The 140,906-nt window shown below is 41.3% G+C and overlaps 10 protein-coding genes and 2 long non-coding RNA genes across 27 annotated transcripts in view; 8 read left to right on the forward strand and 4 right to left on the reverse strand.

The window, feature by feature from the left end:
* The first annotated feature begins 2,305 nt into the window (after positions 1-2,305).
* spred2a (sprouty related EVH1 domain containing 2a) lies at positions 2,306-11,754 on the forward strand. Its single transcript, XM_022214185.2, has 6 exons — positions 2,306-3,129; positions 3,424-3,598; positions 4,008-4,176; positions 5,357-5,421; positions 9,096-9,251; positions 10,678-11,754. Exons 1-6 carry the CDS (start codon positions 3,104-3,106, stop codon positions 11,341-11,343), a joined length of 1,257 nt encoding a protein of 418 aa, XP_022069877.1. The 5' UTR covers positions 2,306-3,103; the 3' UTR covers positions 11,344-11,754.
* Positions 11,755-13,018: 1,264 nt separating this feature from the next.
* LOC110965239 (ras-related protein ORAB-1) lies at positions 13,019-18,041 on the forward strand. Its single transcript, XM_022214187.2, has 6 exons — positions 13,019-13,202; positions 14,980-15,052; positions 15,132-15,227; positions 15,306-15,401; positions 16,567-16,698; positions 17,362-18,041. Exons 1-6 carry the CDS (start codon positions 13,189-13,191, stop codon positions 17,557-17,559), a joined length of 609 nt encoding a protein of 202 aa, XP_022069879.1. The 5' UTR covers positions 13,019-13,188; the 3' UTR covers positions 17,560-18,041.
* Positions 18,042-18,177: 136 nt separating this feature from the next.
* On the forward strand, positions 18,178-34,722 carry meis1a (Meis homeobox 1 a). 10 transcript variants are annotated; one of them, XM_051946272.1, is made up of 13 exons: positions 18,178-20,462; positions 25,319-25,425; positions 26,155-26,293; positions 26,588-26,638; positions 26,994-27,044; positions 27,163-27,309; positions 27,522-27,633; positions 28,483-28,607; positions 30,074-30,150; positions 30,480-30,538; positions 31,001-31,075; positions 31,866-31,943; positions 32,738-34,722. In XM_051946272.1, the coding sequence occupies exons 1-12, from the start codon at positions 20,448-20,450 to the stop codon at positions 31,910-31,912; spliced, it is 1,005 nt and encodes a 334-aa protein (XP_051802232.1). In that variant the 5' UTR covers positions 18,178-20,447; the 3' UTR covers positions 31,913-31,943; positions 32,738-34,722. The 10 variants fall into 10 exon arrangements, 5 of the variants coding, with proteins under 5 accessions (XP_051802232.1, XP_051802233.1, XP_051802231.1 ...); XM_051946273.1 differs by having other exon boundaries at positions 32,803-34,722; XR_007941145.1 differs by having other exon boundaries at positions 31,001-32,070; positions 32,803-34,722.
* Positions 34,723-34,780: 58 nt separating this feature from the next.
* On the forward strand, positions 34,781-44,846 carry etaa1a (ETAA1 activator of ATR kinase a). The gene is made up of 6 exons (XM_051946267.1): positions 34,781-37,425; positions 39,329-39,436; positions 39,518-39,588; positions 40,763-40,875; positions 41,049-43,039; positions 44,252-44,846. The coding sequence occupies exons 1-6, from the start codon at positions 37,302-37,304 to the stop codon at positions 44,347-44,349; spliced, it is 2,505 nt and encodes an 834-aa protein (XP_051802227.1). The 5' UTR covers positions 34,781-37,301; the 3' UTR covers positions 44,350-44,846.
* A 2,130-nt stretch (positions 44,847-46,976) lies between these two features.
* map1lc3c (microtubule-associated protein 1 light chain 3 gamma) lies at positions 46,977-53,058 on the reverse strand. 2 transcript variants are annotated; one of them, XM_051946276.1, is made up of 5 exons: positions 51,672-53,058; positions 49,801-50,002; positions 49,670-49,725; positions 49,492-49,598; positions 46,977-47,539 (listed from the first exon to the last, which is right to left on the reverse strand). In XM_051946276.1, exons 2-5 carry the CDS (start codon positions 49,928-49,930, stop codon positions 47,347-47,349), a joined length of 486 nt encoding a protein of 161 aa, XP_051802236.1. In that variant the 5' UTR covers positions 49,931-50,002; positions 51,672-53,058; the 3' UTR covers positions 46,977-47,346. The 2 variants fall into 2 exon arrangements, with proteins under 2 accessions (XP_051802236.1, XP_022069895.1); XM_022214203.2 differs by having other exon boundaries at positions 51,662-53,058.
* On the forward strand, positions 50,758-86,323 carry LOC110965409 (striatin-like). Of its 2 annotated transcripts, none has more exons than XM_051946268.1 (18): positions 50,758-51,129; positions 57,008-57,111; positions 59,281-59,354; positions 60,901-61,009; positions 64,861-65,031; positions 65,505-65,634; positions 68,520-68,667; positions 71,314-71,427; positions 74,690-74,833; positions 74,915-75,051; positions 78,024-78,199; positions 80,252-80,299; positions 80,502-80,623; positions 81,203-81,370; positions 82,364-82,504; positions 83,428-83,529; positions 83,598-83,684; positions 84,489-86,323. In XM_051946268.1, the coding sequence occupies exons 1-18, from the start codon at positions 50,917-50,919 to the stop codon at positions 84,656-84,658; spliced, it is 2,358 nt and encodes a 785-aa protein (XP_051802228.1). In that variant the 5' UTR covers positions 50,758-50,916; the 3' UTR covers positions 84,659-86,323. The 2 variants fall into 2 exon arrangements, with proteins under 2 accessions (XP_051802228.1, XP_051802229.1); XM_051946269.1 differs by having other exon boundaries at positions 50,759-51,129; positions 60,925-61,009.
* A 552-nt stretch (positions 86,324-86,875) lies between these two features.
* Positions 86,876-92,446, forward strand: btbd3a (BTB (POZ) domain containing 3a). The gene is made up of 5 exons (XM_022214445.2): positions 86,876-87,275; positions 87,541-87,757; positions 88,146-88,236; positions 88,318-88,436; positions 89,567-92,446. The coding sequence occupies exons 2-5, from the start codon at positions 87,612-87,614 to the stop codon at positions 90,597-90,599; spliced, it is 1,389 nt and encodes a 462-aa protein (XP_022070137.2). The 5' UTR covers positions 86,876-87,275; positions 87,541-87,611; the 3' UTR covers positions 90,600-92,446.
* A 1,955-nt stretch (positions 92,447-94,401) lies between these two features.
* acaa1 (acetyl-CoA acyltransferase 1) lies at positions 94,402-103,811 on the forward strand. Its single transcript, XM_022214443.2, has 10 exons — positions 94,402-94,684; positions 95,832-95,925; positions 97,782-97,962; positions 100,360-100,458; positions 100,615-100,695; positions 101,169-101,359; positions 101,433-101,612; positions 102,235-102,290; positions 102,787-102,932; positions 103,011-103,811. The coding sequence occupies exons 1-10, from the start codon at positions 94,499-94,501 to the stop codon at positions 103,084-103,086; spliced, it is 1,290 nt and encodes a 429-aa protein (XP_022070135.1). The 5' UTR covers positions 94,402-94,498; the 3' UTR covers positions 103,087-103,811.
* Positions 103,270-109,482, reverse strand: LOC127533255 (uncharacterized). Its single transcript, XR_007941036.1, has 2 exons — positions 107,980-109,482; positions 103,270-106,341 (listed from the first exon to the last, which is right to left on the reverse strand). It is a non-coding gene; the product is annotated as an uncharacterized LOC127533255 (long non-coding RNA).
* An 11,964-nt stretch (positions 109,483-121,446) lies between these two features.
* esf1 (ESF1, nucleolar pre-rRNA processing protein, homolog (S. cerevisiae)) overlaps positions 121,447-140,906 on the reverse strand; it is a 22,966-nt gene continuing 3,506 nt past the window's right edge. The window contains exons 1-14 of one of the 3 annotated variants that reach the window (XM_051945570.1): positions 135,763-135,893; positions 134,400-134,764; positions 131,954-132,213; positions 131,764-131,877; positions 130,691-130,800; positions 129,439-129,591; positions 128,758-128,872; positions 128,072-128,273; positions 127,301-127,468; positions 126,511-126,638; positions 124,346-124,436; positions 123,291-123,376; positions 122,419-122,568; positions 121,447-121,997 (exon numbers count right to left, since the gene is read on the reverse strand). In XM_051945570.1, coding sequence (XP_051801530.1) covers positions 121,653-121,997; positions 122,419-122,568; positions 123,291-123,376; positions 124,346-124,436; positions 126,511-126,638; positions 127,301-127,468; positions 128,072-128,273; positions 128,758-128,872; positions 129,439-129,591; positions 130,691-130,800; positions 131,764-131,877; positions 131,954-132,213; positions 134,400-134,742 — 2,265 coding nt within the window. In that variant the 5' untranslated portion in view covers positions 134,743-134,764; positions 135,763-135,893 and the 3' untranslated portion in view covers positions 121,447-121,652. Of the gene's footprint in view, positions 121,998-122,418; positions 122,569-123,290; positions 123,377-124,345; positions 124,437-126,510; positions 126,639-127,300; positions 127,469-128,071; positions 128,274-128,757; positions 128,873-129,438; positions 129,592-130,690; positions 130,801-131,763; positions 131,878-131,953; positions 132,214-134,399; positions 134,765-135,721; positions 135,894-140,906 lie in introns of those variants that run through there. The other 2 variants (XM_051945571.1, XM_051945572.1) reach the window with 2 other exon arrangements.
* On the reverse strand, positions 124,464-126,129 carry LOC127533158 (uncharacterized). Of its 3 annotated transcripts, none has more exons than XR_007940923.1 (3): positions 125,938-126,129; positions 125,242-125,415; positions 124,464-124,809 (listed from the first exon to the last, which is right to left on the reverse strand). It is a non-coding gene; the product is annotated as an uncharacterized LOC127533158 (long non-coding RNA). The 3 variants fall into 3 exon arrangements; XR_007940922.1 differs by having other exon boundaries at positions 125,242-125,487; positions 125,920-126,129; XR_007940921.1 differs by having other exon boundaries at positions 124,464-124,827; positions 125,242-125,487; positions 125,920-126,129.
* The window catches only part of ndufaf5 (NADH:ubiquinone oxidoreductase complex assembly factor 5), a 10,855-nt gene continuing 6,619 nt past the window's right edge, over positions 136,671-140,906 (forward strand). Inside the window, exons 1-4 of the mRNA XM_022214456.2 lie at positions 136,671-136,943; positions 137,680-137,720; positions 138,459-138,522; positions 139,462-139,509. Of these exons, the coding sequence (XP_022070148.2) occupies positions 136,731-136,943; positions 137,680-137,720; positions 138,459-138,522; positions 139,462-139,509 (366 nt within the window). The 5' untranslated portion in view covers positions 136,671-136,730. The remainder of the gene's footprint in view (positions 136,944-137,679; positions 137,721-138,458; positions 138,523-139,461; positions 139,510-140,906) is intronic.

Genomic DNA, 140,906 nt, shown 5'->3' on the forward strand with positions numbered 1-140,906 from the left:
TGCATGGATTCGCCGACCAGCGTGGATGCGAGGACCCGTCCATCGCTGCTTGCAGCTTTAATTATTATTATTATTATTATTATTTTTTTATTTTTTTATTTTTTTTCTCCCGTAAAGTAAATTGGCTTTTTGGCGGCCTTATCATACTCCAAAACGCGTGAAATTTGGCATGCACATCAGGACTGGCGAAAAATTTGATATTTTATGGGAGTTGCGCATGTGCGTGGCAAAATGGCTCTATAACGCCACCTGCAAAGTTGAAAAAGTAGTCATTAGGCCAACTGCCACAATGTTTCATGTACAGCTACAATATTTGGTGGGCATATGCAGAACATCTGGACACACCAAAAAGTCAATTACAGCCACGCCCTAAACCCAACAGGAAGTCGGCCACCTTCAATTTGCTGTAAATTTTTCAAACTTAATCGCTCCTCGGGAAATGACTTGCCTTTTTGGCGGCCTTATCATGAACCAAAACGCGTGAAATTTGGCGTGCACATCCGGACTGGCGAAAAATTTGATATTTTATGGGAGTTGCGCATATGTGTGAAAAAATGGCTCTATAGCGCCACCTGCAAAATTGAAAAAGTGGTCATTAGGCCAACTTCCACAATGTTTTATTTACAGCTACAATATTTGGTGGGCATATGCACCACATCAGGACACACCAAAAAGTCAATCACAGCCACACCCTAAACCCAACAGGAAGTCGGCCATCTTGAATTTGCTGTACATTTGTCAAAATTTATAGCTCCTAGTGGATAAGTCTGAGAGAACTGAAATTTGGCCAGTACATGCACCAGACCTTTCTGATGAAAAGTTATCAAAAACTCAACCAGAAGCCAAAAGGTGTGGCCATGGCGGAGCCTCAAACAACTGATCCTTCGCCATGAAACAGGAAGTGGTGTCTAATTCTTCTCAACATGCTCCAATCTGCCTGAAACTTTACATGTATGATGACAGTCCTGTCCTGATGTCATCCACATAGGGATATTCATTGACAGTCATAGCGCCACCTTGTGGTTTCAGGAAATAGACATCTTTTACACTTTCATGCCCTATTGTTACCCGGTTGATCATATTCACTTCAAATGCAGTGACAACAGCCTAAACACATTGATGATGCATCCCAGTGAAAATGGTGACTTGTCATCAAAGGGCGTGTCTGTGGCGGCCAAACCAATTTCGATGTTTCGCCATGAAAATTTAACGATTCATATCTCAGCTGAACAACATCCTATCTGCCTCAGACTTCACATGCTGGATACCAGGTCCAGTCTGAACACATCCACACTCATAAATTTTGAAAAAGTCATAGCGCCACCTGTTGGTAATAGTAAGTTTAAGGCCTTATATTTTCAGGTACAATGGCCCCAAACTTGGTGATATCATGCTGGAAATTGGTCAGTCGAGTCTTCACCTCTTGACAATCACACACTGTGAAGGGTGTGACATTTCATGTAACGCTGTTGCCGTAGCAACCAAATATCGCCATGAAAAACAAAGCCCTTTCTGACAGGTTAGGAATACTCCAATGCTCACAAAAATTACCACACACATCACCATTGACCCAAGGAACAACACTGTATGCATCTCGGCACTGCACATGCTATAGCGCCCCCTACAGTATTTTTAACAAACAGCCCCCCAAGCACGTTTCACCTACATCCATGAAATTTGGGAGGCTTATAGAGCACATCAGGACGCACAAAAAAAGCCTCTTGGAGCCATGTCCTAAACCCAACAGGAAGTCGGCCATCTTGGATTAATTGTGAGATTTTTGATGATTTTTCTCATTTTTGAGAGTTAATACCTCCTAGGGGATAATTCCAGGAGACCTGAAATTTTGTCAGTCCACACAGCAGGACTTGGTTTGGAAAAGTTATCAAAAGTTTAACCAGAAGCCAAATGGCGTGGCCATGGCGACCATCAGCGTTTTGATGCTTCGCCATGAAACAACAACTGCTGTATAACTCTCCTCTGCATGCTCCAATCTGCCTCAAACTTTCCATGTGTGATCACAATCCAATCCTGATCACATCTACAGGCCAACAGACACTCTCAGTCGCAGCGCCACCTGATGGAGGGACAGTAAATGCTGTATAACTGGCCTCTACATGATCAAATCAGCCTGAAACTTTTCATGAGTGATCAGAGTCCAGCCCTCATCACATCCACTGTTTGAAATACACTCTGAGTTACAGCGCCACCTGGTGGATAGACAGGAAATGCTCTATAACTGCTCTGAACATGCTACAGTCTGGCTGAAATTTTAAATGTATGATTGGACTCTGGTCCAGATGCGATTCAGAGGCCGACATACACTCTCAGTCACAGCGCCACCTGGTGGACGTGCGTGGATTCACGACCAGCGTGGATGCGAGGACCCGTCCATCGCTGCTTGCAGCTTTAATTACCCTTGTATCCTTGTATTTGCTCTGTGCTGCTGCAATACCTGAATTTCCCCTCTGGGGATCAATAAAGGATTATCTTATCTTTAACTGGACTTACAGATGAAGCATGTTGACACAGATTACCTTACAAAGACACAATGTCTTATTACTGAATGATCATGATTATTTTTTCATTCTTCTTGTTGTTATTGTTGTTTTTATTTATCGTTCTTATTCCTGTCATTGTTGTTGTTCTGATCATTAATTTTTGTCCTTATTGTGATTATTCCTGTTATTGTCATGATTAGATATTATTGTTGTTTGTTTGTTATTACTGTTGTTTTTATTGTTGTTGTTATTGGTGAGGACACGTGACTCTGCGGTCCTTCGGGTCTGACGTCACCCTCTCTGGATCCAACATGGAGTAGGAGAACCGGGGCTCTGGCGGGGCATCCTCACCGACAGCAGCGCTCCATCCTCGGTCACCGCGTCCCAGCCCGGTCCGCCGGGGCAGGAGGAGGGCAGCGATGCGCTCCGGCGGCTGAGGAGGGACGACAGAACCGGGACGACCGGGAGGACGAGGACGCATCGCCGTCACTGGGATTAAAGGACCGAACCGGAGCCGCCGCCGCTGCAGGGCGGAAACATGAAGACACCGAACCGGGCCGCTGCGGCGGGAGCTGCTGATTACCGGAGGTGAAACGGAAAACATGAACGAGGACACGCGCCCAGACGAGTGAGTAGCACACACACACACACACACACATGCACAGTAACACATCAACACACTGACTGCGTGGGTTTGTGCAAAATCACGTGATCTGATATGCTGTCATGGAGGAGGTCATCTTCATGAAGGAAGGCAGCAGCAGACTAAAGAACCTGAAGGAACCTCCATGTGTGTCTGTGTGGTGATGAGGTGTATCGGGCAGTGAACGCATCTCCTCTCAGGACCACCTCAGTGGTGGAGAACATGGAGTTCCTGGAGGCTCTGAGCTCCTGAGCAGGACTAACTGTGGTGTCTCTGCAGTGACAGCTACATCGTGCGAGTCAAAGCGGTGGTGATGACCAGAGATGACTCCAGCGGCGGCTGGCTGGCTCAGGACGGCTGTCTGAGCAGGGTGGGCGTCTGCAGGCTGCTGCCGGCCGAGCTGCTGGGACGGAACAGCTTCCTGATCCACGGAGAACGTCTGAAGGACCGGCAGGTGGGTGGCTCCAACCTCCAGACACCTCCTCATGCAGAGTCAAGGTTCCACCAAATCTGTCCCGAACATCTGAACATTCAATTAAAGTCTCTTTAGAATTTACAAAAATATTGCTCTTCTACAGCCGATGAGCAGAGTAGAGAGAGGAAACATGGAGGTAGAGAAACATACAGGATGAGGAGATGATTGGAGCTTCAGGAGGCTGGAGGTTCTGGAAGATGGTTCTAGAAAAATGTTCGAGAACCTCCAGAAGCTCCGACCATCTCCAGGACCTGGATGACTGAGAACCTCCACAGAAGTTTAAGGAGACGACATTAGATCAGAGTTTAACATCTGAGGAGATACATGGTGGACATGAAGGTTCCTGGATTTTACAGAAGTTCACCTTCCTTTGTGACGTTGTGTTCAGGTGATTCTGGAGTGCTTCCTGAAGAAAGATCTGGTGTACACCAAGGCCACGCCCACATTCCACCACTGGAAGGTGGACAACAGGAAGTGTGGACTGACCTTCCAGAGCCCGGCGGACGCCCGAGCCTTCGACCGCGGGGTGAGGAAGGCTCTGGAGGACCTGACCGAAGGTAACCTCACCTGTAGATACCTGTCCTGCAGCTGCAGCAGAGCTCTGTTCTGATTGGATGGTTCCTGACACGTCTGAGTTCAGGAAGAGTTCCCTGGAACCACGTTCAGGTGTTTTCAAAACTCACCGCTGACTTGTTCTTCTGTCAAATCATTCCTCAGAACAGATTTTAATCTTTCTTCTGGGTGGATTTCACTGGACGGCTGTGAATTTAGACGACTGACTTTTAAAGTATTTACTTCCACAAAGAACTTTTTAGTAGGAGGTTCTTTGGAGATTCCCCAAAGGTTCCTCAAAAAAGGTTCCTTTAGGCTCCATGAACTCCAACAAACTTCAGCAACATTTCTTAAAATGTTCTTTAAATGACCCCAAAGGTTCCTTAGAGAACTATAAAAAAAACAAACTGTGGCTTAGATCTCCATAAATAGTGCTCCGAAGAACTTCAACAATGAAAAAACAAGGTTCTTTAGGAACCATTTCCATAAACATTCTTTCAAGACCCATTGAAGGTACCTCAAAGAACCATCAGAACCGAGTTCCTTTAGGAACCAGGATTGTTCCTTCAAAGGATTTTGCAAAAAAAGGTTCCTTATAGAACCATTTCTTCAAATATTGTTCATTTACCCTGAAGACGCCTTAAAGAATCATCAAGAAGTGGTTCCTTTAGGATCATAAATGGAGCTCTAACAAACATGAGCAAATAAAGTCATTTAAGGAACCATTAATTCAAATGTTCCCTTGAGAACCGTCAAAAACTGGTTCCTTCAGGCACCATAACTATCCCTTCAATGGACTTTAGGAAAAATAGGTTCATTCAGGAACCATTTCTTCAAATGTTCTTTAAAAAGTAAATTTTTCCTTTAGGCGCCATAATTCAACCTTCAAACAACCTTCACATAAACAGATTCTTAAACGAACCATATCTTTAAATGCTGTTTAAAGAACCATCAATGGTGCCTCAAAAAACATAAAAAGTGGTTCCCTGATTATCATAAATGGTGCTCCAACAAACAACCAAAAATAGGTTCTTAAAGGAACCATTTTCAGGATGCTTTTGGACTCACCTGGTTGAATAAAGAACCTCAGTATTTTTTTCAAAATAAAAGCTTCTTTGAGTCTTGAGCAGGTTAAAGAAGGAGAACGTGAGCAGGGTTCTAATGGTTCTGCTGTGTGTTCTGCAGGTTCCACCACGTCTTCGTCCACGCTGCAGAACGAAGCAGAGCTCGGAGACGACGACGTCTTCACGGTGAGAAGTTCAGATCCAGATCTTCTTCCTGGTTTTTTGTCTCTTTGGGTTCTTCTGTCGCTGTTTTCATCAGTTTTTCTATTTGAGCAGATTTAGTTTGTGTTTCTGTTTGGTTCTGCTGAGACTTCAGAACATTGGTTTTTATCTGCTGAAGGTTCTCAGCTGCCTCCTGGTTTCCTGCTCCTGATTCGTTTTGACTCACTGAAGTTCATTTGAAAGTCCTGCAGGTCTGTGGAAGCAGAACATCATGAAGAAGGAGAGAGAGTGATGGAGATGTGTTCTACAGGACTTTACACGAATCAACTGGAAATTAGGTTAAATTACAAAGTCTGAGCTAAAATGAGAAAACTTTGTCTAAATTTACCCAAAGATTGTCGAAAATTACTGAAAAATAACTTAAAATGTCAAATGTCTCAACATATTTTTTTAAATCTTAAATGATGCAAAGTTTGCCTCAAATGACCCAAAGACTCGAAATGACTAAAGTGTAACAGGAAACAACCAAAAAGGAGACAGAAAATGGCAAAAAATGGAGAGAAAACAAGAAAAAGAGACTTCAGATATCAAAAATAAGGCAAAAAAAAATCACAAACATTGAACACTTAGTGACTAAAATGAAATGGAAGACAATTACAAAACAAAGTAAGACACAAAACGACAAAACCGAGACAGAAAACGACAAAAACAAGACACAAAACGACAAAAAATGAGATGCAAAACAAGAAAAATGAGACAAAAATGACACAAAATGACTAAAATGAGACGTAAAATGTAAAAAAATGACCTAAAATTCATCCGACATCACTAATGCATTGATACAACTCAGAATTCCCAGACTCTAATATCAGTCATTACTCTCAATACTCGAACTGATATTGGCTCAGTACATTATCAGTTGGTTTTATCAGCTCTGTGTTTACACGGTTAGTTCAAAGACCGTCGGAAAGTTGAACCTCCGACTGATAAATGGTTCTCTAGATAAAGTACTGAATTAATGGTTTTATTTTGAAGTGTCCTCTGTGTTTGTCGTTTAAATGCATCTCTGCCGATCACTGGAGGGTTTTAAGCTTCATTGCAGATTTTAATCCTTTTTCTAGGTGGATTTCAGTGGATGGTTGTGAATTTAGACTATTGGCTTTTAAAGTATTGTTAGGAAACAGGCGTGGAGAACCCAAGCAGCAGGCAGACAGACAGGTGGATGATTAAAGGGGAAAGTTTAATATGAAAATAACAGGGTATATCAAACAGAAAGCACGGGAAATAAACAGTGTGATAACTAATAAACGATAAGCAAAACTAACAAAAGACGACGGCCTAGTACCGCGATGTAACTAAACTAAAACTAAACAGGGAGAGGGGTCTTACAGATAGTCCAGGAAACAAAGTGGAACAGAGTTGAGGCAGACGAACAGACGAGGGATTCAGGGTGAGGAGGGACACAGAGCAGGAAAAGGAAAAGTTTGCAGTGTAATCCATGCGAGGGAATCACAGTCAGCATTCCTCTGTGGACAGAGCCAGGCTTTTAAGCAGCACTGATTGTTGATCACGGCTCGTCATTAGACAAACGAGGCCGTCCACTGAAGCAGGAGGGGGCGTGGCAAGTGTTTAGTTCCACAAAGAACTTTTTAGTGGGAGGTTCTTTGAAGACTCCCCAAAGGTGCCGAACAATAACCATCAGAAAAGGTTCCTTTAGGCTCCATGAACTCCAATGAACTTCAGCAACATTTCTTAAAATGTTCATTACAGTTTTTTTCAGTTGCTAACAAGCATTGGTCCAAACTGAAGTCTCATGTTCAAAACTGTTAACAGCCTGCATTTCCATCATCTCAGCTCAACAGTTCATCTCATCCCCAAAACTGTTTCTCACCAAAAAAACGCTTCATTCATGTTTCAAAATAAGCTCATTCAACCACAGCACTAGAAAATAGTCTCACTTTGGAAACAAACGCTGTCAGTCTGAGCACGCTGAACTACAAAATACTAACAGAGAGCATTACATGAAATGAATTGAGATCTTTCAAGTTAGAATGATTTCTTTTTAGATAAATCAGTATTTTATTATAAAATAAGGTCTTTGCACTTTGAGTTTTCTAAATTATTGTAGGTTTTTTTGCAACAAGAATGAATCAGGAATGCAGCAGTTTACTTCTAGAACATTGACGTATTTTCTCTGTGCCTTTGCATCGGTACTTTGGGACCTTACAAGAAATAAAAAGTTTACTGTAAACAACAAAAAATGTAGAATTCAGAATTCAGAGGACAGAATAGAAATCAAGAGATAAAAGTCAAAAACCAACAACATGTAAACTGTAACATTCACAGTCGTCTGCATTTGGCCTCATGTTTCCATCCATTATCTGATGTCTTCTCTGATGCATTGTGGGTAGAACCTTTCTGTCTCCTTTTCATGGTTTCTGATGAGGCCAAACACAGATCACCTGAAGCGGTTTTCAGCTGACAACTACACTCAGCTGTGTTTGGAATGACATCATCTTTTTATTTATTTTATTGTCAATATTTTGAAATGATTTTCCACAGATTTCAATGTGGCTGCAGCAGAATTTCTCCGTGTTTTTTCCATCATTCTGTTCTGATTGTGTTTTTAACTGTTTTGAACACAGTGTGTTAGCATTTAATAAATGTCCTGTAAAGGTCTGGTGTTCTGCAGGAGGTGAACTAGAAACTGAGAAAAGAGTTGATGAATTGTGGTGGCTGTGGTCACTGAATGCATTTTATGTGAAAGTGATTCACAGTTTGGTCCACATGGACTGCTGTTTGCAGACCGTGTTAAGAGTTTTGAACATGTGACTTCAGTTTGGACCAATGCGTGTTAGAAATAAAAAAACTGTAACTGACCCCAAAGGTTCCTCAAAGAACTATAAAAAAAATGTGGTATGATCTCCATAAATAGTGCTCCGAAGAACTTCAGCAATGAAAAAAAGGTTCTTTAGGAACCTTCTCCGTAAACATTCTTTCAAGACCCATTGAAGGTACCTCAAAGAACCGAGTTCCTTTAGGAACCAGGATTGTTCCTTCAAAGGATTTTGCAAAAAAAAAGGTTCCTTATCGAACCATTTCTTCAAATATTGTTCATTTACCCTGAAGACGCCTTAAAGAATCATCAAGAAGTGGTTCCTTTAGGATCATAAATGGAGCTCTAACAAACATGAGCAAATAAAGTCATTTAAGGAACCATTAATTCAAATGTTCTTGTAAGAACCATCAGAGGTTCCCCACAGAAGTGTAAAAAAACTGGTTCCTTCAGGCACCATAATTATCCCTCCAAAGAACTTTAGGAAAAATATGTTCATTCAGGAACCATTTCTTCAAGCATTCTTTAAAGTAACTAAAACGTGAAGCAACCATCAGAGAATGGTTCCTTTAGACGCCAAATATCAACCTTCTAACAGCCTGAGGAAATAAAGGTTCTTTAAATGCTGTTTAAAGAACCATCAGAGGCTCCCTAAAGAACCGTCAGAACGTTGTGTTTTGGGGTCTTAATCTTCATCATAGTAATTTATTAACTTAATGTGAACAGCTTTGTGTTGGACTTCAGACTTTGTTCTGTCGGTACGATGATGTTTTTATCTAAGATCTCCAGTAGAAGTCAGATGAAGGTCCACCTTCTCCTACTAGGAGAACATCTTCAGTGACTTCCATGTTCTCTCTTCCAGACGGCCACCGACAGCTCGTCTAATTCGTCTCAGAAGCGAGAGCCGCCCGTGCACGCCCTCGCGCTGCCCACCTTCTGCGATGCACGCCGCCACCACTGCATCATGGGACATTTCTACGAGCAGCACCGGCCGTCTGACCACTACTTCCTGGACCAGGTGAGCAGAATCAGCTGAGAGCTTCTTCCTCTGGTGTTTGATCAGACTCTGGTCTGGTTTGGTAAAAGTAACCGTTTGAACTCCTGGAGGCTTCTGGGGGCTTTTTGATTTTCATATTAGACTGCAAGAGAACAGGATGACAGAAACCTGGCAGAAGGAAGTAAACACTAATGATGCCATGTCCAAAAGCTAACTGGACACCAAAAGTACAAAAGCAACGATGGAGGTCCTCATGAAATGTAGATCATCTGTAGTTCCTGGTTGTTCCACCAGGTGGAGCCTCTTCCTGTTTAATCCTGTAGAGACCAGAGGAGGCGTCACTCAGACTACAGTTAAAGCAGAGAGCATTGTGGGAGTTTAGCAGCACCGGGCACCATGACAAAGACTAATGAGGAGGTTAATGACTCGGAATGTCTTGATTTAGAAAGTTTCTCAGTCTTCTTGTTTTTCTAATTTTATGTCTTATTCATCAAAGGTTTGTCCTTTCAAGTCTTCTTGTTCTTGTGATTTTAGGTTTAATTTTGGTCGTTTTGGTCATTTTGGGTCTAATTTTGGTCATTTTGAGTCTTGTTTTGGTCATTTGTTTCCTGTTTTTCTTCTGTGTTGTTTTGTGTGTCGTTCTGGACAACGGGCAGCTCATGCAAACGAGCAGAGAGCATCGTGGGAGCCAAATCTGAGCTTAAAACTGGTATTTCGTCAGAATCACTGCAGATTTTTCATTTTTCCAGTTTCATGGCCTCCACAGACATTTTCATTTTTCCACTTTCCACCAGAGAAGTTGGAGCTGTTCATCAGTTTGTCTCCAAGTTTGACAGAAGATGATTTCCTGATCCTGAACTTTATTTTGTGTTTCTGTTTCTAACCTGGAGGGCTGTTGGGAGATCGAGTCTTTCTAAAGAAAAACTCTAAGATATAGATCACAGCTCAAAGTTCTGGTTCTAGAAACGTTTTCACAAAGTTCTGGTGATGTTTTGGGCAGAAAGTTTTCTCTTCCTTCAGGATAAAGTTCTCTAAAGACAACACCAGAATGTTTTCCGAATGTCACGGTGAGAACGTTCTCCTTCTGTTATCCAGAAACACTGTGGGAACGTTATGTGGAACAATGTTCTCAGCAGCAGCTTTCCCAGAGCATTGCACCACCTTTAAATCGTAGGAACTTCAGTAGAAACCAGGCGGACTAGTCGCCCTCTGTGGTTGGAGGTCATTAGTCTTTGTCATGGTGCCCGTTGCTGATAAACTCATCCAGGTCCTGATGAAACATCTTCCAGAGAAGTCCGGCTGACTTCTGCTGAAGCTCCTACGATCACCAGGACCTGGATGAGTTCAGGGCACCAACCAGAGCTCAGTGAGTTACATGTTGAGATCAGCGTCATGGTCACGTGTCTGTAGAGTCTAACTAATGTCAGTCCACCGTGTGTCCGTGCAGGCGGTGCACATGTTTCCTCGCCACGTCAGCTTCCAGGTGGGGGAGGAGATCGTACGGATCAACCCCCGCGAGCGTTCCTGGCTCACCGGCTACGGGGACTACCGTCACGCCAACTCCACGCACAGCAACGCCCCGCCCCACAACCCCGACGCCTGCGTGCACTTCACCAAGAGCGAGCCGCCCAAACACGACTACGCCTACCCGTACCCGCTGGCCTGCGACGGGAAGCCGGGTCGCCTGGAGCCGGGCGGCCGCCGGGCGGTGGTGACGCTGCAGCCGCGAGCCCTGCAGCCCAAAGGCAAACGGCGGAGCGAGGACGGCGAGCGCTCGCGCTGCGTTTACTGTCAGGACATGTTCAGCCAGAAGGACAATGGACGCGGCCGCTGCCAGGAGGCGCCCGACCCCATTCAGACCTGCATCCGGCGGGTCAGCTTCATGTGGTGCGCTGACAGCCTGCTGTACCACTGCATGTCGGACCCGGAGGGCGACTACTCGGACCCGTGCTCCTGCGACACCAGCGATGAGCGCTTCTGCCTGCGCTGGACGGCGCTGGTGGGTCTGTCGCTGCTGGCGCCCTGCATGTGCTGCTACGCCCCCCTCAGGGCGTGTCATCGCTGCGGCGTCGCCTGCCGCTGCTGCGGCGGCAAACACAAGGCGGTGGGCTGAGGCCCCGCCCCCTCAGACGGGGAGGAAGCGGTTCTGTGTCGTTCCTGTTGTCTTCATCGTTGTTGTTCGTCTCCATCTCCAGAAGGAGGCAGAAAAAAGGTTCCTGTTGTTCTCTGAGGACCAAAAGGCTTCACTCCTCATGAAGACTGGACTTCTCATTTCTATATAAAGTTATATAAATATCTATAAATCTATATATAAAACAGCTACTTTATATTTTTACATTTGTGTGTTTTAAGGGTGTTTTTTCAGTGTTCTGTCCGTCAGTATGAATGTGTTTGTAGCGCTCAGCGACACACTGCAGAAAACATCAACTGTGAAAACGTTGTAGGAAAATAACCATGTGGTCAAATCGCTTCTCTCTGGAGGACGAATTCAACATTTCAATAAACCGGAGTGTTCTGGGATGGACCTTACTGTTCAACTCATTTGGCTGACTGCTGATATAAACACACGTTTTCCAGGTAACTGCAGAGAACATCAGGTCTCACCTGTAGTGGAATCATCACACAGTAAACACAACAGGAGCACAACACAGAAAATAGTCCAAAATGACTTTAGGATTCAGGTTTTAGTTTAATTTGGTTAACTCTAGTTTAGTCTAATCTAGTTTAGGTGCTGGAACAGAATAAAGACTCAGAACTTCCACTTATTTTTCTGACATTTTTGGGCAATTTCTTCACATTTTATTACAAAATTAACCATTTTTGATCAGAACATTTTTATTAATATCTAAAATATATTTTTATGACATTTATTATCATTCAGACATTTTACTAAAAACAGGACATGTTATTTTTTTAAGAAAAGAGGCTAAAAACTGTAATATTTCCACTGAACTTCATTGAGTCACATTTGAGGGAAATTAAATGAACATTGAGGGTTCAGGTCAAACATGCATTGATTTGGGTTTTTCTCTTCAATGCTGACTCCAGATTGTCCATCAGGAAGTTTCTGGTCTGTGAGGAAAACGTTCCGAAACATTGATCCGGTGGCTCCATCTTGTGTTCGGTTCTGTTTCCTCTCATAAAGTCTGGTTAAAAACACCACAGGGTACCTGTCAGTTCAGCTTCCGTCACTATGAACCACACCTGTGGACCAGGTGTACCTGCCAGTCACCAGCAGGGTGGAAAAAAAGTAATTTAATGATGAGGAAAGAACCTCTACAGTCAATTTATTGATATTTCTGTGACATTTCAGTCAGACTTGTATATGATTTTTAAAAATTGGCCCAAAATGACTAAAAATTGGCCCAAAATGACTAAAATTTTGTCTACAACAACTAAATAATTGGTCCAATATGACTAAAAATAATGACTTTGGGGTTTAGGGTTTAGTTTAGTTTAATTCAGTGTTTAGTTTAGTTTTAAAACATTTAATAGACATTTCGATGATTGATTTATCACATTTTTTCCCATATATTTAATTGATATTTTCTAACATTTTGTTAATATTTTTACCTTTATTTTAGGACATTTAATCCAAATTTTTCATTTTAAGAGAATTTTTTAATTTTTTTCTGACATTTTATAAATATTTTCTGAACATTTATGAGAATAGATTCTAACATTTTTGTTGTAGTATTTTTTTTTATTTTATTTTAATTTTTAAATTTGTAAACGCCCGATCCCACAAGACTCCACTACCCATGATTCCTGTCGCCTGGTATTTCCGGGTGTGTCGTCAGACGGCCATATTTGATTTGATTATGCTGTTCTGGCTGCGACGAACAGTTTAGCCAGAAAAAAAACGTCCTTTCTTCACTACGAGGCCAGTTTGAAGATTCATCTGCATCGACCTCCAGCCGCAGTCACACTAACGACAGCTTCCACCCCGTAGTCGACGATGAATCCCGAATAGTAAGTGTCCGTTCGGATGTGGACGCTGACAGGTCCAGTCGAGCTGTCAGCTCCGCCGGAGGAAGCTAAGCTAAGCTAACGGCAGCTAGCCGGGCGGACCGGTAGACTGTGTACAAAATGAACGGCAGCTTTGTCCGGTTAGCGAGCCGAGACCCGGAACTGTCGAATCTCTCGGTCGTTGTTGTTCGGTACCAAACTCGATGTTTATTTTCTGGCCCATGTAGAGTGGATTAACTCGATACCTATTTGCGCTTTACGCCTGTTTCACCGTCAGCTAGCTCGGTGTGAGACGGGATAGCGCCGTTAGCTAGCGGGCTAACCGGAGAGCTGCGTAGCGCCGCGGAGGCTCGGTTCTGGTCCCAGACTGAGGTTCTGTGGGCGAACACGAAGCGAACCGAAGGTTTGGGACGGTCTGGTGCTGAACCACGACTCAGTTCTGTTAGGGGAGACGTTCTCCTCCGCCTTACCGGTTCTATTTTCTACATGGAACCGGTCCAGGTGTTTTTACCTGTCCTGTGTTCTACTTTAGAACCGGTCCAGGTGTTTTTACCTGTCCTGTGTTCTACTTTAGAACCGGTCCAGGTGTTTTTGCCTGTTCTGTGTTCTACTTAAGAACCGGTCCAGGTGTTTTTTCCGTGTGCTATGTTCTACTTTAGAACCCGTCCAGGTGTTTTCCAGGTGTAAACATCTGTTCCAGTGGATCTCTGCATCTGTTCATTAACACGTTCCAGTCAGCTGAGTTCCTTCATGACCTTTTTAATTTAAAGTTATATATTTAAACGGAACACACCAGACGTCTGGTTGTGGATCAATCTGCTTATTGATGGTTTAATTAAAGTTAAAGATGAACTTTACTAATGAATCCGACAGGTTTCAGGATACCTTAATTAACCTCCAGTAACCTGGTTGGTTTAGACATCAGGATTCAGATCGTGGAATATTATCAATAACCAAATTAATTGATTAGTTATTGAGTTTTCTGGACCCTCATACGGCTGTTTATTGATCGCTAACCGTCCAAACAGGAAGAACAGCAGAGACGTTTTCATGCTTTATAGACGATTCACAGTAGTTTACCATCAGGAGAATAATCAATCAAATAATCAATGAATCTTCAGGAATCACTGGAAACTAATTCCTGTTTGTGTTTGGATTGGTCAGATTTTTCCTGGTTCTTGTAGGTTTCATGGTTCAGTGATCAGGGCTCTAGTCGTTCTAACCTTTTTGTGTTCATTGATTAATTGGTTTAATATTTTAGTGCACAGCAACAGCTGATCAGAGATTTATTGATCTTGTTCTTGTTCTGCTGGTTTTATGAATAAGTTATCTGCTCTGTGTTCTACGTTGGAACTTAGAACTTGACTTCCAACTTAAAACTATTAAACCTCTATCTTTAAACTGCTTTAAATCATTGGTTTGATAATCAATAACAGTTTTATTGACCTTGTTTCTAATGTAGCCCAGCAAGGTTAGTCTGGTTTAGCTGAGTTGAGTTTAGTGTTTAGTTAAGGGTTAGTTTTCTTTACATCTTTCATTTAGGTTAAGTGTTTAGGTTAACTTAGGTAAGCATAGTTCAGATTAGTTTAGGTTACGTGAGTATAATGTTCAGCTTAGTTTAGTATAGATTAGGTTAGTTTAGTTTAAAAACCAGAATACGGACTGGCTCCGTCTTTCCTGACCTCGTCTGTGATGTCATCGATCAACGAGCCAATAAACAGAAGCTGAACTCATGGAGAAACCTGCAGTCGGTTTTACAGATCCGTTTGTGTCCTCACAGTGACTACTTATTCAAACTGCTCCTGATCGGGGATTCTGGTGTGGGAAAGTCTTGTCTCCTCCTCCGGTTCGCAGTAAGTGTCACACCACATTCAGCGCTCTGATTGGCCGCTAGCCTGCAGGTATGGGACTCACCTGTGTGCTCTCTCCCAGGACGACACGTACACAGAGAGCTACATCAGCACCATCGGCGTGGACTTCAAGATCAGGACCATCGAGCTGGACGGGAAGACCATCAAGCTGCAGATAGTAAGGAGGCGTCTGATTGGACGGTGAGCGGAGCAGCTCATTGGCCGATTGTTGACCAGCTGTGCTTTTCCTCTGCAGTGGGACACGGCCGGCCAGGAGCGCTTCCGAACCATCACATCCAGCTACTACAGAGGAGCTCACGGCATCATCGTGGTTTATGACGTCACAGACCAGGTGAGCGTCCGTCCTCAGGTACAGGTGGGACTTTAGAAGGCCCGCCTCAGCCTGAAGTCCTGCAGAACGTCACAGAGAAGGAGAGAGAACTCAGAGATGCTTTCTGGCAGCAGGATTCATACAGACGAGGCTCAGAATTTATATAAGTCAACAGGAAATCACGTTTAAATGACAAAATCTGTTCTAAAATGACGAAACTTTGTCTAAATTGACTCAAAAATTACGTAAATCTTACTTAAATTGTCAACAATGTGTCCATTTTTTTAAAGTCTTAAATGATGTGAAGTTTCCCTAAAATGACCCAAAGACACTGAATGACTAAAGTAAAACAGAAAGCAACCAAAAACGAGACAGAGTGGCAAAAAATGGACAGAAAATGAGACATAAAATGTAAAAAAAATGACCTAAAACTGATCCAAAATGACTTATAGATTCTCTGAAACAAGTCAAAATAACTATAAAATGGAATTAGTCTTGTTTTGGTTACTTAGTTTATTTAAAAGTTTAGTTTTAAATGTAAAAAAAAAACAGAGACAAAGCAACAAAGACACCACAAAATGTTCCAAAGATGGATGGAAGAACTAAAATGACAAAAAGACACAAAAGAAGAAAAACGAAGACCAAAAATAACTCCAACTGAGGTTAAAATGACTAAATCTTGTCTAAAATGGCGAAAATGTGTCCAGACCGACTTAAAATCCATCTAAAGTGACTTAAAAATGCCTTAAGTTCTTTAAAACCTCCTTAAAACATCAAAATGTTGACAAAAATTACAAAAAGAAATCAGAACAAAATCATCCAAAATGACTAATAGATTCTCTGAAACAACTGAAAATGAGTGTAAAATGTAATTAGTCTTGTTTTGGCTCAGTTATTTAAGAGTTTTAAATGTAAAAAACAGACACAAGACAACAAAAATACCACAAAATGGTTCCAAAAAGACACAAAGCAAGAAAAACGAGACAAAGAAGCCTCTGTTAGAACGATGGAAACCAGAGAGAAGAAAACATTTCTTTGATTCATATTTTAAAAACATTAAATGGAGGAATTGGCGGATCTGTGTTGACAGACGTTACAGACGCTGGAAAACATTCCAGAAGCTTCTGAGAGACTTCCAGTGTTTCTAACCATCCGTCTCATTTCTTTAATGTCTCGTCGTCTTCAGGAGTCCTTCAACAACGTCAAGCAGTGGCTGCAGGAGATCGACCGCTACGCTAGCGAGAACGTCAACAAGCTGCTGGTCGGCAACAAGTGTGACCTCACAACGAAGAAGGTGGTGGACTACACCACGGCGAAGGTAAGAGGTCCTCCAGGGTGGGTCCCTGTCCATCGCTACTCAGTACCACCAATGAACCGTTCAGTGGGTCAGAGTAGAGTTTCTATCAACAGACGTCCCATCAGCTGCTTGGTTTAGGTCATCTAAAGCTCCTGGTTGGAGGTCATCAGTCTCCACATGCTGCTACACTCATCCAGGTGCTGGAGATCTAGGAGCTTCACCAGCGAGAACGTCAGCAAGTGAGACCTCACAACGAAGAAGGTCGTCAACTACACCACTTTTAGTTGCGATTGGTGGAGGAAGAACGTTCTCACAGTGTTTCTGGATCAGAGGAAGAACGTTCTGCTGTTGTCTTTAGAGAACTTTATCCTTCAGGAACAGAAAACTTTCTGAACAAAACATCACCAGAACTTTGTGGGAACATTTCTAGAACCAGAACTTTGTAGTGTAGAAATGCAAACATCTGTGGAGGCTTTGAAACTGCAAAAATGAAAAATCTGCACTGATTCTGACGGAAAAGCTCAAATTTGGTTTGTTTTTATTTACTGAGACGTTCAGGGACCAGCAGGAAGTAGAAAACCTGGTGACTGTTCTTCTGTTTTCACAGTTTCTGCCTGATAAATTCTGCAAATTTCTTCTCCAGGAGTCAGCTGATAACTTTGACATGTTCTCCATGTTCTGCAGGAGTTTGCAGATAACCTGGGGATCCCCTTCCTGGAGACGAGCGCTAAGAGCGCCACCAACGTGGAGCAGGCCTTCATGACCATGGCGGCTGAGATCAAGAAGAGGATGGGCCCCGGGGCCACGGCCGGCGCCTCTGAGAAGTCCAACGTGAAGATCCAGAGCAAGCCGGTGAACACCTCGTCCGGAGGCTGCTGCTGAGGCCCCGGAATCGGAACCGAGCCCAGCAGGACGGTAAGAGCAGCAGAACACACCGGGCCGGCCGGTTCTGGCGTCCCTCCTCCAATTGGTCACCCCTCAAACCAAGCACACGCTAACACCGGCGACACACGTGTCAGCCGTGACCTCCCTCACTCCCCGTGGACTCTACGTGTTGTGCTCCTGAGTGCCTTGGCGGCAGCAGACCTCACGGTTCCCCTCAGTAAACATTCCTCCACACGCGTGTGCTCGGCTCCGTGTGCTCTGCTGGTCTTGGTCATGCTCTAAGCGTGTGCTGCATTGGGAGACATGTCTTTGTCTGCCAACAGCACAAACCCACAGAAAGAAGCCCATCTATAAACTGTATATATTTATACATACATGGAAGAATGAGTGATCAAATCTCCACATGCGTGATCTGTGGCTGCAGACGTGACATTTTTGTGGCACGATGTTGATTAAACGATGAAGGAGATCTTTGATAACCGCTGCTTCTGCTGCTCGTCTTTATTTCTCTGTTCCTGTAAGAAACACGGTCATAACCTGGAAATTAATGTAAAATATCAATTATCTGAATATTACTGTAGAAATCTTTTAACTCTCCAAAGGGTTTCTATCTGGGGGTTACCACAAGCATTAGCATAGATAAACAACAGGTTCCAGCAGGTTCTACGGGTTTTTATCTCCAGTAGTTCCTCAGATGTTCAGACAAGAACCTGCTGGAAGTTGATAGATATCTTCATAAATATCCAGATTTGAAGCTCTAGAAGTCCAGGATGAAGTGATGTTTTACAGGAAGAACGATGGATTCCTGAAGAACATCCGTCCTCCTCAGAAGGCCCGTGGACCTGCAGCCACCTGAAGAATCGACCTTCAAATAAATCTTTGTTTTCCTCGTCTGTTTCTGATTTATTTATTAGCATTTAAGAGATTCTATGAAAGGACCATCAGAACCTCCTCACAACATCTGGTTCTTCATTTCCACTAACTTTATCAGTGATCAGAGTTCTACCTTCATACTGGGAATATTTCCAGAGTTCCAGGTCCTTGAAGTCCATGGAGGAGAACGTCTCCTGGACAAAGTTCCAGAGTAGACCTACCAACTACAGTCTAGAAAGTTCCAGAGTAGACCTACCGACTGCTCGACTCTAGAACTTTCTCCAGGGGATGTTCTGTGTTCTCCTTGCATGGAGAGGGCTAACTTCTTCCTCCAGGACTCGGGTGTTTGAACCAAGTAGCAGCGTTTATCTCCATGATGGAAGACGACCATGACTCCCTTTTATCAGTTTAGACAAATAAAACGTTTGTTTTGCAGGTTTCTGAACTGGTCCCAGTTTAAACCAGAGGAGTTTTGATGCTGGGTTCCTCTTTGAGCTGCTGGTGGTGTTCTACTGCTTCTCTGTCAGAGTTCAGAAGAACCTTTATGGAGCGCATTCATCAGTTGTTCCACCTGTGATCAGTCCAAATGTCTGTTGTGAAAAAGGTTTAGCAGTGAAGCTACATTGTCCTCATAGTTAATCTTCTCGTTATCACACGTTTAGATTTGTTCCAGTAAACTCTTTAAAAGTCACTAACCAGGGAGCTGAATTCCAGGAGGTTAGTTTTAAGGAACGTTTACACAGAGAAGAACCTTTCCTCTCAGATGTTTGTTGTTGCAGCGTACGATTCATTTTGAAGTCATGATTCTTCTCTCCAGCGTTAAACTGCTTCTAGATGGATCTTTGGTCCAGAAGTGGTGGAAGTTCTTCTCCTGGAGTGTTTCCAGACAGGAGTACAACAACCCCAAACAAAACGTGTAGAATTAATTTTTACTAGCAAGTTAGGGGTTCCCTTCCTGTTCCACAGACTATCAGCAGCATGTCAGTAGAACATCTGGTAGCTACGGTAAGTTCAGACTGTAGAAGGCTTTTATTGTTGAGCTTTTCTTCCTTTGGTACCTCAGATGAATGTTATTGTTTCAAAGCCATGACGACATGAAGGTTTGCTTGTGGACTGATGAAGCTGCTCCATAGAACTCTTAGACCAGTTGGAGAACCATCGCTGAGGTTCTCCTCCACATGCAGACTGTCACTGACTTCACTAGTCAAAGGAGCTGAGCAGGATTTAGAGGAACTCTGAAAGTGATCATTAAGTCAGAGAAGGTTCCCTTAGGACCTCTGTTAGTCATATTATCAGTGTTTAAAAGAACACCTGGGTTATAGAAACTAACACTCTGTGTTCCTAATAAATAGAACCTTTAGTTGTGTCTCCTGTCTAACACGGCTGTTTGCTGTAAAATGATTTTTGGAAATGATGTTTATGAATCCAGATGTTAGATGTTCATTAATCCTTCATGGAACAGCTGGAACCGCTGCATCTTCATGAGAAACTTCTTCAAAGGACAAACAACAATTTCCCGCCACTCAGAATATTTCACTTCCGTGTATCGGTGCGCACCTCCTTCAGAATAAAAGCACGGCTAGACACACCGAGTAAAGGCGTTTAAATGGAATGCTGCTGAATCCTGATGATGGAGTCAGAAACCTCTGAAGTCTTAGCTAGGACATGAAGTAGGACTTTATGTGGAATACTTGATGCGGTTCTGAAAGTCCAGCTCTGTAGACTAACTTACTGGGATCAAAATAAAAGTGTAAATAAATTCTAAATATATATTGACTGAAATCATCCTTTAAAACCGGAAGTTGTGCACTTTAGTGATCATCTGTTGAGGTAACTGTCCTCCAGCTCTGGAGACGGGCTTCTCTCTGCTCCTTTAGGGGAAGAACAGTCTGGACTCGGCTCGGCTCGGCGGGACGTTTTCCGGACTGTTCGGGATTCGGTGAAGGTCGCTCCGGTACCGGACAGCTGGATGAGTTTTACACCGGAGGAGGCAGCTGGAGCACGGGGGAGACATGATGGAGCAGCCGGTAAGAGAACCCAGAACCAGAACCAGACCGGTTCTGTTAAAACTGGAACAGGAAATCTTTAATCTTTTCTCTTCTTCTAATCGAACGTTTTTACTAAAAACTAAATCCCGGATGAAAATCGATTCTAAAAGCTTCAAATGTTCCAGATTTCAGCTCTTTGGTTTGTTTTTATTTTCTTCGTTTGAAAGTTTTTTTTCCCCTCCAAAATGTGAAATAAAATCCTTTTATTCCGCTTCAACTTGACGGAGTTTTCATGTGAAAATGAAGTTTTTTTTTGTTCACGGTGGCTTCAAATCTGCAGTTTGGCTTCAGAAAAAGAGTGGCCGTCTTGCAACCGGAGGGCTGCCGGTTGGATCCTCGGCCCGTCGTGCTCATGTGGAGGTGTCCCTGAGCAAGACACAGAAACCCTAACTGCTCCTGGTGGGTCATTGTTAGCGCCTTGCATGGCAGCTTCCACCATCAGTGTGTGAATGTGACGTATCATGTAAAGAGCTTTGGGTACCTTGTAGGTATGGTGAGGGCGCTATATAAATACAGACCATTTACCATAAAAATATCACAAAATACCAGAAAATACAAGAAAAAAATGATATTATTGACATTGCTATTATTAATAATTATTAATAATAATAACAACAGACGTGTGTTTTAACAAACAGGGATATGATTCCTAATAAATATCAGAAATCTGATATTAATGTGTTTTAATCACCGATGTAATAAATAAATAGTTTAGAGGAAAAACGTTTTTTGGTTTGGTTCTGGTTGAGATGGACTTCTGTTTTAATTTAACAGAAGAACTGGAGGTGAAAAACTTTAGGATCTCTTTTCTTCTGTTTCTGGAGTTCAGTCTCACACAGAGAACCGAGGACCAGAACAGATGAGTTCTAAAAGTCAGGTTTTTAGATTTATGTTTGTTTTTCACATCAGAACAAATATAATATGCAGCAGTTTGATGTTTGAGTTTTTAACGGATCAGAAACAACAAACTGGAGGAGGACAAAATGCCAGGAACGAAAGTTTAGCTTCCTGCTTTCCTGTTTGTGTCTCTGTGGTTGTTTTGTGTCTCTATGTGGTTGTTTTGTGTCTCTTTGTGGTTGTTTTGTGTCTCTTTGTGGTTGTTTTGTGTCTCTTTGTGGTTGTTTTGTGTCTCTATGTGGTTGTTTTGTGTCTCTTTGTGGTTGTTTGTGTCTCTATGTGGTCGTTTTGTGTCTCTTTGTGGTCGTTTTGTGTCTCTATGTGGTCGTTTTGTGTCTCTATGTGGTTGTTTTGTGTCTCTTTGTGGTTGTTTTGTGTCTGTATGTGGTTGTTTTGTGTCTCTATGTGGTTGTTTTGTGTATTTTTGTGGTTGTTTTGTGTCTCTATGTGGTCGTTTTGTGTCTTTGTGGTTGTTTTGTGTCTCTATGTGTTTGTTTTGTGTCTCTTTGTGGTTGTTTTGTGTCTATGTGGTCGTTTTGTGTCTTTGTGGTCGTTTTGTGTCTCTATGTGTTTGTTTTGTGTCTCTTTGTGGTCGTTTTGTGTCTCTATGTGGTTGTTTTGTGTATTTTTGTGGTCGTTTTGTGTCTCTGTGTAGTCGTTTTGTGTCTCTTTGTGGTTGTTTTGTATCTCTGTGTGATTGTTTTGTGTCTCTATGTGATTGTTTTGTGTCTCTTTGTGGTCGTTTTGTGTATTTTTGTGGTTGTTTTGTGTCTCTGTGTGGTTGTTTTGTGTATTTTGTGTTTGTTTTGTGTCTGTGTGTGGTTGTTTTGTGTATTTTTGTGATTGTTTTGTGTATTTTTGTGGTTGTTTTGTGTCTCTGTGTGGTTGTTTTGTGTCTCTTTGTGATTGTTTTGTGTCTCTCTGTGGTCGTTTTGTGTCTCTATGTGGTTGTTTTGTGTCTGTATGTGGTTGTTTTGTGTCTGTATGTGGTTGTTTTGTGTCTCTTTGTGGTCGTTTTGTGTATTTTTGTGGTTGTTTTGTGTATTTTTGTGTTTGTTTTGTGTCTGTGTGTGGTTGTTTTGTGTATTTTTGTGATTGTTTTGTGTATTTTTGTGGTTGTTTTGTGTCTCTGTGTGGTTGTTTTGTGTCTCTTTGTGATTGTTTTGTGTCTCTCTGTGGTCGTTTTGTGTCTCTATGTGGTTGTTTTGTGTCTGTATGTGGTTGTTTTGTGTCTCTATGTGGTTGTTTTGTGTCTGTATGTGGTTGTTTTGTGTCTCTATGTGGTTGTTTTGTGTCTGTATGTGGTTGTTTTGTGTCTCTTTGTGGTTGTTTTGTGTCTCTGTGTGGTTGTTTTGTGTATTTTTGTGGTCGTTTTGTGTCTCTGTGTAGTCGTTTTGTGTCTCTGTGTGGTTGTTTTGTGTATTTTTGTGTTTGTTTTGTGTCTGTGTGTGGTTGTTTTGTGTATTTTTGTGATTGTTTTGTGTATTTTTGTGGTTGTTTTGTGTCTCTGTGTGGTTGTTTTGTGTCTCTTTGTGATTGTTTTGTGTCTCTCTGTGGTCGTTTTGTGTCTCTATGTGGTTGTTTTGTGTCTGTATGTGGTTGTTTTGTGTCTGTATGTGGTTGTTTTGTGTCTCTTTGTGGTCGTTTTGTGTATTTTTGTGGTTGTTTTGTGTCTCTGTGTGGTTGTTTTGTGTATTTTTGTGTTTGTTTTGTGTCTGTGTGTGGTTGTTTTGTGTATTTTTGTGATTGTTTTGTGTATTTTTGTGGTTGTTTTGTGTCTCTGTGTGGTTGTTTTGTGTCTCTTTGTGATTGTTTTGTGTCTCTCTGTGGTCGTTTTGTGTCTCTATGTGGTTGTTTTGTGTCTGTATGTGGTTGTTTTGTGTCTCTATGTGGTTGTTTTGTGTCTGTATGTGGTTGTTTTGTGTCTCTATGTGGTTGTTTTGTGTCTATATGTAGTTGTTTTGTGTCTCTTTGTGGTTGTTTTGTGTCTCTGTGTGGTTGTTTTGTGTATTTTTGTGGTCGTTTTGTGTCTCTGTGTAGTCGTTTTGTGTCTCTGTGTGGTTGTTTTGTGTATTTTTGTGTTTGTTTTGTGTCTGTGTGTGGTTGTTTTGTGTATTTTTGTGATTGTTTTGTGTATTTTGTGGTTGTTTTGTGTCTCTGTGTGGTTGTTTTGTGTCTCTTTGTGATTGTTTTGTGTCTCTCTGTGGTCGTTTTGTGTCTCTTTGTGGTTGTTTTGTGTCTCTATGTGGTCGTTTTGTGTCTTTGTGGTTGTTTTGTGTCTATGTGTTTGTTTTGTGTCTCTTTGTGGTCGTTTTGTGTCTCTATGTGGTTGTTTTGTGTATTTTTGTGGTCGTTTTGTGTCTCTGTGTAGTCGTTTTGTGTCTCTTTGTGGTTGTTTTGTATCTCTGTGTGATTGTTTTGTGTCTCTATGTGATTGTTTTGTGTCTCTTTGTGGTCGTTTTGTGTATTTTTGTGGTCGTTTTGTGTCTCTTTGTGGTCGTTTTGTGTATTTTTGTGGTTGTTTTGTGTCTCTGTGTGGTTGTTTTGTGTATTTTTGTGGTTGTTTTGTGTCTCTGTGTGGTTGTTTTGTGTATTTTTGTGGTTGTTTTGTGTCTGTGTGTGGTTGTTTTGTGTATTTTTGTGTTTGTTTTGTGTATTTTTGTGGTTGTTTTGTGTCTCTGTGTGGTTGTTTTGTGTCTCTTTGTGATTGTTTTGTGTCTCTATGTGGTCGTTTTGTGTCTCTATGTGGTTGTTTTGTGTCTCTGTGTGGTTGTTTGGTGTCTCTGTGTGGTTGTTTTGTGTCTCTTTGTGATTGTTTTGTGTCTCTTTGTGGTTGTTTTGTGTCTCTTTGTGATTGTTTTGTGTCTCTTTGTGGTTGTTTTGTGTCTGTGTGTGGTTGTTTTGTGTCTCTGTGTGGTTGTTTTGTGTCTCTGTGTGGTTGTTTTGTGTCTGTGTGTGGTTGTTTTGTGTCTGTGTGTGGTTGTTTTGTGTCTCTGTGTGGTTGTTTTGTGTCTCTTTGTGGTTGTTTTGTGTCTGTGTGTGGTTGTTTTGTGTATTTTTGTGTTTGTTTTGTGTCTGTGTGTGGTTGTTTTGTGTATTTTTGTGTTTGTTTTGTGTCTGTGTGTGGTTGTTTTGTGTCTCTTTGTGATTGTTTTGTGTCTGTGTGTGGTTGTTTTGTGTATTTTTGTGTTTGTTTTGTGTCTGTGTGTGGTTGTTTTGTGTATTTTTGTGTTTGTTTTGTGTCTGTGTGTGGTTGTTTTGTGTCTGTGTGTGGTTGTTTGTGTATTTTGTGTTTGTTTTGTGTCTGTGTGTGGTTGTTTTGTGTATTTTTGTGTTTGTTTTGTGTCTGTATGTGGTCGTTTTTTGTCTCTGTGGTTGTTTTGTGTCTGTGTGTGGTTGTTTTGTGTCTCTTTGTGGTTGTTTTGTGTCTCTGTGTGGTTGTTTTGTGTATTTTTGTGGTTGGTGTCTCTTCAGGATCGTTTTGTTTCTTTGTAATTCCCATTTGACAAAATGCCCTAATAATTCTCAGTTGACTGAAGATAGTCAAAAACAATCTAAAAAATCAGAATAAAATGTCTAATAGACAAAAAATATGAAACAAGTGTCTCTAAATTCTGAAAAATGAGACCAGAAACAATGACAAACATCCACATGTATACCAAATAACACAAAATGTTCTATAAATGTATTTTTAAATGTTAGTCAAATGTAAGAAACATTTTCATTGTATGTCAGTCAGCAGTAAAATCTAAACAAAAGGAGCAAAAGTTGTAATAAAGTGTGAGAGAAGAAAATCAGTTCCTGTTCTGAAGGACTTCTGATCTCAGCTTTTGGTGGTTCCAGTCGGTTTACTGGTTTTAAGAGGCTCAGGCTGGTTTCTGTTGGTGCTTCTGGTTAAAGACTGTGGAGGTCAGAGGGTACGCTGTGTTCTGTTCCAGTATGAAGACCTGCTCCTCCACGCAGAACCTCCACACCAGTCCTCCCAGTCCTCCCACAGGAGCAGCAGCATGGCCGCCATCAGGAGGGTCAAAGACGCTGTTTACGGGTGAGACAATCAAAACCACACGAAAGCTCACTTTAATGACTCCTTAATGTTCCTTTAAGGTTCCCTGAAGGTTCCTGGAGGATGAGACGAGTTCAGGATCAAAAAGAAAAGTCACTTTAATGACTCAGAGCAAAGCAGGAAATAAATCAAAGTTCTGGTTGTGAAGGAACAATCTGTTAAATCCTCTTCATTCTGAACATTTCAGTTCATGCTGATGAAAGATTCTACATGATGTAAAGATTTACAAATAATAATGATCATAAAAACAACAATAAAATCTTGGAACAACAAACCATCTGCTGGAGTTCCTATGTCAGGTAATGTTCCCTTAATGCTCCTTTAAGGTTCCCTAAAGGCTACTATTTATGGAGGGAATGTTCTCCTAAGGTTCTTTAAAAGTTCATTGAAAGTTCCCTGAACGGTCCCTGAAGATTCTCTGAAGGATTCCTGAAGGCTCCCCAGAGGTTCCCCGGTGGTTCCCTTCCGTGAAGGTCTCTTTAAGGTCGTCCCTGAAAGTTCCGTGAATGTTCTCTGAAGGTTCCCTGAAAGTTCCCTGAACGTACTCTAAAGGGTCCCTGGGGGTTCACTGAAAGTTCCCTGAAGGTTACAGTTTGCTGTGAAGGTGTTTGGAACGCTATCTGAGTCCGTCTTTATAAAATCCAGTTCTGGTTCCGCGGGTTCTTCAGAACAGAGCTGCTGTTCTCTGATGACGTTCGTTGTCTCCTGCAGACATCCCCTGTTCCCTCTGCTCGCGCTCATGTTTGAGAAGTGTGAACTGGCGACGTGCACGCCAAGGGAGAGCGTGCACGGAGGCGACGTCTGCTCCTCCGACTCCTTCAGCGATGACATCAGTGCTTTCTCTGAACAGGTAAACAGGAAGTTCCAGAAATCAGCTGTTTTACTGGAATCCATCTGTAATTTAGTCCATCAGTTATTGATCAGTTACTGATCATTTATTGATTAGTTATTGGTCAGTTATTAATCAGTTATTGATCAGTTACTGATGAGTTACTGATCAGTTATTGATCAGCTGTTGTTGCTGTAGAAGGGCAGTTTCCTGTTGGTTGCAATCTCTAGCGGTTCTCCTCACGTGTTTTTCTCTGTATTTTTCTGTTAGAACCTTCAGATATTAAACGGTTCTAAGTGAACTCTGTGTGTTTAGATGCGATCAGAGGAGCCGTTGTCTCCGTCCGACCCGGAGCTGGACGACCTGGTGAGGAAATCAAACTGATTAAACACAGTTAACAGAATAAATATTGAAACCTGCAGAGCTGGAGGAAGTATTTTGATGCGTCACTGCAGTAAACTTACAAACACTACAGTTAGAAATACTTTGACCAGGACCAATCCTGCATTCTGTTATGGACCAAAGTACAAGTACAAAAGCATTAGTATTATAATGTACTTAAACTACTCGTTGATGCAGAAAGACTGGTTTGAGAAGACTGAAGTTTGAGAAGTTGAGAAGTTCTGCTGTGAATAATCTGAACTTCCTCTCTAAGATGATGTTGAGGCTGAATGAACTCCTCTAGAAGCTGCTTCATGCTGGAATGTTTTCATGTCTGCAGATGATTCGGTCCATCCAGGTGCTGCGATTCCACCTGCTGGAGCTGGAGAAGGTTAGAGAACTTCTACCTGCTTCAGTTCCTCTGATCAGACTTAGACCTTTAATGTTCTGTTTGATCTTTGTGTCTTTTATCTGTTGCTGCTGTAGCTCCCACTCTGTTTTGTTTCCAGGTTCATGAACTTTGTGATAATTTCTGTCATCGATACATCAGCTGTCTGAAGGGGAAAATGCCAATCGATCTGGTTATTGACGACCGAGACGGAAACAAGTCGGACAGCGAGGACTTCATTTGGTCGTCAGGGACCAGCGGAGATCAGGTGATGCTGAGTTTTTATTATGTAGAATCAGACACTAATGTGACGATCCACTATCAAGGAAGACGTATGAAAACAATAACTGCTGTTTTCATCAAATCGACATTAGAACCAGTTTGATGAAACGGCGTTAAAAGTTGGTTCCTTCAAGATGGAGCTAGTTTCTGATCTCTGCTGCATTCAGGTGCTGCCGCTCTCATGAGTTTCTTCTGCAGGTGTCGTGGAGTCGAGACCCAGAGGACTCGGTGTCAGTCCGATCAGCCGGGACGCCGGTTCTGTCCACTGGAGGACAAACATCTTCCAGTGGGAACAACAGTAGCAAACCAGGTAAAGCTGAACGTCTCACTGTCTCCAGGTAAACTTACCTGTCTGTCCACTCAGGCGTGTCCACAGACTGTAAGTCATTTAGAAGTTTCCTGACGAGAAGCTGCAGCTCAAACTGTCGACGTGTGAAGGAAAGAATTCACTACAGGAAGACACACATTGGAAACATGTCGGAAATATGTCAGAAAAACTTCAGAAACGTGTTGGAAAAACTTCAGAAATAAGTTGGAAGCACTGTGGAAACATTTTGGAAAAACTTTGGAAACATTTCAGAAAAGCTTTGGGGACTCTTTGGAAATGTGTTGGAAAAAATTTGAAAAACTTTGGAGACATGTCAGAAACACGTTAGAAACACTTAAGAAACATGTTGAAAAAAACTTTTGAACTGCAGAAAAACTTCTGAAACGTTCAGATTCACTGAAATGTGTCCAACGTGACCAAGACTTTCCCGAAATGACTCAGAATTAGTTTAAACTGACAAAAAGTTGTGTTTGCCTAAAATACAAAGCAAAAACGGAAAAAGTAAAAAGAAACACAAAATGTCTGTAAAATAAATCTAATTTTGTCTTCCTGTTCGGTAACGAGGACTTCCTGTTCAGTAATGACGACTTCCTGTTCAGCAACAAGGACTTCCTGTTCTGTAATGAGGACTTATTGAGGACATTTCTGTTTTTATATTTACGATCCAGCAGATTCAGTCTGAAATCTCAGTCATCAGGTCATGGTAGCCGTAGGTTCTAGAACCTACCAGAGAAGTCCAGTTGGTTTCTGACAGATAATAATTCATGTTTCTAGAACCCTGAGCAGTGTGTGTTCAGGTAACAGGTGAGTTACTTCCTATGTGTCCTTTAGGTCACTGTCTGGATCACAGCGACGACGACGACCTCAGCAAAGACAAACTGAGCAGTAAAAAAAGAGGCGTCTTCCCCAAAGTGGCCATCAACGTCCTGAGAGCCTGGCTGTTCCACCACCTGAAGGTAAGACGCTCCGGCTTCCTGCAGCCTGACTCTAAAAAAATCACCAAAATGGATCAGAGACTAGAAACAGAAAGAATCCTCAGATTCCATCCATCCATCTATCATCCATCTATCCATCCATCCATCATCCATCCATCTATCCCATCCATCCATCCATCCATCCATTCATCTATCCATCCATCAATTTATCATCCATCCATCTATCATCCGTCCGTCTATCCATCCATCTATCATCCATCTATCCATCCATCAATTTGTCATCCATCCGTCCATCCATCCACCTATCATCCATCCATCCATCCATCAATTTATCATCCATCCATCTGTCCATCCATCCATTCATCCATCCATCTATCCATCCATCATCTGTCCATCCATACATCTATCATCCATCCATCCATCCATCCATCCATCCATTCATCCATCCATCTATCCATCCATCATCTCTCCATCCATACATCTATCATCCATCCATCCATCCATCTATCATCCATCCATCCATCCATCCATCCGTCATCCGTCCGTCTGTCATCCATCCATCCATCTATCATCCATCCATCCATCCATCCATCTATCTATCTATCATCCATGCATCCATCCATCCATCCATCCATCCATCCATCATGTTGTAACTGGAGGACGTTGGTGTATTTTAATGACTTGTTGTGAATGGTTTAGCTTTTATCTCAGACATCTGATGGTATCAATAATTGATTTTCTGTTGAATGAAGCTTTCGTGTCGGCTAGAATAAATAATTCACACAGCTCTCAGACGGATGTTTTCCTGCTTCACAGCTTCACAGTGATGGACTTTAAACGTTCTTACAGTGGATTCTGTCTCCGGGTTCTTTTACTTCTGTTCAGTTTTTGGTAAATGAATCAGAGAAATGTTCATTTTTTATTTCACATTTTGGTTATCCTTACTGGGTCATGTAGTCACATCATAAACGCTGTTGTCACTTCAGAACTTTCGTTTCTTAAAGAGTTTAAAAATGTAACTTTTCAGCTGCTGGGGTTTAAAATGCAGTAAAATGAGTGAAACTAAAGTCCTCATTGAAATAAAGTCATTTTTCACAATTAAAACACATTCTCTAGGGTCAGGATTTTAAAATGTGTCAAACGTTTCTTCTGAGCCCTCCACTGTTTTCAGCCTTTGGGATCTATGTTTTGGATGTTCTCGTTCTTTATGTTCTGGTTCTTGATGTTCTGGTTCTGGATGTTCTTACTACATGGTGTACTACGTGTGTGTTCTTTTGTGTACATTCAGCAGTAATTCAGACTCACTGAAGAACTGCAGGAACAAACCTGAACTCATTAACAGACCCTCTCTAATGAGTCACGTTACCGTGGTGAGTTTAGCCCCGCCTCCTCATGTTAGCGATGAGTAGGAGCAGCTGAAAGACTCACAACAACAACATCATCAACAACAACAACAACAAACCGACGTGTGATGTGTCCCTCTGCAGCACCCGTACCCATCAGAGGAGCAGAAGAAGCAGCTGGCTCAGGACACCAGCCTCAGCATCCTACAGGTCAACAACTGGTGGGTTAACTAAAGGGTCAACTAGAGGATTAACTGGAGTTTAACGAGAGTGTTAACTAGAGAGTTAACTAGACTGTTAACTAGACAGTTAATTAGAGGATAACTAGAGGGTTAACTAGGGATTAATTAGTGGTAAACTAAATTGTTAACTGGAGGGTTAAATAGAGGGTTAACAACAGGTTAACTAGAGGTTTAACTAGAGATTTAACTAGAGCTTAACTACAGGTTAACTCGCAGTCTAACTGAAGGGTCAACTTGTAACAGCTTCAGAAGAAACAGTGAAACATAGAAGTTGTCTGCAGGCCTCATTCCTCCGTTTTCTCTTCCAGGTTCATCAACGCGAGGCGGAGGATTGTCCAGCCCATGATGGACCAGTCTGACAGAGCAGGCAGGCTTTTCATTTGGAGGGGTTTATTCATCTTTAGTGCATGACGACATCAGTTAAATCTACAGTGCACAGACGTCCTGCTGACATGTTCCAACTTTACAGCCACATAAAATGTAGTTCTAGGGATGTTATGATAAAAGTAGCAGATCCAGATTTGTAGAAGCGGACTGAACCCAGCAGGAAGCTCCTCGCTGAGACTCAAAGCTCCATTCATCTCCTGAACCTGGACTAGATGCAACTGTCAGGTTAGAAGAAGACTGAAAACCTCCAGATGAAACGCGATGAAGCTATTCTTCCTCTCGAGGACAAAAACTTTTTATTAATGTCTCCTTATCCATAACTAATTAGTTCCCTTAATTAATTCATTAATTCATAACCCTGCAGATCCAAGAACAGAAACTCAACTACAGAAGAACAGAAACACAAGTTATACAAGTTGTTAAAGATCCGTCTGGTCCACAGTGAACCAGGTGGGAGCATACCAAGAAGCTCAGCCAATGGGAGGCTTCGTCATGGAAGGACACATCAGACCAACAGGTGAACCCTTTATATCCTCACTGGGAATATTTCCTGTTCCAGGTCCTTGAAGTCGATAGAGGAGAATGTCTCCTGGAGAAAGTTCTAGAGTAGACCTACCGACTGTACAGCTGTCGGTAGGTCTACTCTAGAACTTTCTCCAGCTGTCGGTAGGTCTACTCTACAACTTTCTCCAAGGAACGTTCTCCTTTCCTGCTTCCAGTCTTTAAGTTTAGTCTCACTTAGAACATTCCAGGTCCTTGAAGTCCATAGAGGTGGGTCCACATTTATCACTTTTTAATGGACTTTTTCTATAATTTCTGAGCCTCAGAACTTCATCAGTCCAGCAGATAGAACCATGACATTTAGGAGGAGAAACACATCTGAGTTCTGTTCATTTTCTCCATAACCAACTCTGAACATCAGTATTATGGGATGTCTTGTTGTTCAGTCTTTCTTGTGTCGGCCTCCTATCACCTCCGTGCTTCACTGTCAGGACCATGCATCCACTGTGGGGCTCCTGGTCAGAAAAGATGCCAAACCATCACACACCAAAACAGTTTTTTGTTCATTTCTTTCTAGAACCAACTTTAAGCTTCAACATTATATGTGATGTGACATAGTTTGAGCTGTAATCTAACCTCCATCATGATCAGAACTCTTCTTATTGATGGGTTGGGTTGGGGTTAGCTCGACTCTAATGTGCTCTGAAAATGGATACGAGAGCAGAACTTTACCAATCCAGAACAGATGAGGTCTTTCATTGATTGATTGATTGATGAGCTGGTCACCAGGTGTGTTTGCTGTCCAGGTGATCTGGGCGGAGTCAGGACAGAGGGACAGTGGCAGTACATGTAGCAGCGACTCTGCTGACATCCCATAATAAACGGTGAGTGCTGCTGTATTGTGACGAGGTCAGGTTTCCTGGAGATCTGGTTCCAGGATGTTGCTGGTCTTCATGGTCCAGCTGAGGTCCACCTCCAGGCTGCACAACCAGCGTCTGAAAACCATTTCTGGTGATTTTTTTGTCCTTGTTGGTGGTTTTTGCCTGTTTTTGTGTATTTTATCGGTGGTTTTGTGTTGTTTCTTGCTGATGTTTTCTCCTTGCTATGGTTTTGGGGTCTTTTTGAATTGATTTAGCGTCTTTCCTTCATGTTTTTTGTGTTTTGTTGTGATTTTGTGTTTCTTTTGTGGTGATTGTGCATCTTCAGGTTGGCTTAGTGTCCTTTCATCTTTCTGTGTTGACTTTCTGTCTTTTTCTAGTAATTTTGTGTGTTTTGTTTTGACTCTTTTTTTTGGTGACTTTTTTCTGTTGCTGGTGATTTTGCCTGTTTTGGGGGGATCTCTAATTGATGGTTTTGTGTGTTTTCATTGTGATTTTGTAATTCTTTTGTGGTGATTGTGCATCTTCATGGTGGTTTTGTGTACTTGTGTAATGATTTTGCATCTTTTTGTGTTGACTTTCTGTCTTTTTCTGGTAATTTTGTGTGTTTTTTGGGGGATTTTTTGTTTCTTTCAGGGTAATTGTACATCTTCATGGCAGTTGTGTGTCTTGTGTTGATTCTATGTTATTTTCTTGTCTTTTTCCACCTTCAGCTAAAAACATTATTTGACAGATTCTTGCTGTTATTTTGAACAGTTTTTTAATGCTCCATCTGTTTTGCATGTTTTCTGATTGTTCAGTTCCATTTGAAGGTCTCTGATGTGGACTTCAGGCGTACGTCTGCTTTGTTTCCTTCGTCTCTCAGCGGGTTGCCGTGGAGCCTCCACCTTTGGCTCCGCCCCTCCACCTGAGGACTCACCTGAGCTGCTGCTGGCTCAGCAGGTGAAGATCTGGAGGGAAACGGAGCGTCTCTGTTGATCTGAGCGGTGTTTGCCCTGACAGGACATTCAGACTGAAATTGGAAATCAACTCCAGTTATGATCCGATAAAAAGAGTTCTTCTGCTGCAGCTCGTTCTGTTTCTTTGTTCAGTGCCCTCTAGTGGCCAAATCTGCAAAAACAGCATTATTTAAGATGCAGCGTCAGCGCCCTCTACTGGCCAGTTGATGTTAGAAGGTGAATGTAGTATTTTGTAATATTCACACGGGATTAGTCCTACCTGGAGACCTCTGGTAGTTTGTAAGTTACCCCAGGACGTCTGTGTTTCTTTAAGTGCATTCGTACAGGATAAGTGAAGTTTGTATTTTACCCGAATTTACCGACATTACAGCCCGGATATGATGTCAGATCTGTGCCAGTCAGAACATCTGCTGTTGTCACGTCCATGTGCAAAGAATAGACTGTATATAAAGATATATTTATAGTATATACTGGATATATACACAGTCTATGGTGCAAAGTGGTCGGCCGCTACTCAAAAAAAAAAAAAAAAAAAAAAAAATAGACGCCGGTCCCATGACTAAACTTTAAATACATTAAAGGTACTACAGGTACGGACCGTTAAGGTCACTGAAGAGCTGGCGCCGGTTAACTACTATTTGCTGCACATTACAGGCAGTTTATATGAATGACTTTGACGGCGAACATTGTATAATTTAACCAAAAATACACCGTCTCCTCTCACACTTTAGACATTGCAGTTTTTACGCTTTTAGACGCCGTGTCTAAAGTGTTTGAAGTCCAGTTCCTATTAATTAGTTTACCGCGTTCAGTGGTGGAAGCGGCAGACGAACTCCATTACAAATGTTCCCATTTAATTTCGGACGCTAATTTACAAGATAAAGTTAAGGATGTCGAATATGAAACAAACACTCGTGAATGGTGAGGAGCAGCTCTTTAATTCGGCATGAATTAAAAAACCCGCAAACTCTATTTACTGTGATATTGTGAGATTTGTTTGTGGTGATGTAACTTAGCCATTCAACAGAGTCCGCTAACATTAAAGTGACTGTGACAGGGTCTGTGTTGACAGACGTAGAAAATACGTCAGGGTTTTGTTTAGGTTGTTAATATGTAATAGTCTGTCGCTACTTTTGAAGGTAAAAAAATACTTGTAGTTTGCTGGCTGTTAGTTCCGCCATTTGTTTTGTTTGCTGTTTGTGCTTTATTAGAACAGGGTCACGTGAATAAAAAGTTTTGCTATTTTTAATAGTAGTGCTGATTTCAACCCCCAAATCGCTGTCCGTGAAAAAGTCAGATAATGATATTTATAAGACATTATGCATGATAGAAAAGAGAACAGCAGATGACTGACATGACAGGCTCGGCACGCAGATTCACCTCGAATCACGGAAGCGCCTTCATCACTCGGATTACCAAACCGGCTCATTAATATTTATGTACGTCTAATTAATATTTATGGTAAGGTAAAGTGCCGTATCCGTAGGCCACAGGCTACGGGTACGGGTCCGTATCTGTAGACACTACCTACATTAAAAGCCTAAGTTGTAACAGCACTATTGTTATTGTTTCGTCAGGTTTAGGCACAAAAACCAGCAGGTTAGGTTCATGGAAAGCTTGTGGTTCAGGTTAAAATGATCACTTTTAACATGCATGTAGTCGTCATGGCAACAGGAAACATGTGAAAGCAGCAATGTGAGAACAGCGGGCAGCGCTGCCGGGATAACGGGCCGTTAGGGCGTTTGGATTCAGCCTGCTGTAAGATATGCTTACCGCACGCTGCTACGCATGTCATCCATCTCAATAAATTTCCCTCTTCTGGTGGATCTAATTTTGTCGTTTCTGTGAATGGTCCGTAAGCCCAAGGGCATCAGTTTGTTTTTAAAAGTGGGGGGGTGGAGACCACAGCACTTTGAGAAAATGTCGAAGAACAGCAGCAAAATGCCACGAGCTGAACTCGAACTCACAACCACCGTACCAAAGGCGGAGGCTCAACCTGTTCAGCGGTTGTTTTTTTTTTGCTTTTTTTTTTTTAACCTCACGAAGGTGTGCTGCGTGTCTGCAACTCTCGGCCGAGTGCGGATGGTGCGTTCAGGAGCGTCGGAATTTTCTATACTACTGAAAATAACTGGGTTTACAACGGCTTACATGTGAAGAATTTGAATGTGTTGGAGACAAAATGACCCCTGACAAAAAGTGGGGGGGACACGTCCCCACCGTCCCCCCCTAAACTGACGCCTATGCCTAAGCCTGCTGTGTATCGGCCTACTCCTGCATTATCTCCTAAAATGCTGTCAATAATTTCCATCGCAGCCTCCATAATTCAACCGAGAAAGATGTAGAAAAAGACGTGCAATAAAAAACAACTAAAATACAGCGCAGTCACTGTATTTTTGCCAATAGTACATTAGAGGGTAAATGTTGTACTCAGACTACAGTTCATGTTAAAGCAGAGAGCATTGTGGGAGTTCAGCTAGAACAGGTACCATGACAAAGACTCATGAGGAGGTTCATGACCTCCAACCAGAACTCAGGTGTTTCAGAAGAACCAGCTCAACTAGAACAAAGTTACTGTTCTAAAAGGTGGAACCTGGACTTCTGTGGCCTAAAACAGGACTAGTAACCAGAGACAGAACCAGCAGAGTCTGACAAATGAAAGTGTTTTTTAAAAAGTCGAGTTAAAAGTTCTCAGAAAAAGCCTCCAAGAGATTCTTGTAAAAATAAAATCCAAAGGGCTGCAGAGGGAGAGGAGTCTGTGAAGTTCTTCCTGTCGGTTCAGCTCCGTCTACTTCACTTCCAATCAACGGGACGATTTCCTGTCTTCAGCAGCTCCGACAGGAAACAGCTGGGATTTAAAGATCACATCTGAGGGAAGCATCCACCGATTATTTTCTCCTCAGAGGATCATCTGAAAAACCTTTAATCTGCCTCTTCAAAGCTGTGTGGAGGCGACATCCAGCTTCAGAGCAGCTTTTGTATTCCCGTGTGTGACATGTTTCATTCCTGACTGACGGCTTCTCTTCAGGGATTCAGTAAACTGCCGCTGTCGTGTTTTTGAAGCTCGGTGTGGACGACTTCACCTCAAACCAGAACTTCAGAATAAAGGCTGTGACTGATCAGACCGATGCTGCTGATTTCTGTACTTTTACTTCTACAGTCTGTTGATATAAATAAAAAACTGAATATGTGGATCATTTGGAGGACATCTGGGCTTTAAAATGTTTGAAGAATCAACCGTCTGTCTTCCAGTGTTCTGCTCCATATTGATCAATAATAGGTATTGATTGGCTCAGCTTCCACATCAATGGCAGCATTTAATTAGATTTTAATGTTTTATTAGGGATCAATTTGGTCATCAGGGGGGCTTTAAAATATTGAATATAATCACGATAAATGAACTTTGAGTTTGCAGTAATCTGTAAATGTAGTAGACAGATAAATATAAATGAAATATACTTGTTTAAGTTAACATATATGTCTGTTCACCAATTCAGTCATCAACCACAAAATGCATCCACAAACCTTTTTAATAAATAATAATAAATGCTGACCGATCGTTTATCCATCCATCCTCTATACACCGCTTTATCCTCACTAGGGTCATGGGGGGTGCTGGAGTCTATCCCAGCTGACTCAGGTGAAGGCAGGGGACACCCTGGACAGGTCACCAGTCTGTCACAGGGCTACATAGACAGACACACAATCACACTCACATTCACACCAACGGACAATTTAGAGTAACCAATTAACCTCAGCATGTTTTTGGACTGTGGGAGGAAGCCGGAGTACCCGGAGAAAACCCACGCATGCACAGGGAGAACATGCAAACTCCATGCAGAAAGATCCAAGGAAGGTCGGGATTTGAACCAGGGATCTTCTTGCTGCAAGGCCAAAGTCCTAACCACAACCCCACTGTGCAGCCCCCCAATTGTTTATTTATAAAGTTAAACTATTCAAACAATTCAGTTAGTACTCACGTCTTTACCATCATCCAATATTGTGATAAATGCTGCTACTTCCTTTAGCATCAACACAATTTAAAACGTGGATTGTGCACTGTAGTTATCAATCATTGCGGTAGGTGGTGCGTTCTTTAAAAAGTGTTCTAAACTTACAGGAAGGGTACAGCCGTATTCATGGCCTTCAGCTCTGCAGACATACCCATAGGTATACATATCTATGGACATACCCTTCTCGTTTGGGAACCACTCGTTGAGCCTTTTTCCGAGCAGCTCTGTTGGTCCTGAACGCACCACAGCAATGAATTGTGGGAAGAATAAACATGGCGGGACGTTCAAATCCTCCGCCGTCCGTCAGAACCAACAAACAGACAACATCATAAAGAACTGCCCGGCGTGAACCGCCACCGTTCGCCGGATCACCGCCCCCCGCTCGGCCGCTCAACATGAACGGAGGTCGGAGGAGCTTCGACCTTCCGGCCGGTAGAGCAAGACCCAGAGCGACCCGCCTGAGCCGCAGCCTGAGACAGACCCAGGCGGAGGCGGAGTCTCCGCGGAGGCAGCAGTCAGGTCAGCCGCTGACGGCCTGCTAGGCCAAACTACGTTCAAATATCTGCCAGTTTTAGGTTTTCGTGAATATTCCGCAGAGTATCTGCCTCATCAAACACGTCTACACAATCTGGAGGGTTCATAATTTAAATCGGCGTAGAACAAAATCACCAACCTGCAGCTGAATATCTGAAAATTGACGATAAACACTAAGCTGACGGATAACTGTAGCCCGCCCAGCTCGACTGGAAACCAGGAACCCACCACCAAGCTACATTCAAATTAGCGACAATTGGTGATTTTCTCCTGTCTTCCACAGATAATCTGTCTTTTATAACATCATCAAACATGTCTTTGCAATCCGCAGGGCTCAAACTTTAATTCGGCACGAAAATCATCAATCTGCAGCAGTGTTTGTGAAATTTCTATTAATACATTGTTGAGTTCTTACAAGTAAGGACTTGTTCTAACCTTTAATTAAAATCTAATTATTGTTGTTGCAAGAAAACATGATTTTTTTCTTTTTTTCTGTTTGTTGACTGCTGTATAAATCATCATTATTATTATTATTATCAAATGTATGTATTCATGTAAAATCAAAGTTAGTTAATGGATGTCCAACTGCTTTGATCATCTATTAATCATTCTGAGTATTTTTTTAAAAGAATCAGTCTAAATTCACTGATTTCAGTGAATATTTTCTGGTTTCTTTCCTCTCTGACAGTAAAACTGAAGAACTTTGGACTAAACAGGACATCTGAAGAAACTGATCCACATTTTTCTGTTTTCTGACAGCTTAGAGTCCAAAAGACTCATTGATTAATCCAGAAAATAATCAGCGACTGCTTCTCAGACGTGTTATTTTGTGTGCTAACATTAGTTTTGATGGTATTCCTAGCAACAGTGTGGTTAGCATTAGGTTTGATGGTGGTAGCAGTAATGTCGTCAGCATTACCTTTAATGATTTACTGTGGCTAACATTAGCTTTGATGATGTAGTAGTAGTGTGGCTAACATTAGCTTTGATGGTCGTAGTAGCAACAGTGTGGCTAATGTTAGCTTGATGGTAGTGTAGTAGTGTGGCTAGCTTTAGGTTTGATTGCAATCGTAGTGGAGCTAATGTTAGCTTTGATGGTTGTGTAGCATTGTGGCTAACATTAGCTTGGATGGTAGAAGTAGTAATGTGGCTAGCAGTATCTTTGATGGTGGTAGCAGTTGTGTGGCTAGTGTTAGCTTTGATGGTAGTGCGGCGAGTGCTAGCTTTGATGGTAATGATGCTAATGTTAGTTTTGATGGTGGTAACGGTAGTGTAGCTAACATTAGCTTTGATGGCGGTAACAGTAGTGTAACTAATGTTAGCTTTGATGGTAGCAGTAGTGTGGCTAATGTTAGTTTGGATGGTGGTAGCAATAGTGTGGCTAACGTTAGCTTTGATGGTGGTAGCAGTAGTGTGACTAACGTTAGCTTTGATGGCGGTAACAGTAGTGTAACTAATGTCAGCTTTGATGGTAGCAGTAGTGTAGCTAACATTAGCTTTGATTGTAGCAATAGTGTGGCTAATGTTAGTTTGGATGGTGGTAGCAGTAGTGTGGCTAATGTTAGCTTTGATGGCGGTAGCAGTAGTGTGGCTAATGTTAGATTTGATGGTAGCAGTAGTGTGGCTAATGTTACCTTTGATGGTAGCAGTAATGTGGCTAATGTTAGCTTTGATGGTGGTAGCAGTGGCGTAGTTGGCTACTTTTTCTGACGTTTTAGAACCAAACCGCTCATCAATTTATCGAGGAAATAATCACTGACTGCTGCTCAGATGAACTAGAAAATATCTCGTTTTCTGGCTGTTTCTGTTTATTCTTGAGGAGTTACGAAGGTTTCCAGATGTTTGGGCTTTGGTGATGAGGATGATGGTTTTGTTCTCGTTGGTCCAGACATGAAGACGCCCACCAGAGTGCTGAGGTCCAGACCAGCAGCAGAAGTTCCTCTGAATGATGGCGACCTTCAGCAGGACATCTTCTGGGATGCCACGTCTCCTCACGGTGAGCTGCAGGTTTCTGTTTCCTGTTCTGGGATCTGTGGGGTTTTAGAGGAGCTCCAGGTGACTCTGCTGTCATCTGCAGGTAAAAGAGGCAGGAAGCAAACCGCCAGAGTCGTGGACATCTCAGAGATCGTCAGCAGGATCGCTCCCAAGGTCGGTGATGGTTTAGGATTTCCTGCCGCTGCTTTACTCGGAGAGAAAAACTCATTAAAATGAGAAGAAAATTAGCATGACTTCACTTTCGCTTTGTTAAATGTCCTCTTTTTCTTTGACAGTGTGTTTGCTGTGCAGTTAAGTTTAGCTGAAAGGTTTCTGTGTTCTGTGGCTTTTAGAAACCCATAAAATAAAAGTTGTTGAACCACAAAACTCTCCAAATGTTCTGCTGTCAGAGTGAACACAAGAGTCAGATTACTGCTGGTCCCCACAACTATGGGAGTTAGCATGCTATAGGGTAATGTGGTAGTAGTAGTAGTAGTAGTGTGGCTAATGTTAGCTTTGATGGTGGCAGTAGGATGACTAGTGTTAGCTTTGATGGTAGTAAGAGTGTGACCAATGTTAGTTTTGATGGTAGTGTAATTGCATGGTTAACGTTAGCTTTGATGGTGGCACTAGCAGTGGAACTAACGTTAGGTTTAATGGTAGTATAGTTGTGTGACTGGCGTTAGCTTTGATGGTAGTTGTAATGATGCTAGCATTAGCTTTCATAGTGTTGGTAGTAATGATGCTAATGTTAGCTTTGACAGTGGTAGTAGTAATGATGCTAACATAAGCTTTGATGATAGTAGTAATGGTGCTAACATTAGTGTTGATAGTGGTAATAGTAATGGTGCTGATGTTAACATTGATAGTGGTAGTTGTAATGATGCTAACATTAGCTTTGATGGTAGTAGTAATGATGCTAGCCTTAGCTTTGATAGTGGTAGTAGTAATGATGCTAACGTTAGCTCTGATAGTGGTAGTAGAAGTGATGCTAATATTAGCTTTGATGGTAGTAGTAATGATGCTAACATTAGTTTTGATTGTAGGAGTAGTAATGATGCTACTGTTAGCTTTGATAGTAGTAGTAATAATGCTAACGTTAGCTTTGATGGTACCATTAGCTTTTATAGTGGTAGTAATAATGATGCTAATGTTAGCTTTGATGGTAAGAGTAATGAGATATTTTAATCTGCTAAAACAGGGACAACATGGAGCTTTAATAAACAGGTGAAGTTCTTCTGCTGGACAAACATGAGGATCTTTGGAAACTCATCTGAGACTTCAGAATCTGTCAGCGAGCTGCTCTATGATTCGTGGGTTTTTAATGATTTCCTCGTGTCTCCTGCAGCACGGCAGGCCGGCGGTTGCTGAGCCGACGCTGCAGCAGTGGATCGGAGACAGCGCCGCCATCCCCTGCACTCCAGACCTTCATCCTCCCAAACCCAAGAAGAAATCGCCGAGGTAGGATCACGGCAGGACGCCTAAATGTTTGTACCGATAAAATACTTCATTTGGAGACGTGTTGTTGGTTCAGAGGGTCGACTGCAGATGTTGGACCCAGGATGGAGACTCCAGAACCACACTCTGATCTCAGCATTGTTACATTCAGCTCATGTTGTGTTTGTTTGTCACAGAGCGAAAGCGGTGGAAGATCTGCTGAAACTCGCCCGACAGTTTGACCTCAGCTTTTTCCATCAGGAAGAAGATGAGGAGCAGAACCAGAACCAGCAGAACCCGGAGCTTCTGTCAGAGAATGTTCGGGTCTTTGACAGCAGCGAACCTTCAGCTTCACTTACTGGAAGCTGTCGACCGACTGAGAACGTAGCGACCCGGACCGATGTTCAGTTTCATCTGGATCAGAACCTGGAGGACGACCTGGACCTTCTGTTCGACGGACCGACCCAACATTTGAGCAGAAACTTGAGTCAGGCGTCACACGTCGGAGCTGCTCTTATTTCTACTCGGACCGAGTTCGAGGACGACTGGGAACATGACGACCTGTTGGATGACTCCTTGTTGCTGGAGATGACCCAGAACCCACAGAACTTCACCACCCCAAAGCACTGCTCCACCCAGAAACCCGACCAGGGGACTCCTGGACTGCCTGGACCCACAGCAGGAAAGGAGAATTTGAGACCAAGGACCACCTTCAAACTGGAGTCTCATCCTGGTTTCTCAGGCGGAAGAATTCCGACCGACACCAAAACCAAGCAGCAGAACTCAGCAGCAGCAGGTGGAGACAGCAGGTCAGCTCAGCCGGAACCACAGAGCCCACAGAACCCACAGCTTCATCAGAAGGTTTCTGCTGCCTCATCAACAACTCAGAGGAAACCTGATGTCCTCCACAGTGAGACCCCTGCTGCCTCCGAGGACCTGGATCTGGACGCTTTGTTCTCCTTTGACCCAGTGTGGGACGACCCGGCTGACGATGACCTGCTGTGTGAAATGTGTGAACACCTGGAGAACCAGATCAATGGCTTGGACAACCTGCTGTCCAATCAGAGAGCAGCTGTGCAGTGGACCAGAAGAACCTGGGACGACTCGATACAGCCTCCTCAGAAGCATTCTGCTGGTCCTGCTGGTCCTGGTGGCGTCTCATTGGCTGCTCGTGGTCCTGGTGGCGTCTCATTGGCTGCTCGTGGTCCTGGTGGCGTCTCATTGGCTGCTCGTGGTCCTGGTGGCGTCTCATTGACTGCTCGTGGTCCTGCTGATGTCTCATTGGCTGCTCGTGGTCCTGCTGATGTCTCATTGGCTGCTCGTGGTCCTGGTGGCGTCTCATTGGCTGCTCGTGGTCCTGCTGGCGTCTCATTGACTGCTCGTGGTCCTGCTGATGTCTCATTGGCTGCTCGTGGTCCTGCTGGCGTCTCATTGGCTGCTCGTGGTCCTGCTGACGTCTCATTGGCTGCTCGTGGTCCTGCTGACGTCTCATTGGCTGCTCGTGGTCCTGCTGACGTCTCATTGGCTGCTCGTGGTCCTGCTGGCGTCTCATTGGCTGCTCGTGGTCCTGCTGACGTCTCATTGGCTGCTCGTGGTCCTGCTGGCGTCTCATTGGCTGCTCGTGGTCCTGCTGGCGTCTCATTGGCTGCTCGTGGTCCTGCTGGCGTCTCATTGGCTGCTCGTGGTCCTGCTGGCGTCTCATTGGCTGCTCGGGGTCCTGCTGGCGTCTCATTGGCTGCTCGTGGTCCTGCTGGCGTCTCATTGGCTGCTCGTGGTCCTGCTGGCGTCTCATTGGCTGCTCGTGGTCCTGCTGGCGTCTCATTGGCTGCTCGTGGTCCTGGTGGCGTCTCATTGGCTGCTCTTGGTCCTGGTGGCGTCTCATTGGCTGCTCGTGGTCCTGGTGGCGTCTCATTGGCTGCTCGTGGTCCTGCTGGCGTCTCATTGGCTGCTCGTGGTCCTGGTGGCGTCTCATTGGCTGCTCTTGGTCCTGGTGGCGTCTCATTGGCTGCTCGTGGTCCTGGTGGCGTCTCATTGGCTGCTCGTGGTCCTGCTGGCGTCTCATTGGCTGCTCGTGGTCCTGCTGGCGGCTCATTGGCTGCTGGTCATGTGTCTCTCAGCAGTGTCACCAAAGAACAGTTCACGTTTAAGAGGCCAAGCAACCCAGTTTCCATGATGACCACCTACAAAGGTAAGAGCTGGAACATCAGCAGGTTAAATGAGGAGTAGTTTAGAGGACGGGAGATCGTTATGAAGACCTGAGGACTAGTTTAGAACTTAAAGAAGTCATCGGTGTGAACTGATGAATAAATAAATAAATCTGGTAAATATCGTCAATAGGCCTGTGGAATCATAACTAATAATTATTTCACCACATTTTCTGATAAACGTCTTTGCACACATGATCATAAAATATCATTTTAGAGGTATGTGCTGCTGCAAAATACTGCAAAATAAAAAATGCAGACCGTTTGTCCAAAACGACTCTACCCTGACCCAGACCTCTGAACTGAAAATATGTCCAAACTGTCAGAAATCATCATACAGAATTCCAAGCTCTTCACATCCCAGTTAGATCCATCAACCCTCGTATAATCCTGCCTTTCCTCTCTGCTTCCCGTCATAACAGACATTATTCACTCCTCACTCTCCACTGGTGTTGTTCCCTCACTTTTTAAAACTGCAGCTGTCAAAAAACCTGCATCAGATCCCAATGGTTCACCTCAATAATCCCTCTCCAGTCGCCTCAGGTGTTCCCCAGGGCTCTGTCCTGGGGCCCCTCCTCTTTATTATGTAGCTCCTCCCTCTTGGCCATATTCTCCACAAGTTTAGCTTTCACTGCTTGGCAGATGGCACCCAGCTCTACCTATCCTGCAAACCAAACTCTACATTTCCTCCTCCCTCCCTTACTGCCTGTCTCTAAACATTCAATTTAAAATCCTTGTTCACCTTCAAGTCCATCCATCGTCTCACTCCTCCATGTCTCTCCAACCTCATCTCTAGTCAGCACTCCATTCCGTTCCCTCAGATCCTCCTTCATCCAGATCCTTCAGCTGCTCGCTCACTGGAACTGTGACACCCTCCAAATTTTCAAATCCAAAATCAAAACTCACCAGATCAGGACTGCCTCACACCCTGACCTCACTGTGCCACGCCTCTTTGTTGTTCTTTGTTTGATTCTTGTTATTGATATTTTCATTGTTGTTGGTTTTTATTCCTCTGTAAAGTGTTCTTGAGATGCTTGAAGGTGCTTTAAATAAAATGTAATATTATTATTATTATTAGAAAGAAAATGGATTAAAAACATACGTAATATGACTGAAAATGTCCAGCACTGTGACTCGTTCTGGTTCTGGGTTTTTGGAGGTTCACATGTTGTTTCTGGACGTTTTCTTCTTGACAGCTAAATGTTCGGCGGCTGAGATCGAGCTGAAGAAGCAGCAGGCGATGGAGAGGAGACGGCAGCGACTGCAGGCCCAGAACCGCCGAGAACCAGCCTGACGGAGCGGAACCGACCTGACGGAGCGGAACCGGCCTGACGGGGCGGAACCGGCCCGTAAATGTCCTCCTCAGACACTCAGAGCTACTCGTTCTCACAGCACTTTTAAACTACAAACATTAAACTGTCGTCTGAATCATTTTAAATCATGTTTTATGTTTTTTAGAGGAACACTTGGCGGTTCTGTTGGTTCTAACATGTCCAGATGAACGTGTCTGGGACAGAACAGTGTTTATCAGAGCTTTCAGTTTTCAGACGTTAATCAAACTGCGTCGGTCCGATTCCATCCTCCGGTTTGTTTCGGTCTCAGACTCTAAGAAGACGGCTGCAGGTCGCTCCGCTTTGATGATCGGTTGATGAAAATGATTCAGAAACTCGTGAACGATTCTGTGATTGTTCCTCAAATGGAACTCAAACTTTTCTGGAGCTCAGTCATCGATTATCGATGCCAATGTTTTATTTTATCTGCTGGTTATCTCTAAATAAACCTAATGTTCCACTTCGGCTCCAGTCATTCTCCTCCCTGTCTGATGTCACTCTGGTCTCAGTGAAGCCCCGCCCACAGCTTGCTGATTGGTTGCAGTAACAGCCAGTCACTGACAGCTATTGTTTACACAGGGAGACAGATGAGCACATTATCAGACAGCAACAGCTCAACGAATTAGCAGCTGGAACTGATTCTGCTAACTGTGCTAGGCTAATGCTAACACCGACAGGTTAGCTGTGCCTCTTAGCATGTGGCTAACTATCTGGAGCAGCGTAGCATCGTTCTAAAATCACACCATCTTTAAATCTAAATGACAGAAAAACAACCTGAGCGAGAGCCACAAATGACTACAAATCAGGACATTATCTTCTTTCACAGTGCCTCATGCTACGCTAACGGCTAGCAGCTAGGTTAGCAGGCAGTCACAGATTAGATTGGAACAGAGTCTGAAAAACAGTAACTGATAAAGCATAAAGATCTAGACTTTAGAGGGAAATAAGAGAAAGAAAACAGACGGACAGCAGGAGACAAACTGTTATTGATCTCAACTGATCGATCAGTAAACAGAAGAAAACGTCCTGTGATGCTCTGACATCATCACTCCTGTTTCTGGTGTACATATTCAGTAATAATAATCTTTATGAATGGAGTCCAGACGGGTGGAGTCCCTGCAGTAGAGTGTTCAGTCCCTAACTCACCTGTATTACCTGTAATATGTTTCTCTGCTGTTGTGTGTTTAACAAGCTTTAACTTTGAAACTATTTTACCATCAGCCTGCTTCCATTACTATTAATATTTTATTATTTATAATTTTAACAGATGTATGGGAGTAGATTCATTTAAAATATTTAATGTGTTTTGTTACATTGAACTGATTCTAGTCTCTGGTTTTTTGAATTAAAAATATATTTTTAAAATTAAGTTTGAATAATTTTCTACTCTAAATATAGTTTCTATTCATTATGATTGTTCATTTGTTTATGTTTAATGTAGTGCATTTCTTCAGATTTATTTAGAGACACTACGTTTCATCAGCTGTATAATCAGGTGTTTGGTCGCACTCTAGTGGACTTAATCCACAACTACAATCATGACTTTTATTTTGAACCTGTAACCGGAAGTATCGTCCAGCTTTCCATACAGAGTCTAATTTTCTGTTAATGATTTTATTTCCTCTAAGTTCTACCTTTAGAAGTCTGGATTTACGCAAAGTGCAGAAGAAGAAGCAGCAGGAAAACTCCAACATGTTCAGCAGCTTTAGGGGCGGAGCCTCACAGAACAGATTCTACGTCACTGATGAAAGTAACGACAGAGCTGTCTTCCAGTAGCCTAGCCGCGCTAGACAACCCACGGCAACAAATTTAATTCTCTGCCAGGGTGGGTCTAGTTACCCTCCATAAGGCTCGAGGCTGGATTCTCCTAAAACTGGCCGGACCAATCACCATGAAGTGTAGAGTCAGAAGGCGGGCGTAACTAAGTGACGACAGAGGCGCGACGATTCTGACAGAAACAACCGGAAACAAACAGTTATCTTTCGACTCGGCTTTGGCCACAGTCCTTAAAGATTTGAAGCTAAAATTCAACTTGAAAGATAAACAAAGGACGGCACTGAAGTGTTTCATTGAGAAGAAAGACGTATTTGGACTTATGCCGACGGGATATGGCAAATCCTTAATATACCAGTTGGCTCCGCTGGTTGGGAAGCTAATGGGACTTAGCCACAATCCATCGGTGCTCTCGGAACTACGTCAGCCTATTTGTTGCACACCTACCCAATTGCTGCAGAGGGATTTGAAAGACAACCTTTTAGCCGCCTCCCTCCCTGTCGAGCTTCCCTAGACCCTTGTGCCGTCAGAAACATGGGTGTAGCATGGCTAGGCTAGCCTTCCAGGAGAATCTCTGAGTTTGTGTCTGAACTCAGTTCAGCTGCTGCTCCTCAACCAGTGACTCAGATTGAGGTGAGTCCAGGTGACAGGACGTCTGATAGTTTGTTAGTGGATTCAATCCAAAGAGGCAGAAAGAAGAATCACCTTTAGCTGCTGTGGAGCAATCCTTTGATTTCACGATTCTTTGATGAACCTTTTGAAAGATTCTTCAAAGAACCTTTTAAAGGTGTTTGGGTTCCAGTTCTACTCATTATCATTGTTTTTAGTCATTTTATTCCCAAACCAAGAAAATAAAATGGACAGTAATGTCTTTAATTTCTTGGTTCTAACAACGTTCTCAGAAAACCTTAGAAGGCGTTTGGTCGTCCTACCTTTCAGAAGAACGTTCTGGGAACCAACAGAAACGTTCCTGCTGAGAACAGAAGTAGTGAGTAGAACTTTCCCATCAAACGTTTCAGCTGCAGAAACAGAACCGCTGCAGAACGTAGTGAGTGTAAGAAGACAAAGCCCTGAAGCGCCTGACTGCACCTGGTCACTAGGTTTGGACAGAACATTTATTGGATCAATCATTAAAATCCGTCCTTCCACAGTAACAGAGGCGGAATGTTTCCTCAGCGTTCAGTCTTTCAGCAGACGGAGGCCGAGCGTGGAGCTGCTCGCCGTCCGAACATCTCCTGCGAGGCGTAGGTCATGTAGAGGAAGCCGTCCTCGTCCTGGTGGTCCTTGTACACCTGAGCCATGGTGAGCGACATGCTGGGCAGCCCGCTGTTGTTGATGAGCAGGTAGAAGGCCTGACTGGGCAGCAGCGCCATGCGCTTCCTGAGAAAACAAAGCTGCTGTTAGCGGGAGGCGTCCTGCACAACACTGTCCATCTGCAGCTCCAAGAGCTCACACATTTACAGAAACCTTCATGAGGAGGAGTCTTCATCGTACCAACGTCCCACAATGCATCGCTCAGCTCCACAGCTAAATATGAGGAGAAAAACTGTTGTGAAAAACAGCTTCTGGTGTCTCATTTTAATCTGAAGTCCTGCAGCTCTGAGGAACCAGAACATCATGAAGAAGGACAGAACCATGGAGATGGACTCCATCAGATGAGGCTCAGAATTTACAGAAACCCACTGAAAATGAGGTTAAAATGACTAAATCTGGCCCTAAATGACGAGATAAGTGTTAAAATAGACTTAAAAGTTGTCCAGAAAAACTCAGAACTTAATGTCAAAACATATTTTTCAAATGTCTAAAACAACAAATAGAGTCTCTAAAACAACTCAAAATTAGCTTAGAATATCTTGTTTTGGTTCATCATTTGTTTAAAAGTTTAGTTTAAATGTAAAAATCAGACAAAACACAAAAACTCCACAAAATGGTTCCAGACATGGATCAAAGAGCTAAAACGATGAAACAAACATCTCATGTCTGCCAGTCGGTCTGATTTCCAGAATTTACACCAATCTACTGGAAATTAGCTTAAAATGAGAAAATCTAAAAACTACAAAAATGTGTTCAAACCGACTTAAAACCATCTGAAGCGACTTCAAAATAAAGTTTAAAGTTCCTCAAAAAAATATTTAAAAAATATCTTAAAGTAACAAATAGATTTTCTGAAACAAAGCAAGATTAGTTTAATATGAAATTAGTCTTGTTTTGGTTCCTTATTTGTAGAAAAGTTGAATAAAAAAAAAAAAAAAAAACAGGCACAAAACAAACGCCACAAAACTGTTCCAAAGACCGATGAAAGTAGTAAAATAACCAAAAAACAAACAAATCAGCTCCAAATGAGGTTAAAATAACTAAAGCTTGTTCCGCCGCCAAGGCTGCTGGAGATGAAGTCTTTGGAGCAGCTTCCTGTTTCCCTCCCAGGTTTCTTTTGAAACTAGACGTTCTAAAGATTTCATTTTTTAAAATCCTCTTACAACTTTTAGATCTGCTGATTTTACAAATTTTACCAGTTTCAAGTCACATCGTTTTTCTACGGACCGATCACTGAGCACACCAGCTTTTATTATTATTAATAAACGTGTCCTAAACAAATGAAGTTATTTATTGCTAAATATGTATTTTTTCCCCTTTTCGTCTCAGCGTCTCCCTACTCTTAAAAAAATCTCTCCAGAGACGTTTGCATTTTAGTATTTTTAGAATTAATTTCTTATTAATTTCTTGTTAATTTTATCAGATTAACAGCTTAACCCTCCTGTTGTCCTCATTTACGGGCACCAAAAATATTGTTCCCTTGTCTGGGGGAGAAAAAATAAAATAAAAAAAAAATCCCCAAATTTCAGAAAATTTCCAGAACCTTCAGGAAGAAAATTCCAATAATTCCTTTAAAGTTTCCCTTAAAGTTTTTTTTTAAAAACTAAATTTGGCAAGAAATTTCTTAAATGTTTTCAGAAAATGAGTAAAAATTTACCAACCCCCCCAAAAAAAAAATCTAATGCGATTCCATATATATCAGTGAAACTTCTAATATTTTCGTTAAGAACATTCACAAAAAAAAAAAAAAAATCAATGTTTTGTGAATGTTCTTTAACATTTCTTTTTCCCACACCAAAAAAATTTTCAAAAAATTTCCTAAAAACGTTGAAAATATGGACGTTTTCACTGTGAAAATATGCATTTCTTCCACATTTTCAAACTTTAAAACGACACCAGACGAGTCATTTTTCAAAATAAAACACGCTACACCGGAAATAAAAATCAAAAATAAAACATTTTCACTCATTCCAAACGAGCCACGGCCCGGTACCGGTACCGACAGCTGTCCGTCTCACCTGATGACGGTGACGAACTGCGTCATGGTGAGCTCGTGGGGAACCAGGAACTTGGTCTTGTCCAGAGGAGGCAGGAACTTCTCCCGCTCGTAGCGCTCGATGATGACCTGCGGGGTGGACAGGAGCTCAGAGGGGGCAAAGGGCGGCCCGCGGCCCCGCCACCGACCCCCACACTTACCGGCACCTTGTTGGGGAACTTGGACCGGATCCCCGCCACCTCCTGCCTGCGTGTCGCTGCGCACAAACGACAGAAGAGTGCTGAGTTTCTGCGGCTCTGCGCCACTTTTCCTGCGTTTCTGCGACACTTACCGAAAGTCTTGCGCTGTTTGAAGCGTTTGTTGTTCAGCTGGCTCTTGTCGAAGGGGGGCATCCTGCCGGCGTCTCGGTCCGTCCTCGGAGCTCTGCGCCGTGCTGAGGTTAAATAGCGGCTGTGGCGCATCAGCTGATTAGCACATGTCCACGGTCACGGCGTGGATCATCCGCGGATTTTACGATTCTCTGACAGGTCCAACTTTTCTCCACAGGAGTTGGAGACGAAGTTAGTAAAACAGGAAGCATAAAATAAATAAGATTAAATTAATAAAAATCTTTCTTCATGATTTTTTCAGCAGAAACTAAAACCTGAAAGATTCTGATATCTGTCAGCCCTCAGAACCTTTTCAGAACCTCCACAGAACCTCTCAGAAGATTCATCTCCAGTAACTTTATCAATGATCAGAGTTCTACCTTCATGAATATTTCCAGAGTTCCAAGTCCTTGAAGTCCATATTATTATTGATATTATTATCGCTATTATTATTATGCATTTGTATTATTACTGGGGCTGCTCAGTGGCGTAGTGATTAGCACTTTCGCCTTGCAGCAAGAAGATCCCTGGTTCGAATCCCGGTCTGGGCCTGGGATCTTTCTGCATGGAGTTTGCATGTTCTCCCTGAGCATGCGTGGGTTTTCTCCGGGTACTCCGGCTTCCTCCCACAGTCCAAAAACATGCTGAGGTTAATTGGTTACTCTAAATTGTCCGTAGGTGTGAATGTGAGTGTGATTGTTCGTCTGTATATGTAGCCCTGCGACAGACTGGCGACCTGTCCTGGGTGTCCCCTGCCTTCGCCCGTGTCAGCTGGGATAGGCTCCAGCACCCCCCGCGACCCTAATGAGGATAAAGCGGTGTATAGAGGATGGATGGATGTATTATTACTGTTATTGTTTTTATTATTATTTCTGTCACTATTGCTGTTGTTCAGTCCCTCGCGGTGGTTTTACTTTGAAAACCCGGAAGCTGTCCGCGGTGTTTCCGGGTAGCTTTACAGAGCCTCCATCAGCTGACAGCCGCTTCGGGCCGGAGCTCAGAGGACCGTTCATGGACTCCGTTTCCCCGCGGAGGGGATCCCACTGACCGAGCCACAGCCCCCCCGGTCCGGTCCGGCCATGGACGAGCAGGCGGGCCCCGGTGTCTTCTTCAGCACCAGCCCGGGCTCCGGAGGCGGCAGCATCAAAGCTCCGCAGCCTGGCGACGTCGGCGGCGGAGAGGCGGCCCGGGCTCAGTACAGCATCCCGGGGATTTTACACTTCCTCCAGCACGAGTGGGCCCGGTTCGAGGTGGAGCGGACCCAATGGGAGGTGGAGCGGGCCGAGCTGCAGGTGAGCCGCTGCCTCCCGGTCGCGGAGGTTGTGTTGTGTTTGCTGGCTGCGCCGTGCCGAAACGCGGTGACGAATGTGAGGATTTAGAGTTGCCCCGCTGCTGGGAAAATATTTACAGGCGGTGGGGCAACATATTGGACCGATTCTGACCCGTAAAGACCCGATATTTAATTCGGCTTCGGTGAAATCCGCCAGGTGAGGCGCGTTTTAGCATAGCGGCACTTTATTTGGGTGCTTTGCGCTGTTTGCGGCGGTTTGTGCGGTGTGTTGCTATGCGCTGGGAATGACGCACATTGATTCAGCGGCATGGAGCTGTGTTGCCGCTCCGCTCTTCACTTTAGCGCCGAATTGAAGCCCGACCGGAGCCGAGTCCTGACACGGTGGCGATCGTCGGTTCTGAGGTTTGTGTGTCAATGTCAAACGATACGACGTACAATTGCGTCATATTTAAATGGCTGTTTCGGCTGACGTTGTCTTCGCTCTTGTCTAAGCAGGTTAGTGGCGGCCGGTGTGTCCCTGCGGGCTTCCGTACCTGCGCTCACCTGGGTCGTGTCACCGCCTCTGCTTCCATTATCGGACAGACGTTTGCGTTTTGGTGTTTTCTCTTCCAGCAGTACAAACACACCTCAGCCCTCTGTCCGATAATGGCCGCACTGTGCACTTCCACGTCGTGCATCATGTTTTAATCACGGAGCGTCATGGTGTTGATGCTTTCCTCAGTTTGGACCGCAGAGCTTCCGTAGCTGTTTCCAGGAGGCGGATTGAATCAAACCAGTTAAACCTGTAGGAAGCTGAAAGCCTGCAGATGAAAATGATTTACACATTTAACTCATTCTGTCAGCAGGAAAACACTCAAAATAAATCCAACAGAAAGAGCAGCTGAGGCTGTTTATAGCTGGGAAATAAAACACAATAAAAACTTCCTGATGGTTTCAATAAAGAAATTATTTAATCAGAGTTTAACCAGAAAGATCTCAATAATGACAATCACAAAAGTCACAAACAGGAGTATGAGGTCTGCAGGCTACAGTTCATGTTAAAGCAGAGTGCATTGTGGGAGTTTAAGCACAACGCCGTTCTGCCAATAGTCTAAAACATCTGAAATGGTTTGGGGTTGGTTAGCATTTGTTTTGGGATGGTTTTACACTGGTTTTGGACGGGTTGTGGACTTGTTTTAGACCAGTGTTGGACTGGTTTTAGGCTGGTTTTTGTTCTTGCTTTTAGACTGTTTTTGTTTTTTGGTGTCTGTATTTTGCCAGGATGGATTAGTTAGCCGTGCATCAGGACCAGGTGACCTCTGTGGGTAAACCTCCCACTAGCAGCCTTCATGGACGTTACCTCTGGTCATTTACCCCGGTCTAAAAAGCGTCATGCGTGAGCCTTGTGTTTGCCGCTTGGCTTCCTTCCTGTCCCGCTCGGCTATAAATAACAAAACGCTCCATGAGGTGGACTCGCCTCCGTTTAAAATCCGTCTGGAGCTTCAGACTCTTTCACATTCACTTTCTGGGTGCTTTTAACTCCTGGTTCATTTGAACTCACTGAGGTTCGTTTTGTTAAATATATTTTTATTCATTTTTATTCATTAAGTCCTGCAGCTCTGTGCAACCAGAACATCATGAAGAAAGAGAGAGAAGGATGGAGATGTCTTCTGTCAGGAGGTCACAGGATTTACCCAAAGCAACAGGAAATTAGGTCAAAAAGTGAAAATGTGATGTAAATGACTAGAAAGTGACTCAAATGATCCAAAATCGGTCAAAATTGAGTTAAAATGTCAAATGTTTGTAAAAAATTCTTAAATGATGTGAATTTTGCCAAAATGACAAAAAAATCACCCAAAATGACCAATAGATGGAACGAACTCACAATTAGTTTAAAATGAAAGTTGTTGACATTGATGCAATATTAGCTTGATTATTAACCAAAAACCAGTCTAAAACCAGTTCAGAAACCAGTCTAAAACCAGTTCAGAAACCAGTCTAAAACCAGTTCAGAAACCAGTCTAAAACCAGTTCAGAAACCAGTTCTAAAACCAGTTCAGAAACCAGTCTAAAACCAGTTCAGAAACCAGTTCTAAAACCAGTTCAGAAACCAGTTCAGAAACCAGTTCTAAAACCAGTTCAGAAACCAGTCTAAAACCAGTTCAGAAACCAGTCTAAAACCAGTTCAGAAACCAGTCTAAAACCAGTTCAGAAACCAGTTCTAAAACCAGTTCAGAAACCAGTTCTAAACCAGTTCAGAAACCAGTCTAAAACCAGTTCAGAAACCAGTCTAAAACCAGTTCAGAAACCAGTCTAAAACCAGTTCAGAAACCAGTCTAAAACCTGGTTTTCGGAATGGCTTGGTCAACATTTGAGTTTCAGCGGTTTTAGACTAGTCTTAGACTGGTTCTTGACTGGTTTTAGACTAGTCTAAGACTGGTTCTTGACTGGTTTTAGACTAGTCTTAGACTGGTTCTTGACTGGTTTTAGACTAGTCTAAGACTGGTTCTTGACTGGTTTTAGACTAGTCTTAGACTGGTTCTTGACTGGTTTTAGACTAGTCTAAGACTGGTTCTTGACTGGTTTTAGACTAGTCTAAGACTGGTTCTTGACTGGTTTTAGACTAGTCTTAGACTGGTTCTTGACTGGTTTTAGACTAGTCTTAGACTGGTTCTTGACTGGTTTCAGACTAGTCTTAGACTGGTTCTTGACTGGTTTTAGACTAGTCTAAGACTGGTTCTTGACTGGTTTTAGACTAGTCTTAGACTGGTTCTTGACTGGTTTTAGACTAGTCTAAGACTGGTTCTTGACTGGTTTTAGACTAGTCTTAGACTGGTTCTTGACTGGTTTCAGACTAGTCTTAGACTGGTTCTTGACTGGTTTTAGACTAGTCTAAGACTGGTTCTTGACTGGTTTTAGACTAGTCTTAGACTGGTTCTTGACTGGTTTTAGACTAGTCTTAGACTGGTTCTTGACTGGTTTTAGACTAGTCTTAGACTGGTTCTTGACTGGTTTCAGACTAGTCTTAGACTGGTTCTTGACTGGTTTTAGACTAGTCTAAGACTGGTTCTTGACTGGTTTTAGACTAGTCTAAGACTGGTTCTTGACTGGTTTTAGACTAGTCTAAGACTGGTTCTTGACTGGTTTTAGACTAGTCTTAGACTGGTTCTTGACTGGTTTTAGACTAGTCTTAGACTGGTTCTTGACTGGTTTCAGACTAGTCTAAGACTGGTTCTTGACTGGTTTTAGACTAGTCTTAGACTGGTTCTTGACTGGTTTTAGACTAGTCTTAGACTGGTTCTTGACTGGTTTTAGACTAGTCTTAGACTGGTTCTTGACTGGTTTCAGACTAGTCTAAGACTGGTTCTTGACTGGTTTTAGACTAGTCTAAGACTGGTTCTTGACTGGTTTTAGACTAGTCTTAGACTGGTTCTTGACTGGTTTTAGACTAGTCTTAGACTGGTTCTTGACTGGTTTCAGACTAGTCTTAGACTGGTTCTTGACTGGTTTTAGACTAGTCTAAGACTGGTTCTTGACTGGTTTTAGACTAGTCTTAGACTGGTTCTTGACTGGTTTTAGACTAGTCTAAGACTGGTTCTTGACTGGTTTTAGACTAGTCTAAGACTGGTTCTTGACTGGTTTTAGACTAGTCTTAGACTGGTTCTTGACTGGTTTCAGACTAGTCTTAGACTGGTTCTTGACTGGTTTTAGACTAGTCTAAGACTGGTTCTTGACTGGTTTTAGACTAGTCTTAGACTGGTTCTTGACTGGTTTCAGACTCTTCTGGCGCTCAGATGTAAGAAAAATCAAATCCTCAGCGTCCTCATTGAGGCATTTTTCTGTCTCCCATCTGGACGGAGCTGAAGCAGAACATCTCAGACCTGGTGTCCTCCTGCTTCATGGCTCTGAGACGCTGAGTTTTCCTGACAGCCTTTAAACGTATCTCCTCCAGCAGCTTATCGTCTCCTGGAGGAATAATCCCTCACTGCTCCAGATGTAGGAGGTGTCTACACGCCGTCCCTCCATGCTGCTCCGGAGGAGACGAGGAGGATGATGCATTCAGGTTCTGGAGGGAAGAATCCCACAGAAACGTTTTCTAATGCAGACAGTGAACTACCCACTGGCATTCTGTGGTGAGTTCACTGTCTGATAGAACTGTAGGACATTCTGTGGTGAGTTCACTGTCTGATAGAACTGTAGGGCATTCTGTGGTGAGTTCACTGTCTGATAGAACTGTAGGACATTCTGTGGTGAGTTCACTGTCTGATAGAACTGTAGGACATTCTGTGGTGAGTTCAGGTCAAATGTTTATCTGTGTAAATAAATCATCATTTTGTGTTTCTTTCTGGTTGTTTTTCTTCTCTTTGTGGTCGTTTCAGTTCAGCCACGTCGTAAAAGTTCCATTTTTTTTTCTCCCATGATGCTTTGTTGCAGCAGAGTCACTAATGACATCATGGTTGCATCGTGGAGCTCGAAATGTTTATTTTTTCCAGAATGTGTTCTTATAAATGAGGTAAAATTGAAGTGATGTGTTTAAGGTCCCGTTTAGTTTTTCCAGCTGATGGACAGATGGAAGTTTATCCGTTTTCTGTTTTTTTTTCCCGGCTGATAAATTTGTAGTTTTTTAGGGGATCATGGGCCTTTGGAAGCCGTCGATGGTTCGTTTAGCTTTAACCTTTACAAACTGCATGCCCTGAACACATGAAGTCGCTTTTCTTCTCGGTCACATGACGTCTGTTCCCACGGAAACACGGACGGTCACACGGTTCCCATCCATCCTGGAGACACCCGGCACATTTCCCAGGAGGCTTTGGTGCCCTCAGCGGTTTGTCGGCAGCAGTCAGCTGTCAGATTTACAGCTGCAGACGCTAACATGTGGCTAATGCTGGCAGTTAGCGCTGCGTTCAGGGCTTAGTTCAGCTCCGTTCAAGATTGTTTCCCAGGAGTCTGAGGGGTTTCTGAGTGTTGTTGAGACATTTATGAGTCTCTTTAAGGTGTGCTTAAGGGTTTTTGAAATGTTTGTGGGTCTTCAAGACGTTTTAAAGTGTCTTTGAGATGTTTCTGGGTCTCTTTAACATGGTTTCTTTAAGGCGTGTTTAAGGATCTTTGAGGTGTTTTTGTGTCTCTTTGAGGTGTTTTTGTGTCTCTTTGAGGTGTTTTTGTGTTTTTGTGTCTCTTTGAGGTGTTTTTGTGTCTCTTTGAGGTGTTTTTGTGTTTCTTTGAGGTGTTTTTGTGTTTTTGTGTCTCTTTGAGGTGTTTTTGTGTCTCTTTGAGGTGTTTTTGTGTCTCTTTGAGGTGTTTCTGTGTCTCTTTGAGGTGTTTTTGTGTCTCTTTGAGGTGTTTTTGTGTTTTTGTGTCTCTTTGAGGTGTTTTTGTGTCTCTTTGAGGTGTTTTTGTGTTTCTTTGAGGTGTTCTTGTGTTTTTGTGTCTCTTTGAGGTGTTTTTGTGTTTCTTTGAGGTGTTCTTGTGTTTTTGTGTCTCTTTGAGGTGTTTTTGTGTCTCTTTGAGGTGTTTTAATTCTCTTTGAGGTGTTTCTGTGTCTCTTTGAGGTGTTTTAATTCTCTTTGAGGTGTTTCTGTGTCTCTTTGAGGTGTTTCTGTGTTTCTTTGAGGTGTTTCTGTGTCTCTTTGAGGTGTTTTAATTCTCTTTGAGGTGTTTCTGTGTCTCTTTAAGGTGTTTTTGTGTCTCTTTGAGGTGTTTCTGTGTCTCTTTGAGGTGTTTTAATTCTCTTTGAGGTGTTTCTGTGTCTCTTTGAGGTGTTTCTGTGTTTCTTTGAGGCCTGTTTGTGTCTCGTCGTGGTCATTTCACGTCCCCTGAGGATCTGTGTGCCCAGTAGAGCTGCTCAGAGATCCAGATCAGTGAACTGTCCTTCCTGCTGTGTGTTTGCTGTGTTGCTGCAGGCTCAGATCGCCTTCCTGCAGGGCGAGAGGCGAGGCCAGGAGAACCTGAAGAAGGACCTGGTGAGGCGGATCAAGATGCTGGAGTACGCCCTCAAACAGGAGAGGTGAGCTCAGAGCTGGATGGTGACGTGTTGACCAGATGGTGGCGCTGTAGCAGCGTCTCAGATTCCTACACAACACTCGATGTTGTTCACATGTTTCAGTCACAAATGAACCCTCTGCACTGTAAAAAAACGGCCCTCTCCAAACAAGAAAAAAAAACTTATTTCAAACTTTTACTTTGAAATAAGTGAAAAATCTGCCAGTAGAACAAGTGGAAAATGTCTCGGTACGATTTCTGGAAATAAGATGTGATATGTAGAACACTGAGATCTTAAAATTAGCTGGAAAATGTGTTTTAATCTCTATTTTACCAGGACTGTCAGGCTTAGGTGTCTTTAAATAAGCCAGACATGCTAAAAAATAGTAGATTTTTGGCTCAAAAATAGATTTTTGCCATCGTGTAACCTCCTAATTTATGATGTATGAAACTTGTGTTGAGTTTTCTTGTAAAATTCAGCTCAAAACAAGATAATTTCAAGAAGGTTTGCCTTAAGATATTTAAGATGCGTTGTCTTAAAACACGTCCCTCCTTCTGCTAAAATGTCTCTTGTTTAGTGGATTTATCTGAAATCCAGTGGGATGAGACATTCTGATAAAATGAAGACAAACAGACGAGGTAGGATTTAGAGTTTTTGCGGTGTGAAGCCCAGAGTCTGCTGCCCAGATTAAAGGACAGATTACAGGAGAATAAAAACCATCACAGAAAAAACTGTTTGTCAGCTGCTGGTTTCTGTCTTTTTGTGGTCATTTTGTGTTTCTTTATTATTTTGTGTCTTTTTGTGGTCATTTCTTGTTTGTTTGTTATTTTGTGTGTCTTTGTTATTATGTGGTGTTTTCTGTGGTCATTTTGTGTGTCTTAGTGGTAGTTTCGTGTCTCTATGGAGTTATTTTGTGTTTCTTTGTGGTAGTTTCTATGCTTTGTATTCATATGATGTCTTGTTTAATCATTTTGTGTCTTTTCTTGTTTCTTTGTGTTTTTTGTGTGTCTGTGGTTAATTTGCGACATTTTGTGTCTTTTTGTTGTTATTTTGTGTCTCTATGTTGTTATTTTGTGTCTCTTTGTGGTCATTTTGTGTCTCTATGTGGTCATTTTGTGTCTCTATGTGGTCATTTTGTGTCTCTATGTGGTGGCTCAGAGCAGAGAGGAGACAAGAGAGACTAAGAGGAAAATCAAATGTGTCCAAAAATGACATGAAGTTGTCCAAAATCAGTGTAAAAAAACATGAAAAACTACCACAAAAAGACATAAAACCACAACAAAAAGATGCAAAACTACCACAAAAATACACAAAACTACCACAAAAAATGAGTAAAACCAGAATAACACAAAATAACCAAAAAAGACACAAAGCCACCAAAAAAAGAAGTAAAAGCACAACAAAACCGTTCTCCTTCAGTTGTCGGGTTTCCATTACAGTTCTTACAGCTGTCTAGTACGGCAGTGATGTTTTTCTCAAGAATAATGGAAAGAAAAGTCTCCTCTTCTGTCCACACGTACCGCGCCATGTTTACTCAGAGAACTGGTCATGTGACCAGGTACGACACGTCTGGTCACGTAGAATTGTGGAAAAAGTGTTTCCATTGCGTTTTTGAGATATTTTTAAATATCGAAACGTCTGAAAAACCACCTCATGAGAGCGTAAAAACTTTTTAGCGATATTTTTAGTCCTTTTTCAAAATTCAGATGTTTCCATTACCAGTTTTTTTATTGCACTATTTACATTTTGCGCATATCTACGGGTAATGGAAATGCAGCTACTGGGAATATTTATGGTTTCTTTCTTCTTCAGAAAACTAAACGTGTTTGGACAAAACAAGACATTTTCGTAAACTCTGATCCACATTTTTCGACGTTTTCTGACATTTTAGAGACCAAAGACACGGACGGAATAATCAACAAAGACAGTAATCATCAGTTTTAGTTTAGTTTTCAGTCTTTCTCTGGAGGAAACCTGTCATATGGTTCTGGTTTGATCAAGTAAAGTCTGGAGTGTTTCTGCCTCGTTCTGTTCAGACGTTTGAATCACGATGATGTCATTAAACAGCAGGAAAAGGCCAACATGTTCACTTTTTAACGTGTCTGAAAACCTGCTGCATCAAAAGGCTCTTTCAGACACACGTACACAACTTTGCCTGTTCTCATGATAACCGGTTTGTGTGTTTGTCCTCAGAGCCAAATACCACAAGTTGAAATACGGGACGGAGCTGAATCAAGGAGACGTCAATCCTCCCAACTACGATTCAGGTAAGACTGACTTCTCTCTCTGTTCAGTAGATGACCGCAAAAGGACACGAAACCACCACAAAGACACAGAACTGCAGAATAAGACACAAAACCACCACAAAAGATGCTAAACTACAGAATAAGACACAAAACCACCACAGAAAGACGCAAAACTACAGAATAAGACACGAAACCACCACAAAGACACAGAACTGCAGAATAAGACACAAAACCACCACAAAAGATGCTAAACTACAAAATAAGACACAAAACCACCACAAAAGATGCTAAACTACAAAATAAGACACAAAACCACCACAGAAAGACGCAAAACTACAGAATAAGACACGAAACCACCACAAAGACACAGAACTGCAGAATAAGACACAAAACCACCACAAAGACACAGAACTACAGAATAAGACACAAAACCACCACAAAGACACAGAACTGCAGAATAAGACACAAAACCACCACAAAAGATGCTAAACTACAAAATAAGACACAAAACCACCACAAAAGATGCTAAACTACAAAATAAGACACAAAACCACCACAAAAGATGCTAAACTACAAAATAAGACACAAAACCACCACAGAAAGACGCAAAACTACAGAATAAGACACGAAACCACCACAAAGACACAGAACTGCAGAATAAGACACAAAACCACCACAAAAAGACACAAAACTACAGAATAAGACACAAAACCACCACAAAAAGACACAAAACTACAGAATAAGACACGAAACCACCACAAAGACACAGAACTGCAGAATAAGACACAAAACCACCACAAAAAGACACAAAACTACAGAATAAGACACAAAACCACCACAAAGACACAGAACTACAGAATAAGACACAAAACCACCACAAAAAGACACAAAACTACAGAATAAGACACAAAACCACCACAAAAGATGCTAAACTACAAAATAAGACACAAAACCACCACAGAAAGACGCAAAACTACAGAATAAGACACGAAACCACCACAAAGACACAGAACTGCAGAATAAGACACAAAACCACCACAAAAAGACATAAAACTACAGAATAAGACACAAAACCACCACAAAAAGACATAAAACTACAGAATAAGACACAAAACCACCACAAAAAGACATAAAACTACAGAATAAGACACAAAACCACCACAAAAAGATGCTAAATGACGACAAAGACAGAACTATCTTAAAAAGACACAAAACAGCCACAAAGAGACACAAAACAACCACATAAAGACATAAAACTATCACAAAAAGATGCAGAATGACTGCCGAAAAAAGGCACAAAACCAACCGTAAGAGAGTCGACAAAAGTAGATGCAAAAAAGCCCAAAAACTGACACAAAATGACTACAAACAGACATGCAACGTTCATAAAAAGACACAGAACAACCACACAGACACAAAGACAACACAGCAAGTGCAGAGATAAAAATGATGGACTGTGATGGACTGGGGAGGTGACATCACAGTGACATCACAGTGACATCACAGCGACAGGAGGCGCTGCTGCTTCCTGTCAGCATTGTGTACGTATTGTGTACATACTGTGCAGGTGTGTGTGTGTCTGTGTGTCCAGATGACGGCGCTGACAGCGAGCTGCCCAGTCCTCCCAGCAGCAGCCATCAGCTCAGCTGGAAACAGGGACGCCAGCTGCTCAGACAGTGAGTAACACAATGCATCATGGGACAGCAGGTGTGTGTCTGAGGGGGTGTGTGTGTCACACAACAAAGCACAGTCAGGCTGGAGGTTAACACTCTGAATGGAAACCACACACACTGATCCACTGGGAGCACTGGGAGCACTGGGAGAGCAGAGAGTGGGAAAGACATGAGAAATAGACACTTAGTTCACCATCTGTAGGACATTCTGTGGTTAGTTCACCGTCTGTAGGACATTCTGTGGTGAGTTCACCATCTGTAGGACATTCTGTGGTGAGTTCACCGTCTGTAGGACATTCTGTGGTGAGTTCACCGTCTGTAGGACATTCTGTGGTGAGTTCACCGTCTGTAGGACATTCTGTGGTTAGTTCACCGTCTGTAGGACATTCTGTGGTGAGTTCACCGTCTGTAGGACATTCTGTGGTGAGTTCACCGTCTGTAGGACATTCTGTGGTTAGTTCACCGTCTGTAGGACATTCTGTGGTGAGTTCACCGTCTGTAGGACATTCTGTGGTGAGTTCACCGTCTGTAGGACATTCTGTGGTGAGTTCACCGTCTGTAGGACATTCTGTGGTTAGTTCACCGTCTGTAGGACATTCTGTGGTTAGTTCACCATCTGTAGGACATTCTGTGGTGAGTTCACCGTCTGTAGGACATTCTGTGGTTAGTTCACCATCTGTAGGACATTCTGTGGTGAGTTCACCGTCTGTAGGACATTCTGTGGTTAGTTCACCATCTGTAGGACATTCTGTGGTGAGTTCACCGTCTGTAGGACATTCTGTGGTGAATTCACCGTCTGTAGGACATTCTGTGGTGAGTTCACCGTCTGTAGGACATTCTGTGGTGAGTTCACCATCTGTAGGACATTCTGTGGTGAGTTCACCGTCTGTAGGACATTCTGTGGTTAGTTCACCATCTGTAGGACATTCTGTGGTGAGTTCACCATCTGTAGGACATTCTGTGGTGAGTTCACCATCTGTAGGACATTCTGTGGTGAGTTCACCATCTGTAGGACATTCTGTGGTGAGTTCACCATCTGTAGGACATTCTGTGGTGAGTTCACCGTCTGTAGGACATTCTGTGGTGAGTTCACCGTCTGTAGGACATTCTGTGGTTAGTTCACCATCTGTAGGACATTCTGTGGTGAGTTCACCATCTGTAGGACATTCTGTGGTGAGTTCACCATCTGTAGGACATTCTGTGGTGAGTTCACCATCTGTAGGACATTCTGTGGTGAGTTCACCATCTGTAGGACATTCTGTGGTGAGTTCACCGTCTGTAGGACATTCTGTGGTTAGTTCACCGTCTGTAGGACATTCTGTGGTGAGTTCACCGTCTGTAGGACATTCTGTGGTGAGTTCACCGTCTGTAGGACATTCTGTGGTGAGTTCACCGTCTGTAGGACATTCTGTGATGAGTTCACCGTCTGTAGGACATTCTGTGGTTAGTTCACCGTCTGTAGGACAGTCTGTGGTGAGTTCACCGTCTGTAGGACATTCTGTGATGAGTTCACCGTCTGTAGGACATTCTGTGATGAGTTCACCGTCTGTAGGACATTCTGTGGTTAGTTCACCGTCTGTAGGACATGCTGTGGTTAGTTCACCGTCTGTAGGACATTCCGTGGTGAGTTCACCGTCTGTAGGACATTCTGTGGTGAGTTCACCGTCTGTAGGACATTCTGTGGTGAGTTCACCGTCTGTAGGACATTCTGTGGTGAGTTCACCGTCTGTAGGACATTCTGTGGTGAGTTTGTAACGTTCCCAGAGTGTTATCAGAGAACGTGTTGGTTGTGTTAACATTCCCAGAGCATTGTCTGAGAAATTTGTGTTGCATTCTCCGGGTGTTTTTCTTGGCCTCAGTGAGTGGAGGTTGTGTTAACGTTCCCAGAGCGTTGTGTTGTGTGTTTGTGTCTCAGTGAATGGAGGACTGTGTGGGACGTGGTGGAGGCTGGTACTGAGGGAGGCTGTGAACAAACTCTCTGTCTGGACGCCGTTCAGGACAAACCTCCGATGAAACGCTGCTCTCAGGTCAGCAGGTTCCTCCGGTCTGAAGGTATGAAGGTTTTAGCTTCACTTCCAGCTGCTGTAGAATTAGTTCTGACTTCTTTAAAGTTATCGCTTGTTCTATGAACGGACGGTGATGTCGGTCCATCATCTCAGATCCTGGTCAGAGTTTGTTTGTTTGGGACCCAAAAGTCAGAATATTTTGAGAATTTCATGAGAATTAAGGGTTTTAGATTCAGGCCTCAATTTTTGGACGTATTTTTAGTCATACTGGACTTTATTTGGATTGTTTTGACGGTTTTTACATCGTTTACAACATATTTCAAATCAGTTTGAGCAATTTCTGAGTCATTTAAGCTTTTCAGTCATTTCGGACAATTTTCAGATAGTTTTGGACGTCGGTCATATCAGTCAAACTGATCATTTTTAAAGTTATTTATGACAGTTCAAATCAATTTTCACAAACTTTGAGTCATTTAGGAGAAGTTTCAAGTTATTTAGGACATTTAGTCATTTTTACCATGTTTTGAGTCATTTCAGATGCGTTTCAACGCATTGTACAAAAAGTTGACATTATTTTTGACCAATACTGAGTAATTTTGGCATTCTGCACCATTTTCAACATTTTGGAGTCATTTAGGACCTGTGTCAAGATGCTTTGGACAGCTTTTTAGTCATTTTGGACAATTTTGAATATTGGATGGATTTCTTTGTCATATTGGTCATTTTGATCATTTTTAAGTTCTTTATGACATATTTCAATTCAATTTTAACAGTTTTTTAGTCATTTAGGAGACGTTTCAAGTTATTTGGGAATAAATTTGGGTCTTTTTGTAGGAATTTCAAAGAATTTAGGATGTATTTTTAGTCGTGTTGGACTCTTTTTGAGTCGTTTCGAGAGTTCTGAAGTCGTTTCCGACATATTTCAGATCAGTTTTTTGAGTAATTTCGGACGCGTTTCATGGAGCAGTCTAATGATCTGAGCTGGTTTCTGTGTGATGCTGTGTTGCCCTTTAAGGATGCAGCTTCATTCAGATAATCGTGCTGTTGTTGGTCGGAGGGTACAGCAAGGCACCGCTGCTGCTGATGGATGGAGGGCTTTATGTTCAGGGATCCACTTCATTTCTCTGTTGTGAAGCTGACTGCTCATAGAAATCAGCCTAAAGCCGTGTTCACATGTTAAAGCTGCTGCATGATGAAGTTTGATGACATATGAGGCTGATTTTTACCTTAAAAGGAGGAAAACTTACTGGAGGTTGTTCTTGTTTAGAGACTACTTGGATTTGGTTCCAGATGACAGTTAAAGTATGTGAGGAAACTCCCAGTCTAAGGTGCTGATGCTGGATGTGTTGGTTCTAGATTTCTGTAAAAAGAACAAAGACATTAAACTTGTTAGTGTTGGTCTGGTTTCTAACTGGGATAGGGTTAGACTACATGTGAGCCAGCCTATGACCAGTGTTTTTAACTTGGGTTTAGACTGGTTTTTAGACTGTTTTTTAGACTGGTTTGGACATGTTTACAGGCTGCTTTTTACTTTGTTCCTCTGGTTTCCATCATTCTGAGTCCTCTCTTCTCCTTCATCATGTTCTGGTTCCTCAGGGCTTCAGGACTTTAAAATGAACCACAGTGAGTTAAAAAAAAGTTAAAAACACCCAGAATCAGCTCAGAGTTTAACTAGTTTAAAAGGTTTTTCCAGAATTTGTCCTGAGCACACAGACATTTTCCAACAGACTTGAGGAAAATTGTGGATCTGCAATAACCACAGGAGAGGCGTTTAATGAAGACATCAGAGATCACGTTCTGGTTCTAGTAGGACTGATTTCTGGTTCTTAAAGACCCGTGTTCTGTCAGATACCTGCAGGAGGTCGGATACACCGACACCATCCTGGATGTGAAGTCCCAGCGGGTCAGGGTGCTGCTCGGTCTGACCGGAGACTCTGGAGACAAACCTTTGGACGGGAGGACCGAGCCGATGGTCAACGGCACCGAACCGTCCTCGCTGAAGGACAGCGGCGTGGTCAGGTAGACACCCGCCGCCCTGACGCTTAAACCTGACCCTTAAACCCAGCCCTATCCCTTAAACCCAGCCCTGACCCTTAAACCCAGCCCTGACCCTTAAACCCAGCCCTAAACCTTGAACCCAGCCCTGACCCTTAAACCCAGCCCTAAACCTTGAACCCAGCCCTAACCCTTAAACCCAGCCCTGACCCTTAAACCCAGCCCTAACCTCTAAACCCAGCCCTGACCCTTAAACCCAGCCCTGACCCTTAAACCCAGCCCTGACCCTTAAACCCAGCCCTAACCTCTAAACCCAGCCCTAACCCTTAAACCCAGCCCTGACCCTTAAACCCAGCCCTAACCTCTAAACCCAGCCCTGACCCTTAAACCCAGCCCTGACCCTTAAACCCAGCCCTGACCCTTAAACCCAGCCCTAACCCACACTAGAGTTTCTCACACCATCCCTCAGAAACAACTCCTTGCGTCTTTCCTTCCAGTAAACCCGACATGTCCGACTCGGCCACCGTGCTGGAGGCCTTCAAGTTCATCGAGAGCGCTGCAGCCGAGTTCAGCGACGAGGACGAGGACAGCGAAGGGAGAGACAAAACCATCCTTGACCTGGCGGCGGTAAGAGAACTAGTTTTCAACTAACTTATCTGGTAAAATAAAGGCTAGACAAACAAACAAATAAAGGCACCTGTACCTCCTGGTTCCCGCCAGAGAACCAGAGGTTTATAATAACGTGTGATAGATTAGCTTCAGTGTTGTTGGATCTGAAAAAGATTTTCCCCCGACACCTGCTGGCAGCTTTGACAGGTTGTTTTCTGTACTTAGAATGAAAGCTTTCTGAATGTGTGACGTGCTAATCTGTCAGGAAAAATAACCCAAAACAGACTTAAAAGTGTGAAATTTCACCAAAAACACTTCACATTTTGTCCTGAAATTCTCAAAAAAACAGTTTGCAGCAGATGCTGGAAGAAGGAGGAAACAACAACGAGGAAAAATTCAGAGAGTTTGAGGTTGAACTGCAGGCAGTGTTTCCTCAGAGAGACTGAGAGGAAAACCAATAGAATAAAAGCAGCAGAAACAGAAAACAGAGGAGCAGATTGTTGGACATCCATTCAGCATGGTGGAACATCTATAGATGATGAGCAGAGTAGAGAGGAAACATGGAGAATGACTCAAAATGTGTTCAAAACAACAAAATGAGATAGAAAATGACAAAAACGAGACACAACAGACTAAAACGACACAAAATGACAAAAATGAGGCACAAACTGGCAAAAACGAGAAACTAAATGAGAAAACGAGACACAAAATGACAAAAATGAGAAACAAAATTACAAAAACCAACAAAACGAGACACAGACCGACAAAAATGAGACAAACCGACAAAAATGAGACACAAACCAACAAAAACGAGAAACAAAATGAGAAAACGAGACACAGCAGACTAAAACAAGACACAAACCGACAAAAATGAGACAAAATGACAAAAGGTTGTCTGGAGAGGAAACATGGGGATATTCATGTTCAAAATGACTCAAAGTTTGTCCAGAACAACATAAACTTGAAAACTCAAAAAGACACAAAAATGAGCCACAGTAGGGAAAATCTTACCCACAATGAACTAAAAATGAGTCCATGGTGAGGAAAAATGAGATTACAGTGAGAGAAGTGACCAAAATGAGGCTACAATGAGAGAAGTGACCAAAATGAGGCTACAATGAGAGACGTGACCAAAATGAGGCTACAGTGTGAGAAGTGACCAAAATGAGACTACAGTGTGAGAAGTGACCAAAATGAGACTACAATGAGAGAAGTGACCAAAATGAGGCTACAATGAGAGAAGTGACCAAAACGAGGCTACAATGAGAGAAGTGACCAAAACGAGGCTACAATGAGAGAAGTGACCAAAACGAGGCTACAATGAGAGAAGTGACCAAAACGAGGCTACAATGAGAGAAGTGACCAAAATGAGACTACAATGAGAGAAGTGACCAAAATGAGGCTACAATGAGAGAAGTGACCAAAATGAGACTACAATGAGAGAAGTGACCAAAATGAGGCTACAATGAGAGAAGTGACCAAAACGAGGCTACAATGAGAGAAGTGACCAAAACGAGGCTACAATGAGAGAAGTGACCAAAACGAGGCTACAATGAGAGAAGTGACCAAAACGAGGCTACAATGAGAGAAGTGACCAAAATGAGACTACAATGAGAGAAGTGACCAAAATGAGGCCACAATGAGAGAAGTGACCAAAATGAGGCCACAATGAGAGAGAAGTGACCAAAATGAGACTACAATGAGAGAAGTGACCAAAATGAGGCCACAATGAGAGAAGTGACCAAAATGAGACTACAATGAGAGAAGTGACCAAAACGAGGCTACAATGAGAGAAGTGACCAAAATGAGACTACAATGAGAGAAGTGACCAAAATGAGGCCACAATGAGAGAAGTGACCAAAATGAGACTACAATGAGAGAAGTGACCAAAATGAGGCTACAATGAGAGAAGTGACCAAAATGAGGCTACAATGAGAGAAGTGACCAAAACGAGGCTACAGTTAGAGAAGTGACCAAAACGAGGCTACAATGAGAGAAGTGACCAAAACGAGGCTACAATGAGAGAAGTGACCAAAACGAGGCTACAATGAGAGAAGTGACCAAAACGAGGCTACAATGAGAGAAGTGACCAAAATGAGACTACAATGAGAGAAGTGACCAAAATGAGGCCACAATGAGAGAAGTGACCAAAATGAGGCTACAATGAGAGAGAAGTGACCAAAATGAGACTACAATGAGAGAAGTGACCAAAATGAGGCCACAATGAGAGAAGTGACCAAAATGAGACTACAATGAGAGAAGTGACCAAAACGAGGCTACAATGAGAGAAGTGACCAAAATGAGACTACAATGAGAGAAGTGACCAAAATGAGGCCACAATGAGAGAAGTGACCAAAATGAGACTACAATGAGAGAAGTGACCAAAATGAGGCTACAATGAGAGAAGTGACCAAAATGAGGCTACAATGAGAGAAGTGACCAAAACGAGGCTACAGTTAGAGAAGTGACCAAAATGAGACTACAATGAGAGAAGTGACCAAAATGAGACTACAATGAGAGAAGTGACCAAAATGAGGCTACAATGAGAGAAGTGACCAAAATGAGGCTACAATGAGAGAAGTGACCAAAATGAGACTACAATGAGAGAAGTGACCAAAATGAGGCTACAATGAGAGAGAAGTGACCAAAATGAGACTACAATGAGAGAGAAGTGACCAAAATGAGACTACCATGAGAGAAGTGACCAAAACGAGGCTACAATGAGAGAAGTGACCAAAATGAGACTACAATGAGAGAGAAGTGACCAAAATGAGACTACAATGAGAGAAAATGAGGGACGGTGACCAAACTGGACCCAACCTCTGGCACACGTTGTGGAAGAATCTATTTTCATAAATTAAAAACCGTCTTCCTGCTGACAGTCCTGTTTTTTTTCCACCCAGATGGTGAGGAAGAAGCAGTCGTCCACTCCGTCCTCCACCACGTCCGACCTCAGCGACGACCCCGACACCGAGGAGGCCCTGAAGGGCTTCGACTTCCTGGCGAGTCCAGACGAGTTGGACGGGTCTCCAGAGTCCAGCGGGGAGTGGGGTGAGTCAGTGTTAATGAAGAGCAGTCACTCCAGAACAACCTTTAACTGTTGAGATAATTTAAATTGTCAAAATAAGCTTTTGGTCTGTCAGACATGTTTCATTTTCATTTTTTAGTCAAGTTTCATGTTTTTTTTGGCCAAATTTTAATTCCTTTGGCATCTTTTTTGGTCATTTTTCTCGTTTTTGTGTCATTTTAGACATTCTGAGTTGTTTTGTCAATTTCTGAGTTATTTAGGAGACATTAAAAATTATTTGAGAACAATTTTGAATCATTTTGTAGAAGTTTCAAAGAATTTTGGATATTGGATGCTTTTTGAGTCATTTTGACAGTTTTGAAGTAATTTACAACATATTTTAAATCGATTTGGGCAATTTTTGACTAATTTGGGACGTGTTTCAAGTTATTTTGGACATTTAGAGTCACTTTGACCATTTTTTCAGTCAATTTGGACGTGTTTCAACGTATTTAGAAAAGGTTGGAATAATTTTTGACCAACACTGAGTAATTTTGGACATTCTGTGCCATTTTAGCCATTTTTTGAGTCATTTAGGACATGTTTCAAGATATTTCATACAGCTTTTTTGTGATTTTTGGATGATTTTCAAATCATTTTGGATGAATTTTTTTCATCATATTGATCATTTTAATCTTTATTAAGTTGTTTACAACATGTATCAAATCAATTTGGGCAACTTTTGAGTCGTTTAGGTCGTGTTTGAAGTTATTTTGGACATTCTGCATCATTTTTAAAATCCATTTTTTGAGTAATTTAGGGCATGTTTCAAAATATTTTGCATGTTTTTTTTAAGTCATTTTGGACATTTTTTTTGTCATATCGGTCATTTTGATCATCAGTAGTACTACTCAGTGGAAAGTTTTTTTCTTCCATCTCCATTTTGTTTGCTTTCAAATGATCTTCACATTGTCACTGTTCTTATTTTACACTCCTAAAGAACACATCCTCACCATATGAGACCTTTATATGAGACTCTAGGAAATGAGTTTGAATTAATGAGATTAGATTTGATGTCTTTGGTGGAAAAAAGCAATTTATAGAGCAGAAAATTCTGCAAAGTTCAGGTCAGGGTCAGCTCCAGGTTCAACACTCCATGGTCCAGACCGCTGCAGGTTTCTGCTCACATCGTGGAGAAGCCAGAGAGACGAGGTTCCCTCTGAACCGTGTTCTGGGTTCGATGCTCACAGAAACAGCCGCTTAGATGCAGTCTGTGTTTGGCTGCAGTTATGAAACAGATTTGTCATCCGTCTTTCTGTTTGAGCCCACGCCGCCTCCAGCTGGCCGCCAGGAGGAGGATGGGAGTCGTTCTTTCTCTCGGTTTATTTTTATCACCGTTTAAACAAATCCTCTCTGAGGCGAGCAGCTTCTCCAGCTTTGATTACTGACGTAGCTCCTCAGTTTATCGTTGAATCATTAAACCCACAGAGCACAGATTATCTACTGAAGCACAAAGTCATCCAGTGGACCAGATTGGACCCCCTGGAGGGCTGGTTTTGGCCCGTGGGCCGCTTGTTTGACACCCCTGCTGTAAAACAAAGGGGAACATTTGGAGTTTGGTTAGAAATAACTACTGTGCTCTGGTTTTACTGATATCAGGAGAAATGACACCAACAGAGCAGCAGTTCATGGAGGATCAGCTCTGAGGATTCTCTCTGATCTTTGGCTTTATGCTGTAGTTGGGAGAATTTTAGATTATAGAACAATATGGAGACAACTAGTTTGTGCTGCCAAGTCAAAATAGACAATATCTAATCCTGACCAGAGAGTTCTGATCCATCTGCCTCCTACAGCATCTGTCTGTCTGAAGATAGTTTGGGATTCCAAGGAAGCACTTTAGAAAAAGGAAAGAGTCCCTTTTTGTTGGCTTGGATTCTCTGCTATGTCGATGGTACTGACGTTGATCTCGCTGTACGTTTTAATCTTCCACAGTCTATTTAATTTCAATTCATTTATAAATTCCAATTCAGATTGTCTCAAGATGCTTTACAGAGTAAATTAAAAAAATGTAGAAAAACAAGTTAACTCAAAGGTGATGCAGGAATCAATTAGACACTCTCTGAAATGAACAAGATCAGACGTTTTGCAGATGATGTTAGAATGTATGTTTTTAATATTGATCGTGAAAAGTCTCTGTTTCAGTGACGTGGTAAAAGATGCATCAGTATGCATGCTCTGTTTTTTCTTCTGTAAATAAGCTGAAAATAATATGAAAAAAAACACAGCCAGGACTTTTAAAAGTTCAGATTTTCTTCATGTTTTCAGCCAAAACCACCTTGAGGACTGAAGGGACGAGGGTTTATTCATTCTGTCCGTTAACAAGTTTCAGTTTTATTCCGATTCTTTCCCTCGTTGGCTCATTTCTCTCTTCTTTTTTTTTTTTGCTGTTCGTCATTTTGTGTGAACTGTAGTCACTCAGCCACTGCTAAGAAACGCCAAATGTCACTTCTTTTTTTGTGTCAGATATTATATTTTTGGCTTTCATTTAAGGGTTTAAAGGTTGGACATGTGTTTGGAACATTAAAGCTTCTACTGCAGTCGTCTAGATAAGTTTTCAGGTCCTCAGCAGCTTCTTAATCCACCTTCCTCCTCCTCCTCCTCCTCCTCCTCTTCCTCCTGTCGGCCTGTAGAGAAGGAAGACCAGCCTCCTCTGGGGGACCTGGCCTGGGACGTGGACCAGGGACTCATCGCCCAGCTCAAGGAGCAGTACCGGAAGGAACGCAAGGGCAAGAAAGGGGTGAAGAGTAAGTCCTCTCTGCTGTTTGTCCACCGACATTAATCAGCCTCAGATCCATATTTCTACTGAAATCCAGTCTTTGGTCCTTATTTCTCCAACGTCTGAGGCTCTAACATCAGTAGAATCTGATGGTTAAAGTTTGACCAGACAAGGTTCCAGTTTTTAGATGTTTAGATTTAATGTTGACGTGGACTCATTTTAACAACATATGAGGATGATTGCATATCAACATGAAGCAGCTCTGCACACGGAACACCAACATGTAGACCTCCATGAATACGTAGACCTCTATGAACACCTACACCATTATGAACACTTAGACCTCTATGAAAACCCAGACCATTATGAACACCTAGACCATTATGAACACCTAGACCTCTATGAAAACCCAGACCATTATGAACACCTAGACCTCTATGAAAACCCAGACCATTATGAACACCTAGACCATTATGAACACCTAGACCTCTATGAAAACCTAGACCATTATGAACACCTAGACCATTATGAACACCTAGACCATTATGAACACCTAGACCTCTATGAAAACCCAGACCATTATGAACACCTAGACCTCTATGAACACCTAGACCTCTATGAACACCTAGACCATTATGAACACGTAGACCTCTATGAACACGTAGACCTCTATGAACACGTAGACCTCTATGAACACCTAGACCTCTGTGAACATCTAGACCTCTATGAACATCTATACCTCTATGAACACCTAGACCTCTGTGAACACCTTGACCTCTGTGAACACCTAGACCTCTGTGAACACGTAGACCTCTATGAACACGTGGACCTCTATGAACACGTGGACCTCTATGAACACCTTGACCTCTGTGAACACCTAGACCTCTATGAACACCTAGACCTCTGTGAACACCTAGACCTCTGTGAACACCTAGACCTCTGTGAACACCTAGACCTCTATGAACAGCTAGACCTCTGTGAACATCTAGACCTCTATGAACACCTAGACCTCTATGAACATCTAGACCTCTATGAACACCTAGACCTCTATGAACATCTAGACCTCTGTGAACATCTAGACCTCTATGAACACCTAGACCTCTGTGAACATCTAGACCTCTGTGAACATCTAGACCTCTGTGAACATCTAGACCTCTATGAACACCTAGACCTCTATGAACAGCTAGACCTCTGTGAACACCTAGACCTCTGTGAACACCTAGACCTCTATGAACACCTAGACCTCTATGAACACCTAGACCTCTATGAACATCTAGACCTCTATGAACATCTAGACCTCTGTGAACACCTAGACCTCTATGAACACCTAGACCTCTATGAACTCCAGGTTCTGGTTCCTATCAATGAGTCCATGTCAATATTTACTCTGAACATGTAAAAACTGGAACCTTGTCAAACATTCGACGCATCAAATTCTACTGATGTCAAAGTTTTTCACTTTCTCCAGACTTTAAGAGTAAATAATTAAAAGTTTGTTCTCTCCTGGAGACACTAAACTAATATTGCTTGAAAGTTGTGAACGTTTTTGTGTTTTAAAATACCAATAGTTGAGGACGGTGTCTTGTTCTGGAGCCGTTCGATCGTTCAGATCTGCTGAGTCGTGTCCTCACCACATCTCACGGCTGTCAGAATTCATTTTATGGACACACTGAACCCTTAAAGTGCTTTCTAAGGTCTTTCTGAGGTGAAAATATGCTCTGAGGATATCTGAAATTCTCACTATTGAGCGGAGCAGCAGTGAAATCGGCGAAGAAGAAACTCTTTGGTTTCTCTGCTTTGTCAGATTTTTATTCCTCATACAGCTTTAAAAGGGTTTTTGTGTCGCTCTCTGTAAAACCTCCCTCCTTCCTGTCTCTGTGTCCTCATTCTTTTCTGGTTTTGTCTTTTTTGAGTAAAGCCTCGAGCCTCGTTTCCTGAAACATGAACTGAAACCCGTCTTTACTTAAAACAAGTCCTGAGTGCAGAAGATCCTAACAGGACGGTAGAAACGTCTGAAGAACCACACTGAGGAGTCACATTTATTCATGGAGTATTTTCTACTCGGCGCAGACGTCTGTTCAGGTGGTCCAGGTCTCGTGGGTCTTTAGTGTTTCATGAAGAATCAGAGACTGGAGGTTGAATCTCCTCGTGACATGGAGCTAAAACTACAATCAGTAACTTCTAATTCAACATTATCTGTAAACTCAGCCTGAGGAGGCAGAATTCCATCATTCTGACCAGTTTAAGCTTCATCTGAGGCTCTAAAATGGACAAGGTTGACCTGAATTAAAGATACCTGCAAGTAGAATTAAACTGTAAACAGCTCAGATTGAACCTACAACCAGTAGGAACCAGTAGGAACCAGTAGGAACCAGTAGGGACCAGTAGGAACCAGTAGGGACCAGTAGGGACCAGTAGGGACCAGTAGGAACCAGTAGGAACCAGTAGGGACCAGTAGGGACCAGTAGGGACCAGTAGGGACCAGTAGGAACCAGTAGGGACCAGTAGGGACCAGTAGGGACCAGTAGGAACTGTAGATATCTGCAGTGAGGAACACATGAAAGGTAGAAGTTGGTTCTGAAATAATGTCTGACATGTTCTTTCTGACTGACTGAAGTCTAGATTTGTGCAGTAAAGCTTCAGTCTGACTCCAGTTGAAGGTAAAAGAAGCTCGTTTTCAGACTTTAAAGATCTAAAGGTCTGAATGTTGTGGTTCCTTTAATTTACCAGCGTTCTGTAGTATCTTCACGTCTCTGCTTCCTGACGGTTTCCTTTGGTCCCTGCAGCTCCACAAACGTCCCAAAGCAGCGTTCCGATAAATCCACGCCGCAGCTGTTTCTGTATTTTAGTGTGAAAACTCAGTATGAGGTGGATTGAGCTGTTTGAGTTTCTGTTAGGACTGTTTGTTTCTTCAAAATCATTCAGAAACTGTCCAGAATGTCTCAATATTTGACTAAAATGTCTCGAGATTAATATTTAATGACTCAAAATGTGTTTTAATGTCATGCAAAATTTGTCTAGAATCGCAAAAACTTTCTAAAATCAGTCAAACTTTGTCCAGAATGACTCTAAATTTGTCTGTAAATTTGGCTAAAATTATTCTAATTTTTTCCAGAATAGCTCTTACTGGGTCCTACATCACTCACAGTTTCTCCAGAACAACAAAAATGTTCTAAAATGACTCTGAATTTGTCCAGAATTACTCTAATTTGACCCTCATGCTCCAAATATCATCTTCTGCCTCCATCCTCCTGTTTCCTCATCACGTCTTCGTCTCTTCCGTCCTCCAGGACCGAACCGGTCCAAGCTGCAGGACATGCTGGCCAACCTGCGCGACGCCGAGGATCTTCCCTCCGTGACGCCGGCCGTGACTCCGCCCACTCGGCCCAGCGTTCCCCGACTCAGCGAGCAGGAAGTGGGCCGCCCCGACGAAGGTAGCCGCCTGCCCTCGGCCTGTTGGTCCGCCTTCATCAGCAGCTCTGAGTAAACGCTGGGCTTTCTGTTTGGTTCCACAGAGGCAGCCACGTTCCTGCCGTCGGTGGGGAAGTCCTTCATCCTGGGCCGAGTGGACGAGGCCGTCTCCAATGAGCTGGGACTGGGAGAACTGGCCGGACTGACCGTCGCCAACGAGGCTGACAGCCTGGCCTACGACGTGAGTGGTCAACGAGGAAATTACTGATCTCTCTTTGGACCAATCAGAATCGTCGTGACTCTCTTTGGACCAATCAGATTTTAAATCAAAAAGATTCAAACCCTGTCCTGAACTAGATAAAGATGAAACAAAATTACATAAAAGGGTCCACAATAACTTGTAAATTGTCCAAATCTATTTAAAAGAAATGTCTAAAATAACTAAAAATTGATCCAATTAAATACATAGCCAACTTTGAGCATAGTATTATGGGATGTATCGCAGTGTGAACGGTTTAGAGTCCTAGAAACAGTCATTGGTACCTGGATGTGTTTCTGTTGTTTGTCCACAATGAGCCAGAAAAATTACCAAAATACCTCCAAGTGTTTCAGATTTTTCCAAAGTCTTCCCATAATGATTATAAAACTGTTCAGAATACCTGAAACCTTTCTGAAATTTAACTAAAACACCTTAAAGTGGTGGAAAATGACTGTGAAATTCACTAAAATGCCACAAAACTGTCCACAAATGTTCTTAACAACTCCAAAAATGAGTTAAAAATAAAGCACTGTTCCCCAAAAGAGTCCACAATAACTTCAAATTTTTTTAAACTGAGCCAGAAATTTACTAAAATACCTCCAACATATCCAAGTTGACCTGAAAGCTTCCCGAAATGACTGCAGGATTCTTCAAATTACGTAAGATTTTTCCAACATATACTGAAAAAAATTATCAAAAAAGGGTTAAAAATGGTAGAAAGTGACTCATAATTTGACTTAAATAACAAAAACCTGTTCTGAAGGATTCAAACTGTCCTGAACCACAATCACAACAAAGGATTCACAATAACTTGATTTTTTTTTTCAAAATTATCCAAAAAACAATTACCTAATTGATTTTATAATCAACTTTGATCATCAGTATTATGGGATGTATCATAGCGTGAACAGTAAAACTTCTGCAGTTGTAGTAGGATACATCCCATAATACTGATGATCAAAGCTGGTTCTAGAGAAAATGAACTGGTAGGAATGTTCTAAGTGAGATGAAACTTAAGGCCTGGAAGTAAGAAAGGAGAATGTCCCCTGAAGAAAGTTCTAGAGTAGACCTACCGACAACTGGAGAAAGTTCTAGAGCAGACCTACCGACAGCTGGAGAAAGTTCTAGAGCAGACCTACCGACAGCTGGAGAAAGTTCTAGAGTAGACCTACCGACAACTGGCGAAAGTTCTAGAGCAGACCTACCGACAGCTGGAGAAAGTTCTAGAGCAGACCTACCGACAACTGGAGAAAGTTCTAGAGCAGACCTACCGACAGCTGGAGAAAGTTCTAGAGCAGACCTACCGACAACTGGAGAAAGTTCTAGAGTAGACCTACCGACAGCTGGAGAAAGTTCTAGAGTAGACCTACCGACAACTGGAGAAAGTTCTAGAGTAGACCTACCGACAGCTGGAGAAAGTTCTAGAGCAGACCTACCGACAATTGGAGAAAATTCTAGAGTAGACCTACCGACAGCTGGAGAAAGTTCTAGAGTAGACCTACCGACAGCTGGAGAAAGTTCTAGAGCAGACCTACCGACAACTGGAGAAAGTTCTAGAGTAGACCTACCGACAGCTGGAGAAAGTTCTAGAGTAGACCTACCAACAACTGGAGAAAGTTCTAGAGTAGACCTACTGACAACTGGAGAAAGTTCTAGAGTAGACCTACCGACAGCTGGAGAAAGTTCTAGAGTAGACCTACCGACAGCTGGAGAAAGTTCTAGAGTAGACCTACCAACAACTGGAGGAAGTTCTAGAGTAGACCTACCGACAGCTGGAGAAAGTTCTAGAGTAGACCTACCGACAGCTGGAGAAAGTTCTAGAGCAGACCTACCGACAGCTGGAGAAAGTTCTAGAGTAGACCTACCAACAACTGGAGAAAGTTCTAGAGTAGACCCAGGGTTCTCACCAGGATTTTTTTTACAGCTAAACGGCAGATCGGGATGGCCCGACACGACGTTCATGCGCAATAGCCTTCATTAAATCTCGCGAGCGGCCGGCCCAGATGTCAGCCAATGAGCGTCACGCAGATGCTCTAAATGCTCGTGATTTAGGTCACTATTGACCATACATGGCATCACGGAAACAACCGAGACATGCTAATAGTAACCCTGAGATTGGAAGCGACTCTTAATTTTAGACGGGAACGGGTCAATCAACAGGAAAGTACGGCTGAGGTGGGGAGACATAAATTAACCGAGATAGGCACCCAGTCGATAAACACAAACGCACATGGCATTATCTGTCAAAATAACAGCGCAGCGGCCCTAATCACAGTGTTAACCCTTCCTGTTCGGCCCCCGACCGTGGTCAGGAAGCCCGGGGTTAACCCCCTTCACTTCCTCAGCAGCCGTAGAGGCAAAGACACAGAAGAACACTGCAGCCTTTATTGTCTATCAACAGTGGCTGAACCGCACAGTACCGCCAAACCAGCAACTACACACCTTCTCTCCTCCTCTACTGAACCGACTGCTGTCTTCCTCGCTCACGCTGCATTCAGGGTCGCTCGGACATCTCGTTCTCCCCCTCCCTCCCACACACACGCTGCTCTCTCTCCCTCTCTCATGACGGAGCCACACACTCTCATAACAGCGTAATCTTTGAAATGCACTGGCGAGAACCCTGATCTGTCAAAATAACAGCGTAGCGGACCTAATCACAGCGTAATCTTTTATAGTGACAGCGTAACGGGCTGTTACGCTGAAATGCGCTGGCGAGAACCCTGTAGACCTACTGACAACTGGAGAAAGTTCTAGAGTAGACCTACCTATCTAGAACTTTCCTGTAGGGGACATTCTTCTCGATGGACTTCAAGGACGTGGAACTCTGGAAATATTCACAGTATGAAGGTAGAACTCTGATCACTGATAAAGTTACGGTTCTGAGGAGTTTCTGGAGGGAACCTTTGTCCAGATTTGGTTGCCTCTAGATGGAATTTAAACGGTTCCTTCCCCAGATCACCAACAACAAAGACGCTCTGAGGAAAACCTGGAATCCCAAGTTCACCCTGCGGAGCCACTTTGACTCGGTCCGGAGTTTGGCGTTCCACCCGGTGGAGCCGGTTCTGGTCACGGCCTCCGAGGATCAAACCCTCAAACTGTGGAACCTGCAGAAGACGGCGCCGGCCAAAAAGTGAGACTTTACTGTTTGATATATTCTGAAGAAGTGTTGGGTCATTATTTCAGTGTTTTGTTGGTTCTTTACCCTCAGCCGGTTCCAGACTCACTCTGTGATTAATTAGGTTTAAAACATGAAACATTTTACGTCCAGATGATAGAAAAGATGGTTTTTAGACCACTTTTATTTTTAATTAAAATGTACAGCAGTGTGTAATAGCTTTCATGACTACTTTACAGTCTGCTTCATGATGATTGTAGGGATCAGTGGTGTCATCTCCAGTGTGGCCTGATGGTGGCAGTGTTGTCTGTTCTAATGGGCAAAACCAGACGGGTCACTTTAGTCGCAATAAACATGACGGAGCTCCTGGTGGCAGGTTTAATGTTCTCCAGAGTCATCAGTTTTGTACAAATGTTTGTCCAAAATAACAGATAATTTGTCCAAAATTTATCAGAAATGATTCAACATTTGTAAAGAATTACACTAAATTCCTCTCAAATCACTCCAAACCTGCCCGGAGCCTTTCAAGAATGACTCTAAATGGACCCTAAAGTATTTAAAGTTTGTGCAAAATAACCAAAATATTCTAAAGTGACTAGAAAGTTGTCCAGAATCACTCAGAACATCTCCAGAATTGCTTTAGATTTATCCAAAATTATTTAAAAAAATCATCAAAAATAAACAACTTGTTCAAAATGACTCCAAATTCATACTTAATAACTCAAAATCTGTCCAGAATGATGCAAATTTTGCTCAGAATGACTCAAAATTGATCCTAAATTACAAAAACTTTCTAGAATGAGTCAAATTGTTTCCATAATGGCTCTAAATTTATGCTAAAGAACTCTAAATTTATTTAAAATTATCTAAGAATAACCAGAATGTCTCAAAAATCTAACTAGAATGACTTCAAATTCATATTTAATGACTTATAATTTGTCCAAAATGATGTAAAATTTGTCTAGAATTATTCAAAACTTGTCTAGAATAACAAAAACTTGGCAAAATTACTCACAATGTTTCCAGAATGATTGTAAATTTAGACAAAATTATTTAAAAATTGTCCAAAATAGCCAGAATGTCTCAAATTCATCCAAAATTATGTAAAATTTCTCTAGAATGTATCTGAAGGAACTCAAATGTCTGAAATTATCCAAAACTTGTCCAGAATGTCTCAAAATGTCACTAGTGACTCCAGTTTCATATGTAGTGATTAAAACATGTTCAAAAAGATGTGAAATTTGTCCAGAATGACTCAAAATTCATCCTAAGGACTCAAAATTTGTCCAAATAAATAACATAGCTTGTCAGAAATAACAGAAACTTGTCCAGAATGATTCTAGATGAGCCCAGAATGATTCTAGTTTAGTCCGGAATGATTCTAGATGAGTCCGGAATGATTCTAGATGAGTCCAGAATGATTCTAGATGAGTCCAGAATGATTCTAGATGAGTCCGGAATGATTCTAGATTAGCCTGGAATGATTCTAGATTAGCCCGGAATGATTCGAGATGAGCCCGGAATGATTCGAGATGAGCCCGGAATGATTCGAGATGAGCCCGGAATGATTCGAGATTAGTCTGGAATGATTCTAGATGAGTCCGGAATGATTCTAGATGAGTCCAGAATGATTCTAGATTAGCCCGAAATGATTCTAGATGAGTCCGGAATGATTCTAGATGAGTCCAGAATGATTCTAGATTAGCCCGGAATGATTCGAGATGAGCCCAGAATGATTCGAGATTAGTCCGGAATGATTCTAGATGAGTCCGGAATGATTCTAGATGAGTCCAGAATGATTCGAGATGAGCCCGGAATGATTCGAGATTAGTCCGGAATGATTCTAGATGAGTCCGGAATGATTCTAGATGAGTCCGGAATGATTCTAGATTAGCCCGGAATGATTGTAGATGAGTCCAGAATGATTGTAGATGAGTCCAGAATGATTGTAGATGAGTCCAGAATGATTCTAGATTAGTCCAGAATAGCAGAAACTATACTGGTTCTGCTGCAGTATTTTCCTCTTCCAGCTGCAGTCTGACGCTGTTTGCTCTCACCTTTACCCAGGTGCGCTGCTTTAGACGTGGAGCCCATCTACACATTCAGAGCTCACAGGTAAGTTCACCTGAGGAACGTTTTCCAGCGTTAAACGGGAGCTGAGCTTATGTTCGTTAATCCTGCACACGTTCTGTTTTAATTATGAGGAAACGTTGAAAAGATTTCTGACTTCCTCGTCCGTCTCACGGCTCCAGCTGAAGGTTTAATTCTCAGAGACTTAAGGTGTTTGGGTTCTAATGAAACTGAAATGTCCGTGCAGCGGCGCCGTCCTGAGCGTCACCATGAGCTCCAGTGGTGAGCAGTGCTTCAGCGGAGGGATGGACGGAACCATTCAGAGCTGGAACACCCCCAACCCCAACATCGACCCCTACGACTCGTATGGTACGTCAAAACTCACCTGTTGGCTTCTGAAAACCAACACGGACGGAGCTTTTAGACACGTGTGCAAACCCTTGACTCAGTTTTTTTTTTAAACTCGTGCCAATTTTGTAATGAAAAATGACAAAAGTCGACCAAATAAACTCAGTCTTGCAAATTTTGTCCAAAATGACTCACAAATGTTTGAATAGATGCTGATTTTGTCCAAAATGACAAAACTAGATTAAATAGACTCAAAGTTTGTCTAAATGACTCACAAAATTGTCCAAATTCATGCAATTCTGTCCAAAATGACTCAGCAAATATCTGAAAATTTGTGCAAAATTTGCCCAAAACGACAAAACGACCAGGTAGTCTCGCAATTTGTCCAAAATGTGTAAAATTTTGTCAAAAAATTACTCAAAATTTGTCCAAAAAGACTCGATTTTTTTCCAGAATGACAGAACTAGCCCAGGTGGTCTCAGAATTTGTCCAGATTCATGCAAATTTTGTCAAAAAGTCTGTTGACCAAACGGTTTGTCCAGAGCGACTCTTCTGTCAGGACCATCAGATGTACTGTGGTGTTATCCCTTGTTGCTGTAGAACCCTCCGTCCTGAGGGGGGCGATGTGCGGTCACACCGACTCGGTGTGGGGTCTGGTCTACAGCTCGGCTCACCACCGCCTCCTCTCCTGCTCGGCCGACGGGACGGTCCGGCTGTGGAATGCCGCCGACGCCTCGCCATCTCTGGCCGTGTTCAATGATGGAGGAGGTAAGACGGAGGGAACCATCAGTAGGACCGACGATTCACCTGTCAGATGGTGAATTTTAGATCATCTACAGTCCTGGACTACAGGTTCCATCAGTAAAGTCCACGTTTGTCATCAGTCGGAGTCTCCAGTGACTCCTAGAACTCTGGATTTATGATGAAACCTTTGAAACATGAATCTTTGTCACAACAACAATCATATGTTTTGGTTCTTTCATAGATTTATTGAAGATCTTTTGGAAATATGACAAAATCTGCTACATCAGAAATGTTAATATTTGGTAAAATTTGTCCATTTTCACCTCAATTGGGTTCTTCTGGTGTCAATCTTCTCGTTTATCTGTGACTCCTCTGGACTCTATACCTACTGCCATGCATGGAGGTGGCAGTATCATTATACTTTCAGTTTAAACGACTCAAGACTGATTTAGAAAGATCACAAATGTAGTGGAACGGCACCAATTCTACAACTACATTTGTTGTCTTTCTGACTTGGTTCTTCAGGTTCTTATGGGTCTAAGTCAGGACTTTGGGGAGATCAGTCTAGAACCTTCATTCTAGAACCTTCATTCCAGCCTGATGGAACCATTTCTTTCCCACGTCTGATGTGTGTTTGGACTCATTGTCTGGTTGAAACATCCAACTGTGTCCAAGATCAACCTTCTGCTGATGGTTTTAGGTTCTCCTGAAGAATGTGGAGGTGATCCTCCTTCTTCATTATTCCATTTACTTTGTGTGAAGCTCCAGTTCCACAGAGCATGATACTGCCACCTCCATGCTTGATGGTAGGTTTGATGTTCTTGGGGTTAAAAAAAGACCAAGATAATCTGAAACCAGTCCTAAAACGGTCTAAAACCAGGACCAAAATCAAACCTTAACCAGTCCTAAACAATGTTCTGAACCAGTCAGACTGAGCTGTTCCTGCAGTAGAAGACCTCTAAGTGTTGCTTCATGGGTCATGTCTGGGTGTGATGTTTCTGCTGCGTTCTGCCTCAGAGCTGGGAGTACCGACCTCAGTGGACCTGGTGAGCAGTGAGCCGGCCCACATGGTGGCGTCCTTCAGCACCGGACACATCGGACTCTTCAACATGGAGACGCAGCAGCTCGTCCTGAAGCTGGAGTCAGCCGGACCACCAGGTACGACTTCAGATTACTGATTACTGGAGGTCCATGTGAGGCTAGACACACGAGGTTCTGGTTCCGAACAAACATCTAGACCTCTATGAACACAAACATCTGGACCTCTATGAACTCCAGATTCTGGTTTCTACCAACGAGTCCACGTCAACATTGAGTTTAAACATCTAAAAACTGGATCCTTGTCTGGTTTAACTTTAACCATCAGATTCTACTGATGTTTGAGCCTCAAATGTTGGAGAAATGTGGACCAAAGACTGGATTTTAGTAGAAACATGGATCCATCCATAGATAGACACTTACAAGAACTTTATGGAGACACTGTGAGACTTTTTCTTGAACATTTTACTTTTTTTTTTCATTTTTAAGATCCAATAATTATTCAATAATGTCAGAAAATCAAAATTATTTTGGCTGAGTTTCAAATAAATTTTGAGTCGTGTTGAATGGGACTTAAACCAATTTTGGATATTTTGGAATAGTTTTGGACATGTTTCAAGTCATTTTGGACAAATTTTTGCCAAGTTACAGATAGCTTTCCTCATTTCGGACAGGTCTTTAAGGTCTTTAGGCTTGTTTTGGACATTTTTGACAGATTTTGTGAAGTATCAGCCTGATTTAGAGTTGTTTAAAATCAAACTTTGTCTAAAATGAATCAGAAATTGTCCATAACAATAAAACTTTACCAGATAGTCTCACAATTTTCCCAAAGTGACTCAACAAATGTCCAAACTGAAGCTACTTTTGTCCAAACTGATGAAAACGTCTCTGGATTCGTCCGTGATAAAACCTGATTCAGCAAAGACCTGACCGGGGAATTTTAAAGTTTGAAGAGCCTTGAAGGTTTTTTACGTAGCTGCTCCATGTAAAGAACCAAAGGGACTATTTTCAGCAGCGGATGAATCTGATTTGTGGTTCCACAGACGCTCCCTGCAGGATCAACAAAGTGCTGAGTCATCCCACGCTGCCCATCACCATCACCGCCCAGGAGGACCGACACATCCGCTTCTTCGACAACAACACAGGTAGGAACCGAGCGTCGCCTCGGCCGCTTTCAGAGAGAAACCAGCTCACGGTCCGTCTCCTGTTTCAGGTAAACTCATCCACTCCATGGTCGCCCACCTGGACTCGGTCACGAGTCTCGCTGTGGATCCAAACGGACTGTACCTCATGTCAGGAAGTAAGTTCCTCGCTTTTCCTCAGGGTTTCCTCTGCAGCTCAGTGAGGAAAAAGACAGGCAGAAAGAAAACGGTTAAAAATCTTTGATTAGCTTTTAAAAATGTCAAACATCTGGAACCATGTGAAGGAACCGACATAATACAGGAATAAAACGATGCTCTTTACATATTTTACATTCATGAGTCCTCTACAGCGGGGGGGTCCAACATGAGGCCCGTGGTCCAAAAGTGGTCCTCCAGAGGGTCCAATCCGGCCCTCAGAGTGGAAAAATGACAGAGAAGACATTAACTGCAGATTGTAAATTAGTAAAACTATAAATTTAAAATCATTTCTAGACCATGACAAGTTGTTTGGATCATAAAGTAAAATACTAGATTGTTCTATTTTTGATGTTTTGTGTCTCATTTTGTCTTGTTTTTGTTGTTTGTTGTCTGACTTTCGTCTCATGTTTTTGTCATTTTGTGTTTTGCTTTATTTGTTGTTTTTTGTTTTTATCCATTTTTTTGTCACTTTGTGATTTTTTTTTGTCTCTTTTTTGGTTTCATTTCGTGTCGTTTGTCTCATTTTTTCAACGTTTTGTCTCATTTCTGTGATTTTTGTCTTGTGTTTGTTATTTTTGTCGTTTTGATCACGTAGTAAAAATGGGTCCACTGCAGATCAACTGGGCTGAATGTGGAAGCGGAACCAGAATGAGTTGGACACCGCTGTTCTCTGGCTACATTGAAGCTTTATCTGCTGCTGTTCGTACTCCGTTAGAACCTTAACGGTCCTGCTGCTTGTTTAACGGCGTCTGTTGTCCTCTCAGGTCACGACTGCTCCATCCGGCTCTGGAACATGGAGACCAAAACCTGCATCCAGGAGTTCACCGCCCATCGCAAGAAGCTCGACGAGTCCATCCATGACGTGGCGTTCCACCCCACCAAGTGCTACATCGGCAGCGCCGGCGCCGACGCCCTCGCCAAAGTCTTCGTATGACCTGGGCCGGGCCTCCTGGACTCGGCTGGCCCGGTCCTCTAACATCTCGGTACTTTAACTGAACCTGTCGCTCTCTTCTGCTGGTGAAACATGAAAACGTGCCTTTTTACTTCAGAAAGACGAAAACGAGCCGTCGGGTTTGGAGGCTGAGGAACGTTTTTCTTCTGGAGGTGTTTTCTGACATCCAGAATCTCACCTGAAACTGACTCCAGGTGTTTGTTCTCCTGAAACAGTTTTGCCTCCACTCTGCTGCCGTATTCATTTCTTTTGACTCGTCGCTAATGCTAATTAGCTCCCGTGTTGTGACCTAACCCCCTCAGACTGAGCTTTCTCCGCTGGACGCCTGGAATCCTGGATTTACTGCAATGACTTTGGTTTGGAGGGACTTTTTTAAACGTGTTTGGTGACAGATGATAGATATTTTTTTTAATTCTCCGTTCTACTTGAAGAGTGGCGTCTGGTCCTTCTGGGCTTTTCTGCTGGTGTTTTAAGACTTCAGCTCTTCTTTCTGCTTTTTATCAAACCATCGTCTCACACGTGAAGTTTTAAATCCAGACTGTACGAAGGGGAACAGAAGTGTGTACAGTTTCTAAATATTAAAGCAGATCTATTTATTCATGTAAAGGAGAACCGAGGGACGGATCCTTCATGGTTAGCAGCTAGCTAGCAGCTAGTCACACAGAAATGTGATCCGATGCAGTGAACTGTTTCTTTACAGGTTTTATTATGATGGTCTTTATAAATGTCTAAAAGTTTTAAACCTGTCAGCTGTTCACACTGCAGCAGCTTTTATTTATTTGTTTAAATGTTTAAGGAACCAGAACGTCGTCTGAGGGAGGATCAGAAAGTTCTGGGACCAGAAACCGTCCTGAACTGGTTCCAGTGCTCCTGCAGCAACGCGACCAAACAGAGACTCTTCAGCTTTAGTTTCATTTAGTGGAAGAACCTGGACAGTCTACGACGTTTCACACAGAAATGAATCTAAAGATCTGCAGTATGTTCCTGAATGTGGTGACGGATCGCTGTGTCGTCTCAGAAATGACCCAAAATTGGTCCAAAGTGACAGAAATTAGACCAAAATTTGTTCATAATGATGATAGATTTGTCCAAATTAACAAAAACATTGTTTAGAAGAACCCAAAATACATACAAAATCACTGTTTGTTGTAAATAACAAGTACTTGATTCAAATGTGTCTGAAATGACAGAAATATGTCCAAAATAATGAATTACATTTCCAATCCTGGTCCAAAACAATAAACATTGTTTCAACTGACCCAAAATATGTTAGAAATTACGTCTGTTTTCTGTCTTCTTCAGTCTCTGAACCTCAGACAGCCGTTTCCTAAAAACCAACTTTTAAAAGTGTCTCCTGTGGTCAGAAGCTGAATCTCATCTCTGCTGCTTGGTTCTTAAGAGCAGAACCTCCAGGATCCCAGAGCTGCTGTTGGTTCTTTAATGCTCTGATAAAAACTGAAGAACCAGAATCCACAAACAGGAGCAGGTGGAGTTTTCCTCCCAGTAGCAGGAGTTAAATCTCCTGTTAATGAGAAGCTTCACGTGTGGAGATGAGAAGCTGCTGTACATAGACGTGATGTTTCCTTGTTTCCTTCAGGACGGTTCGGTGGCAGATTTAGTAACAATAAAGAACATGTTGAACACTGATGATACGAGTCTTTAGCTTCCAGTTGTTCTGTGTTTTCATTTAATTCTTCAGTGTTTCTCCTGCAGGATTTTACTTCTGGCACTGTGGAGGTTTTTAAACTGCAGTTATGAAAAAGAAAAAAAACAAAAAAAAGGGAAAAAATTGGCTCAGATTGAAAACAGCGACAACAGTGTCATTAAAAGTGCATAATTGATTTTAAAAAAACACCAAAAAAAGAACAAAAACAAACTACAAAACGGCTACAAAGCAAAGAAACAACTAGAAATGCCCACAGAGTGAATATAGTGTCATTAAAACCGTAAAGTAACTGTTAAAGGAAAATAAACAACTGCAGTGAGATGCAATGACAAGTGACATTTAAACTATTTTAGAAAGGAAAGGAAATTGTGCAAAACACCTATAATAAACACAGAAGCCTCTTTAGACACCAGACATGATACAAAATGAAGAAAAATTCTCACCAAGTGATAACAGAGTTGTGAAAAATGACAAAATAAAGATGGATAAATGGCTAAAAAAAAGGATAAAAATTCATGCAAAAGTACTATAAACAGGGACGCCAGTGTCGTTTTTTAAATTACACAAAAACACATAAAATGACTAAAAAGAGACAAAGAGTTACACTAATAACTAAATGTCTAATTAATCTAAACGGTGAACATCGGGAATCCGTTCTGCCGCTGGGCGGACTGTGGGTCTCACACCAGATTAGCAGGGGGCGCTGGTGCTCCTTTAAGCGGGTTTTTCGACCGTCATTAAAGCCGACGAAGAAGTGTCCCCCCTCTGAACGTCATCCGGCCGCTCTGTGATTGGCTGGCAGGGCTGTGGGTAAACAAAGCTGCCGAACGGCTGGACCCGCTCGGTTCGGTCGTGATGATAAAACTCTCCGGTTAATGCGACACCGAGCGGAACCTCCGGTATTTACCGAACGGCGGAGCCTCACCGGCGACAGTAAGTCAAAAAAAAAACAGTCAGCCTATTTGTTGGTAAGCTAACCAACTAGCATAAACATGCTAACGTGAGCAGTAAAATGCTAACCGGAAGTTACTGGAAACTCACTAACTTTTTATTTCAGGCGACGGTGGATTGGTTTCACGGTGGATTGGTTTCACGGTTCCAGTGGTTTGGTTTCACGGCTTCGGTGCTTCGGTCGTGTTTAGTAAAGTCTCCGGTGTGGCTCGCTGTGCTAACGGTAGCTCCCGTGTTTTCTCTGCAGACCTCCAGGAGCCGCGGCTCGCTCCGGTCCCGGTGCTATCATGAGCCGGTCTGCGGTCTGACAGTGGGAGGATGGCTGCGGAGCTGTTCCCCAGCAACAAGCTGCTTCCCTCCGCCTCAGCCAGCAGCTCCACGGCGCTCCAGCAGAACCTCACCAACAATAACAACACGAAGAGCTGCTGTAGCTGGCAGGGCCTGTACCCGACCATCCGGGAGAGGTGAGAGGAACCCACAGACAGGCAGTGTTATCCGGCCCAAAGGCCTTCCAGCTGCACCTACAGGGCAGAAAACAAGCACAGAGATTACAAAATGACACAAAACAACTACAAAGACACACAAAATGATGCAAAATTAAGACAAAGAGATGCAAAATAATGCCAGACAGCTACACAGTGACGTTAAACATCCAAACAGAAACACAACAATTCTACACCAACACAAAATCATGCAAAATAACCATAAAGACACACAACGATGGAAAACAACACAAGGCTACCAGGAGGGCTTCAGCTGTTACTGTTCAGAACGTTTCTGCTGCTCCAACATGAATTCATCTCCATGTCTGAACTCATCGTTGAGAACCTGTTGGACGTTGTGTCTCCGTAGGAACTCAGTCATGTTCAACAATGAGATGATGGCAGACGTCCACTTTGTGGTGGGACCTCCTGGGGGGACGCAGCGAGTCCCAGGACACAAGGTAAACCACAACCCTGGACTCATTACACCTCCGTCTGCGTCTGTGGAAGTCCTGAAAGTGTTTCTGTCCTGAACTCTGCAGTACGTTCTGGCCGTTGGCAGCTCCGTGTTCCACGCCATGTTCTATGGAGAACTGGCCGAGGACCAGGACGAGATCCGGATCCCCGACGTGGAGCCGCCGTCCTTCCTGGCCATGTTGAAGTAGGTTTGAAGAGCCGCCCAGCAGACGTATAAAAAAAAACAGAAAGAGTTTAGGATGTTTGTTCTGCAGAACGACTGACACACAGTTTAACCCTCAGAACCGTCAGTTTTTAACTTCTGTCTCATTTTAACTCACTAAAGTCCTGCAGCTCTTAGGAACCAGAACATCATGAAGGAGAAACAATGATGGCAGTAGGACTCAGAGTTTACAGAAGTCAACTCCAGATGAGGTTAAAATGGCTTAAAATGACAAAAATGTGTCCAAACCGTCTTAAAAATTGTACAAAATTACTCAAAACTTACTTAAAACATCAAAATTATGTCAAAGGATTTTTTAAAATCATGGCTCAGTGGGTAGAGCGGCTGTCTTGCAACCGGAGGGTCGCCGGTTTGATCCTTGGCCTGCAGAGCTCATGTGGAGGTGTCCCTGATTAAGACACAGAAGCCCTCGCTGCTCCTGATGAGCCGTGGTCAGCGCCCCCCCATCAGCGTGTGACAGTCATTTCATTGTACGCTGTAGAATGACAATAAAGACATTCTTCTTCTTAAACGGCAATAAATTCATCCAAAATGACAAATAGATTCTCTGAAATACAAAGATGGATGGAAGAACTAAAATGGAAAAAAAGAAAAGAAAAATGAGACTAAAACTGACAAAGACGAGAAAAAATGATCAGAAACAGACGGGAAATAAGAGAACAGAGACCAAACCCAGAGCAGATTTAACTCCTGTCTCATTTGAACTCGCTGTGGAAATCAGAAAAATCTACATTTTCTCATTATTTATTCTGGAAAACCTGGAAAAAGTCCAACAGTTTATTTTAGATTAATAACTCGTATAGATTCAACGTGATTCTGATGAAATGAGATGATTTTAACCTCAGCTTTGGTTTCCTGATCAGAAAACAGTTTCTGGCTGATAAATGGTCGCCATGGTGATTTCTGTCGGTCTGCAGACTGGTAAACTGGTCTGTAAACGGGTAAACTGGTCTGTAAACGGGTAAACTGGTCTGTAAACGGGTAAACTGGTCTGTAAACGGGTAAACTGGTCTGTAAACTGGTCTGTAAACGGGTAAACTGGTCTGTAAACGGGTAAACTGGTCAGTGAACTGGTGTGTTGCTCCCTGCAGGTACATCTACTGTGATGAGATCGACCTGTGCGCCGACACGGTGCTCGCTACGCTCTACGCCGCCAAGAAGTACATCGTTCCTCACCTGGCTCGGGCCTGCGTCAACTTCCTGGAGACGAGTCTGAGCGCCAAGAATGCCTGCGTGCTGCTGTCCCAGAGCTGCCTGTTCGAGGAGCCCGACCTGACGCAGCGCTGCTGGGAGGTGATCGACGCCCAGGCCGAGCTGGCGCTGCGCTCCGAGGGCTTCTGCGACATCGACGTCCAGACACTGGAGAGCATCCTGCGGCGGGAGACCCTCAACGCCAAAGAGATGGTGGTGTTTGAGGCGGCGCTGAGCTGGGCCGAGGCCGAGTGCCAGCGGCGGGAGCTGCAGCCGACCATCGAGAACAAGCGCCTGGCGCTGGGGAAGGCCATCTACCTGATCCGCATCCCCACCATGGCGCTGGAGGACTTCGCCAACGGGGCGGCGCAGTCCGGCGTGCTCACGCTCAACGAGACCAACGACATCTTCCTGTGGTACACCGCCGCCAAGAAGCCCGAGCTGCTGTTCTGCAGCAAACCCAGGAAAGGCCTGTCGCCGCAGCGCTGCCACCGCTTCCAGTCCTGCGCCTACCGGAGCAACCAGTGGCGCTACCGCGGCCGCTGCGACAGCATCCAGTTCGCCGTGGACAAGCGCGTCTTCATCGCCGGCTTCGGCCTGTACGGCTCCAGCTGCGGCTCGGCCGAGTACAGCGCTAAGATCGAGCTGAAGCGGCAGGGCGTGCCCATGGCCCAGCGCATCATCAAGTACTTCTCCGACGGCTCCAGCAGCACCTTCCCCGTCTGGTTCGAGTACCCGGTGCAGATCGAGCCCGACACCTTCTACACCGCCAGCGTGGTTCTGGACGGCAACGAGCTCAGCTACTTCGGCCAGGAGGGCATGACGGAGGTGCAGTGTGGGAAGGTCACCTTCCAGTTCCAGTGCTCCTCGGACAGCACCAACGGCACCGGAGTGCAGGGAGGACAGATCCCCGAGCTCGTCTTCTACGCCTGAAGTCCAGAGACCTCAGGATCCTCCTGGACTCACTGCCCAGAACCTGAACCAGAACCTGAACCTGGTCAGACAGCAGGTGGGTCCAACCTGTCAGACCTTCATGTAGATTTTAAAATCTGTTCATTTCAATTCTGAACAAACGAAGAAACGGTGTATTTGTCGGGACTATTTTCTGCTCCGGATTAATCCACCAAATCACCAGATTCTGAACGCCAGCCAGCAGGTTCTGGGTGTTTTCTGTCTCATTTTAACTCGCTAAAGTCCTGCAGCTCTGTGGAACCAGAACATCGTGAAGAACGACAAAATATGTGTTTCAAATAACAAAAAAACAGAAGAAACATCACGACTTTAAGCTCAGATTTATTATTTCCTGACAGAAAAGCACAGATGAGGCGTTCAAGGACCAGCAGTTCTGTTGTTTTTTACAGTTCCTCGGTGGTTAGCATCTTTGTGGAGAAGATTCGTCTCCTTTGGGGTTCAGAAGGTTCAGATTTCACTCAGTGGAAGGAAGCAGCCGCGTTTAGAAGAAATGGATTCAGTTCATGAATAAATGAACGGATTAACGGAGAATCTGCAGAAGTTTTCTCATAAATTCGTGGATCAGCATGAAATGATCCGATTCCACTCCTGTATGAATGAAGAACTTCAGTGTTTAACAACAGAAGTTTAGACGTCACAAAGGCGTAAAAAAAATCCAAATTATGGGATAAAAGTCAAATATCAGTAAAAGTCAGATTTAAGAGATAAAAATCTTATTTCCACGTTTGTAAAATCGTGTTTCTGACTAAAAAAAACCCTGAAAAGATCAGATAAAATTTAACTTGATTTAAATTTTTTCAAGTCATAAAACATAAAATCTTCTCTGAAAAGTCCTTTTAGTTTATTTTTTTAAATTACTCAAACTTCTTCAATCAGTAGTTTTAATTTACTTTTGATGCTTTTTAAAATCACGATGTGAACAGAAAAAAAAATCAGATGAAAAGTGAAATCTGTGAGAAAAAAATCAGATGTTTTAACTTGAGCTTAAATCATCAGAAACACAAAATTATGAATTAAAATGTTTGAGGAGAAGTCAAAATTGTGAGTTAAAAAGTTAATTTTGATGTTTGAATTTATTAGTTTCAACTTTAGTTTGATGACATGAACATTAAAATGTCTGATTATTGGATTTAAAGTGAAAAATATTTGGCAACAAATTCAAAGTTAAAGTTGAATGTTGGAGTAAAAAGTAAAACGTCAAATTTATTATTAATAATTAAAAATTCTAATAAAAGTGCATTTTTTGTACTTTAATGAACTTAATTGTTTATTGTGTTAAGACTCACAAACAGGAAACACATTTTTTTAACTCAGGATGTCTGGATTTCTAGCATCCCTTCAAAATAAAGCTCCATAAACCTGTTGAATGGTTTCCTCACTCGGTGCTCCTGTTTGGTTTCAGAGAAACCAGCGTCTGTTTGTGGCCTTAAAGAAAATGCTTTTATTTTATAGGAGAAGGTGTTTCCTGTGCAGCTCTGAAAACATTCCTGCTCCTCCTGAAGGACTTACAGAACAAATGAAGCTTTTATTGTGAAGCCTGTTGATGGTTGAATATTAGTTTTTGTATTTCCTGTTTTTATCTGCAGACTTTGTACCGTTTCAGCGGTTTTAACTCTTTCTTTGTCTTGTGTTTCACCTTTTCTGTTCTGTTGTTTTTGTAAATATGTTTCTGTGATGCACTTCTTTGTCGAATCGTTTTGAAAACAGAGGACGAAGCGTTTTTTATCCGATTCTTTACCCAGAAAACGTCTATTTTTGTTTCCAGAATGTGCAGCGAGTCGATGGAAATAAAAGATTTAGAGTCCTGATGTTGCTTCTGTTTGTTTTACAGCTTCACACTAAAAAAATCATTTTATTTAGACCGATTATTTGTTTTTAAACAGAAAAAGGGTCAAACACAAAACAGTTATTACTCTTGAATCTAAAAGGAAGAGAATTTTAGGTTGAATAGTAAATTAAGCAAAACTTTTGAATTTGGGAATAATTTTTAACTTTAAAGCAAAAAAGTTTAAAAAATCGTAACTGTTTTATTTTTATATTCATTTATACTGATAAAATGTTTTAATTAATTTTTTAAAACTGTTCTATAATTTATATTTAGATTGATAAAATTTTAGTTTAATTGTTTTGTAATTTTATCATTTAGATTTGTTTATATTTTTAAAATTTTATATGTAATATTTTTAACTGTTTTATACTTTTATAATTTATATTATTGATAAATTGTATATTTTTAGCATTTTGCACTCTTATAAAAACTTATTTTTTTAACAGTTGTATACTTTCATAATTTATATTGATAAAATTAAATTTGCATTTTTACTGTTTCATAATTTGACAATTTATATTGATAAAATTTTGTAATTTATTACTTTTAAGATTTATTATTTTATTTATATTGATAAAATTTTGTAATTTATTACTTTTAAGTTTTATTATTTTATTTATATTGATAAAATTTTATAATTTGTTTCATAATTTACATTTAATATTTATAGTTTGATAATTTATTGTTTTTAACTTTTATACTTTTAGAATTTATTTTGTAAACTGTTTTATGATTTACTTATATCGAAACATTTTTAGAATGTCATTTTTAACAGTTTTATTTAGATTTATACTTTATTATTTTAACTGTTTTATTATTTATATTGATTTTTAAAAATTATCTTGTAACTGTTGTATTATTTTATAATTTATATATATTAGATAAAATGTTACAATGTGTTGTGTATTGTGAGTCCAAATTATATTTTTGAAATGAGAACTTTTCTCATCTTCAAAAACAATAATTTACTTTGATGTACTTTGACGCCAGTATTTGCTTAAAGCTCGTGTCCGGAGTTTCCGTTTGTTTTCAATTTATCTATCATTGTTTAACAAAGCTTAAATGTGTTAGTCTAGTTCGATACTATAATATAAAGTTAGTATAACGCGATATGAAAATGTATTCCTGAGCTCCGCCTTCCTCTCATAGACCCCCATGTTATTCCAAAAAGCGCCGGTCGCTGCCGACCAATCAAGTTCGAGCTTCAGCTTTGTCGTGCTGTCAATCAACGGTTACGCGCACAGCAAGCAAGCCCATGCAGAGGTGGGCGAGCTACGCACTACGCAACCGCGCGCACATTTGTTTTGCTTGTGGAGGAGAGAGCATCAGGGATCAGCAACTTCCAGAAAAGTTACCAATCCCACGGCTTGTCAGGCCAAGAGACTGCAGGACGTTTTTTGGCTCGGGGTGCTCGCGTCGCTCCCCGACCACGGCCTCCATAGCCCGCCTGACGGCTTCGTTTAGATGCCCGACCTCTGGAGGAAGATGTTGGGGCGTCTGGGACATACTCTTCGTCAGAGGAGTCATGCAATTCTGAACTCTAGATAGAAATAAATAAACAATCTAACACATATACACGCGTAAATGCACTAAGTTTGATAAACAACGTCATCCAGAGGGATACACGAGTGTAATCACATATTGAAACTTTACTCGTTCGTCCTAGCAGATTCATGTTATTTTGGTATTAGGACAAGTTAGACTCAATACAGCATTCTAACGTAATTCCTTTATTATTTACTAAATGTACTAAATGTAGAAGAGGGGAAAACAGCAGAACAGGCGAGATGCTGCAGCACTCCGGGCACTTCTCTCATGTACTGCGCGCGTGCACAAATAAAGGGGCGAAATCAGAGGGAGGGACCAACAGTGTTTTGGGAGACGCTGCGATTCAAACTCCGGACAGCAGCTTTAATCAATACATGGACAACGCTCTGTTTGTCCCTCCGCTCCTCCCGTTAAAACCCCGGAAGTCCCTCCTCAGTCCACAGTACAAACTTCTCTACAACGCCTCCGACAGCCCGCCGACGCCATGCACCGATTAAAGCTCATTTCTGGACACTTGTGTCCCGGCGGCTCCGCTGAGTTTAACCGGGACTTACGGAGGGCGGAATGCGGCTCGGCAGCTGCGACACGCAGCCGCAACTCTCCGGACGACGTGGTGGTGGTTCACGGACGGAGGACTGCGATAGGACGGGCGAAGAGAGGCACTCTGAAGGTACCGAACTCACGAACATTACCGAGTTTATCCGAAAACTGGGCCAAAGTTCAGAAAACAACAAACACCACGAAGTTTACCGAGATTAACCGAAATCTGCCGATTGGGCCGAAGTTCTGAAAACGGCCAACAGTACGAACTTTACCGAGTTTGACCAAAACTTGCCGACTGGGCCAAAGTTTAACACCAACTTTACCGAATTTACAAACGGCAACAGAATATTAAGATTTTGTGGTATTGCTGGAACATGGTATGAAGTAAAATGATTCTCAAAGTTTAGAGACACTTAATATTTTCTTATATTTTATTGAAGCTCTAAGAAAATTTGTATTACTTGTGGGGTATTTTAATTATTATTATTATTATTATGGGACTATTTTGTTTTTTTTTCATTTGTTTAATATGTTTTTTTTTTTTACATTTTCTGAATATTTTTCAGTCTTCTTTGAAAATCAGGAATAATATTTGGCACATAATAAAATGTTGTGTCAACAAATTTTAGAAAATGTGACAAAACAAGATAATGTTAACATACGTCAAAGAAGAATTTTTAAAAATCACATTCCCCAAAACATTATTAAAATGGTCCAAAAATATTTTCAAAACGTGTCAGAAAAATGCCCTAAACATGTTCATAAAATGTTCTTAAAAACTTTTGAAAAATATAAAAAAAATCTTTAAAATGTGTAAAAAAAAATTAAAAATAAAAAACATCTTGAAAAGTAAATCCAGTAAAATGGTTCCAAAATATTAATAAAATTTGAGGGAAGTATTCAAAAATATGCACAAAAGTCAAAAAATGTGAACAAAATGTCTTCATAATAAAATGTGAAAAAATATCCAAATATTAGAAGAATGTGAGCTTCAGAACAAAAATATCAACTAAATATTGAAATATATGCTGAAAAATCACGTTTATAAGAAAACGTTAATAAAATGTCAGAAAAATGTCGACAACTTATTTATAAAAAGTCCCAAATATTCATAAAAATGTTGAAAAATATGCTGAAAATGTTCACACAAAATATAAAGAAATATTCCTAACAGATAAGCAGCAGGACGGGGAGAGTACTCGAGTAAAAGTACCTGTAACTTGCACTGTGGATGAATGCAGGACTTTTATTTTGGCGGGGTTTGATGTTTTCAGGATACGACGCCCGACGAGTTGCTGAGCGCCGTGATGACGGCGGTTCTGACGGATGTGGGACTGTCACCTGATAGGCTGGGAGACGTCTGCGTCGGTGAGGTCACAGCTTCATCTTTTCTGTTTACTTCCTCTGGTCCCTCCAAAATAAAACCCTCTAACTCTGAGAAAGTTCCTCCTGATCCCCTCAGAATCAGCTGATTTCTTTAAATCCACAACTTTCTTTCAGTTTTCAGGAAACACTTCGAAGGTCCAGTAAATGAAAACACTCTTTTCTTCTTTTCTAATATGATTTTTTTTTAAAAGAATAAATGTGTCCCGGAAATGGTTCAAAGTTTCCACAGAACTGTTCAAAATCTATTGTCATCAAAATCTAACTGTTCAAAGTGTCTCTAAAATACATGTTTTAGAAGAATTTCAATCTTAAAGAATTTAAATTCTAAAAATGACAAATTTTCACAAAATGGCCTGAAACTGAACTCAAATTTAATAAAATATATAATAACATAAAATAAAAATAAATACATAATCCAAAAAATCTTGAACAAATGTTTAATAAAGTATCTTAAAATAATTAAAATTCAATACCTAATAAATGAATAAGATAAAAAATACAATATCCAAATAAATATGACCAAATTATAATAGAATATCTGAAAACACAAAAAAACCCCAAATGAACGCATTTAATAAAACATCTGAAAAATAAAATTAAAATGAACAGATTGTCCAAAAACGTGAACAAATTTTAATAAAATAACTTGAAGATAAAATAGAAATAAATAGAATTCCAAAAAAAAGTAGGAACAAATTGAAATAAAATATTCTAAAAAATAAAATAGAAATAAATACAGTATCCAAAAAATGTTGTTTAATAAAATATCTAAAATATAAATAAATAAAAATAAATATAATGTCTGAAAATACATGAACAAATTTAAATATATATATATACATGTATGTATATATAACTACCCAAAAAGCAGGAACAAATTTTAAGAAAATAACTTGAAGATAAAATAGAAATAAATAGAATTCCAAAAAGTGACCAAATTTTAATAAAATATCTTTACAGTTTTAAATTTAAAATATATCTTTTTCAAAAGTAATATTTTAGCAACATATTTTCAGAAAAATTCAAATAAAAAAATACAATATTCAAAAAATGAACACATTTTAATACAATAGCTAAAAAATCAAATAAAAAATAGAATATTTAAAAAAGAAAACTAATTTTAATAAAATATCTAAAAATTAACATACATATAAATTCAATATCCCAAAAAATGTGAACAAGTTTTGATAAATTATCTTTAAAAAGTTAAAATGAAAAAATACAACTTTTAAAACAGGAACAAACTGAAACAAAATATTCTAAAAAATCAAATACAAATAAATACAGTATCCAAAAATGTTAACAAGTTTTAATTAAATATCTAAAATATAAATAAATAAAAATAAATGCAATGTCTGAAAATACATGAACAAATTAATATGTATATATATATATATATATATATATATATATATATATATATATATATATATATGTAACTACCCAAACAAGCAGGAACAAATTTTAATAAAATATCAAAAATTAAAGTACAAATGAATACAATTTCTTCCCAAATACTAAAGAAAAATTAAGCCAAACCCGAGAGGAATTATTTTTTTCCTACATAGCGCTAAACGGCTAAATTTAAAATCCTTCCTGTGAGAAATCTTTGATGCAAACACGTGAACGCTGTGAAGCTCTGATTCCTGCAGTCAGTTTTCTGTGGAGATATGTGAGCTGTTCAGAGCGGTGGTGATGTCAGCGGTGATGTCAGCGGTGGTGATGTCAGCGGTGATGTCAGCAGTGATGTCAGCGGTGATGTCAGCAGTGATGTCAGCGGTGATGTCAGCGGTGGTGCTCTCCAGGTGAGCTTCCTGTGACCTCTGACCTCTGTCCAGGTAACGTGCTGCAGCCCGGCGCCGGCGCTCTCATGGCCAGAGTGGCTCACTTCCTCAGCGGCTTCCCGGAGTCGGTCCCGGTCTACACGGTGAACCGGCAGTGCTCCTCCGGCCTGCAGGCGCTCCTCAACCTGGCGGGATCCATCCGGAGCAGAAGCGTGGACCTGGGCCTCGCCTGCGGGTCGGTTCCTCACCGGACGGACTCAAGTCTGGCTCGGTTCAACCTTCAGAACTCCAGACTGCAGCTGATTAGTTCCGCTGCTTGTTTTAACTCACTGAGGTTCATCTGGAGTCCTGCAGCTCTGAGGAACCAGAACATGAAGGAGGACAGAGAACCATGGAGATGTGTTCTGATAGACGAAGCTCACAGTTCACAGAAAGCAGCTCCAGATGAGGCTGAAATAACGAAATGTGATGTGAAATGACAGAAATGTGTCTAAATCCACTAAAAGTCTGTGTAAAGTGACTAAAATGTCTAAAATGACTCAAAACTTACTTAAAATTTCAAAATTGTGTCAAAAATACAACAAAAATGAAAATGACTAATAGATTCTCTGAAACATTTCAAGATTACTTTAAAATGAGATCTCTTGTTTTAATGACTTTTTTGTTTAAAAGTTTAGTTATAAATGTAAAAACCAACACAGAAATACCACAGAATGGTTCCAACGATGGATGGAAGAAGGGAAATGACTGGAAAAAAAGACACAAAACAAGAAAAACGAGACAAAAAATGGACTCCAAGTGAGGTTAAAAGAGCTAAATCTGATCTAAAATGACATCAGTTTGTTCAGAAAACTTACTTAGAGCGTCCAATTTTTTACGAAAAATACAGAAATTGCGAAAAATGTAACAAGAAAATAATCTAAAATGACTAATAGATTTTCTGAAGCAACTGGAAATTACTTTAAAACCCAATTTATCTTGTTTTGGTTCCTTGTTTGTGTACAAATTTAGTTTTAAATGTAAAAAAACAGACACAAAACACCACAAAATGGTTCTAAAGATGGACAAAGGAACTAAAATGGCAAAAGATGAACTCTGTCTTCTGTCAACTGGAAGTCAGGTTAAAATGAGAAAATCTGATCTAAATGTGTCAAAAATTGTTTTAAAATGTGTTAAAGGCTGTGAAGTTTAAATGACCCAAAGATGCTAAATAACTGAAGTAAAACAGAAAACAACCAAAAACTAAACACAAGATGAGTGGAGAGAGACGCAACACGACAAAAACGAGACAAAGTGACAGAAAATGAGACGTAAAAGGTCAAAAATGAGGCAAAAACAGGATGCTAAATGACAAAAATGAAATAGAAAATAAACACAAAATGATCAAGATGAGACACAAAATGACATAACGGCACAGAAAGTTACAAAAAAATGGACAGAAAACAAGAAAATATTTAAAAAATGACCTAAATTACATCCAAAATGACTGATAGATTCTCTGAAACCAGTCAAAGTTAGTTAAATAGAAATGAGTCTAGTTTTGGTTCCTTATTTGTTTAAAAGTTTAGTTTTAAATGTAAAAAAATCAGACACAAAGACACCACAGTATGGTTCCAAAGATGGATGAAGGAACTCGAATGAGAAAAAAATAGTTTAAAATGAGAAAATCTGATCTGAGATGACTGAACTTTGTGGAAAGTGAGCCCAAAATGGCTCAAAATCTACTTAAAATGTCAAAAAATATTTTAAAGATTGTTTTAAATGAGATGAAATTTGCCTAAAATTACAAAAAGAACATTTGTGAACATTTCTGTGCTTCTCTGTCCTTCAGATGAAGCTCAGAGTTAAATCTGCTCTGGCTTTGGTCTCCCTTCTTTGACTTCCTGTCTGGATCCGATCGTTTTATGTCCTCTTTGTCAGTTTTGTCTTGTGTGTGTTTTTGGTCTTTTCTGTCTCTTTGTGATGTTTTTGTGTTTTCTCTGTTTTTTGTCTTGGTTTTTTTCTAAATCAAGTCAACAATTAAAAGTAATTTAGAGTCACTTTGGACGTCTGTTAGTCATTTTAGATGATTTTTTTTGTAATTTTAGGTAAATTTTACATCATTTCAGACATATTTGGGTATTTTTTAACAAACATTTGACATTTCAGCAAAATTTTGAGCAATTTTGGATCATTTTTAAGTGAATTTAGACAAAGTTCAAGTCATTTTTGAAAATCTTTTTAATTTTTCAAATGTTTTTATCATAATTAACCACGCCTGACGTACGTCAGCGGGGTTACTGCATTCGCTTCGGTATCTGGCTGGCTGAGGAAGTATATAAGTATGTATGTGGCTATGTCCGGTCAGATATCTCTGCAAGTGCTGAAGTCAGGATGATCAAACTTGGCACTGAAGATCAGTCTAAGGTCCTCTGCTCAGTTGTGGAGTTACAGGTCAGGAGATCAAGTAGGGAGGGAGATACATAGGATGATCAAAATTGATAGAGTATCATGCATGGGCGTGGTTCTGCCCTCTACTGGGGGCTCGTCTACTTTGAAGCTGATACAGGTCAACACTGACGGAGTTCAGAGAGTCAGTGAAGTGTGCTGATGTTCCTGAAGCGTGTTGAGATGACCAGTCTGTGTTCTGCAGGGTGGAGAGCATGTCGCTGCAGTCGATGGGGAATCCAGGAGATCTGAGCTCCAGAGTGTCGGACGTGGAGAAGGCCAGAGACTGCCTCATCCCCATGGGGTGAGTTAAAGCTCAGTCACATCCAGCTGTAGAAACACCTGGATGATAACAACACATCATCATTATTAGAACCAAAGCCAACATGTCGTCTTCAGATGTCTTTCACTTTGTTGTTCTATGAGACGTTCCCGTCATTAAACGTTTGTTTTTCTGTAGGATCACGTCGGAGAACGTCGCTGAGAGGTTTGGAGTCTCCAGAGAGAAGCAGGACGCCTTCGCTCTGAGCTCACAGCAGAAGTAATCCCTCCAGTTTATTCAACCAGGAGCTTAACGGCCTCTTATCCGGCCCAGATAGACAAAACGCACACTGACTAAACCACACCAGCAACAAAATCATGATAAAAAGATGAACAAGTTCATGTTGTGTCCAGAAGTCACAGTTCGGCTTTAAAAGGTCTCACTGAGATGAACTCGGTTAGTTTTCAATCTTTCTGCAACGTGTTCTGATCAAAGTAAACAGAAGAATGTTGACTAGATTCAGTAGGAGCTCATAAAACAGAAAGAAACGAGTGAAGATCAGAACTTCTCTGTGCAGTTAGAGAACAGATGTAGGCGGCAGTAGTCCAAGCATATCCTGGGATATAAATAAAGCAGTGATGATCCTTCTGCTGGCTGAAGCAGGATGTAATCATTTGAACCTGACTCAAACTACAGACTAGAAGATAACCGGACCTCTCTGCAGGATGTAACCCTACTGTCTCCTGCTGCAGGGCGGCCCGGGCTCAGAGTCTGGGCCGGTTCGACCAGGAGATCGTCCCCGTCACGACCAGGTTCGTGGACGCTGACGGCAAACAGCTACAGGTGACGGTCAGCAGAGACGAAGGCGTCCGGCCGGGAACGACGCTGGAGGGACTCGCTAAGCTGAGGCCGGCCTTCACGCCGGACGGCAGCACCACGGCAGGTCAGCGCCGGACACGGCAGACCCCCGGGGGAGTTCCCCGACCGCTGCTAACTCTCACACGCCTGTGTCTCAGGTAACTCCAGCCAGGTGAGCGACGGGGCGGCCGCCCTGCTGGTGGGCCGCAGGGCTGCGGTGGAGGCTCTGGGGCTGCCGGTTCTAGGGGTCCTGAGGGCCAGCGCCGTGGTGGGGGTCCCTCCTGATGTGATGGGTATCGGACCGGCCGTCGCCATCCCTGCAGCTCTGGAGAAGGCTGGTAGGGGGGGCAGTAACTGAGCACTTTTACTCAAGTATTGGAAGTGTAGTGAAGTAGTTGTAGTACTTCTACTTTATGATGATTCATACTTCTCAAAGGAATCCAGAAATAAGCTAAAAAATAATAGCCTGCTAATTACAAAGCTAACATTAGAGAGAAGCTAATTGCACAGCTAAAGTTAGAGACAAGCTAGCTACAGCTAAAGCTATTGAAAAAGACTAAGCACACAGCTAAAGTCATAGAAAGAAGCTAAATACACAGCTAAAGTTAGAGAGAATGTAAATATAAAGTTAAAGTTAGAGAGAAGCTGAATACAAAGCTTTTACTGACAGCTTTAAGATTTAGTTCTAAGTTAGTTTTATTTATTATCATCATTTTATTAAACAGCAAACATAAGAGACAAGCCCAGAATCTGAAAACAATCTGTTCATAAATAATATCATAAGTAAAAGTACTCTTTTGTAAAATGAGTACTTTTACTGTAAGATGCTTTAATGGTACTTTCCTGCTAAGGTGGTTTTGTTGTTGTGTAGTTTTATCTTTTACTGTCAACAAAACCGTATGTAATCAACTTTCTACTTTCCTCCCAGTGTTTTCTTCATGAATCCGACTCTCTCCTCAGGACTGACTGTGGCTGATATCGATGTGTTTGAAATCAACGAGGCCTTCGCAAGTCAGGTGAGTTCAGAACCCGAACAGATCATTTTAATCAGACGTCTTTCAGTTTGAGAACTCTTTCTCTGACTTAAATTAGTCGTTCCAGCCAGCTCACATCCTGGATTTTCTGGAAGCTAACTACACAGCTAAAGTTAGAGAGAGAAGCTACAATCACAAAAAGAACTAAGAAATAAAATACAAATATTGTTTTTTTTCCAGGATTTAAACCCTTTAAATACCAATGTGGTTCCATGATGTTGTCTTTTATAGGAAATATGTTTCTATATTATTACAATAAATGCTAAGGAGATTACTACTCTAGAAGTTTTTGGAGCAGAGCTGAGGGATTCTGGAAGATTCCAGGGTTTAGGTGGAAGTTTTCACCAGATTTTTCTCATGAGAATCCAGGTGAGTTAGGGTCCTGGAACGACTTGTCAGTCAGCAACAGTAGAGGTCCTAGTTCCATGTTCTCCCCTCCACCTGGTCGTGGTGATAACCGGCCCTTCCTGCTGCTCAGGCGGTCTACTGCGTGGAGAAACTGGGGATCCCTGTGGAGAAGGTGAACCCGAACGGCGGCGCCATCGCTCTGGGCCACCCGCTGGGCTGCACCGGCGCTCGCCAGGTGGTGACGCTGCTCAACGAGCTCCGTCGCCGAGGCAGGAGGTGGGTCTGAACTTCTAACATTTCAAACCAACACGCCTGTTTAAAACGTGTTCTCAGCTCTCTGCTTGCTGTCTGCAGGGCGTTCGGAGTCGTGTCCATGTGCATCGGGACGGGGATGGGAGCCGCTGCCGTCTTCGAATACCCCGGACCGTAGCAGCAGACGGCAAACCAAAACCTGAATACTGTGATTAGACATGATGTGTCTGCTTAGAATCAGCCAGCAGCCGTCTGAGGACCAGGACCTGACAGCAGGGACAACACCACATCAATAATTAAGACCTGAAATGTTTCTGTGAGCTCCACAGCTTCGACAAAAGTACTGAGAATGGAATCAGGCTTAAAGTGCTTTCTCTCTCTGTGTCTTTATTGTAATCTGATGTATTAAAGAGTCTGCTGCCCTCTAACGCTCTGAACTACAAAACACCGTTTATCAGTCAGCATGGAAATAGTTCAACATCTACAGGATGAGGAGACCGCAGCGCTTCAGGAGAAACCAGCCAGAGGTTCTGGAAGACATTTCTCCAGCTGGTTTGTCCTGAAGCTTAGACCATGTTCGAGTAATTTTGGAGAATGCTTTGTAATTTTAGATCAGTTTCATGTCATTTTGGACAATTTCTTGACATCTTAAGTAATTTTTTGGGCGATTTCGGGCAAATTTTGAAAACTGGAACTCGAATAAAATGACTCAAAAATGGTTTAAAATGATGAGGTTTTCCAGAATTGTTGAAAAACGGATTCAAAATGCTTCAAAACTTGTCCAATATGACTCAAAAACTGTCTGTGACGGCATAAATACCTGCAGAATTGTTGAAAAGCAGTGCCCCAAAACTTGTTCAAAATTAATATGAGAGGACAATAAAAGCTACTGGATCGATGAAATTAATGTGGTTTTCTTCTTTTTTTCAGTTTCTGGCTGCAAAGTGGCAGATTTTTGTCATATTAAAATATGCTTGTCCATTTTCGGATGGCATACCAAACTCTGACATTTTTTTCGGCTTTATTCAACGGTGGCAGTGAAAGTAGACATGAATCGGGGGAGGACACGCAACACAGGCCGCTGAGGTGGAGACCAGCTCCTGTACACAAGTTGCCTGCTTAACCTGTTCAGCAATATGGGTACTCTTCAACTCTGTGGGCAGCTGCTCTATAGTGTTTTTCACGGCCTACTTTGTCACATTTTGGACGACATACTAAACTATGACGTTTTAGTCACATTTTGGACGACATACTAAACTATGACGTTTTAGTCACATTTTGGACGACATACTAAACTATGACGTTTTAGTCACATTTTGGACGACATACTAAACTATGACGTTTTAGTCACATTTTGGACGACATACTAAACTATGACATTTTTTTTCCATATTTTGGACGACATACTAAACTATGACATTTTTTTTCCATATTTTGGACGACATACTAAACTATGACATTTTTTTTCCATATTTTGGACGACATACTAAACTATGACTTTTTTTTTTCCATATTTTGGACGACATACTAAACTATGACATTTTTTTTCCATATTTTGGACGACATACTAAACTATGATTTTTTTTTCCCATATTTTGGACAACATACTAAACTATGTCATTTTTGACACATTTTGGACGACAAACGAAATTATGACGTTTTAGTCACATTTCGGACGAAACACTAAACTCTGACGTTTTTGTCACATTTTGGACGACATACTAAACTATGACGTTTTAGTCACATTTCGGACGACATACTAAACTCTGACGTTTTAGTCACATTTCGGACGACATACTAAACTATGACGTTTTTGTCACATTTTGGACGACATACGACGTTTTAGTCACATTTCGGACGAAACACTAAACTATGACGTTTTAGTCACATTTCTGACGACATACTAAACTATGACGTTTTTGTCATATTTCGGACGACATACTAAACTATGACGTTTTTGTCACATTTTGGAAGACATACTAAACTATGACGTTTTTGTCACATTTCGGACGACATACTAAACTATGACGTTTTTGTCATATTTTGGACGACATACTAAACTATGACGTTTTAGTCACATTTTGGACGACATACTAAACTATGACGTTTTAGTCACATTTTGGACGACATACTAAACTATGACGTTTTAGTCACATTTTGGACGACATACTAAACTATGACATTTTTTTTCCATATTTTGGACGACATACTAAACTATGACATTTTTTTTCCATATTTTGGACGACATACTAAACTATGACATTTTTTTTCCATATTTTGGACGACATACTAAACTATGACTTTTTTTTTCCATATTTTGGACGACATACTAAACTATGACATTTTTTTTCCATATTTTGGACGACATACTAAACTATGATTTTTTTTTCCCATATTTTGGACAACATACTAAACTATGTCATTTTTGACACATTTTGGACGACAAACGAAATTATGACGTTTTAGTCACATTTCGGACGAAACACTAAACTCTGACGTTTTTGTCACATTTTGGACGACATACTAAACTATGACGTTTTAGTCACATTTCGGACGACATACTAAACTCTGACGTTTTAGTCACATTTCGGACGACATACTAAACTATGACGTTTTTGTCACATTTTGGACGACATACGACGTTTTAGTCACATTTCGGACGAAACACTAAACTATGACGTTTTAGTCACATTTCTGACGACATACTAAACTATGACGTTTTTGTCATATTTCGGACGACATACTAAACTATGACGTTTTTGTCACATTTTGGAAGACATACTAAACTATGACGTTTTTGTCACATTTCGGACGACATACTAAACTATGACGTTTTTGTCATATTTTGGACGACATACTAAACTATGACGTTTTAGTCACATTTTGGACGACATACTAAACTATGACGTTTTTTTCAATTTCGTACGAAACACTAAACTCTGACGTTTTTGTCACATTTTGGAAGACAGACTAAACGATGACGTTTTTGTCACATTTCGGACGACATACGAAACTATGACGTTTTTGTCACATCTCGGACGACATACTAAACTATGACGTTTTTGTCCACATTTTGGACGACATACTAAACGATGACGTTTTAGTCACATTTTGGACGAAACACTAAACTATGACATTTTAGTCACATTTCTGACGACATACTAAACTATGACGTTTTTGTCATATTTCGGACGACATACTAAACTATGACGTTTTTGTCACATTTTGGAAGACAGACTAAACGATGACGTTTTAGTCACATTTTGGACGACATACTAAACGATGACGTTTTAGTCACATTTTGGACGACATACTAACCTATGACGTTTTAGTCCACATTTTGGACGACATACTAAACTCTGACGTTTTTGTCACATTTTGGACGACATACTAAACTATGACGTTTTTGTCACATTTCGGACGACATACTAAACTATGACGTTTTTGTCATATTTCGGACGACATACTAAATTATGACGTTTTAGTCACATTTTGGACGACATACTAAACGATGACGTTTTTGTCATATTTTGGACGACATACTAAACTATGACGTTTTTTTTCCATATTTTGGACGACATACTAAACTATGACATTTTTTTTCCATATTTTGGACGACATACTAAACTATGACATTTTTTTTCCATATTTTGGACGACATACTAAACTATGACTTTTTTTTCCATATTTTGGACGACATACTAAACTATGACATTTTTTTTCCATATTTTGGACGACATACTAAACTATGATTTTTTTTTCCCATATTTTGGACAACATACTAAACTATGTCATTTTTGACACATTTTGGACGACAAACGAAATTATGACGTTTTAGTCACATTTCGGACGAAACACTAAACTCTGACGTTTTTGTCACATTTTGGACGACATACTAAACTATGACGTTTTAGTCACATTTCGGACGACATACTAAACTCTGACGTTTTAGTCACATTTCGGACGACATACTAAACTATGACGTTTTTGTCACATTTTGGACGACATACGACGTTTTAGTCACATTTCGGACGAAACACTAAACTATGACGTTTTAGTCACATTTCTGACGACATACTAAACTATGACGTTTTTGTCATATTTCGGACGACATACTAAACTATGACGTTTTTGTCACATTTTGGAAGACATACTAAACTATGACGTTTTTGTCACATTTCGGACGACATACTAAACTATGACGTTTTTGTCATATTTTGGACGACATACTAAACTATGACGTTTTAGTCACATTTTGGACGACATACTAAACTATGACGTTTTTTTCAATTTCGTACGAAACACTAAACTCTGACGTTTTTGTCACATTTTGGAAGACAGACTAAACGATGACGTTTTTGTCACATTTCGGACGACATACGAAACTATGACGTTTTTGTCACATCTCGGACGACATACTAAACTATGACGTTTTTGTCCACATTTTGGACGACATACTAAACGATGACGTTTTAGTCACATTTTGGACGAAACACTAAACTATGACATTTTAGTCACATTTCTGACGACATACTAAACTATGACGTTTTTGTCATATTTCGGACGACATACTAAACTATGACGTTTTTGTCACATTTTGGAAGACAGACTAAACGATGACGTTTTAGTCACATTTTGGACGACATACTAAACGATGACGTTTTAGTCACATTTTGGACGACATACTAACCTATGACGTTTTAGTCCACATTTTGGACGACATACTAAACTCTGACGTTTTTGTCACATTTTGGACGACATACTAAACTATGACGTTTTTGTCACATTTCGGACGACATACTAAACTATGACGTTTTTGTCATATTTTGGACGACATACTAAATTATGACGTTTTAGTCACATTTTGGACGACATACTAAACGATGACGTTTTTGTCATATTTTGGACGACATACTAAACTATGACGTTTTAGTCACATTTTGGACGACATACTAAACTATGACGTTTTTGTCATATTTTGGACGACATACTAAACTATGACGTTTTTGTCACATTTCGGACGACATACTAAACGATGACGTTTTTGTCATATTTTGGACGACATACTAACCTATGACGTTTTAGTCACATTTTGGACGACATACTAAACGATGACGTTTTTGTCATATTTTGGACGACATACTAAACTATGACGTTTTAGTCACATTTTGGACGACATACTAAACTATGACGTTTTTGTCATATTTTGGACGACATACTAAACGATGACGTTTTTGTCATATTTTGGACGACATACTAAACTATGACGTTTTAGTCACATTTCGGACGACATACTAAACTATGACGTTTTAGTCACATTTTGGACGACATACTAAACTATGACGTTTTTTTCACATTTCGGACGAAACACTAAACTCTGACGTTTTTGTCACATTTTGGAAGACAGACTAAACGATGACGTTTTAGTCACATTTTGGACGACATACTAAACGATGACGTTTTTGTCACATTTCGGACGACATACTAAACTATGACGTTTTAGTCACATTTTGGACGACATACTAAACTATGACGTTTTAGTCACATTTTGGACGACATACTAAACGATGACGTTTTAGTCACATTTTGGACGACATACTAACCTATGACGTTTTAGTCCACATTTTGGACGACATACTAAACTCTGACGTTTTTGTCACATTTTGGACGACATACTAAACTATGACGTTTTTGTCACATTTCGGACGACATACTAAACTATGACGTTTTTGTCATATTTTGGACGACATACTAAACTATGACGTTTTAGTCACATTTTGGACGACATACTAAACTATGACGTTTTAGTCACATTTCGGACGACATACTAAACTATGACGTTTTAGTCACATTTTGGACGACATACTAAACTATGACGTTTTTTTCACATTTCGGACGAAACACTAAACTCTGACGTTTTTGTCACATTTTGGAAGACAGACTAAACGATGACGTTTTAGTCACATTTTGGACGACATACTAAACGATGACGTTTTTGTCATATTTTGGACGACATACTAAACTATGACGTTTTAGTCACATTTTGGACGACATACTAAACGATGACGTTTTTGTCATATTTTGGACGACATACTAAACTATGACGTTTTAGTCACATTTTGGACGACATACTAAACTATGACGTTTTTGTCATATTTTGGACGACATACTAAACTATGACGTTTTAGTCACATTTCGGACGACATACTAAACGATGACGTTTTTGTCATATTTTGGACGACATACTAAACTATGACGTTTTAGTCACATTTTGGACGACATACTAAACTATGACGTTTTAGTCACATTTCGGACGACATACTAAACTATGACGTTTTAGTCACATTTTGGACGACATACTAAACTATGACGTTTTTTTCACATTTCGGACGAAACACTAAACTCTGACGTTTTAGTCCACATTTTGGACGACATACTAAACTCTGACGTTTTTGTCACATTTTGGACGACATACTAAACTATGACGTTTTTGTCACATTTCGGACGACATACTAAACTATGACGTTTTTGTCATATTTTGGACGACATACTAAACTATGACGTTTTAGTCACATTTTGGACGACATACTAGACTATGACGTTTTAGTCACATTTCGGACGACATACTAAACTATGACGTTTTAGTCACATTTTGGACGACATACTAAACTATGACGTTTTTTTCACATTTCGGACGAAACACTAAACTCTGACGTTTTTGTCACATTTTGGAAGACAGACTAAACGATGACGTTTTAGTCACATTTTGGACGACATACTAAACGATGACGTTTTTGTCATATTTTGGACGACATACTAAACTATGACGTTTTAGTCACATTTTGGACGACATACTAAACGATGACGTTTTTGTCATATTTTGGACGACATACTAAACTATGACGTTTTAGTCACATTTTGGACGACATACTAAACTATGACGTTTTTGTCATATTTTGGACGACATACTAAACTATGACGTTTTAGTCACATTTCGGACGACATACTAAACGATGACGTTTTTGTCATATTTGGACGACATACTAAACGATGACGTTTTAGTCACATTTTGGACGACATACTAAACGATGACGTTTTAGTCACATTTTGGACGACATACTAAACTCTGACGTTTTTGTCACATTTTGGACGACATACTAAACTATGACGTTTTTGTCCACATTTTGGACGACATACTAAACTATGACGTTTTTGTCACATTTTGGACGACATACTAAACTATGACGTTTTTGTCACATTTTGGAAGACATACTAAACTATGACGTTTTTGTCCACATTTCGGACGAAACACTAAACTCTGACGTTTTTGTCACATTTTGGACGACATACTAAACTCTGACGTTTTTGTCACATTTTGGACGACATACTAAACTATGACGTTTTTGTCCACATTTTGGACGACATACTAAACTATGACGTTTTTGTCCACATTTTGGACGACATACTAAACTATGACGTTTTTGTCACATTTTGGACGACATACTAAACTATGACGTTTTTGTCCACATTTTGGACGACATACTAAACTATGACGTTTTAGTCACATTTCTGACGACATACTAAACTATGACGTTTTTGTCATATTTCGGACGACATACTAAACTATGACGTTTTTGTCACATTTTGGAAGACATACTAAACTATGACGTTTTTGTCACATTTCGGACGACATACTAAACTATGACGTTTTTGTCATATTTTGGACGACATACTAAACTATGACGTTTTAGTCACATTTTGGACGACATACTAAACTATGACGTTTTTTTCAATTTCGTACGAAACACTAAACTCTGACGTTTTTGTCACATTTTGGAAGACAGACTAAACGATGACGTTTTTGTCACATTTCGGACGACATACGAAACTATGACGTTTTTGTCACATCTCGGACGAAACACTAAACTCTGACGTTTTTGTCCACATTTTGGACGACATACTAAACGATGACGTTTAGTCACATTTTGGACGAAACACTAAACTATGACATTTTAGTCACATTTCTGACGACATACTAAACTATGACGTTTTTGTCATATTTCGGACGACATACTAAACTATGACGTTTTTGTCACATTTTGGAAGACAGACTAAACGATGACGTTTTAGTCACATTTTGGACGACATACTAAACGATGACGTTTTAGTCACATTTTGGACGACATACTAACCTATGACGTTTTAGTCCACATTTTGGACGACATACTAAACTCTGACGTTTTTGTCACATTTTGGACGACATACTAAACTATGACGTTTTTGTCACATTTCGGACGACATACTAAACTATGACGTTTTTGTCATATTTTGGACGACATACTAAATTATGACGTTTTAGTCACATTTTGGACGACATACTAAACGATGACGTTTTTGTCATATTTTGGACGACATACTAAACTATGACGTTTTAGTCACATTTTGGACGACATACTAAACTATGACGTTTTTGTCATATTTTGGACGACATACTAAACTATGACGTTTTAGTCACATTTCGGACGACATACTAAACGATGACGTTTTTGTCATATTTTGGACGACATACTAAACTATGACGTTTTAGTCACATTTCGGACGACATACTAAACTATGACGTTTTAGTCACATTTTGGACGACATACTAAACTATGACGTTTTTTTCACATTTCGGACGAAACACTAAACTCTGACGTTTTTGTCACATTTTGGAAGACAGACTAAACGATGACGTTTTAGTCACATTTTGGACGACATACTAAACGATGACGTTTTTGTCACATTTCGGACGACATACTAAACTATGACGTTTTAGTCACATTTTGGACGACATACTAAACTATGACGTTTTAGTCACATTTTGGACGACATACTAAACTATGACGTTTTAGTCACATTTTGGACGACATACTAAACTATGACGTTTTAGTCACATTTTGGACGACATACTAAACGATGACGTTTTAGTCACATTTTGGACGACATACTAACCTATGACGTTTTAGTCCACATTTTGGACGACATACTAAACTCTGACGTTTTTGTCACATTTTGGACGACATACTAAACTATGACGTTTTTGTCACATTTCGGACGACAAACTAAACTATGACGTTTTTGTCATATTTTGGACGACATACTAAATTATGACGTTTTAGTCACATTTTGGACGACATACTAAACGATGACGTTTTTGTCATATTTTGGACGACATACTAAACTATGACGTTTTAGTCACATTTTGGACGACATACTAAACTATGACGTTTTTGTCATATTTTGGACGACATACTAAACTATGACGTTTTAGTCACATTTCGGACGACATACTAAACGATGACGTTTTTGTCATATTTTGGACGACATACTAAACTATGACGTTTTAGTCACATTTTGGACGACATACTAAACTATGACGCTTTAGTCACATTTCGGACGACATACTAAACTATGACGTTTTAGTCACATTTTGGACGACATACTAAACTATGACGTTTTTTTCACATTTCGGACGAAACACTAAACTCTGACGTTTTTGTCACATTTTGGAAGACAGACTAAACGATGACGTTTTAGTCACATTTTGGACGACATACTAAACGATGACGTTTTAGTCACATTTTGGACGACATACTAAACTCTGACGTTTTTGTCACATTTTGGACGACATACTAAACTATGACGTTTTTGTCCACATTTTGGACGACATACTAAACTATGACGTTTTTGTCACATTTTGGACGACATACTAAACTATGACGTTTTTGTCCACATTTTGGACGACATACTAAACTATGACGTTTTTGTCACATTTTGGACGACATACTAAACTATGACGTTTTTGTCACATTTTGGACGACATACTAAACTCTGACGTTTTTGTCCACATTTCGGACGAAACACTAAACTCTGACGTTTTTGTCACATTTCGGACGACATACTGAACTCTGACGTTTTTGTCACATTTTGGACGACATACGAAACTATGACGTTTTTGTCACATTTTGGACGACATACTAAACTATGACGTTTTTGTCCACATTTTGGACGACATACTAAACTATGACGTTTTAGTCACATCTCGGACGACATACTAAACTATGACGTTTTAGTCCACATTTTGGACGACATACTAAACTCTGACGTTTTTGTCACATTTTGGACGACATACTAAACTCTGACGTTTTTGTCACATTTCGGACGACATACTAAACTATGACGTTTTTTTCACATTTCGGACGAAACACTAAACTCTGACGTTTTTGTCACATTTTGGAAGACAGACTAAACGATGACGTTTTAGTCACATTTTGGACGACATACTAAACGATGACGTTTTAGTCACATTTTGGACGACATACTAAACTCTGACGTTTTTGTCACATTTTGGACGACATACTAAACTATGACGTTTTTGTCCACATTTTGGACGACATACTAAACTATGACGTTTTTGTCACATTTTGGACGACATACTAAACTATGACGTTTTTGTCACATTTTGGAAGACATACTAAACTATGACGTTTTTGTCCACATTTCGGACGAAACACTAAACTCTGACGTTTTTGTCACATTTTGGACGACATACTAAACTCTGACGTTTTTGTCACATTTTGGACGACATACTAAACTATGACGTTTTTGTCCACATTTTGGACGACATACTAAACTATGACGTTTTTGTCCACATTTTGGACGACATACTAAACTATGACGTTTTTGTCACATTTTGGACGACATACTAAACTATGACGTTTTTGTCCACATTTTGGACGACATACTAAACTATGACGTTTTTGTCACATTTTGGACGACATACTAAACTATGACGTTTTTGTCCACATTTTGGACGACATACTAAACTATGACGTTTTTGTCACATTTTGGACGACATACTAAACTATGACGTTTTTGTCCACATTTTGGTCGACATACTAAACTATGACGTTTTTGTCACATTTTGGACGACATACTAAACTATGACGTTTTTGTCACATTTTGGACGACATACTAAACTCTGACGTTTTTGTCCACATTTCGGACGAAACACTAAACTCTGACGTTTTTGTCACATTTCGGACGACATACTGAACTCTGACGTTTTTGTCACATTTTGGACGACATACGAAACTATGACGTTTTTGTCACATTTTGGACGACATACTAAACTATGACGTTTTTGTCCACATTTTGGACGACATACTAAACTATGACGTTTTAGTCACATCTCGGACGACATACTAAACTATGACGTTTTAGTCCACATTTTGGACGACATACTAAACTCTGACGTTTTTGTCACATTTTGGACGACATACTAAACTCTGACGTTTTTGTCACATTTCGGACGACATACTAAACTATGACGTTTTTGTCACATTTTGGACGACATACTAAACTATGACATTTTTTTTCCATATTTTGGACGACATACTAAACTATGACTTTTTTTTCCCATATTTTGGACAACATACTAAACTATGTCATTTTTGACACATTTTGGACGACAAACGAAATTATGACGTTTTAGTCACATTTCGGACGAAACACTAAACTATGACGTTTTTGTCACATTTTGGACGACATACTAAACTCTGACGTTTTAGTCACATTTCGGACGACATACTAAACTCTGACGTTTTAGTCACATTTCAGACGACATACTAAACTATGACGTTTTTGTCACATTTTGGACGACATACTAAACTATGACGTTTTAGTCACATTTCGGACGAAACACTAAACTATGACGTTTTAGTCACATTTCTGACGACATACTAAACTATGACGTTTTTGTCATATTTCGGACGACATACTAAACTATGACGTTTTTGTCACATTTTGGAAGACATACTAAACTATGACGTTTTTGTCACATTTCGGACGACATACTAAACTATGACGTTTTTTGTCATATTTTGGACGACATACTAAACTATGACGTTTTAGTCACATTTTGGAAGACATACTAAACTATGACGTTTTTGTCATATTTTGGACGACATACTAAACTATGACGTTTTTGTCATATTTTGGACGACATACTAAACTATGACGTTTTTGTCACATCTCGGACGACATACTAAACCATGACGTTTTAAGTTTAATATGTCGTCCGAAATGTGACAAAAACGTCATAGTTTAGTATGTCGTCCAAAATATGACAAAAACGTCATAGTTTAGTATGTCTTCCAAAATATGACAAAAACGTCATAGTTTAGTGTTTCGTCCGAAATATGACTAAAACGTCATAATTTAGTGTTTCGTCCGAAATATGACTAAAACGTCATAGTTTAGTATGTCGTCCAAAATGTGACAAAAACGTCATAGTTTAGTATGTCGTCCGAAATGTGACTAAAACGTCATAGTTTAGTATGTCGTCCAAAATGTGACTAAAACGTCATAGTTTAGTATGTCGTCCAAAATGTGACAAAAACGTCATAGTTTAGTGTTTCGTCCGAAGTGTGACTAAAACGTCGTAGTTTAGTGTGTCGTCCAAAATGTGACTAAAACGTCATAGTTTAGTATGTCGTCCGAAATGTGACTAAAACGTCATAGTTTAGTATGTCGTCCAAAATGTGACAAAAACGTCATAGTTTAGTATGTCGTCCAAAATATGACAAAAACGTCATAGTTTAGTATGTCGGCCAAAATGTGACAAAAACGTCATAGTTTAGTATGTCGTCCGAAATGTGACAAAAACGTCATAGTTTAGCATGTCGTCCAAAATATGACAAAAACGTCATAGTTTAGTATGTCGTCCAAAATGTGACAAAAACGTCATAGTTTAGTATGTCATCCAAAATATGACAAAAACGTCATAGTTTAGTATGTCGTCCGAAATGTGACTAAAACGTCATAGTTTAGTATGTCGTCCGAAATGTGACAAAAACGTCATAGTTTAGTATGTCGTCCGAAATGTGACTAAAACGTCATAGTTTAGTATGTCGTCCAAAATGTGACTAAAACGTCATAGTTTAGTATGTCGTCCAAAATGTGACTAAAACGTCATAGTTTAGTATGTCGTCCGAAATGTGACAAAAACGTCATAGTTTAGTATGTCGTCATATTTTGGACGACATACTAAACGATGACGTTTTTGTCACATTTTGGAAGACAGACTAAACGATGACGTTTTAGTCACATTTTGGACGACATACTAAACGATGACGTTTTAGTCACATTTTGGACGACATACTAAACTCTGACGTTTTTGTCACATTTTGGACGACATACTAAACTATGACGTTTTTGTCCACATTTTGGACGACATACTAAACTATGACGTTTTTGTCACATTTTGGACGACATACTAAACTATGACGTTTTTGTCCACATTTTGGACGACATACTAAACTATGACGTTTTTGTCACATTTTGGACGACATACTAAACTATGACGTTTTTGTCACATTTTGGACGACATACTAAACTCTGACGTTTTTGTCCACATTTCGGACGAAACACTAAACTCTGACGTTTTTGTCACATTTTGGACGACATACGAAACTATGACGTTTTTGTCACATTTTGGACGACATACTAAACTATGACGTTTTTGTCCACATTTTGGACGACATACTAAACTATGACGTTTTAGTCACATCTCGGACGACATACTAAACTATGACGTTTTAGTCCACATTTTGGACGACATACTAAACTCTGACGTTTTTGTCACATTTTGGACGACATACTAAACTCTGACGTTTTTGTCACATTTCGGACGACATACTAAACTATGACGTTTTTTTCACATTTCGGACGAAACACTAAACTCTGACGTTTTTGTCACATTTTGGAAGACAGACTAAACGATGACGTTTTAGTCACATTTTGGACGACATACTAAACGATGACGTTTTAGTCACATTTTGGACGACATACTAAACTCTGACGTTTTTGTCACATTTTGGACGACATACTAAACTGTGACGTTTTTGTCCACATTTTGGACGACATACTAAACTATGACGTTTTTGTCACATTTTGGACGACATACTAAACTATGACGTTTTTGTCACATTTTGGAAGACATACTAAACTATGACGTTTTTGTCCACATTTCGGACGAAACACTAAACTCTGACGTTTTTGTCACATTTTGGACGACATACTAAACTCTGACGTTTTTGTCACATTTTGGACGACATACTAAACTATGACGTTTTTGTCCACATTTTGGACGACATACTAAACTATGACGTTTTTGTCCACATTTTGGACGACATACTAAACTATGACGTTTTTGTCACATTTTGGACGACATACTAAACTATGACGTTTTTGTCCACATTTTGGACGACATACTAAACTATGACGTTTTTGTCACATTTTGGACGACATACTAAACTATGACGTTTTTGTCCACATTTTGGACGACATACTAAACTATGACGTTTTTGTCACATTTTGGACGACATACTAAACTATGACGTTTTTGTCCACATTTTGGTCGACATACTAAACTATGACGTTTTTGTCACATTTTGGACGACATACTAAACTATGACGTTTTTGTCACATTTTGGACGACATACTAAACTCTGACGTTTTTGTCCACATTTCGGACGAAACACTAAACTCTGACGTTTTTGTCACATTTCGGACGACATACTGAACTCTGACGTTTTTGTCACATTTTGGACGACATACGAAACTATGACGTTTTTGTCACATTTTGGACGACATACTAAACTATGACGTTTTTGTCCACATTTTGGACGACATACTAAACTATGACGTTTTAGTCACATCTCGGACGACATACTAAACTATGACGTTTTAGTCCACATTTTGGACGACATACTAAACTCTGACGTTTTTGTCACATTTTGGACGACATACTAAACTCTGACGTTTTTGTCACATTTCGGACGACATACTAAACTATGACGTTTTTGTCACATTTTGGACGACATACTAAACTATGACATTTTTTTTCAATATTTTGGACGACATACTAAACTATGACTTTTTTTTCCCATATTTTGGACAACATACTAAACTATGTCATTTTTGACACATTTTGGACGACAAACGAAATTATGACGTTTTAGTCACATTTCGGACGAAACACTAAACTATGACGTTTTTGTCACATTTTGGACGACATACTAAACTCTGACGTTTTAGTCACATTTCGGACGACATACTAAACTCTGACGTTTTAGTCACATTTCAGACGACATACTAAACTATGACGTTTTAGTCACATTTCGGACGAAACACTAAACTATGACGTTTTAGTCACATTTCTGACGACATACTAAACTATGACGTTTTTGTCATATTTCGGACGACATACTAAACTATGACGTTTTTGTCACATTTTGGAAGACATACTAAACTATGACGTTTTTGTCACATTTCGGACGACATACTAAACTATGACGTTTTTTGTCATATTTTGGACGACATACTAAACTATGACGTTTTAGTCACATTTTGGAAGACATACTAAACTATGACGTTTTTGTCATATTTTGGACGACATACTAAACTATGACGTTTTTGTCATATTTTGGACGACATACTAAACTATGACGTTTTTGTCACATCTCGGACGACATACTAAACTATGACGTTTTAAGTTTAATATGTCGTCCGAAATGTGACAAAAACGTCATAGTTTAGTATGTCGTCCAAAATATGACAAAAACGTCATAGTTTAGTATGTCTTCCAAAATATGACAAAAACGTCATAGTTTAGTGTTTCGTCCGAAATATGACTAAAACGTCATAATTTAGTGTTTCGTCCGAAATATGACTAAAACGTCATAGTTTAGTATGTCGTCCAAAATGTGACAAAAACGTCATAGTTTAGTATGTCGTCCGAAATGTGACTAAAACGTCATAGTTTAGTATGTCGTCCAAAATGTGACTAAAACGTCATAGTTTAGTATGTCGTCCAAAATGTGACAAAAACGTCATAGTTTAGTGTTTCGTCCGAAGTGTGACTAAAACGTCGTAGTTTAGTGTGTCGTCCAAAATGTGACTAAAACGTCATAGTTTAGTATGTCGTCCGAAATGTGACTAAAACGTCATAGTTTAGTATGTCGTCCAAAATGTGACAAAAACGTCATAGTTTAGTATGTCGTCCAAAATATGACAAAAACGTCATAGTTTAGTATGTCGGCCAAAATGTGACAAAAACGTCATAGTTTAGTATGTCGTCCGAAATGTGACAAAAACGTCATAGTTTAGCATGTCGTCCAAAATATGACAAAAACGTCATAGTTTAGTATGTCGTCCAAAATGTGACAAAAACGTCATAGTTTAGTATGTCATCCAAAATATGACAAAAACGTCATAGTTTAGTATGTCGTCCGAAATGTGACTAAAACGTCATAGTTTAGTATGTCGTCCGAAATGTGACAAAAACGTCATAGTTTAGTATGTCGTCCGAAATGTGACTAAAACGTCATAGTTTAGTATGTCGTCCAAAATGTGACTAAAACGTCATAGTTTAGTATGTCGTCCAAAATGTGACTAAAACGTCATAGTTTAGTATGTCGTCCGAAATGTGACAAAAACGTCATAGTTTAGTATGTCGTCATATTTTGGACGACATACTAAACTATGACATTTTTGTCACTTTTCGGACAACATCCTAAACTATGATGTTTTTGTCACCTTTTGAACGACATGCTAAACTATGACGCTTTTTGCCCATTTTCGGACAACTTCTAAAGAACCCACAGGTGAAGGTCTGAGAAGAACTCAGATGGATGGTCTAAATGTGAAATGAAGCCTCATGGTCACAAGTTTTAAGGCTTCTGTTAACCACAAACTTCAAACTAACACAGAAAGTACTGAGAAACTTTTAAAACTTCAGTCCTCAGACTGAACGTTCAAACTCACAGATCTACTCAGGAACTGAGTACATTTTTTCGGTTCACAAAGATAAATTCATCTTGACTCGGAGCCCTTACAGCAACATGAGTGCAGTCAGTTACACCGATTACATTTGGGAAACTGGACAGCGCTGCAAATTGCCGTTTAATGTTGGCCTGTTCACCCACAGTGTAAAAAAATGTTCTCAGCTTTTATTTACATTTAAAGGTAACTATGTCAAAGTTTGTCGGGGGTATGAATGATTTCGGGCTTGACTGTATGAGGGCAAGGATCCAGTTAGGAGATTATTAGCAGGAACGGAGACATCATCATCATCATCATCATCATCATCATCACAGACTGGTGTAATTTATATAAAAGAAAGAACTTTTTGTTCATGGACTTATCAGTTTCCATTTAAGAAGACGTTTTATGATATATTTTATAAGTTACAGCTGGCATTATTGCACTGAGGGATGGTTGTGATATCCCAGACCTAAAGGACATCATTTAACTGTATATCAGACCCAGATAGGATTTAGACAACAAATGTAACCTCATATATTCTTCATATAAAACACAAACCTGTCAGCCAATTCCAGCTGTCAGTATTTTGAATCGTGGCCTGAACGGTGTCAGTCGTTCTCAAACACATTTGGAGCTCACTGGTCAGTCTGGTACGATATTTAGTTTGGATTAAATTCATAGCTGAGAAAACTGCCTCATTGCTGTATGTTTAGCCGAACATGATCAGCGTGTGCACGGCTACTTTCTGCTCGGTGTCGCGTTATTCGTCTTTCTATCTACTCTGTCCTCTTGTCTGTCCTTTGCCTCTAAATTTTTTCCTGAACGCTGAGCTTGCTTAGCGGCTACAATGCAGAGATTTCATTGGCTGAGTAGCGTCACATGGGATGCCTGAATTCGTATGCGATTGGTCTGTGTGTTTCCTGAGCTGATAACCAACGACGTAAACACTGGAAAAGCTGCGCTGGGATAATAGCAGCGAGCCGTGATATTTAAAACATCATTCCACTTTACTGATTACAGGTCCGGGGGAACCTGTTGACTACCGGCCCACTGGGACAGAGCCCAGTGTGACAGATGGACAGTCCACCCCTGCCTGAATGAAAATATATGAGGTCCTCGGGCTCAGTTTCAAAGTAAAATGTGAATATCACATCTTACTTTGGTCGGTGTTATCAGGCTGAAATGCTCCCACACAGCAGACTGCTGTCGCTACTTGAAACATTCTCCACAACTGACAACATACAAACTCTCTCTCTGGACCCACATCTTGGAGTGTTTCTGAAGGACATGAAGTATAGTAAAGCGCCACAACGTTCAAGCTGTCAGCCAATGAAACGCTTCATGAAGCACCAGTGACGTCATCGGTCACGTGACACACGGCGGCTCTTTAGACTGACACAAGCTGAAGAACAGCGCTTGATCTGTAGCTGCTTTAATCCAAGCATTCATGTGTGAAGATGGATTTACTGAATGATTGTGGAGATGTTCTGTAATCATCTGACTTCAGCTAGAGCTGTATTTGGCATTTAAACACAGTCTATAAAGATTGAATAAATGCTGTGGACAGAAACGCCTTATATGGGCGTCATGGTGTTCACATCCTGTTTTTAAATGTGACATCAGCGACGGGTCATCAGTTCTGTCGGACTAAAGCACCAAGCCCAACTACTGCTTTGTTTGTAAATGAATTTAATGTAAAGATGTCAGTAGTTGTAGCAGGAATTTGAAACACAAAACAGTAGAAATCCAACATTTCCTTCTGATGTCATGTTGTGTTCCTGCTTCCAGGCAGCAGGAGGCCCATCAAGGTCAACCCTACCTACCGACTGTTTCCACCAGGTGGCGTCTGTGTCACTTTTATGTGTGGAAACAGAGAAACTAGAGCAGCTTCTGCTTCTTCCGAGCCTGAAACTGTTCCGTTTTGCTTTTAATGGACTTGACGAGCAGCGACAGACTGGGGTCCATGGCTTTCCTCTCCGTCGGAGCGTCCTGGCGTCTCTTTCCTGCTGCTTCCTGTTGGTCGGCCGACTCGGACTGTGTGGGCGTGGCCTTCCGAGCGGCGAGCGCGTCTTCCATGCGGCGCTGCTCCTCCTCCCGTCGGCGCTGCTTCTCGGCCAGGATGCTCTGCGTGGCTTGGGTCCTCTTGTAGCTGGGGTGGGAGGGGTCCAGGTTGAACAGGTGGGAGGTGAACATGGCCTGGAAACGAGGGTCTTTCACGTCCACCTGAACACACACAGACGCACGTTACACAATCACACATTTACACAAAAGTTCTGCATCCTTCAGCCAGCTGTTCTTGTTTTGTTTCTCGCTTTTGTCATTTTGATTCTGGTTTTTGTTGTTTTCTGTCTCATCCCTGCGTACTCCATGTGACCTACTGTGTGTCTGTACATACTACATGCTATCTTCCATGAACTGTGTGAAACTGATCTCCGGATCTGCTTTATGTTGGACATCTGCAGTCTCTTCTGTCTACTTGACATAAATGTTCTTGGAAATGTCTTTCTAACTTTGCTGCATGAATAGAATGCTGGTTCCTCTTATTATGGGATGGATACTGGAACACAGCCCCTGTATCCGTGGGTATAAACTCCACTCCACCTGCTGTAATGACTGATAGATTATTGATGGATGAAGGATTCACCTGGAAGTCGTCGTCCTCCAGCGGCTCTTGGCCTTTCTTCAGCAGCTTCTTCCTCTTCTTCTTGCTCAGGTTCTGCTGCTCCACAATCTTGTCGTAGTTGAAGTGTTTGTGTTCGGCGTCGTCATCCTCCATCAGCAGAGCCATCTGGGCCTGGAGACAGACAGACGGACAGGTGGAGGTGTGATCCAATAACAATATGCTTAATTTATCATTTAAACTAAAGGTGGTCTCATCATCTTGGAAAATGGCTACAGTCAGCCCAATCTTCAAATGTGGTGACCGTTCCAACATAGCCAACTGCCGGGCAATCAGCATCCTCCCACTGGTTTCTAAAGTTGCTGAGAAATTATAACTGAACATCGAGATAAAGGCCACTCCCCTTTGCATCCATTGCAGTTTGGTTTTCATGAAAATCACTTTACAGAATCTGCAAACTGTCTGTTTATAGAAAAGATTAAAAGCATGTTGGACACTAAGGCTTGCGTTGGCGCAGTGTTTTTAGATTTGAGAAAGGAATTTGACACTGTAAATCATGAAATTCTTCTGTCTAAATTAACTGATTTTAACTTCTCCTTGGATGCTATTCAGTGGATAAAATCTTTATTAGAATTCAGGAAAAAATGTGTTTGATAAAGCCAAATCAACTTTTCTAGACATCCCTGTTGGAGTACCTCAGGGCTCAGTCCTTGGTCCTCTGTTATTCTCTATGTATATTAATGACTTGCCAAATTCACGTGCTAACGTGTAATTTCAAATGTACGCTGATGATGCTGTTGTCTTCATCAGAGTCAAGACTACTCAGGAAGCATGCTCTATTCTATTCCTTCTACACAGACAGGAAGCTGGTAGTGGGAGGAGCTTCTCCGTCTCACCTTTTGTTTCTCCAGCTCCTCTTCCTCCTCAGCCGTGGGCTCCTCTTCCTGTTTCTTCTTCTTCTGTTTCTTCTTCTTCTGCAGCTCTGCAGAAACACCAGAAAACACAGATAATGAACCTTTCAGGTCTTCAGGCTCCATGTTTCTGTCTGGATTCACACTGTCCTTGTTTGTGGCTTTGGCTTCCATCTGAAAACTTAACCTCATCTCAGCTTTAAAATCATTTCATCAGCACGACTTCACTGAAAAACTCTCCAAAAACAAACCGTTTGCTCCAATTATCTTCTGCAAACCTAAATAATAAGAATAATTCTCCTGTTCGCAGCACAACTCAGAAACCATGACCTAGACCAAGAGTGAGGAGACAAACAGGAGTTTTCAGCTGAACTGCAGGCAGTGCTTCCAGGACCAGTCTAATGATCAAAACACATCCAGAGTGTTTTCAGACAAATTTTGTCATTTTACAGTGGTTTCATGTCGTTTAAGACAATTTTTTGTCATCAAATCAAACGTTATTAAATTACAAGTCACTTTAGGCGAGATTTTGTCATTTCAGGCAAATTTTGAGTCATTTTTGGTCAAATTTCTGTCATTTTAAACAACTTTCACTTTGTGTACGACCACTGAGTGATTTTGGACAAATTCCAGAGAAAGTTTTGAGACATTTTACACAATGTTTGGAAATTTAAGCAAAGTGTGAGTCAGTTTAAACATATTTTCCATCATTCTAACTGAGTTCTGCTGCCATAAGACATCTCTGAGCTCTCTCTCCTTCTTCATGATGTTCTCCAGGACTTTAAATGAACCACAGTTTGTTAAAATGAGACAGGAGGAGCTAAAAGCAAACACAAAGAAAACAAAAACACCCAGAAAACGCTGCTTGGACTTTAGAAGGTGAAGTCCTTTTGTTCCTGATGTCTCCGCCCACTCACCTTTCAGCCAATCACCTGTCCCTCTTAAGCTAGCGTGCTAAACAGCGGCTACCAAAATTAGCCAGTTTGCACCTGTTAGCTAACAACCAGAACAAGAAAATCATTGATTCGGCGACTGATTACCTGCAGCGCTGAGCTCCTCGGAGAAGAAGGGGTCACTGAGGTCCACATCTGGAGGAAGCTCGTCGTCGCTGAGCTGTTCCACGTCAGTTCCCTGAAACAAGATCAAACATGGAGAAGATTAACGAAGGAACGGCGACGAGAATCATAACTAAGAGCTGGGACTGAGAACAGAGAAGGTGCTGAGGGAGTTTTAGGTTGGTTACTTTCAATATTTCAGTCATTCTATTGAGAAGAATTCTGTGCTGAAGAAACACCAACATCTAGACCTCTATGAACACGTAGACCTCTGTGAACACCTAGACCTCTGTGAACACCGAGACCTCTGTGAACACCGAGACCTCTATGAACACCTAGACCTCTGTGAACACGTAGACCTCTATGAACACGTGGACCTCTATGAACACGTGGACCTCTATGAACACCTTGACCTCTGTGAACACCTAGACCTCTATGAACACCTAGACCTCTGTGAACACCTAGACCTCTGTGAACACGTAGACCTCTGTGAACACGTAGACCTCTGTGAACACCTAGACCTCTATGAACACGTAGACCTCTGTGAACACCTAGACCTCTATGAACACGTAGACCTCTATGAACATGTAGACCTCTATGAACACCTAGACCTCTATGAACACCTAGACCTCTATGAACACCTAGACCTCTGTGAACACCTAGACCTCTATGAACATGTAGACCTCTATGAACACCTAGACCTCTATGAACATGTAGACCTCTATGAACACCTAGACCTCTATGAACACCTAGACCTCTATGAACACCTAGACCTCTATGAACACCTAGACCTCTGTGAACACCTAGACCTCTATGAACATGTAGACCTCTATGAACATCTAGACCTCTGTGAACACCTAGACCTCTGTGAACACGTAGACCTCTGTGAACACCTAGACCTCTGTGAACACCTAGACCTCTGTGAACACCTAGACCTCTGTGAACACCTAGACCTCTGTGAACACCTAGACCTCTGTGAACACGTAGACCTCTGTGAACATCTAGACCTCTGTGAACATCTAGACCTCTGTGAACACCTAGACCTCTGTGAACACCTAGACCTCTATGAACACCTAGACCTCTATGAACACCTAGACCTCTGTGAACACCTAGACCTCTGTGAACACCTAGACCTCTATGAACATGTAGACCTCTATGAACATCTAGACCTCTGTGAACACCTAGACCTCTATGAACATGTAGACCTCTATGAACATCTAGACCTCTGTGAACACCTAGACCTCTATGAACAGGTAGACCTCTGTGAACATCTAGACCTCTATGAACACCTAGACCTCTATGAACACCTAGACCTCTATGAACACCTAGACCTCTGTGAACACCTAGACCTCTATGAACAGGTAGACCTCTGTGAACATCTAGACCTCTATGAACACCTAGACCTCTATGAACACCTAGACCTCTATGAACACCTAGACCTCTATGAACACCTAGACCTCTATGAACACCTAGACCTCTTTGAACACCTAGACCTCTATGAACACCTAGACCTCTATGAACACCTAGACCTCTATGAACACCTAGACCTCTATGAACACCTAGACCTCTATGAACACCTAGACCTCTATGAACACCTAGACCTCTGTGAACACCTAGACCTCTGTGAACACCTAGACCTCTATGAACACCTAGACCTCTGTGAACATTTGAAACCAGTCACAGTCTGAATCATGAACATAAACATCCACAACCTCAACAAACAGTCCTATAAACAATAAAATTATAACTAGAAATTCACCATTTCCACTGACCACTTTAAACTCAGTTATTTTATGTTGCTATGTCATGTTATGTTATGTTAATTTTTCTTATTACATAATGTTAAAGTTATGTTAGTATTGTTTATATTTTCCTTGTTACATAACTTATGTTTATTATTTAATTTTCTATTTGTCTTGTACAAACGGGTTCTGTAAAATACTGGAGTCACATTCCTTGTATGTGCTCACATACTTGGCAAATAAAAGGGATTCTGACTCTCCCACATTTCTTGACTCTGAATGTTGGATTTCTGGAGATACTGGACCATGAAAGTACTTTGGATACCTGTCACTCCTCCAATATCAACATCCCATCAGTTTACGTTCCACCTGTGAAGACAGAACACACTTCTGTTTTCAGTCTCTCACCTGCTTCCTCTCAGACTTCTTCTGCTTCTTCCTCTCCTTCTTCTTCTGCAGAAACTCCTCCCAGGGCGTCAGCTTGTCTTTGGCCTCCAGCTTCTTCTTCACCAGCTGCTCCGTCGCCTCCTTCAGGCCTGCACCAGGACAAAAGACACTTTTAATCAACATATCTGAACCAAAGTGTTCTTTATGGAGCAGACACAGAGCTCAGTCAGAACGTATGTCACATTTAGATCAATCTAAACGCACATTAAACACACAAATCTAATATTTACACTTAAAAAGACATCAATGAGGAACATAAGAGCTGCTAAATGGTCAGAATTGATAAAAGACATGCTGGTTGAGTATAATTTCAGATTTTCTGGACTATTGTTGGAGTCACTGTGTTTTTATGAAATTAAGAAAATGTGGAGAATTATGAGCCCATTCTGAGTAATTCTGGACTCGTGAGAATATGAAGAAATTGGAACCGTGTCTGGTCAGATTCTACTGATGTTAGAGCCTCAAAGACTGTTTCAGTCGAAACATGGATCCACCCATAGATATACACTGACAGGAACTCTATGGAGACACTAAACCGGCCTGGATTGAACATTAGTTTCATCATTTAAAAACTCCAGAAAACATTCAGAGCATGACAGCAAGCAGACAAACAGCTCTATAAAGTCTCTTATTCCAGGCTAATCTTCTACATTACACACTACTTGAGTGTTTCTTCACAATCCTTTCTAAAATCTTGTATCTGGAGTTTCTGCTCACTGAAGCTGCTCCACATGCAGACGTCTCCTCGTACCTGGCACCCAGGTGACCTCCATCTCCATGTCTTTGTCTTCCTGCAGCTTCTTCTCTTTGTCCTGGATGCCCTTCAGAAGCTCTCTGTACTTGGAGATCTGCTCCTCGCTCTTTTTCTTCTTCTTCTTCTTGTCCTCCTCTCGAGGTTTCTTCTCCACGACCAGCTCTTCTGTCCAACACAAACACAACTGCCTTCAGATTTCACCCTGAACCGTTTCAGCTCTCTGACACATCGAGCTTCGACATTTTCTGCTGCAAACAAAAGGACAGAAACGAGACAGAAAAGGACAGAAACGGACAAAAATGAGGAAGAAAAGGACAAAAACGAGGAAGAAAAGGACAAAAACGAGGAAGAAAAGGACAGAAACGAGGCAGAAAAGGACAAAAATGAGACAGAAAAGGACAGAAACGAGGCAGAAAAGGACAGAAACGAGGCAGAAAAGGACAAAAATGAGACAGAAAAGGACAGAAACGAGGCAGAAAAGGACAGAAACGAGGCAGAAAAGGACAAAAATGAGACAGAAAAGGACAGAAACGAGACAGAAAAGGACAGAAACGGACAAAAATGAGGAAGAAAAGGACAAAAACGAGGAAGAAAAGGACAAAAACGAGGAAGAAAAGGACAGAAACGAGGCAGAAAAGGACAAAAATGAGACAGAAAAGGACAAAAACGAGACAGAAAAGGACAGAAACGAGGCAGAAAAGGACAGAAACGAGGCAGAAAAGGACAAAAATGAGACAGAAAATGAGAATATTCTAAGTATTTTCATACCCTCTGCTGTGTTGACGTGGTCTGCTTCCTCCTGCCCTGCATCTGCATCTTCACCTTCTTCTTCTTCTTCTTCTTCTTCTTCTTCTTCGCTGGAGGAGGCCAGGTAGGCGTTAAAGTCCATGTCCAGCAGCTGGTTTTTGTTGAACTTCCTGTTCAGGGCTGTCACTCGCTCGTGGTCGGTTTCATCCCACGTCAGCTGCACCTGACGGGTTCCACACAAACACTGCTCTTATTTCTGTTCAGTAACCAGCCGTGAAAGACCCAAAACTATTTTTAGACTGGAGACAGCGACGTCTCTGAATACATGTGGACACACTGAGGTGTAAAGGAGACACTGAGACGTTACTGCTCAGAAAGCACGAGTAGGACGCTCATTCAGACGCAACTATAATACGCCCAAAAGGAAGAAAACGTCTAAAAATGTGACGAGAAAAACTAAATATTGTCCAAAAAAATAACTAACACGAGTCAAAAATAGGTTTAAAAAACTAAATATTGTAAAAAAAATAATAATAATCACTACAATTAAAAAAATATATTTTCAGAGATGACAGGAATTCATTAAAAATATTGTAAAAAAAAAAAAAAAAGACTAAAATTAGTAAAAATGTTTTTAAAACACTAAATATTGTAAATTAAAAAAAATTCTGACAATTTAAAATAAAACTAGTGATCAGCCTTCTTACCTTCGAGGTGGCGGCAGCAGACGAGGTGAACAGTTTGGGCGTGTAGGCCGACAGCTTCACATCTGTCGCCACGTCTCTGGGCTCCTCGTCAAACGTCACGTCGTCAGGAATAAAACTGGTCGAAATGAACGGACATTTAGAGATCAAATAAATAAATGCAGCACGGCTCAGAAACAGAGAACAGAGGAGAAACATCTTCTACTGATGATGAGCAGAGGAGAGAGGAAAAGCAGAGGAATCATGGAGAATTCCTCAAAATGTGTTCAAAACGAGACACAAAATGAAAACATCAAGACAGAAAATGATAAAAATGAGACACAAAATGAAAAAAACAGACACAAAATGACAAAAACAGACACAGTGACAAACACGAAACAACAACGAGCAGCGAGAGTGAGCAGGCATACGGTGGAGTTGTAGTTTCACCAAATTCTCCCTGGTCAGTCAGGTGAAATAATAGCAGTTAGAGAAGAGAGCAGTGAAAGCTGATGGGGCTGCAGGTAGAGGCACTCAGAGCTCCAGACACTTTCATTTTATTTGCCAGATTAAATTTCAAGTGTCTCTCCTTTAGAGAGCATCGGTAAGAAGACGTTCAGCTGGTTTGCCTGTGCCAGCAGCGGAAGGGTCAGTCTGGAGCCCTCTGATGGCATCTGTTGTTTATTTGTTGTCGGATAAACGTACCGGAGGTCGAGGACGGAGCAGCTGCTCTCGTACTCGTAGCCGTCACACTCCTCGTAGATCTTGGCTGACGTCTTCACAGAGTCACACTCCACCACGGCGTAGAAATACTTCAGACGCTTGAACTGGTAGTCGCGCATCTTCTCTCTGTAAACCCTGAGAGGAAACACACAGGCAGGAGAATAAACAAACACACCTGCAACAGGAAGCCAGTTTGACTCATCCGGGCTTCCTCAGTGTGAGTCGGTTTGATAAAGAGAGACGCTGGGGGTCACAGCGGTGGTCCTTAGCGCATCATGTGACTCTTCTGTTGTCCACAGCGGACCAATCACGCACCAGGATCAGGACCAAATGCAAAAACATGTTCATGAGTTTTCTACATCACCAACTGAATACAAGCAGGTTACCACGGCAACATCCAGATAATCGGCTACACCACTTCATTCAGTAGATTAATGACATACAGATGTACAGGACGTAGATCTGTACATCAGTTACCATGGAGATCTAGATCTGTACATCAGTTACCATGGAGATCTACATCTGTACATCAGTTACCATGGAGATCTACATCTGTACATCAGTTACCATGGAGATCTACATCTGTACATCAGTTACCATGGAGATCTAGATCTGTACATCAGTTACCATGGAGATCTACATCTGTACATCAGTTACCATGGAGATCTACATCTGTACATCAGTTACCATGGAGATCTACATCTGTACATCAGTTACCATGGAGATCTAGATCTGTACATCAGTTACCATGGAGATCTACATCTGTACATCAGTTACCATGGAGATCTACATCTGTACATCAGTTACCATGGAGATCTAGATCTGTACATCAGTTACCATGGAGATCTACATCTGTACATCAGTTACCATGGAGATCTACATCTGTACATCAGTTACCATGGAGATCTACATCTGTACATCAGTTACCATGGAGATCTACATCTGTACATCAGTTACCATGGTGATCTAGCTGGTTAAACCCCTTGGTGACAGCTCTGACTTTAGTCCTAACAGATCGTTACGTTGCTGTTTCTGACCGACAGACGTCAGCAGGAAAATGAACCAGTGACACAAAAACCCACAGCAGACGACAGAATAATGAGGAAACTCTCAGCCTCAAACAGCCGACATGAATCAGCGGAAACGTGAATCGCTCCCTGATGTTGTTCTGAGTTTACCGGTGTGACGTTTGACCTCAGCATTTGTTGTCGTGTCAGCTCGTTGCCATGGTTACCTCTCCTCCTCAGTGTCGTCCTCCGAGTCGTCGGGCAGCGCTCTCAGCTCCAGCGGTCCCTGAGTCTCCTCCACCTTCAGCCTCTCCTTCCCAAACTCTGACGGGTAGATCTGGAGGACAGCCAGCATGCATCACTGTTTGTCTCTGACAGACAGACGATGAACAGAACCCTGAGCTGTAGAACACCAGGAGCAGCAGAACCTGATCTCTGATGAGAGGAGCTCTGGCTGATACCATCATAGCTGCATGAAGAGAACACCTGAAGCTCTGCTGCAGGCTTTAGGAGAACCTCTGCTCTGGTTCTCCTGCAGAAATCTGATCCACCTCTGAACCCCTAAAAGGCAAGTAGTCTTTTTAAAATTAGCAGTATGAGTCTATATATATTTATTTATTTATTTTATTGGTTTTATTAACATTTTTATTTTCAAAGTACTTTTATTAGTATTATGATTATTTCATTATATTATTAATGATTATTATAAAGTTTAATACATACTGTTTTACAATATACATTATTATATAATAATAATGCATAAGAATAATATTATAAATGATTTATTATATATCATTCTAAATATGAATAGATATTATTCTTAGAATATATGTGACTGTATATTAGATTACAATAATACAAACTAATATATATTATATAGTATTATACATTATTAAACATTACATATTAATCCTACTTACAATATATATATGTTATTACAACATGCACCGTTTATGTTTTCTGTCATTATAATTTCATTAGTGTCATAAACATTCCTATTTTCTGTGTTTTATTATGATCTAGTTTAGTCTTTTATTTTCACTGTGCTTTTATAATCATCTTACTGGGTGTGCTGTTATTTTTCTTTTCATATCGTTATTTTGAAATTAATTTTCCTGAAATAGAGCTCATCATGGAGGAGGAGGCAGAGCTGCTCATGTACATCTGAAGGAGTAACAGAAATCTAAGAGTATTCATGCTTTCTATATGGATCTCAGTGATGAAGCGCGGCCCAAACACAAACCGACAGCGTTCTGGTAAACCCAGGAATGAACTGAAAACATGGAGGGAGCAGCGTTACCTTCACCGACAGCACGGCTCCTCCGGGAGGCGTGAAGGAGTTGAGCAGAGCCAGCAGGTCTTTGGCCTTCATGCGGTCCCAGTCCATGTTGCAGACGGCCAGCCGGGCGGAAACCTGACACACAAACACGGTTAGAACACGGGAAGAGCGTCCGTGTGGGCCGGCCGGGCGTCCTCTGGAGTCATCTCACCTCGTCGCTCCGCGGGGCGTCTTTGCACAGCTCTCCCCAGTCGTGTTCGATCTCCTCCTCCTCCCTCCTCAGGATGGCGTCCACGTCCTCGTCCTCGTCAGAGCTGGTCTCCACGTTGCCCTTCCCTCTGGCCAGGTCCGGCTCGCTGTCGCTGTCGTCCCCAGAATCCACACCAGACTCCTCATCGTCCTCGCTGCTGGCGCTGACGTCTTCATCATCGACGTTCTCCTCTGCAGACCGCTGCTCCTCATCGTCTTCATCTATGGAAAACATTGATTTACACTGAGAGCCTGTCCCACCTCCTGATGAGGACAGATTAGTACAACAATAAAAGACACAAACAGAAAACAAACCTCCACCATTTAAATCGTCAGCGTTTCAGAACAATTTCTTCTTCAGACCACCTTTGACTTGTCAGCTGGTTTTCTCATTTAATATGAATATTTAAAGAGATTTTAAAAATATTTTTATGTGAGTTTATTTTTTCATTTTCAGATTCACTTTGTCGACATAAATCTGGTTTGGAGGAGACTTGTTGTGTGGTTTGGTCTAAATTCTATGTGAATTATTGCAGTCACAGCCGGGGTGTCCAACATGAGGCCCGTGGGCCAAAAGCGGTCCTCCAGAGGGTCCAACATGAGGCCCGGGGACCAAAAGTGGTCCTCCAGAGGGTCCACCATGAGGCCCGTGGACCAAAAGCGGTCCTCCAGAGGGTCCAACATGAGGCCCGTGGACCAAAAGCGGTCCTCCAGAGGGTCCAACATGAGGCCCGTGGACCAAAAGTGGTCCTCCAGAGGGTCCAACATGAGGCCTGTGGACCAAAAGCGGTCCTCCAGAGGGTCCAACATGAGGCCCGTGGACCAAAAGTGGTCCTCCAGAGGGTCCAACATGAGGCCCGTGGTCCAAAAGCGGTCCTCCAGAGGGTCCACCATGAGGCCCGTGGTCCAAAAGTGGTCCTCCAGAGGGTCCACCATGAGGCCCGTGGTCCAAAAGTGGTCCTCCAGAGGGTCCAACATGAGGCCCGTGGACCAAAAGCGGTCCTCCAGAGGGTCCAACATGAGGCCCGTGGTCCAAAAGCGGTCCTCCAGAGGGTCCAACATGAGGCCCGTGGACCAAAAGCGGTCCTCCAGAGGGTCCAACATGAGGCCCGTGGGCCAAAAGCGGTCCTCCAGAGGGTCCAACATGAGGCCCGTGGACCAAAAGTGGTCCTCCAGAGGGTCCAACATGAGGCCCGTGGTCCAAAAGTGGTCCTCCAGAGGGTCCAACATGAGGCCCGTGGTCCAAAAGTGGTCCTCCAGAGGGTCCAACATGAGGCCCGTGGTCCAAAAGTGGTCCTCCAGAGGGTCCAACATGAGGCCCGTGGTCCAAAAGTGGTCCTCCAGAGGGTCCACCATGAGGCCCGTGGTCCAAAAGTGGTCCTCCAGAAGGTCCAACATGAGGCCCGTGGTCCAAAAGTGGTCCTCCAGAGGGTCCAACATGAGGCCCGTGGACCAAAAGTGGTCCTCCAGAGGGTCCAACATGAGGCCCGTGGTCCAAAAGTGGTCCTCCAGAGGGTCCAACATGAGGCCCGTGGTCCAAAAGTGGTCCTCCAGAGGGTCCACCATGAGGCCCGTGGTCCAAAAGTGGTCCTCCAGAAGGTCCAACATGAGGCCCGTGGTCCAAAAGTGGTCCTCCAGAGGGTCCACCATGAGGCCCGTGGTCCAAAAGTGGTCCTCCAGAGGGTCCAACATGAGGCCCGTGGTCCAAAAGTGGTCCTCCAGAGGGTCCAACATGAGGCCCGTGGTCCAAAAGTGGTCCTCCAGAGGGTCCAATCCGGCCCTCAAAGTGTAAAATTTAGAGAATTTGTATAATTTTGTAATTTGTAAGACAAATGCAATTTTGCTTTTAATAATTTGGTTTTTTGTGTCTTTTTGTAATATCTTGTCTTGTTTTTGTCTGACTTTTGTCGTTTGTCTCATGTTTTTGTTTCTTGTTTTTGTCGTTTTGTGTTTCCTTTTTGTCTCGCTTGTTTTTTTTGTCTTATTCGTCATTTTTGTCTTGTTTTTGTCTCTTTTGTTTTGTTTCATGCCGTTTGTCTCATTGTTGGTCGTTTTTTCTGACGTTTGTCGTTTTGTGTTTTAATTTTGTTTTTGTTGTATTGTGTCTTCTTTTGTCTAACTTCTGTCTTTGTCTCATGTTTTTGTCGTTTTGTTTCCTTTTTGTCCTGCTCGTGTTTTTTTGTCTTGTTTTTGTCATGTTGTGTTTTACTTTATTAGTTGGCTTTTCTCTCGTTTTTGTCTCATGTTTTGTCTTTACGTCAGAATAAAGATCATCTTCTCAATCGCACTTGAAGCACTTTTTGCACTTACTACAGGTTTTTCCTTATGTCTGAATTCTTGCTTGTGTTGTACGTCGCTTTGGACAAAAGTGTCTGCTAAATGAAATTGTAGAATTGTAGAATTCTCACCCTGTTGGATGACTCGGACTCCTCGTTCAGGTTCGTTCTTCCTCTCGTCCGTCACTCCTCGACCAGCCTTCTTCTTCTTCTTCTTGTCCTTTTCCTCCTCCTCCTCCTCCTCGGAGTCGGACAGCTTGTAGAAGCGCTTCAGGTCCTCTGTGGACGTGTGGCTGATGGGACGGCCTCGTTTGTCCACCGTGTACTTCACCTTGAAGCGCTCATCGTGAAACATGGACTGGAAGCGCTTGTCGATCTTGACTTTGCGTTCTCTCTCGGGCATCTCCCAGAACCTGGGGTCCTTCTGCACCCGCAGGAAGCGATCGTCGCCGTCCGTCTTCTTCTTGGACGACATGTCGGCGAAATCACGGCGTCACCTGCACAAGACCGACAGACGTGAAGACATGACTCCATCTGACTTTAACAGTCACTGAATGAACACGAGTGTGTCTGAACGCGTAAAACAACACCTACAGATGAAAGCAAGAACCAGAATTAAATCAGTTAAAACGGAAAATATTTGATTAAAAAAATCTTACTTTTTAGGTTTTTATTGACGATGTTGCCCTTATACTTTCTGTGCTTTTATTGTTATTATTTTATGGGAAAAGATATTCACATTACTGAAGAAAACAGTAAAATAATAGAAACTATTTCAAAAACGAGTAGGAATAGGAATGTAACTAATGTAAATAATGACTTTTTAAAATTAAAGTTGTGATTAAATGCACACTTATTGTTTATGTAATTTTATGGTGTTATTACTTTACTGATTATCATCATCATTATTACATTTTAACTTATCACTATTATGACTGGTTTTAATTTTACAACATTGTTAGTGACTGTTAGCTAATGCTCTTAATATACTGTTTGTTTTTACTATTATCATTACTGCTGTTTTCTGTGTGCTTTGCTCTTTGTTTATAGGACTTATTTTCCTTTAAACTGTCAGACCGGCTGGACTTTTTAAACTGAGTTTAGCTGCGATGCTTCCAAACACCGTCTGTTATTTAACATTTAGAAAAACTCTTTAACTTACACCGTTTACTAGCTATAGAAGATCTGTTACCAAGAACCGTTACCTAGCAACATTAACCAGTACTGTTACCTAGCATCGTTAACTACTACTGATAACCACAAACATGTATATGTCTATGCTGTTAACTAGCTTTAAGCCCGCTCCGTGTCTGTTGGTGGGTTTAAAACGGTGAGTTTACCGGCTCCGTGTCTCTCCGGGTCCCCGACATGTAAACAAAATGTCGAACAGAGAAGACGAACAGTAATGGCGGGAAACCAGCCTCGGCGGAGAACACACGCCGGTAAAAACTTACCAGGAGGTTAGTTTGAAACACAATTACAGAGGAAAAGTTACCAAAAAACACTCTCCGTTCTTCTCTTTCACTCAGTCCACGGTCCCCATACACGTGTTTTCCCACAATGCACCGCTGCCGTTCCCACCCATTTCCCGCTACGGCAAATGATGCGGGACAAAAGTGGAGTAACGCGCAAAGCAAAATAAAATGCTGTAGCTGTGAAATTTTTTGGCAAATTGAAAAAAATAACTCTATATCTTATTTTACATTAAAACACGCATTTATCAAAGGTTTACTTTTAGATATAGCGCCTTCTGACAAGTCATGCATGACATTTTAATATTGTGCTTTTTAAATTATCCTGTTGGTTTCATCATTTATTTTTGATTTTTTTATTTACCCATTTGAGATTTTACTTTTGGCCTTTGTTTGTTCTTATTATTGATAATATTTTTATTTTCTTGGATATGGCTGAAAAGGCTAAAATAAGATTTTTTTTAAATGAAAAAATTAGAAAAGAAAATCATAGGAAAATTAAAAATGAAAATATTTTAAAATAAATATACTCAAGTAGTGGAAAATTAAAATATGAAAAAAATATGATTAAATGAAAATATAAATAACTTAAATATCTGTAAATGAAAATATGATTTTGCTGACGAATACATGAAAAGATTACAAAGTACATATGACTAAGTTAAAATATGAATAATTTTAATATGAATAAATAAAAATATGAAAAATGCAAAAAATAAAATATGAAAAAAATAAATATGAATAAATGAAAATGTGAAAAAATAAACATGAACAAACTAAAATATGAAAAACCTCAACATGTCTAAATGAAAACATGAAAATTTAAAATATTACTACAGATGAGCAGATGATAATATCGAATGATTAAATAATAATAAATAAAAAGTGCAGCTTGGTTCGTTGTCAGCAGCAGGAGTTTGGCATTGGAGCCCGACAGTTTCCGGTTCCGGCGGAAGTCAATAACAAGAAGCTCCGTCTCTCTCTCTGCGACATGAGCAGCTCGGTGACGGTCAGAGTACTGCGGAGGCTGCAGGGGCTCCGGGCCGGTCCAGTCAGAGGTCCGGCGGGGCTCCGGGCAGAACCGGGTCGGTTCCTGTCCAGCGGCGGTGCCATGAACGTGTTCAACCGGGACATGAAGAAGAGGCAGAAGCAGCGGGTCGCGGCCCTGAAGGACGGACACCAGTACGACTACCTGAGGGACGAGGTGAGGAGCCCGGTAGAGACCCGTTAGGGACCCGGAGGAGACCCGGTAGAGACCCGTTAGGGACCTGGAGGAGACCCAGAGCCCAACCAGGGTCTCTGCTGCTGGTTCTGATTAATGTCATTGATGTCGTTTTGAATCACTTTGTTTTATTCTGTGTCTATTTTGCTTCTTTCTGGGATGTTTTGAGTCTTGTTGTGGTACTTTTGTTCAGTTTAAGAGTGGTTTTGTGTATTTGTGGTTGTTTTATGACTCTTTGTGGTCATTTTCTTTATTTTTGTGGTTGTTTTGAGTCTTTGTGGCTTTCTGTTTTATGTCTGTTTGCCGTCATTTTGGATCTATTTGCTCTATTTTTCACCTCTTCTTTCAGAAGTTGTGCGTCTTTAATCTTCGTCTGCTTCTCTTTCTGGTTGTTTTGTGTCTTTTTGTGGATGTTGTAGTGACACTTTTGTCCAGTTGTGATTCAGTTGGTGTCTTCATGGTAATTTTACTCACAAATAGTTGTTTTTGTTTTGTGTTTTTTGGTCTTTTGTGTGTCTGTCTGGTTGTTTTTGCATCTTTAGATTAGTTCATTTTGTGTCTTTGTGGTGGATTTGTGTGCTGATCTGTAGAACCAGAGACACATAAAAGGCTTCTCCTGCAGAAAACAACTTTCATTTGTTTGACTAAAATCTGCAGAAGATCCAGTGGAGAACCCAGCGACACTTGAAGGTTCTGTGTGTGTTCTGTTGTTGTGCAGGTCGGCAGTCGAGTGGCGGATCGAGTTTACGACATCGCCAGGTGAGTTCATGATGCCGGTTTTAACCTGCTGCTGGAACTTCAACTATATTCAATTTTTATATGATTAATTTCCAGTTTTTTTAAAAAGCTAGTTTTAATTTTGTTTTTTCATTGTGTTTTTTATTTGTATTTAATAGTTTTAATCTATTTTTAGTTTTTATTGAGTCATTTTTGTCTGTTTTTTCTTGTTTTATTATTTTATGTTTTGTCCTTTTTTTTAGATTTTATGTATTTTTTTTATATAGTTTCATTTCACTCTGTTACAGTCTGAGCTGGTTCTGTCTTATCGGCTGTTCAGTCGTTTATTATCGATTTTATTTGGTTTAAATTTAAGCTTTTTTTAACGTTTCTCTGAGACAGAATATTTCCTTTATTATTTTTATTTAATTCCAGTCATATTTTGTGTAATTAATCGTGTTTGAAAACTTTAATTAGATCCTAATTAAAGAGTTTATTTTGGTTACAAATTCAGATTCTAACTGATTATAAATCCCTCATAATGTTCTCTACAATCCTTTTATTTATTCACATATTTCTAATGAACTTTTTCAAACTTTTTTCGGCCCCAGTGAAGCCAACAGACCAGATCTGAGGATATACACCCCTTGTCAAAAGTTTTAGGACGCTTTCTCATTTAAATGAATGAGAAAGCGTCCTAAAGCTTTTGACAGGGGGTGTATTAAGACCTTAAAGCTAAAACTGTGACTCGGCAGGAATAACGGCTTTCTGTCTCCTCAGGACGTTTCCGCTGGCGTTGGACATTGGAGGTGGAAAAAGTCACATCGCCGAACATTTGAACAAGGTACAGAGAACCAGTGAAACATGTCTGAAGATAAAAACTGAATAAACGTGTCTGAATTAGGGCTGGACCCGAATATTCGTTCGCTACGGTATCCGGATATTAATTTTCGTGTCCGAATATTCGGGCCAGCCCTCGTCTGAATGAAGCTTCCTGACCGTTTAAAAACCGTTTTAGATTTTCCTCCACGAGGGAAGAAAGGATTTGACACAGACTGAATATTTTAATATTTTCATCATAAAACGCAAACATAATGTGTAAAAAATCTAATATTTTATGGCTTTAAGCTGCTCTATGAACCTGTAAAAGTAAGAAATAAGCATGTTATTTTTCAGTAATGTTGGATTATTTCACCAGAAATGCTTCATTTTTTAAACCATTTAATCATTTTTTAAAATGATTACTAATTCATATTTTGTAAAATGTTCTGTTTTTAATGATTTCACATTTAGTTTCAGTAACTCTCTCAGCTGTTTCTTTTTCTGCTGCCTTTAAAACGTGCTTTTAGTCAAATATTCCAGCGCTGTCTGCTCTGTGTGTGTTCGCTTTAAGGTGCTTTAAAATGTGAGAAAACTGTTCTGAGTGTTTTATAATCCAGGAATATAAAGCCAGTTTTTAACTAAACCTGAAAAAAAACTATTAAAAATAATACAAATATTTAAAGAAGCTCAGATTAATGAGCAAACCTTTATAAAACAGTAGAAAAACTTAAAGTGATAAATAGTGAAATAATTAGTTTTAATATATATAATAATGGAAATTCAAACCTCCAGTGAGACGTTTCTAAACACGAAGCTGAAAATCAGAACCAGACGGTGGAATCATAACTGAAGTGTGCTGACCTGAACATGTATGTTACATGTATGTTATGTATGTAATACTACGTGATGCTGTAGTTGTGTTGGTGTGTGCAGACTGAGTAATCAGCTGTTTGTGTTCCAGGACGTGGTCCAGAGTTTGGTTCTAACCGACGTCTCTCAGCAGAATCTGGTGAGTTTTGATCTGGAAACGGATGAAGAGAGACGATGTAGACGGGTGGTCTCTGAGTGTCCTCCTGTGGACATTTACTGTCTCTGTGTGGGTGTTTTGTGTCTGTGTGGTTGTTTTGTGTCTCTATGTGGTTGTTTTGTGTCTGTGTGGTTGTTTTGTGTCTCTATGTGGTTGTTTTGTGTCTCTGTGTGGTTGTTTTGTGTCTCTATGTGGTCGTTTTGTGTCTCTATGTGGTTGTTTTGTGTCTCTATGTGGTCGTTTTGTGTCTCTTTGTCGTTGTTTTGTGTCTCTATGTGGTTGTTTTGTGTCTCTGTGTGGTTGTTTTGTGTCTCTATGTGGTTGTTTTGTGTCTCTATGTGGTTGTTTTGTGTCTGTGTGGTTGTTTTGTGTCTCTATGTGGTTGTTTTGTGTCTCTGTGTGGTTGTTTTGTGTCTCTATGTGGTTGTTTTGTGTCTGTGTGGTTGTTTTGTGTCTCTATGTGGTTGTTTTGTGTCTCTGTGTAGTTGTTTTGTGTCTCTATGTGGTTGTTTTGTGTCTCTATGTGGTCGTTTTGTGTCTCTATGTGGTTGTTTTGTGTCTCTATGTGGTCGTTTTGTGTCTCTGTGTGGGTGTTTTGTGTCTCTCTGTGGGTGTTTTGTGTCTCTCTGTGGGTGTTTTGTATCTCTTTGTTGTTGTTTTGTATCTCTTTGTCGTTGTTTTGTATCTCTTTGTTGTTGTTTTGTGTCTCTTTGTTGTTGTTTTGTGTCTATGTGGTTGTTTTGTGTCTCTTTGTCGTTGTTTTGTGTCTCTTTGTTGTTGTTTTGTGTCTCTGTGTGGTCGTTTTGTGTCTCTGTGTGGTTGTTTTGTGTCTCTCTGTGGTTGTTTTGTGTCTCTATGTGGTCGTTTTGTGTCTCTGTGTGGGTGTTTTGTGTCTCTCTGTGGGTGTTTTGTGTCTCTCTGTGGGTGTTTTGTATCTCTTTGTTGTTGTTTTGTATCTCTTTGTCGTTGTTTTGTATCTCTTTGTTGTTGTTTTGTGTCTCTTTGTTGTTGTTTTGTGTCTATGTGGTTGTTTTGTGTCTCTTTGTCGTTGTTTTGTGTCTCTTTGTTGTTGTTTTGTGTCTCTGTGTGGTCGTTTTGTGTCTCTGTGTGGTTGTTTTGTGTCTCTCTGTGGCTGTTTTGTGTCTCTATGTGGTTGTTTTGTGTCTCTATGTGGTCGTTTTGTGTCTCTTTGTCATTGTTTTGTGTCTCTTTGTCGTTGTTTTGTGTCTGTGTGGTTGTTTTGTGTCTCTATGTGGTTGTTTTGTGTCTGTGTGGTTGTTTTGTGTCTCTATGTGGTTGTTTTGTGTCTGTGGTTGTTTTGTGTCTCTATGTGGTTGTTTTGTGTCTGTGTGGTTGTTTTGTGTCTCTATGTGGTTGTT

Source organism: Acanthochromis polyacanthus, chromosome 3 (assembly GCF_021347895.1).
Source record: "Acanthochromis polyacanthus isolate Apoly-LR-REF ecotype Palm Island chromosome 3, KAUST_Apoly_ChrSc, whole genome shotgun sequence".
NCBI classification, from domain to species: domain Eukaryota; kingdom Metazoa; phylum Chordata; class Actinopteri; family Pomacentridae; genus Acanthochromis; species Acanthochromis polyacanthus.

Coding starts and splice junctions, on each gene's coding strand:
- etaa1a (XM_051946267.1), top strand. CDS start 37,302: ATGAACGGAGGTCGGAGGAGCTTCGACCTTCCGGCCGGTAGAGCAAGA. Junction 39,437..39,517: donor GGATGCCACGTCTCCTCACG/GTGAGCTGCAGG, acceptor TGTCATCTGCAG/GTAAAAGAGGCAGGAAGCAA. Junction 40,876..41,048: donor CCCAAGAAGAAATCGCCGAG/GTAGGATCACGG, acceptor TGTTTGTCACAG/AGCGAAAGCGGTGGAAGATC.
- LOC110965239 (XM_022214187.2), top strand. Junction 15,053..15,131: donor GTCTCCTCCTCCGGTTCGCA/GTAAGTGTCACA, acceptor GCTCTCTCCCAG/GACGACACGTACACAGAGAG. Junction 15,402..16,566: donor TTTATGACGTCACAGACCAG/GTGAGCGTCCGT, acceptor CGTCGTCTTCAG/GAGTCCTTCAACAACGTCAA.
- btbd3a (XM_022214445.2), top strand. CDS start 87,612: ATGGCTGCGGAGCTGTTCCCCAGCAACAAGCTGCTTCCCTCCGCCTCA. Junction 87,758..88,145: donor TACCCGACCATCCGGGAGAG/GTGAGAGGAACC, acceptor GTGTCTCCGTAG/GAACTCAGTCATGTTCAACA. Junction 88,237..88,317: donor AGCGAGTCCCAGGACACAAG/GTAAACCACAAC, acceptor TGAACTCTGCAG/TACGTTCTGGCCGTTGGCAG.
- map1lc3c (XM_051946276.1), bottom strand. CDS start 49,930: ATGCGCCACAGCCGCTATTTAACCTCAGCACGGCGCAGAGCTCCGAGG. Junction 49,599..49,669: donor AGTTCCCCAACAAGGTGCCG/GTAAGTGTGGGG, acceptor TCCACCCCGCAG/GTCATCATCGAGCGCTACGA. Junction 47,540..49,491: donor CAGTTCGTCACCGTCATCAG/GTGAGACGGACA, acceptor TTGTTTTCTCAG/GAAGCGCATGGCGCTGCTGC.
- meis1a (XM_051946271.1), top strand. Junction 27,045..27,162: donor ACCTGCTGGAGCTGGAGAAG/GTTAGAGAACTT, acceptor TTTTGTTTCCAG/GTTCATGAACTTTGTGATAA. Junction 30,151..30,479: donor ATCCTACAGGTCAACAACTG/GTGGGTTAACTA, acceptor TTTCTCTTCCAG/GTTCATCAACGCGAGGCGGA.
- acaa1 (XM_022214443.2), top strand. CDS start 94,499: ATGCACCGATTAAAGCTCATTTCTGGACACTTGTGTCCCGGCGGCTCC. Junction 100,459..100,614: donor GACTGCCTCATCCCCATGGG/GTGAGTTAAAGC, acceptor GTTTTTCTGTAG/GATCACGTCGGAGAACGTCG. Junction 101,613..102,234: donor TGCAGCTCTGGAGAAGGCTG/GTAGGGGGGGCA, acceptor CTCTCTCCTCAG/GACTGACTGTGGCTGATATC.
- spred2a (XM_022214185.2), top strand. CDS start 3,104: ATGAACGAGGACACGCGCCCAGACGA. Junction 3,130..3,423: donor GAGGACACGCGCCCAGACGA/GTGAGTAGCACA, acceptor GTGTCTCTGCAG/TGACAGCTACATCGTGCGAG. Junction 5,422..9,095: donor GAGACGACGACGTCTTCACG/GTGAGAAGTTCA, acceptor TCTCTCTTCCAG/ACGGCCACCGACAGCTCGTC.
- LOC110965409 (XM_051946268.1), top strand. CDS start 50,917: ATGGACGAGCAGGCGGGCCCCGGTGTCTTCTTCAGCACCAGCCCGGGC. Junction 59,355..60,900: donor TCCTCCCAACTACGATTCAG/GTAAGACTGACT, acceptor CATACTGTGCAG/GTGTGTGTGTGTCTGTGTGT. Junction 74,834..74,914: donor AGTGGGCCGCCCCGACGAAG/GTAGCCGCCTGC, acceptor TTGGTTCCACAG/AGGCAGCCACGTTCCTGCCG.